A 144,179-nucleotide genomic window follows, 5' to 3' on the forward strand; every position below is an offset into this window, starting at 1 on the left:
GACGAGTCATTTAGCTACCTTAAGAGAGTCATAGTTCCTGCTGCCAGCTGCTCCCTTTTCTTTGAATCTATCCTCTCTTTATTTCGTACTGCGGCCTGTCCATGCAGAAGCGAAATGCTGCAACAAGTCCACCTTCACGTTGCCTGAGATACTCCAACGACGATATCCTCGAGTTTTCAAGTAGATTTCGCAGAGTGACGAGGCATTTGGCTACCTTAAGAGAGTCATAGTTACTTCTGCCGGCTGCTCCCATTTCTTTAGGCCTTTAACATTCTTGCTATGGCCAGTCCTACAGAATCGATATGCCACTGTATGTCCACCTTAACGACGTCACAGTTACTCACAGTACTTCACCGGATGACGAGGCATTTGGCTACCTTAAGAGAGTCATAGTTCCTGCTGCCAGCTGCTCCCTTTTCTTTGAATCTATCCTCTCTTTATTTCGTACTGCGGCCTGTCCATGCAGAAGCGAAATGCTGCAACAAGTCCACCTTCACGTTGCCTGAGTTACTCCAACGACGATATCCTCGAGTTTTCAAGTAAATTTCGCAGAGTGACGAGGCATTTGGCTACCTTAAGAGAGTCATAGTTACTTCTGCCGGCTGCTCCCATTTCTTTAGGCCTTTAACATTCTTGCTATGGCCAGTCCTACAGAACCGATATGCCACTGTATGTCCACCTTAACGTCGTCACAGTTACTCACTCTACGAGTCTCTCGAGTTTGCAAATGTACTTCGCCGGATGACGAGGCATTTGGCTACCTTAAGAGAGTCATAGTTCCTGCTGCCAGCTGCTCCCTTTTCTTTGAATCTATCCTCTCTTTATTTCGTACTGCGGCCTGTCCATGCAGAAGCGAAATGCTGCAACAAGTCCAGCTTCACGTTGCCTGAGTTACTCCAACGACGATATCCTCGAGTTTTCAAGTAAATTTCGCAGAGTGACGAGGCATTTGACTTCCTTAAGAGAGTCATAGTTACTTCTGCCGGCTGCTCCCATTTCTTTAGGCCTTTAACATTCTTGCTATGGCCAGTCCTACAGAACCGATATACCACTGTATGTCCACCTTAACGTCGTCACAGTTACTCACACTACGAGTCTCTCGAGTTTGCAAATGTACTTCGCCGGATGACGAGTCATTTAGCTACCTTAAGAGAGTCATAGTTCCTGCTGCCAGCTGCTCCCTTTTCTTTGAATCTATCCTCTCTTTATTTCGTACTGCGGCCTGTCCATGCAGAAGCGAAATGCTGCAACAAGTCCACCTTCACGTTGCCTGAGATACTCCAACGACGATATCCTCGAGTTTTCAAGTAGATTTCGCAGAGTGACGAGGCATTTGGCTACCTTAAGAGAGTCATAGTTACTTCTGCCGGCTGCTCCCATTTCTTTAGGCCTTTAACATTCTTGCTATGGCCAGTCCTACAGAATCGATATGCCACTGTATGTCCACCTTAACGACGTCACAGTTACTCACAGTACTTCACCGGATGACGAGGCATTTGGCTACCTTAAGAGAGTCATAGTTCCTGCTGCCAGCTGCTCCCTTTTCTTTGAATCTATCCTCTCTTTATTTCGTACTGCGGCCTGTCCATGCAGAAGCGAAATGCTGCAACAAGTCCACCTTCACGTTGCCTGAGTTACTCCAACGACGATATCCTCGAGTTTTCAAGTAAATTTCGCAGAGTGACGAGGCATTTGGCTACCTTAAGAGAGTCATAGTTACTTCTGCCGGCTGCTCCCATTTCTTTAGGCCTTTAACATTCTTGCTATGGCCAGTCCTACAGAACCGATATGCCACTGTATGTCCACCTTAACGTCGTCACAGTTACTCACTCTACGAGTCTCTCGAGTTTGCAAATGTACTTCGCCGGATGACGAGGCATTTGGCTACCTTAAGAGAGTCATAGTTCCTGCTGCCAGCTGCTCCCTTTTCTTTGAATCTATCCTCTCTTTATTTCGTACTGCGGCCTGTCCATGCAGAAGCGAAATGCTGCAACAAGTCCACCTTCACGTTGCCTGAGTTACTCCAACGACGATATCCTCGAGTTTTCAAGTAAATTTCGCAGAGTGACGAGGCATTTGACTACCTTAAGAGAGTCATAGTTACTTCTGCCGGCTGCTCCCATTTCTTTAGGCCTTTAACATTCTTGCTATGGCCAGTCCTACAGAACCGATATGCCACTGTATGTCCACCTTAACGTCGTCACAGTTACTCACACTACGAGTCTCTCGAGTTTGCAAATGTACTTCGCCGGATGACGAGGCATTTAGCTACCTTAAGAGAGTCATAGTTCCTGCTGCCAGCTGCTCCCTTTTCTTTGAATCTATCCTCTCTTTATTTCGTACTGCGGCCTGTCCATGCAGAAGCGAAATGCTGCAACAAGTCCACCTTCACGTTGCCTGAGTTACTCCAACGACGATATCCTCGATTTTTCAAGTAGATTCCGCAGAGTGACGAGGCATTTGGCTACCTTAAGAGAGTCATAGTTACTCCTGCCGGCTGCTCCCATTTCTTTAGGCCTTTAACATTCTTGCTATGGCCAGTCCTACAGAATCGATATGCCACTGTATGTCCACCTTAACGACGTCACAGTTACTCACAGTACTTCACCGGATGACGAGGCATTTGACTACCTTAAGAGAGTCATAGTTCCTGCTGCCAGCTGCTCCCTTTTCTTTGAATCTATCCTCTCTTTATTTCGTACTGCGGCCTGTCCATGCATAAGCGAAATGCTGCAACAAGTCCACCTTCACGTTGCCTGAGTTACTCCAACGACGATATCCTCGAGTTTTCAAGTAAATTTCGCAGAGTGACGAGGCATTTGGCTACCTTAAGAGAGTCATAGTTACTCCTGCTGGCTGCTCCCATTTCTTTAGGCCTTTAACATTCTTGCTATGGCCAGTCCTACAGAACCGATATGCCACTGTATGTCCACCTTAACGTCGTCACAGTTACTCACTCTACGAGTCTCTCGAGTTTGCAAATGTACTTCGCCGGATGACGAGGCATTTGGCTACCTTAAGAGAGTCATAGTTCCTGCTGCCAGCTGCTCCCCTTTCTTTGAATCTATCCTCTCTTTATTTCGTACTGCGGCCTGTCCATGCAGAAGCGAAATGCTGCAACAAGTCCACCTTCACGTTGCCTGAGTTACTCCAACGACGATATCCTCGATTTTTCAAGTAGATTTCGCAGAGTGACGAGGCATTTGGCTACCTTAAGAGAGTCATAGTTACTCCTGCCGGCTGCTCCCATTTCTTTAGGCCTTTAACATTCTTGCTATGGCCAGTCCTACAGAATCGATATGCCACTGTATGTCCACCTTAACGACGTCACAGTTACTCACAGTACTTCACCGGATGACGAGGCATTTGGCTACCTTAAGAGAGTCATAGTTCCTGCTGCCAGCTGCTCCCTTTTCTTTGAATCTATCCTCTCTTTATTTCGTACTGCGGCCTGTCCATGCATAAGCGAAATGCTGCAACAAGTCCACCTTCACGTTGCCTGAGTTACTCCAACGACGATATCCTCGAGTTTTCAAGTAAATTTCGCTGAGTGACGAGGCATTTGGCTACCTTAAGAGAGTCATAGTTACTTCTGCCGGCTGCTCCCATTTCTTTAGGCCTTTAACATTCTTGCTATGGCCAGTCCTACAGAACCGATATACCACTGTATGTCCACCTTAACGTCGTCACAGTTACTCACACTACGAGTCTCTCGAGTTTGCAAATGTACTTCGCCGGATGACGAGTCATTTAGCTACCTTAAGAGAGTCATAGTTCCTGCTGCCAGCTGCTCCCTTTTCTTTGAATCTATCCTCTCTTTATTTCGTACTGCGGCCTGTCCATGCAGAAGCGAAATGCTGCAACAAGTCCACCTTCACGTTGCCTGAGATACTCCAACGACGATATCCTCGAGTTTTCAAGTAGATTTCGCAGAGTGACGAGGCATTTGGCTACCTTAAGAGAGTCATAGTTACTTCTGCCGGCTGCTCCCATTTCTTTAGGCCTTTAACATTCTTGCTATGGCCAGTCCTACAGAATCGATATGCCACTGTATGTCCACCTTAACGACGTCACAGTTACTCACAGTACTTCACCGGATGACGAGGCATTTGGCTACCTTAAGAGAGTCATAGTTCCTGCTGCCAGCTGCTCCCTTTTCTTTGAATCTATCCTCTCTTTATTTCGTACTGCGGCCTGTCCATGCAGAAGCGAAATGCTGCAACAAGTCCACCTTCACGTTGCCTGAGTTACTCCAACGACGATATCCTCGAGTTTTCAAGTAAATTTCGCAGAGTGACGAGGCATTTGGCTACCTTAAGAGAGTCATAGTTACTTCTGCCGGCTGCTCCCATTTCTTTAGGCCTTTAACATTCTTGCTATGGCCAGTCCTACAGAACCGATATGCCACTGTATGTCCACCTTAACGTCGTCACAGTTACTCACTCTACGAGTCTCTCGAGTTTGCAAATGTACTTCGCCGGATGACGAGGCATTTGGCTACCTTAAGAGAGTCATAGTTCCTGCTGCCAGCTGCTCCCTTTTCTTTGAATCTATCCTCTCTTTATTTCGTACTGCGGCCTGTCCATGCAGAAGCGAAATGCTGCAACAAGTCCACCTTCACGTTGCCTGAGTTACTCCAACGACGATATCCTCGAGTTTTCAAGTAAATTTCGCAGAGTGACGAGGCATTTGACTACCTTAAGAGAGTCATAGTTACTTCTGCCGGCTGCTCCCATTTCTTTAGGCCTTTAACATTCTTGCTATGGCCAGTCCTACAGAACCGATATGCCACTGTATGTCCACCTTAACGTCGTCACAGTTACTCACACTACGAGTCTCTCGAGTTTGCAAATGTACTTCGCCGGATGACGAGGCATTTAGCTACCTTAAGAGAGTCATAGTTCCTGCTGCCAGCTGCTCCCTTTTCTTTGAATCTATCCTCTCTTTATTTCGTACTGCGGCCTGTCCATGCAGAAGCGAAATGCTGCAACAAGTCCACCTTCACGTTGCCTGAGTTACTCCAACGACGATATCCTCGATTTTTCAAGTAGATTCCGCAGAGTGACGAGGCATTTGGCTACCTTAAGAGAGTCATAGTTACTCCTGCCGGCTGCTCCCATTTCTTTAGGCCTTTAACATTCTTGCTATGGCCAGTCCTACAGAATCGATATGCCACTGTATGTCCACCTTAACGACGTCACAGTTACTCACAGTACTTCACCGGATGACGAGGCATTTGACTACCTTAAGAGAGTCATAGTTCCTGCTGCCAGCTGCTCCCTTTTCTTTGAATCTATCCTCTCTTTATTTCGTACTGCGGCCTGTCCATGCAGAAGCGAAATGCTGCAACAAGTCCAGCTTCACGTTGCCTGAGTTACTCCAACGACGATATCCTCGAGTTTTCAAGTAAATTTCGCAGAGTGACGAGGCATTTGACTTCCTTAAGAGAGTCATAGTTACTTCTGCCGGCTGCTCCCATTTCTTTAGGCCTTTAACATTCTTGCTATGGCCAGTCCTACAGAACCGATATACCACTGTATGTCCACCTTAACGTCGTCACAGTTACTCACACTACGAGTCTCTCGAGTTTGCAAATGTACTTCGCCGGATGACGAGTCATTTAGCTACCTTAAGAGAGTCATAGTTCCTGCTGCCAGCTGCTCCCTTTTCTTTGAATCTATCCTCTCTTTATTTCGTACTGCGGCCTGTCCATGCAGAAGCGAAATGCTGCAACAAGTCCACCTTCACGTTGCCTGAGATACTCCAACGACGATATCCTCGAGTTTTCAAGTAGATTTCGCAGAGTGACGAGGCATTTGGCTACCTTAAGAGAGTCATAGTTACTTCTGCCGGCTGCTCCCATTTCTTTAGGCCTTTAACATTCTTGCTATGGCCAGTCCTACAGAATCGATATGCCACTGTATGTCCACCTTAACGACGTCACAGTTACTCACAGTACTTCACCGGATGACGAGGCATTTGGCTACCTTAAGAGAGTCATAGTTCCTGCTGCCAGCTGCTCCCTTTTCTTTGAATCTATCCTCTCTTTATTTCGTACTGCGGCCTGTCCATGCAGAAGCGAAATGCTGCAACAAGTCCACCTTCACGTTGCCTGAGTTACTCCAACGACGATATCCTCGAGTTTTCAAGTAAATTTCGCAGAGTGACGAGGCATTTGGCTACCTTAAGAGAGTCATAGTTACTTCTGCCGGCTGCTCCCATTTCTTTAGGCCTTTAACATTCTTGCTATGGCCAGTCCTACAGAACCGATATGCCACTGTATGTCCACCTTAACGTCGTCACAGTTACTCACTCTACGAGTCTCTCGAGTTTGCAAATGTACTTCGCCGGATGACGAGGCATTTGGCTACCTTAAGAGAGTCATAGTTCCTGCTGCCAGCTGCTCCCTTTTCTTTGAATCTATCCTCTCTTTATTTCGTACTGCGGCCTGTCCATGCAGAAGCGAAATGCTGCAACAAGTCCAGCTTCACGTTGCCTGAGTTACTCCAACGACGATATCCTCGAGTTTTCAAGTAAATTTCGCAGAGTGACGAGGCATTTGACTTCCTTAAGAGAGTCATAGTTACTTCTGCCGGCTGCTCCCATTTCTTTAGGCCTTTAACATTCTTGCTATGGCCAGTCCTACAGAACCGATATACCACTGTATGTCCACCTTAACGTCGTCACAGTTACTCACACTACGAGTCTCTCGAGTTTGCAAATGTACTTCGCCGGATGACGAGTCATTTAGCTACCTTAAGAGAGTCATAGTTCCTGCTGCCAGCTGCTCCCTTTTCTTTGAATCTATCCTCTCTTTATTTCGTACTGCGGCCTGTCCATGCAGAAGCGAAATGCTGCAACAAGTCCACCTTCACGTTGCCTGAGATACTCCAACGACGATATCCTCGAGTTTTCAAGTAGATTTCGCAGAGTGACGAGGCATTTGGCTACCTTAAGAGAGTCATAGTTACTCCTGCCGGCTGCTCCCATTTCTTTAGGCCTTTAACATTCTTGCTATGGCCAGTCCTACAGAATCGATATGCCACTGTATGTCCACCTTAACGACGTCACAGTTACTCACAGTACTTCACCGGATGACGAGGCATTTGGCTACCTTAAGAGAGTCATAGTTCCTGCTGCCAGCTGCTCCCTTTTCTTTGAATCTATCCTCTCTTTATTTCGTACTGCGGCCTGTCCATGCAGAAGCGAAATGCTGCAACAAGTCCTCCTTCACGTTGCCTGAGTTACTCCAACGACGATATCCTCGAGTTTTCAAGTAAATTTCGCAGAGTGACGAGGCATTTGGCTACCTTAAGAGAGTCATAGTTACTTCTGCCGGCTGCTCCCATTTCTTTAGGCCTTTAACATTCTTGCTATGGCCAGTCCTACAGAACCGATATGCCACTGTATGTCCACCTTAACGTCGTCACAGTTACTCACTCTACGAGTCTCTCGAGTTTGCAAATGTACTTCGCCGGATGACGAGGCATTTGGCTACCTTAAGAGAGTCATAGTTCCTGCTGCCAGCTGCTCCCTTTTCTTTGAATCTATCCTCTCTTTATTTCGTACTGCGGCCTGTCCATGCAGAAGCGAAATGCTGCAACAAGTCCAGCTTCACGTTGCCTGAGTTACTCCAACGACGATATCCTCGAGTTTTCAAGTAAATTTCGCAGAGTGACGAGGCATTTGACTTCCTTAAGAGAGTCATAGTTACTTCTGCCGGCTGCTCCCATTTCTTTAGGCCTTTAACATTCTTGCTATGGCCAGTCCTACAGAACCGATATACCACTGTATGTCCACCTTAACGTCGTCACAGTTACTCACACTACGAGTCTCTCGAGTTTGCAAATGTACTTCGCCGGATGACGAGTCATTTAGCTACCTTAAGAGAGTCATAGTTCCTGCTGCCAGCTGCTCCCTTTTCTTTGAATCTATCCTCTCTTTATTTCGTACTGCGGCCTGTCCATGCAGAAGCGAAATGCTGCAACAAGTCCACCTTCACGTTGCCTGAGATACTCCAACGACGATATCCTCGAGTTTTCAAGTAGATTTCGCAGAGTGACGAGGCATTTGGCTACCTTAAGAGAGTCATAGTTACTTCTGCCGGCTGCTCCCATTTCTTTAGGCCTTTAACATTCTTGCTATGGCCAGTCCTACAGAATCGATATGCCACTGTATGTCCACCTTAACGACGTCACAGTTACTCACAGTACTTCACCGGATGACGAGGCATTTGGCTACCTTAAGAGAGTCATAGTTCCTGCTGCCAGCTGCTCCCTTTTCTTTGAATCTATCCTCTCTTTATTTCGTACTGCGGCCTGTCCATGCAGAAGCGAAATGCTGCAACAAGTCCACCTTCACGTTGCCTGAGTTACTCCAACGACGATATCCTCGAGTTTTCAAGTAAATTTCGCAGAGTGACGAGGCATTTGGCTACCTTAAGAGAGTCATAGTTACTTCTGCCGGCTGCTCCCATTTCTTTAGGCCTTTAACATTCTTGCTATGGCCAGTCCTACAGAACCGATATGCCACTGTATGTCCACCTTAACGTCGTCACAGTTACTCACTCTACGAGTCTCTCGAGTTTGCAAATGTACTTCGCCGGATGACGAGGCATTTGGCTACCTTAAGAGAGTCATAGTTCCTGCTGCCAGCTGCTCCCTTTTCTTTGAATCTATCCTCTCTTTATTTCGTACTGCGGCCTGTCCATGCAGAAGCGAAATGCTGCAACAAGTCCACCTTCACGTTGCCTGAGTTACTCCAACGACGATATCCTCGAGTTTTCAAGTAAATTTCGCAGAGTGACGAGGCATTTGACTACCTTAAGAGAGTCATAGTTACTTCTGCCGGCTGCTCCCATTTCTTTAGGCCTTTAACATTCTTGCTATGGCCAGTCCTACAGAACCGATATGCCACTGTATGTCCACCTTAACGTCGTCACAGTTACTCACACTACGAGTCTCTCGAGTTTGCAAATGTACTTCGCCGGATGACGAGGCATTTAGCTACCTTAAGAGAGTCATAGTTCCTGCTGCCAGCTGCTCCCTTTTCTTTGAATCTATCCTCTCTTTATTTCGTACTGCGGCCTGTCCATGCAGAAGCGAAATGCTGCAACAAGTCCACCTTCACGTTGCCTGAGTTACTCCAACGACGATATCCTCGATTTTTCAAGTAGATTCCGCAGAGTGACGAGGCATTTGGCTACCTTAAGAGAGTCATAGTTACTCCTGCCGGCTGCTCCCATTTCTTTAGGCCTTTAACATTCTTGCTATGGCCAGTCCTACAGAATCGATATGCCACTGTATGTCCACCTTAACGACGTCACAGTTACTCACAGTACTTCACCGGATGACGAGGCATTTGACTACCTTAAGAGAGTCATAGTTCCTGCTGCCAGCTGCTCCCTTTTCTTTGAATCTATCCTCTCTTTATTTCGTACTGCGGCCTGTCCATGCATAAGCGAAATGCTGCAACAAGTCCACCTTCACGTTGCCTGAGTTACTCCAACGACGATATCCTCGAGTTTTCAAGTAAATTTCGCAGAGTGACGAGGCATTTGGCTACCTTAAGAGAGTCATAGTTACTCCTGCTGGCTGCTCCCATTTCTTTAGGCCTTTAACATTCTTGCTATGGCCAGTCCTACAGAACCGATATGCCACTGTATGTCCACCTTAACGTCGTCACAGTTACTCACTCTACGAGTCTCTCGAGTTTGCAAATGTACTTCGCCGGATGACGAGGCATTTGGCTACCTTAAGAGAGTCATAGTTCCTGCTGCCAGCTGCTCCCTTTTCTTTGAATCTATCCTCTCTTTATTTCGTACTGCGGCCTGTCCATGCAGAAGCGAAATGCTGCAACAAGTCCACCTTCACGTTGCCTGAGTTACTCCAACGACGATATCCTCGAGTTTTCAAGTAAATTTCGCAGAGTGACGAGGCATTTGACTTCCTTAAGAGAGTCATAGTTACTTCTGCCGGCTGCTCCCATTTCTTTAGGCCTTTAACATTCTTGCTATGGCCAGTCCTACAGAACCGATATACCACTGTATGTCCACCTTAACGTCGTCACAGTTACTCACACTACGAGTCTCTCGAGTTTGCAAATGTACTTCGCCGGATGACGAGTCATTTAGCTACCTTAAGAGAGTCATAGTTCCTGCTGCCAGCTGCTCCCTTTTCTTTGAATCTATCCTCTCTTTATTTCGTACTGCGGCCTGTCCATGCAGAAGCGAAATGCTGCAACAAGTCCACCTTCACGTTGCCTGAGATACTCCAACGACGATATCCTCGAGTTTTCAAGTAGATTTCGCAGAGTGACGAGGCATTTGGCTACCTTAAGAGAGTCATAGTTACTCCTGCCGGCTGCTCCCATTTCTTTAGGCCTTTAACATTCTTGCTATGGCCAGTCCTACAGAATCGATATGCCACTGTATGTCCACCTTAACGACGTCACAGTTACTCACAGTACTTCACCGGATGACGAGGCATTTGGCTACCTTAAGAGAGTCATAGTTCCTGCTGCCAGCTGCTCCCTTTTCTTTGAATCTATCCTCTCTTTATTTCGTACTGCGGCCTGTCCATGCAGAAGCGAAATGCTGCAACAAGTCCTCCTTCACGTTGCCTGAGTTACTCCAACGACGATATCCTCGAGTTTTCAAGTAAATTTCGCAGAGTGACGAGGCATTTGGCTACCTTAAGAGAGTCATAGTTACTTCTGCCGGCTGCTCCCATTTCTTTAGGCCTTTAACATTCTTGCTATGGCCAGTCCTACAGAACCGATATGCCACTGTATGTCCACCTTAACGTCGTCACAGTTACTCACTCTACGAGTCTCTCGAGTTTGCAAATGTACTTCGCCGGATGACGAGGCATTTGGCTACCTTAAGAGAGTCATAGTTCCTGCTGCCAGCTGCTCCCTTTTCTTTGAATCTATCCTCTCTTTATTTCGTACTGCGGCCTGTCCATACAGAAGCGAAATGCTGCAACAAGTCCACCTTCACGTTGCCTGAGTTACTCCAACGACGATATCCTCGAGTTTTCAAGTAAATTTCGCAGAGTGACGAGGCATTTGACTACCTTAAGAGAGTCATAGTTACTTCTGCCGGCTGCTCCCATTTCTTTAGGCCTTTAACATTCTTGCTATGGCCAGTCCTACAGAACCGATATGCCACTGTATGTCCACCTTAACGTCGTCACAGTTACTCACACTACGAGTCTCTCGAGTTTGCAAATGTACTTCGCCGGATGACGAGGCATTTGGCTACCTTAAGAGAGTCATAGTTCCTGCTGCCAGCTGCTCCCCTTTCTTTGAATCTATCCTCTCTTTATTTCGTACTGCGGCCTGTCCATGCAGAAGCGAAATGCTGCAACAAGTCCACCTTCACGTTGCCTGAGTTACTCCAACGACGATATCCTCGATTTTTCAAGTAGATTTCGCAGAGTGACGAGGCATTTGGCTACCTTAAGAGAGTCATAGTTACTCCTGCCGGCTGCTCCCATTTCTTTAGGCCTTTAACATTCTTGCTATGGCCAGTCCTACAGAATCGATATGCCACTGTATGTCCACCTTAACGACGTCACAGTTACTCACAGTACTTCACCGGATGACGAGGCATTTGGCTACCTTAAGAGAGTCATAGTTCCTGCTGCCAGCTGCTCCCTTTTCTTTGAATCTATCCTCTCTTTATTTCGTACTGCGGCCTGTCCATGCATAAGCGAAATGCTGCAACAAGTCCACCTTCACGTTGCCTGAGTTACTCCAACGACGATATCCTCGAGTTTTCAAGTAAATTTCGCTGAGTGACGAGGCATTTGGCTACCTTAAGAGAGTCATAGTTACTCCTGCTGGCTGCTCCCATTTCTTTAGGCCTTTAACATTCTTGCTATGGCCAGTCCTACAGAACCGATATGCCACTGTATGTCCACCTTAACGTCGTCACAGTTACTCACTCTACGAGTCTCTCGAGTTTGCAAATGTACTTCGCCGGATGACGAGGCATTTGGCTACCTTAAGAGAGTCATAGTTCCTGCTGCCAGCTGCTCCCTTTTCTTTGAATCTATCCTCTCTTTATTTCGTACTGCGGCCTGTCCATGCAGAAGCGAAATGCTGCAACAAGTCCACCTTCACGTTGCCTGAGTTACTCCAACGACGATATCCTCGAGTTTTCAAGTAAATTTCGCAGAGCGACGAGGCATTTGACTACCTTAAGAGAGTCATAGTTACTTCTGCCGGCTGCTCCCATTTCTTTAGGCCTTTAACATTCTTGCTATGGCCAGTCCTACAGAACCGATATGCCACTGTATGTCCACCTTAACGTCGTCACAGTTACTCACACTACGAGTCTCTCGAGTTTGCAAATGTACTTCGCCGGATGACGAGGCATTTAGCTACCTTAAGAGAGTCATAGTTCCTGCTGCCAGCTGCTCCCTTTTCTTTGAATCTATCCTCTCTTTATTTCGTACTGCGGCCTGTCCATGCAGAAGCGAAATGCTGCAACAAGTCCACCTTCACGTTGCCTGAGTTACTCCAACGACGATATCCTCGATTTTTCAAGTAGATTTCGCAGAGTGACGAGGCATTTGGCTACCTTAAGAGAGTCATAGTTACTCCTGCCGGCTGCTCCCATTTCTTTAGGCCTTTAACATTCTTGCTATGGCCAGTCCTACAGAATCGATATGCCACTGTATGTCCACCTTACTCACAGTACTTCACCGGATGACGAGGCATTTGACTACCTTAAGAGAGTCATAGTTCCTGCTGCCAGCTGCTCCCTTTTCTTTGAATCTATCCTCTCTTTATTTCGTACTGCGGCCTGTCCATGCAGAAGCGAAATGCTGCAACAAGTCCACCTTCACGTTGCCTGAGATACTCCAACGACGATATCCTCGAGTTTTCAAGTAGATTTCGCAGAGTGACGAGGCATTTGGCTACCTTAAGAGAGTCATAGTTACTCCTGCCGGCTGCTCCCATTTCTTTAGGCCTTTAACATTCTTGCTATGGCCAGTCCTACAGAATCGATATGCCACTGTATGTCCACCTTAACGACGTCACAGTTACTCACAGTACTTCACCGGATGACGAGGCATTTGACTACCTTAAGAGAGTCATAGTTCCTGCTGCCAGCTGCTCCCTTTTCTTTGAATCTATCCTCTCTTTATTTCGTACTGCGGCCTGTCCATGCAGAAGCGAAATGCTGCAACAAGTCCTCCTTCACGTTGCCTGAGTTACTCCAACGACGATATCCTCGATTTTTCAAGTAGATTCCGCAGAGTGACGAGGCATTTGGCTACCTTAAGAGAGTCATAGTTACTCCTGCCGGCTGCTCCCATTTCTTTAGGCCTTTAACATTCTTGCTATGGCCAGTCCTACAGAATCGATATGCCACTGTATGTCCACCTTAACGACGTCACAGTTACTCACAGTACTTCACCGGATGACGAGGCATTTGACTACCTTAAGAGAGTCATAGTTCCTGCTGCCAGCTGCTCCCTTTTCTTTGAATCTATCCTCTCTTTATTTCGTACTGCGGCCTGTCCATGCATAAGCGAAATGCTGCAACAAGTCCACCTTCACGTTGCCTGAGTTACTCCAACGACGATATCCTCGAGTTTTCAAGTAAATTTCGCAGAGTGACGAGGCATTTGGCTACCTTAAGAGAGTCATAGTTACTCCTGCTGGCTGCTCCCATTTCTTTAGGCCTTTAACATTCTTGCTATGGCCAGTCCTACAGAACCGATATGCCACTGTATGTCCACCTTAACGTCGTCACAGTTACTCACTCTACGAGTCTCTCGAGTTTGCAAATGTACTTCGCCGGATGACGAGGCATTTGGCTACCTTAAGAGAGTCATAGTTCCTGCTGCCAGCTGCTCCCTTTTCTTTGAATCTATCCTCTCTTTATTTCGTACTGCGGCCTGTCCATGCAGAAGCGAAATGCTGCAACAAGTCCACCTTCACGTTGCCTGAGTTACTCCAACGCCGATATCCTCGAGTTTTCAAGTAAATTTCGCAGAGTGACGAGGCATTTGACTTCCTTAAGAGAGTCATAGTTACTTCTGCCGGCTGCTCCCATTTCTTTAGGCCTTTAACATTCTTGCTATGGCCAGTCCTACAGAACCGATATACCACTGTATGTCCACCTTAACGTCGTCACAGTTACTCACACTACGAGTCTCTCGAGTTTGCAAATGTACTTCGCCGGATGACGAGTCATTTAGCTACCTTAAGAGAGTCATAGTTCCTGCTGCCAGCTGCTCCCTTTTCTTTGAATCTATCCTCTCTTTATTTCGTACTGCGGCCTGTCCATGCAGAAGCGAAATGCTGCAACAAGTCCACCTTCACGTTGCCTGAGATACTCCAACGACGATATCCTCGAGTTTTCAAGTAGATTTCGCAGAGTGACGAGGCATTTGGCTACCTTAAGAGAGTCATAGTTACTCCTGCCGGCTGCTCCCATTTCTTTAGGCCTTTAACATTCTTGCTATGGCCAGTCCTACAGAATCGATATGCCACTGTATGTCCACCTTAACGACGTCACAGTTACTCACAGTACTTCACCGGATGACGAGGCATTTGGCTACCTTAAGAGAGTCATAGTTCCTGCTGCCAGCTGCTCCCTTTTCTTTGAATCTATCCTCTCTTTATTTCGTACTGCGGCCTGTCCATGCAGAAGCGAAATGCTGCAACAAGTCCTCCTTCACGTTGCCTGAGTTACTCCAACGACGATATCCTCGAGTTTTCAAGTAAATTTCGCAGAGTGACGAGGCATTTGGCTACCTTAAGAGAGTCATAGTTACTTCTGCCGGCTGCTCCCATTTCTTTAGGCCTTTAACATTCTTGCTATGGCCAGTCCTACAGAACCGATATGCCACTGTATGTCCACCTTAACGTCGTCACAGTTACTCACTCTACGAGTCTCTCGAGTTTGCAAATGTACTTCGCCGGATGACGAGGCATTTGGCTACCTTAAGAGAGTCATAGTTCCTGCTGCCAGCTGCTCCCTTTTCTTTGAATCTATCCTCTCTTTATTTCGTACTGCGGCCTGTCCATACAGAAGCGAAATGCTGCAACAAGTCCACCTTCACGTTGCCTGAGTTACTCCAACGACGATATCCTCGAGTTTTCAAGTAAATTTCGCAGAGTGACGAGGCATTTGACTACCTTAAGAGAGTCATAGTTACTTCTGCCGGCTGCTCCCATTTCTTTAGGCCTTTAACATTCTTGCTATGGCCAGTCCTACAGAACCGATATGCCACTGTATGTCCACCTTAACGTCGTCACAGTTACTCACACTACGAGTCTCTCGAGTTTGCAAATGTACTTCGCCGGATGACGAGGCATTTGGCTACCTTAAGAGAGTCATAGTTCCTGCTGCCAGCTGCTCCCCTTTCTTTGAATCTATCCTCTCTTTATTTCGTACTGCGGCCTGTCCATGCAGAAGCGAAATGCTGCAACAAGTCCACCTTCACGTTGCCTGAGTTACTCCAACGACGATATCCTCGATTTTTCAAGTAGATTTCGCAGAGTGACGAGGCATTTGGCTACCTTAAGAGAGTCATAGTTACTCCTGCCGGCTGCTCCCATTTCTTTAGGCCTTTAACATTCTTGCTATGGCCAGTCCTACAGAATCGATATGCCACTGTATGTCCACCTTAACGACGTCACAGTTACTCACAGTACTTCACCGGATGACGAGGCATTTGGCTACCTTAAGAGAGTCATAGTTCCTGCTGCCAGCTGCTCCCTTTTCTTTGAATCTATCCTCTCTTTATTTCGTACTGCGGCCTGTCCATGCATAAGCGAAATGCTGCAACAAGTCCACCTTCACGTTGCCTGAGTTACTCCAACGACGATATCCTCGAGTTTTCAAGTAAATTTCGCTGAGTGACGAGGCATTTGGCTACCTTAAGAGAGTCATAGTTACTCCTGCTGGCTGCTCCCATTTCTTTAGGCCTTTAACATTCTTGCTATGGCCAGTCCTACAGAACCGATATGCCACTGTATGTCCACCTTAACGTCGTCACAGTTACTCACTCTACGAGTCTCTCGAGTTTGCAAATGTACTTCGCCGGATGACGAGGCATTTGGCTACCTTAAGAGAGTCATAGTTCCTGCTGCCAGCTGCTCCCTTTTCTTTGAATCTATCCTCTCTTTATTTCGTACTGCGGCCTGTCCATGCAGAAGCGAAATGCTGCAACAAGTCCACCTTCACGTTGCCTGAGTTACTCCAACGACGATATCCTCGAGTTTTCAAGTAAATTTCGCAGAGCGACGAGGCATTTGACTACCTTAAGAGAGTCATAGTTACTTCTGCCGGCTGCTCCCATTTCTTTAGGCCTTTAACATTCTTGCTATGGCCAGTCCTACAGAACCGATATGCCACTGTATGTCCACCTTAACGTCGTCACAGTTACTCACACTACGAGTCTCTCGAGTTTGCAAATGTACTTCGCCGGATGACGAGGCATTTAGCTACCTTAAGAGAGTCATAGTTCCTGCTGCCAGCTGCTCCCTTTTCTTTGAATCTATCCTCTCTTTATTTCGTACTGCGGCCTGTCCATGCAGAAGCGAAATGCTGCAACAAGTCCACCTTCACGTTGCCTGAGTTACTCCAACGACGATATCCTCGATTTTTCAAGTAGATTTCGCAGAGTGACGAGGCATTTGGCTACCTTAAGAGAGTCATAGTTACTCCTGCCGGCTGCTCCCATTTCTTTAGGCCTTTAACATTCTTGCTATGGCCAGTCCTACAGAATCGATATGCCACTGTATGTCCACCTTAACGACGTCACAGTTACTCACAGTACTTCACCGGATGACGAGGCATTTGACTACCTTAAGAGAGTCATAGTTCCTGCTGCCAGCTGCTCCCTTTTCTTTGAATCTATCCTCTCTTTATTTCGTACTGCGGCCTGTCCATGCATAAGCGAAATGCTGCAACAAGTCCACCTTCACGTTGCCTGAGTTACTCCAACGACGATATCCTCGAGTTTTCAAGTAAATTTCGCAGAGTGACGAGGCATTTGGCTACCTTAAGAGAGTCATAGTTACTCCTGCTGGCTGCTCCCATTTCTTTAGGCCTTTAACATTCTTGCTATGGCCAGTCCTACAGAACCGATATGCCACTGTATGTCCACCTTAACGTCGTCACAGTTACTCACTCTACGAGTCTCTCGAGTTTGCAAATGTACTTCGCCGGATGACGAGGCATTTGGCTACCTTAAGAGAGTCATAGTTCCTGCTGCCAGCTGCTCCCTTTTCTTTGAATCTATCCTCTCTTTATTTCGTACTGCGGCCTGTCCATGCAGAAGCGAAATGCTGCAACAAGTCCAGCTTCACGTTGCCTGAGTTACTCCAACGACGATATCCTCGAGTTTTCAAGTAAATTTCGCAGAGTGACGAGGCATTTGACTTCCTTAAGAGAGTCATAGTTACTTCTGCCGGCTGCTCCCATTTCTTTAGGCCTTTAACATTCTTGCTATGGCCAGTCCTACAGAACCGATATACCACTGTATGTCCACCTTAACGTCGTCACAGTTACTCACACTACGAGTCTCTCGAGTTTGCAAATGTACTTCGCCGGATGACGAGTCATTTAGCTACCTTAAGAGAGTCATAGTTCCTGCTGCCAGCTGCTCCCTTTTCTTTGAATCTATCCTCTCTTTATTTCGTACTGCGGCCTGTCCATGCAGAAGCGAAATGCTGCAACAAGTCCACCTTCACGTTGCCTGAGATACTCCAACGACGATATCCTCGAGTTTTCAAGTAGATTTCGCAGAGTGACGAGGCATTTGGCTACCTTAAGAGAGTCATAGTTACTTCTGCCGGCTGCTCCCATTTCTTTAGGCCTTTAACATTCTTGCTATGGCCAGTCCTACAGAATCGATATGCCACTGTATGTCCACCTTAACGACGTCACAGTTACTCACAGTACTTCACCGGATGACGAGGCATTTGGCTACCTTAAGAGAGTCATAGTTCCTGCTGCCAGCTGCTCCCTTTTCTTTGAATCTATCCTCTCTTTATTTCGTACTGCGGCCTGTCCATGCAGAAGCGAAATGCTGCAACAAGTCCACCTTCACGTTGCCTGAGTTACTCCAACGACGATATCCTCGAGTTTTCAAGTAAATTTCGCAGAGTGACGAGGCATTTGGCTACCTTAAGAGAGTCATAGTTACTTCTGCCGGCTGCTCCCATTTCTTTAGGCCTTTAACATTCTTGCTATGGCCAGTCCTACAGAACCGATATGCCACTGTATGTCCACCTTAACGTCGTCACAGTTACTCACTCTACGAGTCTCTCGAGTTTGCAAATGTACTTCGCCGGATGACGAGGCATTTGGCTACCTTAAGAGAGTCATAGTTCCTGCTGCCAGCTGCTCCCTTTTCTTTGAATCTATCCTCTCTTTATTTCGTACTGCGGCCTGTCCATGCAGAAGCGAAATGCTGCAACAAGTCCACCTTCACGTTGCCTGAGTTACTCCAACGACGATATCCTCGAGTTTTCAAGTAAATTTCGCAGAGTGACGAGGCATTTGACTACCTTAAGAGAGTCATAGTTACTTCTGCCGGCTGCTCCCATTTCTTTAGGCCTTTAACATTCTTGCTATGGCCAGTCCTACAGAACCGATATGCCACTGTATGTCCACCTTAACGTCGTCACAGTTACTCACACTACGAGTCTCTCGAGTTTGCAAATGTACTTCGCCGGATGACGAGGCATTTAGCTACCTTAAGAGAGTCATAGTTCCTGCTGCCAGCTGCTCCCTTTTCTTTGAATCTATCCTCTCTTTATTTCGTACTGCGGCCTGTCCATGCAGAAGCGAAATGCTGCAACAAGTCCACCTTCACGTTGCCTGAGTTACTCCAACGACGATATCCTCGATTTTTCAAGTAGATTCCGCAGAGTGACGAGGCATTTGGCTACCTTAAGAGAGTCATAGTTACTCCTGCCGGCTGCTCCCATTTCTTTAGGCCTTTAACATTCTTGCTATGGCCAGTCCTACAGAATCGATATGCCACTGTATGTCCACCTTAACGACGTCACAGTTACTCACAGTACTTCACCGGATGACGAGGCATTTGACTACCTTAAGAGAGTCATAGTTCCTGCTGCCAGCTGCTCCCTTTTCTTTGAATCTATCCTCTCTTTATTTCGTACTGCGGCCTGTCCATGCATAAGCGAAATGCTGCAACAAGTCCACCTTCACGTTGCCTGAGTTACTCCAACGACGATATCCTCAAGTTTTCAAGTAAATTTCGCAGAGTGACGAGGCATTTGGCTACCTTAAGAGAGTCATAGTTACTCCTGCTGGCTGCTCCCATTTCTTTAGGCCTTTAACATTCTTGCTATGGCCAGTCCTACAGAATCGATATGCCACTGTATGTCCACCTTAACGTCGTCACAGTTACTCACTCTACGAGTCTCTCGAGTTTGCAAATGTACTTCGCCGGATGACGAGGCATTTGGCTACCTTAAGAGAGTCATAGTTCCTGCTGCCAGCTGCTCCCTTTTCTTTGAATCTATCCTCTCTTTATTTCGTACTGCGGCCTGTCCATGCAGAAGCGAAATGCTGCAACAAGTCCACCTTCACGTTGCCTGAGTTACTCCAACGACGATATCCTCGAGTTTTCAAGTAAATTTCGCAGAGTGACGAGGCATTTGACTTCCTTAAGAGAGTCATAGTTACTTCTGCCGGCTGCTCCCATTTCTTTAGGCCTTTAACATTCTTGCTATGGCCAGTCCTACAGAACCGATATACCACTGTATGTCCACCTTAACGTCGTCACAGTTACTCACACTACGAGTCTCTCGAGTTTGCAAATGTACTTCGCCGGATGACGAGTCATTTAGCTACCTTAAGAGAGTCATAGTTCCTGCTGCCAGCTGCTCCCTTTTCTTTGAATCTATCCTCTCTTTATTTCGTACTGCGGCCTGTCCATGCAGAAGCGAAATGCTGCAACAAGTCCACCTTCACGTTGCCTGAGATACTCCAACGACGATATCCTCGAGTTTTCAAGTAGATTTCGCAGAGTGACGAGGCATTTGGCTACCTTAAGAGAGTCATAGTTACTCCTGCCGGCTGCTCCCATTTCTTTAGGCCTTTAACATTCTTGCTATGGCCAGTCCTACAGAATCGATATGCCACTGTATGTCCACCTTAACGACGTCACAGTTACTCACAGTACTTCACCGGATGACGAGGCATTTGGCTACCTTAAGAGAGTCATAGTTCCTGCTGCCAGCTGCTCCCTTTTCTTTGAATCTATCCTCTCTTTATTTCGTACTGCGGCCTGTCCATGCAGAAGCGAAATGCTGCAACAAGTCCTCCTTCACGTTGCCTGAGTTACTCCAACGACGATATCCTCGAGTTTTCAAGTAAATTTCGCAGAGTGACGAGGCATTTGGCTACCTTAAGAGAGTCATAGTTACTTCTGCCGGCTGCTCCCATTTCTTTAGGCCTTTAACATTCTTGCTATGGCCAGTCCTACAGAACCGATATGCCACTGTATGTCCACCTTAACGTCGTCACAGTTACTCACTCTACGAGTCTCTCGAGTTTGCAAATGTACTTCGCCGGATGACGAGGCATTTGGCTACCTTAAGAGAGTCATAGTTCCTGCTGCCAGCTGCTCCCTTTTCTTTGAATCTATCCTCTCTTTATTTCGTACTGCGGCCTGTCCATGCAGAAGCGAAATGCTGCAACAAGTCCACCTTCACGTTGCCTGAGTTACTCCAACGACGATATCCTCGAGTTTTCAAGTAAATTTCGCAGAGTGACGAGGCATTTGACTTCCTTAAGAGAGTCATAGTTACTTCTGCCGGCTGCTCCCATTTCTTTAGGCCTTTAACATTCTTGCTATGGCCAGTCCTACAGAACCGATATACCACTGTATGTCCACCTTAACGTCGTCACAGTTACTCACACTACGAGTCTCTCGAGTTTGCAAATGTACTTCGCCGGATGACGAGTCATTTAGCTACCTTAAGAGAGTCATAGTTCCTGCTGCCAGCTGCTCCCTTTTCTTTGAATCTATCCTCTCTTTATTTCGTACTGCGGCCTGTCCATGCAGAAGCGAAATGCTGCAACAAGTCCACCTTCACGTTGCCTGAGATACTCCAACGACGATATCCTCGAGTTTTCAAGTAGATTTCGCAGAGTGACGAGGCATTTGGCTACCTTAAGAGAGTCATAGTTACTCCTGCCGGCTGCTCCCATTTCTTTAGGCCTTTAACATTCTTGCTATGGCCAGTCCTACAGAATCGATATGCCACTGTATGTCCACCTTAACGACGTCACAGTTACTCACAGTACTTCACCGGATGACGAGGCATTTGGCTACCTTAAGAGAGTCATAGTTCCTGCTGCCAGCTGCTCCCTTTTCTTTGAATCTATCCTCTCTTTATTTCGTACTGCGGCCTGTCCATGCAGAAGCGAAATGCTGCAACAAGTCCTCCTTCACGTTGCCTGAGTTACTCCAACGACGATATCCTCGAGTTTTCAAGTAAATTTCGCAGAGTGACGAGGCATTTGGCTACCTTAAGAGAGTCATAGTTACTTCTGCCGGCTGCTCCCATTTCTTTAGGCCTTTAACATTCTTGCTATGGCCAGTCCTACAGAACCGATATGCCACTGTATGTCCACCTTAACGTCGTCACAGTTACTCACTCTACGAGTCTCTCGAGTTTGCAAATGTACTTCGCCGGATGACGAGGCATTTGGCTACCTTAAGAGAGTCATAGTTCCTGCTGCCAGCTGCTCCCTTTTCTTTGAATCTATCCTCTCTTTATTTCGTACTGCGGCCTGTCCATGCAGAAGCGAAATGCTGCAACAAGTCCACCTTCACGTTGCCTGAGTTACTCCAACGACGATATCCTCGAGTTTTCAAGTAAATTTCGCAGAGTGACGAGGCATTTGACTACCTTAAGAGAGTCATAGTTACTTCTGCCGGCTGCTCCCATTTCTTTAGGCCTTTAACATTCTTGCTATGGCCAGTCCTACAGAACCGATATGCCACTGTATGTCCACCTTAACGTCGTCACAGTTACTCACACTACGAGTCTCTCGAGTTTGCAAATGTACTTCGCCGGATGACGAGGCATTTGGCTACCTTAAGAGAGTCATAGTTCCTGCTGCCAGCTGCTCCCTTTTCTTTGAATCTATCCTCTCTTTATTTCGTACTGCGGCCTGTCCATGCAGAAGCGAAATGCTGCAACAAGTCCACCTTCACGTTGCCTGAGTTACTCCAACGACGATATCCTCGATTTTTCAAGTAGATTTCGCAGAGTGACGAGGCATTTGGCTACCTTAAGAGAGTCATAGTTACTCCTGCCGGCTGCTCCCATTTCTTTAGGCCTTTAACATTCTTGCTATGGCCAGTCCTACAGAATCGATATGCCACTGTATGTCCACCTTAACGACGTCACAGTTACTCACAGTACTTCACCGGATGACGAGGCATTTGGCTACCTTAAGAGAGTCATAGTTCCTGCTGCCAGCTGCTCCCTTTTCTTTGAATCTATCCTCTCTTTATTTCGTACTGCGGCCTGTCCATGCATAAGCGAAATGCTGCAACAAGTCCACCTTCACGTTGCCTGAGTTACTCCAACGACGATATCCTCGAGTTTTCAAGTAAATTTCGCTGAGTGACGAGGCATTTGGCTACCTTAAGAGAGTCATAGTTACTCCTGCTGGCTGCTCCCATTTCTTTAGGCCTTTAACATTCTTGCTATGGCCAGTCCTACAGAACCGATATGCCACTGTATGTCCACCTTAACGTCGTCACAGTTACTCACTCTACGAGTCTCTCGAGTTTGCAAATGTACTTCGCCGGATGACGAGGCATTTGGCTACCTTAAGAGAGTCATAGTTCCTGCTGCCAGCTGCTCCCTTTTCTTTGAATCTATCCTCTCTTTATTTCGTACTGCGGCCTGTCCATGCAGAAGCGAAATGCTGCAACAAGTCCACCTTCACGTTGCCTGAGTTACTCCAACGACGATATCCTCGAGTTTTCAAGTAAATTTCGCAGAGTGACGAGGCATTTGACTACCTTAAGAGAGTCATAGTTACTTCTGCCGGCTGCTCCCATTTCTTTAGGCCTTTAACATTCTTGCTATGGCCAGTCCTACAGAACCGATATACCACTGTATGTCCACCTTAACGTCGTCACAGTTACTCACACTACGAGTCTCTCGAGTTTGCAAATGTACTTCGCCGGATGACGAGTCATTTAGCTACCTTAAGAGAGTCATAGTTCCTGCTGCCAGCTGCTCCCTTTTCTTTGAATCTATCCTCTCTTTATTTCGTACTGCGGCCTGTCCATGCAGAAGCGAAATGCTGCAACAAGTCCACCTTCACGTTGCCTGAGTTACTCCAACGACGATATCCTCGAGTTTTCAAGTAAATTTCGCAGAGTGACGAGGCATTTGGCTACCTTAAGAGAGTCATAGTTACTCCTGCCGGCTGCTCCCATTTCTTTAGGCCTTTAACATTCTTGCTATGGCCAGTCCTACAGAATCGATATGCCACTGTATGTCCACCTTAACGTCGTCACAGTTACTCACAGTACTTCGCCGGATGACGAGGCATTCGGCTACCTTAAGAGAGTCATAGTTCCTGCTGCCAGCTGCTCCCTTTTCTTTGAATGTATCCTCTCTTTATTTCGTACTGCGGCCTGTCCATGCAGAAGCGAAATGCTGCAACAAGTCCACCTTCACGTTGCCTGAGTTACTCCAACGACGATATCCTCGAGTTTTCAAGTAAATTTCGCAGAGTGACGAGGCATTTGGCTACCTTAAGAGAGTCATAGTTACTCCTGCTGGCTGCTCCCATTTCTTTAGGCCTTTAACATTCTTGCTATGGCCAGTCCTACAGAATCGATATGCCACTGTATGTCCACCTTAACGTCGTCACAGTTACTCACAGTACTTCGCCGGATGACGAGGCATTCGGCTACCTTAAGAGAGTCATAGTTCCTGCTGCCAGCTGCTCCCTTTTCTTTGAATCTATCCTCTCTTTATTTCGTACTGCGGCCTGTCCATGCAGAAGCGAAATGCTGCAACAAGTCCACCTTCACGTTGCCTGAGTTACTCCAACGACGATATCCTCGAGTTTTCAAGTAAATTTCGCAGAGTGACGAGGCATTTGGCTTCCTTAAGAGAGTCATAGTTACTCCTGCCGGCTGCTCCCATTTCTTTAGGCCTTTAACATTCTTGCTATGGCCAGTCCTACAGAATCGAAATGCCACTGTATGTCCACCTTAACGACGTCACAGTTACTCACAGTACTTCACCGTTTGACGAGGCATTTGGCTACCTTAAGAGAGTCATAGTTCCTGCTGCCAGCTGCTCCCTTTTCTTTGAATCTATCCTCTCTTTATTTCGTACTGCGGCCTGTCCATGCAGAAGCGAAATGCTGCAACAAGTCCACCTTCACGTTGCCTGAGTTACTCCAACGACGATATCCTCGAGTTTTCAAGTAAATTTCGCAGAGTGACGAGGCATTTGGCTACCTTAAGAGAGTCATAGTTACTCCTGCTGGCTGCTCCCATTTCTTTAGGCCTTTAACATTCTTGCTATGGCCAGTCCTACAGAACCGATATGCCACTGTATGTCCACCTTAACGTCGTCACAGTTACTCACTCTACGAGTCTCTCGAGTTTGCAAATGTACTTCGCCGGATGACGAGGCATTTGGCTACCTTAAGAGAGTCATAGTTCCTGCTGCCAGCTGCTCCCTTTTCTTTGAATCTATCCTCTCTTTATTTCGTACTGCGGCCTGTCCATGCAGAAGCGAAATGCTGCAACAAGTCCACCTTCACGTTGCCTGAGTTACTCCAACGACGATATCCTCGAGTTTTCAAGTAAATTTCGCAGAGTGACGAGGCATTTGACTACCTTAAGAGAGTCATAGTTACTTCTGCCGGCTGCTCCCATTTCTTTAGGCCTTTAACATTCTTGCTATGGCCAGTCCTACAGAACCGATATGCCACTGTATGTCCACCTTAACGTTGTCACAGTTACTCACACTACGAGTCTCTCGAGTTTGCAAATGTACTTCGCCGGATGGCGAGGCATTTAGCTACCTTAAGAGAGTCATAGTTCCTGCTGCCAGCTGCTCCCTTTTCTTTGAAGCTATCCTCCCTTTATTTCGTACTGCGGCCTGTCCATGCAGAAGCGAAATGCTGCAACAAGTCCACCTTCACGTTGCCTGAGTTACTCCAACGACGATATCCTCGAGTTTTCAAGTAAATTTCGCAGAGTGACGAGGCATTTGACTACCTTAAGAGAGTCATAGTTACTTCTGCCGGCTGCTCCCATTTCTTTAGGCCTTTAACATTCTTGCTATGGCCAGTCCTACAGAATCGATATGCCACTGTATGTCCACCTTAACGTCGTCACAGTTACTCACAGTACTTCGCCGGATGACGAGGCATTCGGCTACCTTAAGAGAGTCATAGTTCCTGCTGCCAGCTGCCCCCTTTTCTTTGAATCTATCCTCTCTTTATTTCGTACTGCGGCCTGTCCATGCAGAAGCGAAATGCTGCAACAAGTCCACCTTCACGTTGCCTGAGTTACTCCAACGACGATATCCTCGAGTTTTCAAGTAAATTCCGCAGAGTGACGAGGCATTTGGCTACCTTAAGAGAGTCATAGTTACTCCTGCTGGCTGCTCCCATTTCTTTAGGCCTTTAACATTCTTGCTATGGCCAGTCCTACAGAATCGATATGCCACTGTATGTCCACCTTAACGTCGTCACAGTTACTCACAGTACTTCGCCGGATGACGAGGCATTCGGCTACCTTAAGAGAGTCATAGTTCCTGCTGCCAGCTGCTCCCTTTTCTTTGAATCTATCCTCTCTTTATTTCGTACTGCGGCCTGTCCATGCAGAAGCGAAATGCTGCAACAAGTCCACCTTCACGTTGCCTGAGTTACTCCAACGACGATATCCTCGAGTTTTCAAGTAAATTTCGCAGAGTGACGAGGCATTTGGCTTCCTTAAGAGAGTCATAGTTACTCCTGCCGGCTGCTCCCATTTCTTTAGGCCTTTAACATTCTTGCTATGGCCAGTCCTACAGAATCGAAATGCCACTGTATGTCCACCTTAACGACGTCACAGTTACTCACACTACGAGTCTCTCGAGTTTGCAAATGTACTTCGCCGGATGACGAGTCATTTAGCTACCTTAAGAGAGTCATAGTTCCTGCTGCCAGCTGCTCCCTTTTCTTTGAATCTATCCTCTCTTTATTTCGTACTGCGGCCTGTCCATGCAGAAGCGAAATGCTGCAACAAGTCCACCTTCACGTTGCCTGAGTTACTCCAACGACGATATCCTCGAGTTTTCAAGTAAATTTCGCAGAGTGACGAGGCATTTGGCTACCTTAAGAGAGTCATAGTTACTCCTGCCGGCTGCTCCCATTTCTTTAGGCCTTTAACATTCTTGCTATGGCCAGTCCTACAGAATCGATATGCCACTGTATGTCCACCTTAACGTCGTCACAGTTACTCACAGTACTTCGCCGGATGACGAGGCATTCGGCTACCTTAAGAGAGTCATAGTTCCTGCTGCCAGCTGCTCCCTTTTCTTTGAATGTATCCTCTCTTTATTTCGTACTGCGGCCTGTCCATGCAGAAGCGAAATGCTGCAACAAGTCCACCTTCACGTTGCCTGAGTTACTCCAACGACGATATCCTCGAGTTTTCAAGTAAATTTCGCAGAGTGACGAGGCATTTGGCTACCTTAAGAGAGTCATAGTTACTCCTGCTGGCTGCTCCCATTTCTTTAGGCCTTTAACATTCTTGCTATGGCCAGTCCTACAGAATCGATATGCCACTGTATGTCCACCTTAACGTCGTCACAGTTACTCACAGTACTTCGCCGGATGACGAGGCATTCGGCTACCTTAAGAGAGTCATAGTTCCTGCTGCCAGCTGCTCCCTTTTCTTTGAATCTATCCTCTCTTTATTTCGTACTGCGGCCTGTCCATGCAGAAGCGAAATGCTGCAACAAGTCCACCTTCACGTTGCCTGAGTTACTCCAACGACGATATCCTCGAGTTTTCAAGTAAATTTCGCAGAGTGACGAGGCATTTGACTACCTTAAGAGAGTCATAGTTACTTCTGCCGGCTGCTCCCATTTCTTTAGGCCTTTAACATTCTTGCTATGGCCAGTCCTACAGAACCGATATGCCACTGTATGTCCACCTTAACGTTGTCACAGTTACTCACACTACGAGTCTCTCGAGTTTGCAAATGTACTTCGCCGGATGGCGAGGCATTTAGCTACCTTAAGAGAGTCATAGTTCCTGCTGCCAGCTGCTCCCTTTTCTTTGAAGCTATCCTCCCTTTATTTCGTACTGCGGCCTGTCCATGCAGAAGCGAAATGCTGCAACAAGTCCACCTTCACGTTGCCTGAGTTACTCCAACGACGATATCCTCGAGTTTTCAAGTAAATTTCGCAGAGTGACGAGGCATTTGACTACCTTAAGAGAGTCATAGTTACTTCTGCCGGCTGCTCCCATTTCTTTAGGCCTTTAACATTCTTGCTATGGCCAGTCCTACAGAATCGATATGCCACTGTATGTCCACCTTAACGTCGTCACAGTTACTCACAGTACTTCGCCGGATGACGAGGCATTCGGCTACCTTAAGAGAGTCATAGTTCCTGCTGCCAGCTGCCCCCTTTTCTTTGAATCTATCCTCTCTTTATTTCGTACTGCGGCCTGTCCATGCAGAAGCGAAATGCTGCAACAAGTCCACCTTCACGTTGCCTGAGTTACTCCAACGACGATATCCTCGAGTTTTCAAGTAAATTTCGCAGAGTGACGAGGCATTTGGCTTCCTTAAGAGAGTCATAGTTACTCCTGCTGGCTGCTCCCATTTCTTTAGGCCTTTAACATTCTTGCTATGGCCAGTCCTACAGAATCGATATGCCACTGTATGTCCACCTTAACGTCGTCACAGTTACTCACAGTACTTCGCCGGATGACGAGGCATTCGGCTACCTTAAGAGAGTCATAGTTCCTGCTGCCAGCTGCTCCCTTTTCTTTGAATCTATCCTCTCTTTATTTCGTACTGCGGCCTGTCCATGCAGAAGCGAAATGCTGCAACAAGTCCACCTTCACGTTGCCTGAGTTACTCCAACGACGATATCCTCGAGTTTTCAAGTAAATTTCGCAGAGTGACGAGGCATTTGGCTTCCTTAAGAGAGTCATAGTTACTCCTGCCGGCTGCTCCCATTTCTTTAGGCCTTTAACATTCTTGCTATGGCCAGTCCTACAGAATCGAAATGCCACTGTATGTCCACCTTAACGACGTCACAGTTACTCACACTACGAGTCTCTCGAGTTTGCAAATGTACTTCGCCGGATGACGAGTCATTTAGCTACCTTAAGAGAGTCATAGTTCCTGCTGCCAGCTGCTCCCTTTTCTTTGAATCTATCCTCTCTTTATTTCGTACTGCGGCCTGTCCATGCAGAAGCGAAATGCTGCAACAAGTCCACCTTCACGTTGCCTGAGTTACTCCAACGACGATATCCTCGAGTTTTCAAGTAAATTTCGCAGAGTGACGAGGCATTTGGCTACCTTAAGAGAGTCATAGTTACTCCTGCCGGCTGCTCCCATTTCTTTAGGCCTTTAACATTCTTGCTATGGCCAGTCCTACAGAATCGATATGCCACTGTATGTCCACCTTAACGTCGTCACAGTTACTCACAGTACTTCGCCGGATGACGAGGCATTCGGCTACCTTAAGAGAGTCATAGTTCCTGCTGCCAGCTGCTCCCTTTTCTTTGAATGTATCCTCTCTTTATTTCGTACTGCGGCCTGTCCATGCAGAAGCGAAATGCTGCAACAAGTCCACCTTCACGTTGCCTGAGTTACTCCAACGACGATATCCTCGAGTTTTCAAGTAAATTTCGCAGAGTGACGAGGCATTTGGCTACCTTAAGAGAGTCATAGTTACTCCTGCTGGCTGCTCCCATTTCTTTAGGCCTTTAACATTCTTGCTATGGCCAGTCCTACAGAATCGATATGCCACTGTATGTCCACCTTAACGTCGTCACAGTTACTCACAGTACTTCGCCGGATGACGAGGCATTCGGCTACCTTAAGAGAGTCATAGTTCCTGCTGCCAGCTGCTCCCTTTTCTTTGAATCTATCCTCTCTTTATTTCGTACTGCGGCCTGTCCATGCAGAAGCGAAATGCTGCAACAAGTCCACCTTCACGTTGCCTGAGTTACTCCAACGACGATATCCTCGAGTTTTCAAGTAAATTTCGCAGAGTGACGAGGCATTTGGCTTCCTTAAGAGAGTCATAGTTACTCCTGCCGGCTGCTCCCATTTCTTTAGGCCTTTAACATTCTTGCTATGGCCAGTCCTACAGAATCGAAATGCCACTGTATGTCCACCTTAACGACGTCACAGTTACTCACAGTACTTAACCGTTTGACGAGGCATTTGGCTACCTTAAGAGAGTCATAGTTCCTGCTGCCAGCTGCTCCCTTTTCTTTGAATCTATCCTCTCTTTATTTCGTACTGCGGCCTGTCCATGCAGAAGCGAAATGCTGCAACAAGTCCACCTTCACGTTGCCTGAGTTACTCCAACGACGATATCCTCGAGTTTTCAAGTAAATTTCGCAGAGTGACGAGGCATTTGGCTACCTTAAGAGAGTCATAGTTACTCCTGCTGGCTGCTCCCATTTCTTTAGGCCTTTAACATTCTTGCTATGGCTAGTCCTACAGAACCGATATGCCACTGTATGTCCACCTTAACGTCGTCACAGTTACTCACACTACGAGTCTCTCGAGTTTGCAAATGTACTTCGCCGGATGACGAGGCATTTGGCTACCTTAAGGGAGTCATAGTTACTCCTGCTGGCTGCTCCCTTTTCTTTGAAGCTATCCTCCCTTTATTTCGTACTGCGGCCTGTCCATGCAGAAGCGAAATGCTGCAACAAGTCCACCTTCACGTTGCCTGAGTTACTCCAACGACGATATCCTCGAGTTTTCAAGTAAATTTCGCAGAGTGACGAGGCATTTGACTACCTTAAGAGAGTCATAGTTACTTCTGCCGGCTGCTCCCATTTCTTTAGGCCTTTAACATTCTTGCTATGGCCAGTCCTACAGAATCGATATGCCACTGTATGTCCACCTTAACGTCGTCACAGTTACTCACAGTACTTCGCCGGATGACGAGGCATTCGGCTACCTTAAGAGAGTCATAGTTCCTGCTGCCAGCTGCCCCCTTTTCTTTGAATCTATCCTCTCTTTATTTCGTACTGCGGCCTGTCCATGCAGAAGCGAAATGCTGCAACAAGTCCACCTTCACGTTGCCTGAGTTACTCCAACGACGATATCCTCGAGTTTTCAAGTAAATTCCGCAGAGTGACGAGGCATTTGGCTACCTTAAGAGAGTCATAGTTACTCCTGCTGGCTGCTCCCATTTCTTTAGGCCTTTAACATTCTTGCTATGGCCAGTCCTACAGAATCGATATGCCACTGTATGTCCACCTTAACGTCGTCACAGTTACTCACAGTACTTCGCCGGATGACGAGGCATTCGGCTACCTTAAGAGAGTCATAGTTCCTGCTGCCAGCTGCTCCCTTTTCTTTGAATCTATCCTCTCTTTATTTCGTACTGCGGCCTGTCCATGCAGAAGCGAAATGCTGCAACAAGTCCACCTTCACGTTGCCTGAGTTACTCCAACGACGATATCCTCGAGTTTTCAAGTAAATTTCGCAGAGTGACGAGGCATTTGGCTTCCTTAAGAGAGTCATAGTTACTCCTGCCGGCTGCTCCCATTTCTTTAGGCCTTTAACATTCTTGCTATGGCCAGTCCTACAGAATCGAAATGCCACTGTATGTCCACCTTAACGACGTCACAGTTACTCACACTACGAGTCTCTCGAGTTTGCAAATGTACTTCGCCGGATGACGAGTCATTTAGCTACCTTAAGAGAGTCATAGTTCCTGCTGCCAGCTGCTCCCTTTTCTTTGAATCTATCCTCTCTTTATTTCGTACTGCGGCCTGTCCATGCAGAAGCGAAATGCTGCAACAAGTCCACCTTCACGTTGCCTGAGTTACTCCAACGACGATATCCTCGAGTTTTCAAGTAAATTTCGCAGAGTGACGAGGCATTTGGCTACCTTAAGAGAGTCATAGTTACTCCTGCCGGCTGCTCCCATTTCTTTAGGCCTTTAACATTCTTGCTATGGCCAGTCCTACAGAATCGATATGCCACTGTATGTCCACCTTAACGTCGTCACAGTTACTCACAGTACTTCGCCGGATGACGAGGCATTCGGCTACCTTAAGAGAGTCATAGTTCCTGCTGCCAGCTGCTCCCTTTTCTTTGAATGTATCCTCTCTTTATTTCGTACTGCGGCCTGTCCATGCAGAAGCGAAATGCTGCAACAAGTCCACCTTCACGTTGCCTGAGTTACTCCAACGACGATATCCTCGAGTTTTCAAGTAAATTTCGCAGAGTGACGAGGCATTTGGCTACCTTAAGAGAGTCATAGTTACTCCTGCTGGCTGCTCCCATTTCTTTAGGCCTTTAACATTCTTGCTATGGCCAGTCCTACAGAATCGATATGCCACTGTATGTCCACCTTAACGTCGTCACAGTTACTCACAGTACTTCGCCGGATGACGAGGCATTCGGCTACCTTAAGAGAGTCATAGTTCCTGCTGCCAGCTGCTCCCTTTTCTTTGAATCTATCCTCTCTTTATTTCGTACTGCGGCCTGTCCATGCAGAAGCGAAATGCTGCAACAAGTCCACCTTCACGTTGCCTGAGTTACTCCAACGACGATATCCTCGAGTTTTCAAGTAAATTTCGCAGAGTGACGAGGCATTTGACTACCTTAAGAGAGTCATAGTTACTTCTGCCGGCTGCTCCCATTTCTTTAGGCCTTTAACATTCTTGCTATGGCCAGTCCTACAGAACCGATATGCCACTGTATGTCCACCTTAACGTTGTCACAGTTACTCACACTACGAGTCTCTCGAGTTTGCAAATGTACTTCGCCGGATGGCGAGGCATTTAGCTACCTTAAGAGAGTCATAGTTCCTGCTGCCAGCTGCTCCCTTTTCTTTGAAGCTATCCTCCCTTTATTTCGTACTGCGGCCTGTCCATGCAGAAGCGAAATGCTGCAACAAGTCCACCTTCACGTTGCCTGAGTTACTCCAACGACGATATCCTCGAGTTTTCAAGTAAATTTCGCAGAGTGACGAGGCATTTGACTACCTTAAGAGAGTCATAGTTACTTCTGCCGGCTGCTCCCATTTCTTTAGGCCTTTAACATTCTTGCTATGGCCAGTCCTACAGAATCGATATGCCACTGTATGTCCACCTTAACGTCGTCACAGTTACTCACAGTACTTCGCCGGATGACGAGGCATTCGGCTACCTTAAGAGAGTCATAGTTCCTGCTGCCAGCTGCCCCCTTTTCTTTGAATCTATCCTCTCTTTATTTCGTACTGCGGCCTGTCCATGCAGAAGCGAAATGCTGCAACAAGTCCACCTTCACGTTGCCTGAGTTACTCCAACGACGATATCCTCGAGTTTTCAAGTAAATTTCGCAGAGTGACGAGGCATTTGGCTTCCTTAAGAGAGTCATAGTTACTCCTGCTGGCTGCTCCCATTTCTTTAGGCCTTTAACATTCTTGCTATGGCCAGTCCTACAGAATCGATATGCCACTGTATGTCCACCTTAACGTCGTCACAGTTACTCACAGTACTTCGCCGGATGACGAGGCATTCGGCTACCTTAAGAGAGTCATAGTTCCTGCTGCCAGCTGCTCCCTTTTCTTTGAATCTATCCTCTCTTTATTTCGTACTGCGGCCTGTCCATGCAGAAGCGAAATGCTGCAACAAGTCCACCTTCACGTTGCCTGAGTTACTCCAACGACGATATCCTCGAGTTTTCAAGTAAATTTCGCAGAGTGACGAGGCATTTGGCTTCCTTAAGAGAGTCATAGTTACTCCTGCCGGCTGCTCCCATTTCTTTAGGCCTTTAACATTCTTGCTATGGCCAGTCCTACAGAATCGAAATGCCACTGTATGTCCACCGTAACGACGTCACAGTTACTCACACTACGAGTCTCTCGAGTTTGCAAATGTACTTCGCCGGATGACGAGTCATTTAGCTACCTTAAGAGAGTCATAGTTCCTGCTGCCAGCTGCTCCCTTTTCTTTGAATCTATCCTCTCTTTATTTCGTACTGCGGCCTGTCCATGCAGAAGCGAAATGCTGCAACAAGTCCACCTTCACGTTGCCTGAGTTACTCCAACGACGATATCCTCGAGTTTTCAAGTAAATTTCGCAGAGTGACGAGGCATTTGGCTACCTTAAGAGAGTCATAGTTACTCCTGCCGGCTGCTCCCATTTCTTTAGGCCTTTAACATTCTTGCTATGGCCAGTCCTACAGAATCGATATGCCACTGTATGTCCACCTTAACGTCGTCACAGTTACTCACAGTACTTCGCCGGATGACGAGGCATTCGGCTACCTTAAGAGAGTCATAGTTCCTGCTGCCAGCTGCTCCCTTTTCTTTGAATGTATCCTCTCTTTATTTCGTACTGCGGCCTGTCCATGCAGAAGCGAAATGCTGCAACAAGTCCACCTTCACGTTGCCTGAGTTACTCCAACGACGATATCCTCGAGTTTTCAAGTAAATTTCGCAGAGTGACGAGGCATTTGGCTACCTTAAGAGAGTCATAGTTACTCCTGCTGGCTGCTCCCATTTCTTTAGGCCTTTAACATTCTTGCTATGGCCAGTCCTACAGAATCGATATGCCACTGTATGTCCACCTTAACGCCGTCACAGTTACTCACAGTACTTCGCCGGATGACGAGGCATTCGGCTACCTTAAGAGAGTCATAGTTCCTGCTGCCAGCTGCTCCCTTTTCTTTGAATCTATCCTCTCTTTATTTCGTACTGCGGCCTGTCCATGCAGAAGCGAAATGCTGCAACAAGTCCACCTTCACGTTGCCTGAGTTACTCCAACGACGATATCCTCGAGTTTTCAAGTAAATTTCGCAGAGTGACGAGGCATTTGGCTTCCTTAAGAGAGTCATAGTTACTCCTGCCGGCTGCTCCCATTTCTTTAGGCCTTTAACATTCTTGCTATGGCCAGTCCTACAGAATCGAAATGCCACTGTATGTCCACCTTAACGACGTCACAGTTACTCACAGTACTTAACCGTTTGACGAGGCATTTGGCTACCTTAAGAGAGTCATAGTTCCTGCTGCCAGCTGCTCCCTTTTCTTTGAATCTATCCTCTCTTTATTTCGTACTGCGGCCTGTCCATGCAGAAGCGAAATGCTGCAACAAGTCCACCTTCACGTTGCCTGAGTTACTCCAACGACGATATCCTCGAGTTTTCAAGTAAATTTCGCAGAGTGACGAGGCATTTGGCTACCTTAAGAGAGTCATAGTTACTCCTGCTGGCTGCTCCCATTTCTTTAGGCCTTTAACATTCTTGCTATGGCCAGTCCTACAGAACCGATATGCCACTGTATGTCCATCTTAACGTCGTCACAGTTACTCACTCTACGAGTCTCTCGAGTTTGCAAATGTACTTCGCCGGATGACGAGGCATTTGGCTACCTTAAGAGAGTCATAGTTCCTGCTGCCAGCTGCTCCCTTTTCTTTGAATCTATCCTCTCTTTATTTCGTACTGCGGCCTGTCCATGCAGAAGCGAAATGCTGCAACAAGTCCACCTTCACGTTGCCTGAGTTACTCCAACGACGATATCCTCGAGTTTTCAAGTAAATTTCGCAGAGTGACGAGGCATTTGACTACCTTAAGAGAGTCATAGTTACTTCTGCCGGCTGCTCCCATTTCTTTAGGCCTTTAACATTCTTGCTATGGCCAGTCCTACAGAACCGATATGCCACTGTATGTCCACCTTAACGTTGTCACAGTTACTCACACTACGAGTCTCTCGAGTTTGCAAATGTACTTCGCCGGATGGCGAGGCATTTAGCTACCTTAAGAGAGTCATAGTTCCTGCTGCCAGCTGCTCCCTTTTCTTTGAAGCTATCCTCCCTTTATTTCGTACTGCGGCCTGTCCATGCAGAAGCGAAATGCTGCAACAAGTCCACCTTCACGTTGCCTGAGTTACTCCAACGACGATATCCTCGAGTTTTCAAGTAAATTTCGCAGAGTGACGAGGCATTTGACTACCTTAAGAGAGTCATAGTTACTTCTGCCGGCTGCTCCCATTTCTTTAGGCCTTTAACATTCTTGCTATGGCCAGTCCTACAGAATCGATATGCCACTGTATGTCCACCTTAACGTCGTCACAGTTACTCACAGTACTTCGCCGGATGACGAGGCATTCGGCTACCTTAAGAGAGTCATAGTTCCTGCTGCCAGCTGCCCCCTTTTCTTTGAATCTATCCTCTCTTTATTTCGTACTGCGGCCTGTCCATGCAGAAGCGAAATGCTGCAACAAGTCCACCTTCACGTTGCCTGAGTTACTCCAACGACGATATCCTCGAGTTTTCAAGTAAATTTCGCAGAGTGACGAGGCATTTGGCTACCTTAAGAGAGTCATAGTTACTCCTGCCGGCTGCTCCCATTTCTTTAGGCCTTTAACATTCTTGCTATGGCCAGTCCTACAGAATCGAAATGCCACTGTATGTCCACCTTAACGACGTCACAGTTACTCACAGTACTTCACCGTTTGACGAGGCATTTGGCTACCTTAAGAGAGTCATAGTTCCTGCTGCCAGCTGCTCCCTTTTCTTTGAATCTATCCTCTCTTTATTTCGTACTGCGGCCTGTCCATGCAGAAGCGAAATGCTGCAACAAGTCCACCTTCACGTTGCCTGAGTTACTCCAACGACGATATCCTCGAGTTTTCAAGTAAATTTCGCTGAGTGACGAGGCATTTGACTACCTTAAGAGAGTCATAGTTACTTCTGCCGGCTGCTCCCATTTCTTTAGGCCTTTAACATTCTTGCTATGGCCAGTCCTACAGAACCGATATACCACTGTATGTCCACCTTAACGTCGTCACAGTTACTCACACTACGAGTCTCTCGAGTTTGCAAATGTACTTCGCCGGATGACGAGGCATTTAGCTACCTTATGAGAGTCATAGTTCCTGCTGCCAGCTGCTCCCTTTTCTTTGAATCTATCCTCTCTTTATTTCGTACTGCGGCCTGTCCATGCAGAAGCGAAATGCTGCAACAAGTCCACCTTCACGTTGCCTGAGTTACTCCAACGACGATATCCTCGAGTTTTCAAGTAAATTTCGCAGAGTGACGAGGCATTTGGCTACCTTAAGAGAGTCATAGTTACTCCTGCCGGCTGCTCCCATTTCTTTAGGCCTTTAACATTCTTGCTATGGCCAGTCCTACAGAATCGATATGCCACTGTATGTCCACCTTAACGTCGTCACAGTTACTCACAGTACTTCGCCGGATGACGAGGCATTCGGCTACCTTAAGAGAGTCATAGTTCCTGCTGCCAGCTGCTCCCTTTTCTTTGAATCTATCCTCTCTTTATTTCGTACTGCGGCCTGTCCATGCAGAAGCGAAATGCTGCAACAAGTCCACCTTCACGTTGCCTGAGTTACTCCAACGACGATATCCTCGAGTTTTCAAGTAAATTTCGCAGAGTGACGAGGCATTTGGCTACCTTAAGAGATTCATAGTTACTCCTGCTGGCTGCTCCCATTTCTTTAGGCCTTTAACATTCTTGCTATGGCCAGTCCTACAGAATCGATATGCCACTGTATGTCCACCTTAACGTCGTCACAGTTACTCACAGTACTTCGCCGGATGACGAGGCATTCGGCTACCTTAAGAGAGTCATAGTTCCTGCTGCCAGCTGCTCCCTTTTCTTTGAATCTATCCTCTCTTTATTTCGTACTGCGGCCTGTCCATGCAGAAGCGAAATGCTGCAACAAGTCCACCTTCACGTTGCCTGAGTTACTCCAACGACGATATCCTCGAGTTTTCAAGTAAATTTCGCAGAGTGACGAGGCATTTGGCTACCTTAAGAGAGTCATAGTTACTCCTGCCGGCTGCTCCCATTTCTTTAGGCCTTTAACATTCTTGCTATGGCCAGTCCTACAGAATCGAAATGCCACTGTATGTCCACCTTAACGACGTCACAGTTACTCACAGTACTTCACCGTTTGACGAGGCATTTGGCTACCTTAAGAGAGTCATAGTTCCTGCTGCCAGTTGCTCCCTTTTCTTTGAATCTATCCTCTCTTTATTTCGTACTGCGGCCTGTCCATGCAGAAGCGAAATGCTGCAACAAGTCCACCTTCACGTTGCCTGAGTTACTCCAACGACGATATCCTCGAGTTTTCAAGTAAATTTCGCAGAGTGACGAGGCATTTGACTACCTTAAGAGAGTCATAGTTACTCCTGCTGGCTGCTCCCATTTCTTTAGGCCTTTAACATTCTTGCTATGGCCAGTCCTACAGAACCGATATGCCACTGTATGTCCACCTTAACGTCGTCACAGTTACTCACTCTACGAGTCTCTCGAGTTTGCAAATGTACTTCGCCGGATGACGAGGCATTTGGCTACCTTAAGAGAGTCATACTTCCTGCTGCCAGCTGCTCCCTTTTCTTTGAATCTATCCTCTCTTTATTTCGTACTGCGGCCTGTCCATGCAGAAGCGAAATGCTGCAACAAGTCCACCTTCACGTTGCCTGAGTTACTCCAACGACGATATCCTCGAGTTTTCAAGTAAATTTCGCAGAGTGACGAGGCATTTGACTACCTTAAGAGAGTCATAGTTACTTCTGCCGGCTGCTCCCATTTCTTTAGGCCTTTAACATTCTTGCTATGGCCAGTCCTACAGAACCGATATGCCACTGTATGTCCACCTTAACGTCGTCACAGTTACTCACACTACGAGTCTCTCGAGTTTGCAAATGTACTTCGCCGGATGACGAGGCATTTAGCTACCTTAAGAGAGTCATAGTTCCTGCTGCCAGCTGCTCCCTTTTCTTTGAATCTATCCTCCCTTTATTTCGTACTGCGGCCTGTCCATGCAGAAGCGAAATGCTGCAACAAGTCCACCTTCACGTTGCCTGAGTTACTCCAACGACGATATCCTCGAGTTTTCAAGTAAATTTCGCAGAGTGACGAGGCATTTGGCTACCTTAAGAGAGTCATAGTTACTCCTGCTGGCTGCTCCCATTTCTTTAGGCCTTTAACATTCTTGCTATGGCCAGTCCTACAGAATCGATATGCCACTGTATGTCCACCTTAACGTCGTCACAGTTACTCACAGTACTTCGCCGGATGACGAGGCATTTGGCTACCTTAAGAGAGTCATAGTTCCTGCTGCCAGCTGCTCCCTTTTCTTTGAATCTATCCTCTCTTTATTTCGTACTGCGGCCTGTCCATGCATAAGCGAAATGCTGCAACAAGTCCACCTTCACGTTGCCTGAGTTACTCCAACGACGATATCCTCGAGTTTTCAAGTAAATTTCGCTGAGTGACGAGGCATTTGGCTACCTTAAGAGAGTCATAGTTACTCCTGCTGGCTGCTCCCATTTCTTTAGGCCTTTAACATTCTTGCTATGGCCAGTCCTACAGAACCGATATGCCACTGTATGTCCACCTTAACGTCGTCACAGTTACTCACTCTACGAGTCTCTCGAGTTTGCAAATGTACTTCGCCGGATGACGAGGCATTTGGCTACCTTAAGAGAGTCATAGTTCCTGCTGCCAGCTGCTCCCTTTTCTTTGAATCTATCCTCTCTTTATTTCGTACTGCGGCCTGTCCATGCAGAAGCGAAATGCTGCAACAAGTCCACCTTCACGTTGCCTGAGTTACTCCAACGACGATATCCTCGAGTTTTCAAGTAAATTTCGCAGAGTGACGAGGCATTTGACTACCTTAAGAGAGTCATAGTTACTTCTGCCGGCTGCTCCCATTTCTTTAGGCCTTTAACATTCTTGCTATGGCCAGTCCTACAGAACCGATATACCACTGTATGTCCACCTTAACGTCGTCACAGTTACTCACACTACGAGTCTCTCGAGTTTGCAAATGTACTTCGCCGGATGACGAGTCATTTAGCTACCTTAAGAGAGTCATAGTTCCTGCTGCCAGCTGCTCCCTTTTCTTTGAATCTATCCTCTCTTTATTTCGTACTGCGGCCTGTCCATGCAGAAGCGAAATGCTGCAACAAGTCCACCTTCACGTTGCCTGAGTTACTCCAACGACGATATCCTCGAGTTTTCAAGTAAATTTCGCAGAGTGACGAGGCATTTGGCTACCTTAAGAGAGTCATAGTTACTCCTGCCGGCTGCTCCCATTTCTTTAGGCCTTTAACATTCTTGCTATGGCCAGTCCTACAGAATCGATATGCCACTGTATGTCCACCTTAACGTCGTCACAGTTACTCACAGTACTTCGCCGGATGACGAGGCATTCGGCTACCTTAAGAGAGTCATAGTTCCTGCTGCCAGCTGCTCCATTTTCTTTGAATCTATCCTCTCTTTATTTCGTACTGCGGCCTGTCCATGCAGAAGCGAAATGCTGCAACAAGTCCACCTTCACGTTGCCTGAGTTACTCCAACGACGATATCCTCGAGTTTTCAAGTAAATTTCGCAGAGTGACGAGGCATTTGGCTACCTTAAGAGAGTCATAGTTACTCCTGCTGGCTGCTCCCATTTCTTTAGGCCTTTAACATTCTTGCTATGGCCAGTCCTACAGAATCGATATGCCACTGTATGTCCACCTTAACGTCGTCACAGTTACTCACAGTACTTCGCCGGATGACGAGGCATTCGGCTACCTTAAGAGAGTCATAGTTCCTGCTGCCAGCTGCTCCCTTTTCTTTGAATCTATCCTCTCTTTATTTCGTACTGCGGCCTGTCCATGCAGAAGCGAAATGCTGCAACAAGTCCACCTTCACGTTGCCTGAGTTACTCCAACGACGATATCCTCGAGTTTTCAAGTAAATTTCGCAGAGTGACGAGGCATTTGGCTTCCTTAAGAGAGTCATAGTTACTCCTGCCGGCTGCTCCCATTTCTTTAGGCCTTTAACATTCTTGCTATGGCCAGTCCTACAGAATCGAAATGCCACTGTATGTCCACCTTAACGACGTCACAGTTACTCACAGTACTTCACCGTTTGACGAGGCATTTGGCTACCTTAAGAGAGTCATAGTTCCTGCTGCCAGCTGCTCCCTTTTCTTTGAATGTATCCTCTCTTTATTTCGTACTGCGGCCTGTCCATGCAGAAGCGAAATGCTGCAACAAGTCCACCTTCACGTTGCCTGAGTTACTCCAACGACGATATCCTCGAGTTTTCAAGTAAATTTCGCAGAGTGACGAGGCATTTGGCTACCTTAAGAGAGTCATAGTTACTCCTGCTGGCTGCTCCCATTTCTTTAGGCCTTTAACATTCTTGCTATGGCCAGTCCTACAGAACCGATATGCCACTGTATGTCCACCTTAACGTCGTCACAGTTACTCACTCTACGAGTCTCTCGAGTTTGCAAATGTACTTCGCCGGATGACGAGGCATTTGGCTACCTTAAGAGAGTCATAGTTCCTGCTGCCAGTTGCTCCCTTTTCTTTGAATCTATCCTCTCTTTATTTCGTACTGCGGCCTGTCCATGCAGAAGCGAAATGCTGCAACAAGTCCACCTTCACGTTGCCTGAGTTACTCCAACGACGATATCCTCGAGTTTTCAAGTAAATTTCGCAGAGTGACGAGGCATTTGACTACCTTAAGAGAGTCATAGTTACTTCTGCCGGCTGCTCCCATTTCTTTAGGCCTTTAACATTCTTGCTATGGCCAGTCCTACAGAACCGATATGCCACTGTATGTCCACCTTAACGTCGTCACAGTTACTCACACCACGAGTCTCTCGAGTTTGCAAATGTACTTCGCCGGATGGCGAGGCATTTAGCTACCTTAAGAGAGTCATAGTTCCTGCTGCCAGCTGCTCCCTTTTCTTTGAATCTATCCTCCCTTTATTTCGTACTGCGGCCTGTCCATGCAGAAGCGAAATGCTGCAACAAGTCCACCTTCACGTTGCCTGAGTTACTCCAACGACGATATCCTCGAGTTTTCAAGTAAATTTCGCAGAGTGACGAGGCATTTGGCTACCTTAAGAGAGTCATAGTTACTCCTGCTGGCTGCTCCCATTTCTTTAGACCTTTAACATTCTTGCTATGGCCAGTCCTACAGAATCGATATGCCACTGTATGTCCACCTTAACGTCGTCACAGTTACTCACTCTACGAGTCTCTCGAGTTTGCAAATGTACTTCGCCGGATGACGAGGCATTTGGCTACCTTAAGAGAGTCATAGTTCCTGCTGCCAGCTGCTCCCTTTTCTTTGAATCTATCCTCTCTTTATTTCGTACTGCGGCCTGTCCATGCAGAAGCGAAATGCTGCAACAAGTCCACCTTCACGTTGCCTGAGTTACTCCAACGACGATATCCTCGAGTTTTCAAGTAAATTTCGCAGAGTGACGAGGCATTTGACTACCTTAAGAGAGTCATAGTTACTTCTGCCGGCTGCTCCCATTTCTTTAGGCCTTTAACATTCTTGCTATGGCCAGTCCTACAGAACCGATATACCACTGTATGTCCACCTTAACGTCGTCACAGTTACTCACACTACGAGTCTCTCGAGTTTGCAAATGTACTTCGCCGGATGACGAGTCATTTAGCTACCTTAAGAGAGTCATAGTTCCTGCTGCCAGCTGCTCCCTTTTCTTTGAATCTATCCTCTCTTTATTTCGTACTGCGGCCTGTCCATGCAGAAGCGAAATGCTGCAACAAGTCCACCTTCACGTTGCCTGAGTTACTCCAACGACGATATCCTCGAGTTTTCAAGTAAATTTCGCAGAGTGACGAGGCATTTGGCTACCTTAAGAGAGTCATAGTTACTCCTGCCGGCTGCTCCCATTTCTTTAGGCCTTTAACATTCTTGCTATGGCCAGTCCTACAGAATCGATATGCCACTGTATGTCCACCTTAACGTCGTCACAGTTACTCACAGTACTTCGCCGGATGACGAGGCATTCGGCTACCTTAAGAGAGTCATAGTTCCTGCTGCCAGCTGCTCCCTTTTCTTTGAATCTATCCTCTCTTTATTTCGTACTGCGGCCTGTCCATGCAGAAGCGAAATGCTGCAACAAGTCCACCTTCACGTTGCCTGAGTTACTCCAACGACGATATCCTCGAGTTTTCAAGTAAATTTCGCAGAGTGACGAGGCATTTGGCTACCTTAAGAGAGTCATAGTTACTCCTGCTGGCTGCTCCCATTTCTTTAGGCCTTTAACATTCTTGCTATGGCCAGTCCTACAGAATCGATATGCCACTGTATGTCCACCTTAACGTCGTCACAGTTACTCACAGTACTTCGCCGGATGACGAGGCATTCGGCTACCTTAAGAGAGTCATAGTTCCTGCTGCCAGCTGCTCCCTTTTCTTTGAATCTATCCTCTCTTTATTTCGTACTGCGGCCTGTCCATGCAGAAGCGAAATGCTGCAACAAGTCCACCTTCACGTTGCCTGAGTTACTCCAACGACGATATCCTCGAGTTTTCAAGTAAATTTCGCAGAGTGACGAGGCATTTGGCTTCCTTAAGAGAGTCATAGTTACTCCTGCCGGCTGCTCCCATTTCTTTAGGCCTTTAACATTCTTGCTATGGCCAGTCCTACAGAATCGAAATGCCACTGTATGTCCACCTTAACGACGTCACAGTTACTCACAGTACTTCACCGTTTGACGAGGCATTTGGCTACCTTAAGAGAGTCATAGTTCCTGCTGCCAGCTGCTCCCTTTTCTTTGAATGTATCCTCTCTTTATTTCGTACTGCGGCCTGTCCATGCAGAAGCGAAATGCTGCAACAAGTCCACCTTCACGTTGCCTGAGTTACTCCAACGACGATATCCTCGAGTTTTCAAGTAAATTTCGCAGAGTGACGAGGCATTTGGCTACCTTAAGAGAGTCATAGTTACTCCTGCTGGCTGCTCCCATTTCTTTAGGCCTTTAACATTCTTGCTATGGCCAGTCCTACAGAACCGATATGCCACTGTATGTCCACCTTAACGTCGTCACAGTTACTCACTCTACGAGTCTCTCGAGTTTGCAAATGTACTTCGCCGGATGACGAGGCATTTGGCTACCTTAAGAGAGTCATAGTTCCTGCTGCCAGTTGCTCCCTTTTCTTTGAATCTATCCTCTCTTTATTTCGTACTGCGGCCTGTCCATGCAGAAGCGAAATGCTGCAACAAGTCCACCTTCACGTTGCCTGAGTTACTCCAACGACGATATCCTCGAGTTTTCAAGTAAATTTCGCAGAGTGACGAGGCATTTGACTACCTTAAGAGAGTCATAGTTACTTCTGCCGGCTGCTCCCATTTCTTTAGGCCTTTAACATTCTTGCTATGGCCAGTCCTACAGAACCGATATGCCACTGTATGTCCACCTTAACGTCGTCACAGTTACTCACACCACGAGTCTCTCGAGTTTGCAAATGTACTTCGCCGGATGGCGAGGCATTTAGCTACCTTAAGAGAGTCATAGTTCCTGCTGCCAGCTGCTCCCTTTTCTTTGAATCTATCCTCCCTTTATTTCGTACTGCGGCCTGTCCATGCAGAAGCGAAATGCTGCAACAAGTCCACCTTCACGTTGCCTGAGTTACTCCAACGACGATATCCTCGAGTTTTCAAGTAAATTTCGCAGAGTGACGAGGCATTTGGCTACCTTAAGAGAGTCATAGTTACTCCTGCTGGCTGCTCCCATTTCTTTAGACCTTTAACATTCTTGCTATGGCCAGTCCTACAGAATCGATATGCCACTGTATGTCCACCTTAACGTCGTCACAGTTACTCACAGTACTTCGCCGGATGACGAGGCATTCGGCTACCTTAAGAGAGTCATAGTTCCTGCTGCCAGCTGCCCCCTTTTCTTTGAATCTATCCTCTCTTTATTTCGTACTGCGGCCTGTCCATGCAGAAGCGAAATGCTGCAACAAGTCCACCTTCACGTTGCCTGAGTTACTCCAACGACGATATCCTCGAGTTTTCAAGTAAATTTCGCAGAGTGACGAGGCATTTGGCTACCTTAAGAGAGTCATAGTTACTCCTGCCGGCTGCTCCCATTTCTTTAGGCCTTTAACATTCTTGCTATGGCCAGTCCTACAGAATCGATATGCCACTGTATGTCCACCTTAACGTCGTCACAGTTACTCACAGTACTTCGCCGGATGACGAGGCATTCGGCTACCTTAAGAGAGTCATAGTTCCTGCTGCCAGCTGCTCCCTTTTCTTTGAATCTATCCTCTCTTTATTTCGTACTGCGGCCTGTCCATGCAGAAGCGAAATGCTGCAACAAGTCCACCTTCACGTTGCCTGAGTTACTCCAACGACGATATCCTCGAGTTTTCAAGTAAATTTCGCAGAGTGACGAGGCATTTGGCTACCTTAAGAGAGTCATAGTTACTCCTGCTGGCTGCTCCCATTTCTTTAGGCCTTTAACATTCTTGCTATGGCCAGTCCTACAGAATCGATATGCCACTGTATGTCCACCTTAACGTCGTCACAGTTACTCACAGTACTTCGCCGGATGACGAGGCATTCGGCTACCTTAAGAGAGTCATAGTTCCTGCTGCCAGCTGCTCCCTTTTCTTTGAATCTATCCTCTCTTTATTTCGTACTGCGGCCTGTCCATGCAGAAGCGAAATGCTGCAACAAGTCCACCTTCACGTTGCCTGAGTTACTCCAACGACGATATCCTCGAGTTTTCAAGTAAATTTCGCAGAGTGACGAGGCATTTGGCTTCCTTAAGAGAGTCATAGTTACTCCTGCCGGCTGCTCCCATTTCTTTAGGCCTTTAACATTCTTGCTATGGCCAGTCCTACAGAATCGAAATGCCACTGTATGTCCACCTTAACGACGTCACAGTTACTCACAGTACTTCACCGTTTGACGAGGCATTTGGCTACCTTAAGAGAGTCATAGTTCCTGCTGCCAGCTGCTCCCTTTTCTTTGAATGTATCCTCTCTTTATTTCGTACTGCGGCCTGTCCATGCAGAAGCGAAATGCTGCAACAAGTCCACCTTCACGTTGCCTGAGTTACTCCAACGACGATATCCTCGAGTTTTCAAGTAAATTTCGCAGAGTGACGAGGCATTTGGCTACCTTAAGAGAGTCATAGTTACTCCTGCTGGCTGCTCCCATTTCTTTAGGCCTTTAACATTCTTGCTATGGCCAGTCCTACAGAACCGATATGCCACTGTATGTCCACCTTAACGTCGTCACAGTTACTCACTCTACGAGTCTCTCGAGTTTGCAAATGTACTTCGCCGGATGACGAGGCATTTGGCTACCTTAAGAGAGTCATAGTTCCTGCTGCCAGTTGCTCCCTTTTCTTTGAATCTATCCTCTCTTTATTTCGTACTGCGGCCTGTCCATGCAGAAGCGAAATGCTGCAACAAGTCCACCTTCACGTTGCCTGAGTTACTCCAACGACGATATCCTCGAGTTTTCAAGTAAATTTCGCAGAGTGACGAGGCATTTGACTACCTTAAGAGAGTCATAGTTACTTCTGCCGGCTGCTCCCATTTCTTTAGGCCTTTAACATTCTTGCTATGGCCAGTCCTACAGAACCGATATGCCACTGTATGTCCACCTTAACGTCGTCACAGTTACTCACACCACGAGTCTCTCGAGTTTGCAAATGTACTTCGCCGGATGGCGAGGCATTTAGCTACCTTAAGAGAGTCATAGTTCCTGCTGCCAGCTGCTCCCTTTTCTTTGAATCTATCCTCCCTTTATTTCGTACTGCGGCCTGTCCATGCAGAAGCGAAATGCTGCAACAAGTCCACCTTCACGTTGCCTGAGTTACTCCAACGACGATATCCTCGAGTTTTCAAGTAAATTTCGCAGAGTGACGAGGCATTTGGCTACCTTAAGAGAGTCATAGTTACTCCTGCTGGCTGCTCCCATTTCTTTAGACCTTTAACATTCTTGCTATGGCCAGTCCTACAGAATCGATATGCCACTGTATGTCCACCTTAACGTCGTCACAGTTACTCACAGTACTTCGCCGGATGACGAGGCATTCGGCTACCTTAAGAGAGTCATAGTTCCTGCTGCCAGCTGCCCCCTTTTCTTTGAATCTATCCTCTCTTTATTTCGTACTGCGGCCTGTCCATGCAGAAGCGAAATGCTGCAACAAGTCCACCTTCACGTTGCCTGAGTTACTCCAACGACGATATCCTCGAGTTTTCAAGTAAATTTCGCAGAGTGACGAGGCATTTGGCTACCTTAAGAGAGTCATAGTTACTCCTGCCGGCTGCTCCCATTTCTTTAGGCCTTTAACATTCTTGCTATGGCCAGTCCTACAGAATCGAAATGCCACTGTATGTCCACCTTAACGACGTCACAGTTACTCACAGTACTTCACCGTTTGACGAGGCATTTGGCTACCTTAAGAGAGTCATAGTTCCTGCTGCCAGCTGCTCCCTTTTCTTTGAATCTATCCTCTCTTTATTTCGTACTGCGGCCTGTCCATGCAGAAGCGAAATGCTGCAACAAGTCCACCTTCACGTTGCCTGAGTTACTCCAACGACGATATCCTCGAGTTTTCAAGTAAATTTCGCTGAGTGACGAGGCATTTGACTACCTTAAGAGAGTCATAGTTACTTCTGCCGGCTGCTCCCATTTCTTTAGGCCTTTAACATTCTTGCTATGGCCAGTCCTACAGAACCGATATACCACTGTATGTCCACCTTAACGTCGTCACAGTTACTCACACTACGAGTCTCTCGAGTTTGCAAATGTACTTCGCCGGATGACGAGGCATTTAGCTACCTTATGAGAGTCATAGTTCCTGCTGCCAGCTGCTCCCTTTTCTTTGAATCTATCCTCTCTTTATTTCGTACTGCGGCCTGTCCATGCAGAAGCGAAATGCTGCAACAAGTCCACCTTCACGTTGCCTGAGTTGCTCCAACGACGATATCCTCGAGTTTTCAAGTAAATTTCGCAGAGTGACGAGGCATTTGGCTACCTTAAGAGAGTCATAGTTACTCCTGCCGGCTGCTCCCATTTCTTTAGGCCTTTAACATTCTTGCTATGGCCAGTCCTACAGAATCGATATGCCACTGTATGTCCACCTTAACGTCGTCACAGTTACTCACAGTACTTCGCCGGATGACGAGGCATTCGGCTACCTTAAGAGAGTCATAGTTCCTGCTGCCAGCTGCTCCCTTTTCTTTGAATCTATCCTCTCTTTATTTCGTACTGCGGCCTGTCCATGCAGAAGCGAAATGCTGCAACAAGTCCACCTTCACGTTGCCTGAGTTACTCCAACGACGATATCCTCGAGTTTTCAAGTAAATTTCGCAGAGTGACGAGGCATTTGGCTACCTTAAGAGATTCATAGTTACTCCTGCTGGCTGCTCCCATTTGTTTAGGCCTTTAACATTCTTGCTATGGCCAGTCCTACAGAATCGATATGCCACTGTATGTCCACCTTAACGTCGTCACAGTTACTCACAGTACTTCGCCGGATGACGAGGCATTCGGCTACCTTAAGAGAGTCATAGTTCCTGCTGCCAGCTGCTCCCTTTTCTTTGAATCTATCCTCTCTTTATTTCGTACTGCGGCCTGTCCATGCAGAAGCGAAATGCTGCAACAAGTCCACCTTCACGTTGCCTGAGTTACTCCAACGACGATATCCTCGAGTTTTCAAGTAAATTTCGCAGAGTGACGAGGCATTTGGCTACCTTAAGAGAGTCATAGTTACACCTGCCGGCTGCTCCCATTTCTTTAGGCCTTCAACATTCTTGCTATGGCCAGTCCTACAGAATCGAAATGCCACTGTATGTCCACCTTAACGACGTCACAGTTACTCACAGTACTTCACCGTTTGACGAGGCATTTGGCTACCTTAAGAGAGTCATAGTTCCTGCTGCCAGCTGCTCCCTTTTCTTTGAATCTATCCTCTCTTTATTTCGTACTGCGGCCTGTCCATGCAGAAGCGAAATGCTGCAACAAGTCCACCTTCACGTTGCCTGAGTTACTCCAACGACGATATCCTCGAGTTTTCAAGTAAATTTCGCAGAGTGACGAGGCATTTGGCTACCTTAAGAGAGTCATAGTTACTCCTGCTGGCTGCTCCCATTTCTTTAGGCCTTTAACATTCTTGCTATGGCCAGTCATACAGAACCGATATGCCACTGTATGTCCACCTTAACGTCGTCACAGTTACTCACTCTACGAGTCTCTCGAGTTTGCAAATGTACTTCGCCGGATGACGAGGCATTTGGCTACCTTAAGAGAGTCATACTTCCTGCTGCCAGCTGCTCCCTTTTCTTTGAATCTATCCTCTCTTTATTTCGTACTGCGGCCTGTCCATGCAGAAGCGAAATGCTGCAACAAGTCCACCTTCACGTTGCCTGAGTTACTCCAACGACGATATCCTCGAGTTTTCAAGTAAATTTCGCAGAGTGACGAGGCATTTGACTACCTTAAGAGAGTCATAGTTACTTCTGCCGGCTGCTCCCATTTCTTTAGGCCTTTAACATTCTTGCTATGGCCAGTCCTACAGAACCGATATGCCACTGTATGTCCACCTTAACGTCGTCACAGTTACTCACACTACGAGTCTCTCGAGTTTGCAAATGTACTTCGCCGGATGACGAGGCATTTAGCTACCTTAAGAGAGTCATAGTTCCTGCTGCCAGCTGCTCCCTTTTCTTTGAATCTATCCTCCCTTTATTTCGTACTGCGGCCTGTCCATGCAGAAGCGAAATGCTGCAACAAGTCCACCTTCACGTTGCCTGAGTTACTCCAACGACGATATCCTCGAGTTTTCAAGTAAATTTCGCAGAGTGACGAGGCATTTGGCTACCTTAAGAGAGTCATAGTTACTCCTGCTGGCTGCTCCCATTTCTTTAGGCCTTTAACATTCTTGCTATGGCCAGTCCTACAGAATCGATATGCCACTGTATGTCCACCTTAACGTCGTCACAGTTACTCACAGTACTTCGCCGGATGACGAGGCATTCGGCTACCTTAAGAGAGTCATAGTTCCTGCTGCCAGCTGCTCCCTTTTCTTTGAATCTATCCTCTCTTTATTTCGTACTGCGGCCTGTCCATGCAGAAGCGAAATGCTGCAACAAGTCCACCTTCACGTTGCCTGAGTTACTCCAACGACGATATCCTCGAGTTTTCAAGTAAATTTCGCAGAGTGACGAGGCATTTGGCTACCTTAAGAGAGTCATAGTTACTTCTGCCGGCTGCTCCCATTTCTTTAGGCCTTTAACATTCTTGCTATGGCCAGTCCTACAGAACCGATATGCCACTGTATGTCCACCTTAACGTCGTCACAGTTACTCACACTACGAGTCTCTCGAGTTTGCAAATGTACTTCGCCGGATGACGAGGCATTTAGCTACCTTAAGAGAGTCATAGTTCCTGCTGCCAGCTGCTCCCTTTTATTTGAATCTATCCTCCCTTTATTTCGTACTGCGGCCTGTCCATGCAGAAGCGAAATGCTGCAACAAGTCCACCTTCACGTTGCCTGAGTTACTCCAACGACGATATCCTCGAGTTTTCAAGTAAATTTCGCAGAGTGACGAGGCATTTGGCTACCTTAAGAGAGTCATAGTTACTCCTGCCGGCTGCTCCCATTTCTTTAGGCCTTTAACATTCTTGCTATGGCCAGTCCTACAGAATCGAAATGCCACTGTATGTCCACCTTAACGACGTCACAGTTACTCACAGTACTTCACCGTTTGACGAGGCATTTGGCTACCTTAAGAGAGTCATAGTTCCTGCTGCCAGCTGCTCCCTTTTCTTTGAATCTATCCTCTCTTTATTTCGTACTGCGGCCTGTCCATGCAGAAGCGAAATGCTGCAACAAGTCCACCTTCACGTTGCCTGAGTTACTCCAACGACGATATCCTCGAGTTTTCAAGTAAATTTCGCAGAGTGACGAGGCATTTGGCTACCTTAAGAGAGTCATAGTTACTCCTGCTGGCTGCTCCCATTTCTTTAGGCCTTTAACATTCTTGCTATGGCCAGTCCTACAGAACCGATTTGCCACTGTATGTCCACCTTAACGTCGTCACAGTTACTCACTCTACGAGTCTCTCGAGTTTGCAAATGTACTTCGCCGGATGACGAGGCATTTGGCTACCTTAAGAGAGTCATAGTTCCTGCTGCCAGCTGCTCCCTTTTCTTTGAATCTATCCTCACTTTATTTCGTACTGCGGCCTGTCCATGCAGAAGCGAAATGCTGCAACAAGTCCACCTTCACGTTGCCTGAGTTACTCCAACGACGATATCCTCGAGTTTTCAAGTAAATTTCGCAGAGTGACGAGGCATTTGACTACCTTAAGAGAGTCATAGTTACTTCTGCCGGCTGCTCCCATTTCTTTAGGCCTTTAACATTCTTGCTATGGCCAGTCCTACAGAACCGATATGCCACTGTATGTCCACCTTAACGTCGTCACAGTTGCTCACACTACGAGTCTCTCGAGTTTGCAAATGTACTTCGCCGGATGACGAGGCATTTAGCTACCTTAAGAGAGTCATAGTTCCTACTGCCAGCTGCTCCCTTTTCTTTGAATCTATCCTCTCTTTATTTCGTACTGCGGCCTGTCCATGCAGAAGCGAAATGCTGCAACAAGTCCACCTTCACGTTGCCTGAGTTACTCCAACGACGATATCCTCGAGTTTTCAAGTAAATTTCGCAGAGTGACGAGGCATTTGGCTACCTTAAGAGAGTCATAGTTACTCTTGCCGGCTGCTCCCATTTCTTTAGGCCTTTAACATTCTTGCTATGGCCAGTCCTACAGAATCGATATGCCACTGTATGTCCACCTTAACGTCGTCACAGTTACTCACAGTACTTCGCCGGATGACGATGCATTCGGCTACCTTAAGAGAGTCATAGTTCCTGCTGCCAGCTGCTCCCTTTTCTTTGAATCTATCCTCTCTTTATTTCGTACTGCGGCCTGTCCATGCAGAAGCGAAATGCTGCAACAAGTCCACCTTCACGTTGCCTGAGTTACTCCAACGACGATATCCTCGAGTTTTCAAGAAGATTTCGCAGAGTGACGAGGCATTTGGCTACCTTAAGAGAGTCATAGTTACTCCTGCCGGCTGCTCCCATTTCTTTAGGCCTTTAACATTCTTGCTATGGCCAGTCCTACAGAATCGATATGCCACTGTATGTCCACCTTAACGACGTCACAGTTACTCACAGTACTTCACCGGATGACGAGGCATTTGGCTACCTTAAGAGAGTAATAGTTCCTGCTGCCAGCTGCTCCCTTTTCTTTGAATCTATCCTCTCTTTATTTCGTACTGCGGCCTGTCCATGCATAAGCAAAATGCTGCAACAAGTCCACCTTCACGTTGCCTGAGTTACTCCAACGACGATATCCTCGAGTTTTCAAGTAAATTTCGCAGAGTGACGAGGCATTTGGCTACCTTAAGAGAGTCATAGTTACTCCTGCTGGCTGCTCCCATTTCTTTAGGCCTTTAACATTCTTGCTATGGCCAGTCCTACAGAACCGATATGCCACTGTATGTCCACCTTAACGTCGTCACAGTTACTCACTCTACGAGTCTCTCGAGTTTGCAAATGTACTTCGCCGGATGACGAGGCATTTGGCTACCTTAAGAGAGTCATAGTTCCTGCTGCCAGCTGCTCCCTTTTCTTTGAATCTATCCTCCCTTTATTTCGTACTGCGGCCTGTCCATGCAGAAGCGAAATGCTGCAACAAGTCCACCTTCACGTTGCCTGAGTTACTCCAACGACGATATCCTCGAGTTTTCAAGTAAATTTCGCAGAGTGACGAGGCATTTGGCTACCTTAAGAGAGTCATAGTTACTCCTGCCGGCTGCTCCCATTTCTTTAGGCCTTTAACATTCTTGCTATGGCCAGTCCTACAGAACCGATATGCCACTGTATGTCCACCTTAACGTCGTCACAGTTACTCACACCACGAGTCTCTCGAGTTTGCAAATGTACTTCGCCGGATGGCGAGGCATTTAGCTACCTTAAGAGAGTCATAGTTCCTGCTGCCAGCTGCTCCCTTTTCTTTGAATCTATCCTCCCTTTATTTCGTACTGCGGCCTGTCCATGCAGAAGCGAAATGCTGCAACAAGTCCACCTTCACGTTGCCTGAGTTACTCCAACGACGATATCCTCGAGTTTTCAAGTAAATTTCGCAGAGTGACGAGGCATTTGGCTACCTTAAGAGAGTCATAGTTACTCCTGCTGGCTGCTCCCATTTCTTTAGACCTTTAACATTCTTGCTATGGCCAGTCCTACAGAATCGATATGCCACTGTATGTCCACCTTAACGTCGTCACAGTTACTCACAGTACTTCGCCGGATGACGAGGCATTCGGCTACCTTAAGAGAGTCATAGTTCCTGCTGCCAGCTGCCCCCTTTTCTTTGAATCTATCCTCTCTTTATTTCGTACTGCGGCCTGTCCATGCAGAAGCGAAATGCTGCAACAAGTCCACCTTCACGTTGCCTGAGTTACTCCAACGACGATATCCTCGAGTTTTCAAGTAAATTTCGCAGAGTGACGAGGCATTTGGCTACCTTAAGAGAGTCATAGTTACTCCTGCCGGCTGCTCCCATTTCTTTAGGCCTTTAACATTCTTGCTATGGCCAGTCCTACAGAATCGAAATGCCACTGTATGTCCACCTTAACGACGTCACAGTTACTCACAGTACTTCACCGTTTGACGAGGCATTTGGCTACCTTAAGAGAGTCATAGTTCCTGCTGCCAGCTGCTCCCTTTTCTTTGAATCTATCCTCTCTTTATTTCGTACTGCGGCCTGTCCATGCAGAAGCGAAATGCTGCAACAAGTCCACCTTCACGTTGCCTGAGTTACTCCAACGACGATATCCTCGAGTTTTCAAGTAAATTTCGCTGAGTGACGAGGCATTTGACTACCTTAAGAGAGTCATAGTTACTTCTGCCGGCTGCTCCCATTTCTTTAGGCCTTTAACATTCTTGCTATGGCCAGTCCTACAGAACCGATATACCACTGTATGTCCACCTTAACGTCGTCACAGTTACTCACACTACGAGTCTCTCGAGTTTGCAAATGTACTTCGCCGGATGACGAGGCATTTAGCTACCTTATGAGAGTCATAGTTCCTGCTGCCAGCTGCTCCCTTTTCTTTGAATCTATCCTCTCTTTATTTCGTACTGCGGCCTGTCCATGCAGAAGCGAAATGCTGCAACAAGTCCACCTTCACGTTGCCTGAGTTGCTCCAACGACGATATCCTCGAGTTTTCAAGTAAATTTCGCAGAGTGACGAGGCATTTGGCTACCTTAAGAGAGTCATAGTTACTCCTGCCGGCTGCTCCCATTTCTTTAGGCCTTTAACATTCTTGCTATGGCCAGTCCTACAGAATCGATATGCCACTGTATGTCCACCTTAACGTCGTCACAGTTACTCACAGTACTTCGCCGGATGACGAGGCATTCGGCTACCTTAAGAGAGTCATAGTTCCTGCTGCCAGCTGCTCCCTTTTCTTTGAATCTATCCTCTCTTTATTTCGTACTGCGGCCTGTCCATGCAGAAGCGAAATGCTGCAACAAGTCCACCTTCACGTTGCCTGAGTTACTCCAACGACGATATCCTCGAGTTTTCAAGTAAATTTCGCAGAGTGACGAGGCATTTGGCTACCTTAAGAGATTCATAGTTACTCCTGCTGGCTGCTCCCATTTGTTTAGGCCTTTAACATTCTTGCTATGGCCAGTCCTACAGAATCGATATGCCACTGTATGTCCACCTTAACGTCGTCACAGTTACTCACAGTACTTCGCCGGATGACGAGGCATTCGGCTACCTTAAGAGAGTCATAGTTCCTGCTGCCAGCTGCTCCCTTTTCTTTGAATCTATCCTCTCTTTATTTCGTACTGCGGCCTGTCCATGCAGAAGCGAAATGCTGCAACAAGTCCACCTTCACGTTGCCTGAGTTACTCCAACGACGATATCCTCGAGTTTTCAAGTAAATTTCGCAGAGTGACGAGGCATTTGGCTACCTTAAGAGAGTCATAGTTACACCTGCCGGCTGCTCCCATTTCTTTAGGCCTTCAACATTCTTGCTATGGCCAGTCCTACAGAATCGAAATGCCACTGTATGTCCACCTTAACGACGTCACAGTTACTCACAGTACTTCACCGTTTGACGAGGCATTTGGCTACCTTAAGAGAGTCATAGTTCCTGCTGCCAGCTGCTCCCTTTTCTTTGAATCTATCCTCTCTTTATTTCGTACTGCGGCCTGTCCATGCAGAAGCGAAATGCTGCAACAAGTCCACCTTCACGTTGCCTGAGTTACTCCAACGACGATATCCTCGAGTTTTCAAGTAAATTTCGCAGAGTGACGAGGCATTTGGCTACCTTAAGAGAGTCATAGTTACTCCTGCTGGCTGCTCCCATTTCTTTAGGCCTTTAACATTCTTGCTATGGCCAGTCATACAGAACCGATATGCCACTGTATGTCCACCTTAACGTCGTCACAGTTACTCACTCTACGAGTCTCTCGAGTTTGCAAATGTACTTCGCCGGATGACGAGGCATTTGGCTACCTTAAGAGAGTCATACTTCCTGCTGCCAGCTGCTCCCTTTTCTTTGAATCTATCCTCTCTTTATTTCGTACTGCGGCCTGTCCATGCAGAAGCGAAATGCTGCAACAAGTCCACCTTCACGTTGCCTGAGTTACTCCAACGACGATATCCTCGAGTTTTCAAGTAAATTTCGCAGAGTGACGAGGCATTTGACTACCTTAAGAGAGTCATAGTTACTTCTGCCGGCTGCTCCCATTTCTTTAGGCCTTTAACATTCTTGCTATGGCCAGTCCTACAGAACCGATATGCCACTGTATGTCCACCTTAACGTCGTCACAGTTACTCACACTACGAGTCTCTCGAGTTTGCAAATGTACTTCGCCGGATGACGAGGCATTTAGCTACCTTAAGAGAGTCATAGTTCCTGCTGCCAGCTGCTCCCTTTTCTTTGAATCTATCCTCCCTTTATTTCGTACTGCGGCCTGTCCATGCAGAAGCGAAATGCTGCAACAAGTCCACCTTCACGTTGCCTGAGTTACTCCAACGACGATATCCTCGAGTTTTCAAGTAAATTTCGCAGAGTGACGAGGCATTTGGCTACCTTAAGAGAGTCATAGTTACTCCTGCTGGCTGCTCCCATTTCTTTAGGCCTTTAACATTCTTGCTATGGCCAGTCCTACAGAATCGATATGCCACTGTATGTCCACCTTAACGTCGTCACAGTTACTCACAGTACTTCGCCGGATGACGAGGCATTCGGCTACCTTAAGAGAGTCATAGTTCCTGCTGCCAGCTGCTCCCTTTTCTTTGAATCTATCCTCTCTTTATTTCGTACTGCGGCCTGTCCATGCAGAAGCGAAATGCTGCAACAAGTCCACCTTCACGTTGCCTGAGTTACTCCAACGACGATATCCTCGAGTTTTCAAGTAAATTTCGCAGAGTGACGAGGCATTTGGCTACCTTAAGAGAGTCATAGTTACTTCTGCCGGCTGCTCCCATTTCTTTAGGCCTTTAACATTCTTGCTATGGCCAGTCCTACAGAACCGATATGCCACTGTATGTCCACCTTAACGTCGTCACAGTTACTCACACTACGAGTCTCTCGAGTTTGCAAATGTACTTCGCCGGATGACGAGGCATTTAGCTACCTTAAGAGAGTCATAGTTCCTGCTGCCAGCTGCTCCCTTTTATTTGAATCTATCCTCCCTTTATTTCGTACTGCGGCCTGTCCATGCAGAAGCGAAATGCTGCAACAAGTCCACCTTCACGTTGCCTGAGTTACTCCAACGACGATATCCTCGAGTTTTCAAGTAAATTTCGCAGAGTGACGAGGCATTTGGCTACCTTAAGAGAGTCATAGTTACTCCTGCCGGCTGCTCCCATTTCTTTAGGCCTTTAACATTCTTGCTATGGCCAGTCCTACAGAATCGAAATGCCACTGTATGTCCACCTTAACGACGTCACAGTTACTCACAGTACTTCACCGTTTGACGAGGCATTTGGCTACCTTAAGAGAGTCATAGTTCCTGCTGCCAGCTGCTCCCTTTTCTTTGAATCTATCCTCTCTTTATTTCGTACTGCGGCCTGTCCATGCAGAAGCGAAATGCTGCAACAAGTCCACCTTCACGTTGCCTGAGTTACTCCAACGACGATATCCTCGAGTTTTCAAGTAAATTTCGCAGAGTGACGAGGCATTTGGCTACCTTAAGAGAGTCATAGTTACTCCTGCTGGCTGCTCCCATTTCTTTAGGCCTTTAACATTCTTGCTATGGCCAGTCCTACAGAACCGATTTGCCACTGTATGTCCACCTTAACGTCGTCACAGTTACTCACTCTACGAGTCTCTCGAGTTTGCAAATGTACTTCGCCGGATGACGAGGCATTTGGCTACCTTAAGAGAGTCATAGTTCCTGCTGCCAGCTGCTCCCTTTTCTTTGAATCTATCCTCACTTTATTTCGTACTGCGGCCTGTCCATGCAGAAGCGAAATGCTGCAACAAGTCCACCTTCACGTTGCCTGAGTTACTCCAACGACGATATCCTCGAGTTTTCAAGTAAATTTCGCAGAGTGACGAGGCATTTGACTACCTTAAGAGAGTCATAGTTACTTCTGCCGGCTGCTCCCATTTCTTTAGGCCTTTAACATTCTTGCTATGGCCAGTCCTACAGAACCGATATGCCACTGTATGTCCACCTTAACGTCGTCACAGTTGCTCACACTACGAGTCTCTCGAGTTTGCAAATGTACTTCGCCGGATGACGAGGCATTTAGCTACCTTAAGAGAGTCATAGTTCCTACTGCCAGCTGCTCCCTTTTCTTTGAATCTATCCTCTCTTTATTTCGTACTGCGGCCTGTCCATGCAGAAGCGAAATGCTGCAACAAGTCCACCTTCACGTTGCCTGAGTTACTCCAACGACGATATCCTCGAGTTTTCAAGTAAATTTCGCAGAGTGACGAGGCATTTGGCTACCTTAAGAGAGTCATAGTTACTCCTGCCGGCTGCTCCCATTTCTTTAGGCCTTTAACATTCTTGCTATGGCCAGTCCTACAGAATCGATATGCCACTGTATGTCCACCTTAACGTCGTCACAGTTACTCACAGTACTTCGCCGGATGACGATGCATTCGGCTACCTTAAGAGAGTCATAGTTCCTGCTGCCAGCTGCTCCCTTTTCTTTGAATCTATCCTCTCTTTATTTCGTACTGCGGCCTGTCCATGCAGAAGCGAAATGCTGCAACAAGTCCACCTTCACGTTGCCTGAGTTACTCCAACGACGATATCCTCGAGTTTTCAAGAAGATTTCGCAGAGTGACGAGGCATTTGGCTACCTTAAGAGAGTCATAGTTACTCCTGCCGGCTGCTCCCATTTCTTTAGGCCTTTAACATTCTTGCTATGGCCAGTCCTACAGAATCGATATGCCACTGTATGTCCACCTTAACGACGTCACAGTTACTCACAGTACTTCACCGGATGACGAGGCATTTGGCTACCTTAAGAGAGTAATAGTTCCTGCTGCCAGCTGCTCCCTTTTCTTTGAATCTATCCTCTCTTTATTTCGTACTGCGGCCTGTCCATGCATAAGCAAAATGCTGCAACAAGTCCACCTTCACGTTGCCTGAGTTACTCCAACGACGATATCCTCGAGTTTTCAAGTAAATTTCGCAGAGTGACGAGGCATTTGGCTACCTTAAGAGAGTCATAGTTACTCCTGCTGGCTGCTCCCATTTCTTTAGGCCTTTAACATTCTTGCTATGGCCAGTCATACAGAACCGATATGCCACTGTATGTCCACCTTAACGTCGTCACAGTTACTCACTCTACGAGTCTCTCGAGTTTGCAAATGTACTTCGCCGGATGACGAGGCATTTGGCTACCTTAAGAGAGTCATACTTCCTGCTGCCAGCTGCTCCCTTTTCTTTGAATCTATCCTCTCTTTATTTCGTACTGCGGCCTGTCCATGCAGAAGCGAAATGCTGCAACAAGTCCACCTTCACGTTGCCTGAGTTACTCCAACGACGATATCCTCGAGTTTTCAAGTAAATTTCGCAGAGTGACGAGGCATTTGACTACCTTAAGAGAGTCATAGTTACTTCTGCCGGCTGCTCCCATTTCTTTAGGCCTTTAACATTCTTGCTATGGCCAGTCCTACAGAACCGATATGCCACTGTATGTCCACCTTAACGTCGTCACAGTTACTCACACTACGAGTCTCTCGAGTTTGCAAATGTACTTCGCCGGATGACGAGGCATTTAGCTACCTTAAGAGAGTCATAGTTCCTGCTGCCAGCTGCTCCCTTTTCTTTGAATCTATCCTCCCTTTATTTCGTACTGCGGCCTGTCCATGCAGAAGCGAAATGCTGCAACAAGTCCACCTTCACGTTGCCTGAGTTACTCCAACGACGATATCCTCGAGTTTTCAAGTAAATTTCGCAGAGTGACGAGGCATTTGGCTACCTTAAGAGAGTCATAGTTACTCCTGCTGGCTGCTCCCATTTCTTTAGGCCTTTAACATTCTTGCTATGGCCAGTCCTACAGAATCGATATGCCACTGTATGTCCACCTTAACGTCGTCACAGTTACTCACAGTACTTCGCCGGATGACGAGGCATTCGGCTACCTTAAGAGAGTCATAGTTCCTGCTGCCAGCTGCTCCCTTTTCTTTGAATCTATCCTCTCTTTATTTCGTACTGCGGCCTGTCCATGCAGAAGCGAAATGCTGCAACAAGTCCACCTTCACGTTGCCTGAGTTACTCCAACGACGATATCCTCGAGTTTTCAAGTAAATTTCGCAGAGTGACGAGGCATTTGGCTACCTTAAGAGAGTCATAGTTACTTCTGCCGGCTGCTCCCATTTCTTTAGGCCTTTAACATTCTTGCTATGGCCAGTCCTACAGAACCGATATGCCACTGTATGTCCACCTTAACGTCGTCACAGTTACTCACTCTACGAGTCTCTCGAGTTTGCAAATGTACTTCGCCGGATGACGAGGCATTTGGCTACCTTAAGAGAGTCATACTTCCTGCTGCCAGCTGCTCCCTTTTCTTTGAATCTATCCTCTCTTTATTTCGTACTGCGGCCTGTCCATGCAGAAGCGAAATGCTGCAACAAGTCCACCTTCACGTTGCCTGAGTTACTCCAACGACGATATCCTCGAGTTTTCAAGTAAATTTCGCAGAGTGACGAGGCATTTGACTACCTTAAGAGAGTCATAGTTACTTCTGCCGGCTGCTCCCATTTCTTTAGGCCTTTAACATTCTTGCTATGGCCAGTCCTACAGAACCGATATGCCACTGTATGTCCACCTTAACGTCGTCACAGTTACTCACACTACGAGTCTCTCGAGTTTGCAAATGTACTTCGCCGGATGACGAGGCATTTAGCTACCTTAAGAGAGTCATAGTTCCTGCTGCCAGCTGCTCCCTTTTCTTTGAATCTATCCTCCCTTTATTTCGTACTGCGGCCTGTCCATGCAGAAGCGAAATGCTGCAACAAGTCCACCTTCACGTTGCCTGAGTTACTCCAACGACGATATCCTCGAGTTTTCAAGTAAATTTCGCAGAGTGACGAGGCATTTGGCTACCTTAAGAGAGTCATAGTTACTCCTGCTGGCTGCTCCCATTTCTTTAGGCCTTTAACATTCTTGCTATGGCCAGTCCTACAGAATCGATATGCCACTGTATGTCCACCTTAACGTCGTCACAGTTACTCACAGTACTTCGCCGGATGACGAGGCATTCGGCTACCTTAAGAGAGTCATAGTTCCTGCTGCCAGCTGCTCCCTTTTCTTTGAATCTATCCTCTCTTTATTTCGTACTGCGGCCTGTCCATGCAGAAGCGAAATGCTGCAACAAGTCCACCTTCACGTTGCCTGAGTTACTCCAACGACGATATCCTCGAGTTTTCAAGTAAATTTCGCAGAGTGACGAGGCATTTGGCTACCTTAAGAGAGTCATAGTTACTTCTGCCGGCTGCTCCCATTTCTTTAGGCCTTTAACATTCTTGCTATGGCCAGTCCTACAGAACCGATATGCCACTGTATGTCCACCTTAACGTCGTCACAGTTACTCACACTACGAGTCTCTCGAGTTTGCAAATGTACTTCGCCGGATGACGAGGCATTTAGCTACCTTAAGAGAGTCATAGTTCCTGCTGCCAGCTGCTCCCTTTTATTTGAATCTATCCTCCCTTTATTTCGTACTGCGGCCTGTCCATGCAGAAGCGAAATGCTGCAACAAGTCCACCTTCACGTTGCCTGAGTTACTCCAACGACGATATCCTCGAGTTTTCAAGTAAATTTCGCAGAGTGACGAGGCATTTGGCTACCTTAAGAGAGTCATAGTTACTCCTGCCGGCTGCTCCCATTTCTTTAGGCCTTTAACATTCTTGCTATGGCCAGTCCTACAGAATCGAAATGCCACTGTATGTCCACCTTAACGACGTCACAGTTACTCACAGTACTTCACCGTTTGACGAGGCATTTGGCTACCTTAAGAGAGTCATAGTTCCTGCTGCCAGCTGCTCCCTTTTCTTTGAATCTATCCTCTCTTTATTTCGTACTGCGGCCTGTCCATGCAGAAGCGAAATGCTGCAACAAGTCCACCTTCACGTTGCCTGAGTTACTCCAACGACGATATCCTCGAGTTTTCAAGTAAATTTCGCAGAGTGACGAGGCATTTGGCTACCTTAAGAGAGTCATAGTTACTCCTGCTGGCTGCTCCCATTTCTTTAGGCCTTTAACATTCTTGCTATGGCCAGTCCTACAGAACCGATTTGCCACTGTATGTCCACCTTAACGTCGTCACAGTTACTCACTCTACGAGTCTCTCGAGTTTGCAAATGTACTTCGCCGGATGACGAGGCATTTGGCTACCTTAAGAGAGTCATAGTTCCTGCTGCCAGCTGCTCCCTTTTCTTTGAATCTATCCTCACTTTATTTCGTACTGCGGCCTGTCCATGCAGAAGCGAAATGCTGCAACAAGTCCACCTTCACGTTGCCTGAGTTACTCCAACGACGATATCCTCGAGTTTTCAAGTAAATTTCGCAGAGTGACGAGGCATTTGACTACCTTAAGAGAGTCATAGTTACTTCTGCCGGCTGCTCCCATTTCTTTAGGCCTTTAACATTCTTGCTATGGCCAGTCCTACAGAACCGATATGCCACTGTATGTCCACCTTAACGTCGTCACAGTTGCTCACACTACGAGTCTCTCGAGTTTGCAAATGTACTTCGCCGGATGACGAGGCATTTAGCTACCTTAAGAGAGTCATAGTTCCTACTGCCAGCTGCTCCCTTTTCTTTGAATCTATCCTCTCTTTATTTCGTACTGCGGCCTGTCCATGCAGAAGCGAAATGCTGCAACAAGTCCACCTTCACGTTGCCTGAGTTACTCCAACGACGATATCCTCGAGTTTTCAAGTAAATTTCGCAGAGTGACGAGGCATTTGGCTACCTTAAGAGAGTCATAGTTACTCCTGCCGGCTGCTCCCATTTCTTTAGGCCTTTAACATTCTTGCTATGGCCAGTCCTACAGAATCGATATGCCACTGTATGTCCACCTTAACGTCGTCACAGTTACTCACAGTACTTCGCCGGATGACGATGCATTCGGCTACCTTAAGAGAGTCATAGTTCCTGCTGCCAGCTGCTCCCTTTTCTTTGAATCTATCCTCTCTTTATTTCGTACTGCGGCCTGTCCATGCAGAAGCGAAATGCTGCAACAAGTCCACCTTCACGTTGCCTGAGTTACTCCAACGACGATATCCTCGAGTTTTCAAGAAGATTTCGCAGAGTGACGAGGCATTTGGCTACCTTAAGAGTGTCATAGTTACTCCTGCCGGCTGCTCCCATTTCTTTAGGCCTTTAACATTCTTGCTATGGCCAGTCCTACAGAATCGATATGCCACTGTATGTCCACCTTAACGACGTCACAGTTACTCACAGTACTTCACCGGATGACGAGGCATTTGGCTACCTTAAGAGAGTAATAGTTCCTGCTGCCAGCTGCTCCCTTTTCTTTGAATCTATCCTCTCTTTATTTCGTACTGCGGCCTGTCCATGCATAAGCAAAATGCTGCAACAAGTCCACCTTCACGTTGCCTGAGTTACTCCAACGACGATATCCTCGAGTTTTCAAGTAAATTTCGCAGAGTGACGAGGCATTTGGCTACCTTAAGAGAGTCATAGTTACTCCTGCTGGCTGCTCCCATTTCTTTAGGCCTTTAACATTCTTGCTATGGCCAGTCCTACAGAACCGATATGCCACTGTATGTCCACCTTAACGTCGTCACAGTTACTCACTCTACGAGTCTCTCGAGTTTGCAAATGTACTTCGCCGGATGACGAGGCATTTGGCTACCTTAAGAGAGTCATAGTTCCTGCTGCCAGCTGCTCCCTTTTCTTTGAATCTATCCTCCCTTTATTTCGTACTGCGGCCTGTCCATGCAGAAGCGAAATGCTGCAACAAGTCCACCTTCACGTTGCCTGAGTTACTCCAACGACGATATCCTCGAGTTTTCAAGTAAATTTCGCAGAGTGACGAGGCATTTGGCTACCTTAAGAGAGTCATAGTTACTCCTGCCGGCTGCTCCCATTTCTTTAGGCCTTTAACATTCTTGCTATGGCCAGTCCTACAGAACCGATATGCCACTGTATGTCCACCTTAACGTCGTCACAGTTACTCACAGTACTTCGCCGGATGACGAGGCATTCGGCTACCTTAAGAGAGCCATAGTTCCTGCTGCCAGCTGCTCCCTTTTCTTTGAATCCATCCTCTCTTTATTTCGTACTGCGGCCTGTCCATGCAGAAGCGAAATGCTGCAACAAGTCCACCTTCACGTTGCCTGAGTACTCCAACGACGATATCCTCGAGTTTTCAAGTAGATTTCGCAGAGTGACGAGGCATTTGACTACCTTAAGAGAGTCATAGTTAGTTCTGCCGGCTGCTCCCATTTCTTTAGGCCTTTAACATTCTTGCTATGGCCAGTCCTACAGAACCGATATACCACTGTATGTCCACCTTAACGTCGTCACAGTTACTCACTCTACGAGTCTCTCGAGTTTGCAAATGTACTTCGCCGGATGACGAGGCATTTAGCTACCTTAAGAGAGTCATAGTTCCTGCTGCCAGCTGCTCCCTTTTCTTTGAATCTATCCTCTCTTTATTTCGTACTGCGGCCTGTCCATGCAGAAGCGAAATGCTGCAACAAGTCCACCTTCACGTTGCCTGAGTTACTCCAACGACGATATCCTCGAGTTTTCAAGTAAATTTCGCAGAGTGACGAGGCATTTGGCTACCTTAAAAGAGTCATAGTTACTCCTGCCGGCTGCTCCCATTTCTTTAGGCCTTTAACATTCTTGCTATGGCCAGTCCTACAGAATCGATATGCCACTGTATGTCCACCTTAACGTCGTCACAGTTACTCACAGTACTTCGCCGGATGACGAGGCATTCGGCTACCTTAAGAGAGTCATAGTTCCTGCTGCCAGCTGCTCCCTTTTCTTTGAATCTATCCTCTCTTTATTTCGTACTGCGGCCTGTCCATGCAGAAGCGAAATGCTGCAACAAGTCCACCTTCACGTTGCCTGAGTTACTCCAACGACGATATCCTCGAGTTTTCAAATAGATTTCGCAGAGTGACGAGGCATTTGGCTACCTTAAGAGAGTCATAGTTACTCCTGCCGGCTGCTCCCATTTCTTTAGGCCTTTAACATTCTTGCTATGGCCAGTCCTACAGAATCGATATGCCACTGTATGTCCACCTTAACGACGTCACAGTTACTCACAGTACTTCACCGGATGACGAGGCATTTGGCTACCTTAAGAGAGTAATAGTTCCTGCTGCCAGCTGCTCCCTTTTCTTTGAATCTATCCTCTCTTTATTTCGTACTGCGGCCTGTCCATGCAGAAGCGAAATGCTGCAACAAGTCCACCTTCACGTTGCCTGAGTACTCCAACGACGATATCCTCGAATTTTCAAGTAAATTTCGCAGAGTGACGAGGCATTTGACTACCTTAAGAGAGTCATAGTTACTTCTGCCGGCTGCTCCCATTTCTTTAGGCCTTTAACATTCTTGCTATGGCCAGTCCTACAGAACCGATATACCACTGTATGTCCACCTTAACGTCGTCACAGTTACTCACACTACGAGTCTCTCGAGTTTGCAAATGTACTTCGCCGGTTGACGAGGCATTTAGCTACCTTAAGAGAGTCATAGTTCCTGCTGCCAGCTGCTCCCTTTTCTTTGAATCTATCCTCTCTTTATTTCGTACTGCGGCCTGTCCATGCAGAAGCGAAATGCTGCAACAAGTCCACCTTCACGTTGCCTGAGTTACTCCAACGACGATATCCTCGAGTTTTCAAGTAAATTTCGCAGAGTGACGAGGCATATGGCTACCTTAAGAGAGTCATAGTTACTCCTGCCGGCTGCTCCCATTTCTTTAGGCCTTTAACATTCTTGCTATGGCCAGTCCTACAGAATCGATATGCCACTGTATGTCCACCTTAACGACGTCACAGTTACTCACAGTACTTCACCGGATGACGAGGCATTTGGCTACCTTAAGAGAGTAATAGTTCCTGCTGCCAACTGCTCCCTTTTCTTTGAATCTATCCTCTCTTTATTTCGTACTGCGGCCTGTCCATGCATAAGCAAAATGCTGCAACAAGTCCACCTTCACGTTGCCTGAGTTACTCCAACGACGATATCCTCGAGTTTTCAAGTAAATTTCGCAGAGTGACGAGGCATTTGGCTACCTTAAGAGAGTCATAGTTACTCCTGCTGGCTGCTCCCATTTCTTTAGGCCTTTAACATTCTTGCTATGGCCAGTCCTACAGAACCGATATGCCACTGTATGTCCACCTTAACGTCGTCACAGTTACTCACTCTACGAGTCTCTCGAGTTTGCAAATGTACTTCGCCGGATGACGAGGCATTTGGCTACCTTAAGAGAGTCATAGTTCCTGCTGCCAGCTGCTCCCTTTTCTTTGAATCTATCCTCTCTTTATTTCGTACTGCGGCCTGTCCATGCAGAAGCGAAATGCTGCAACAAGTCCACCTTCACGTTGCCTGAGTTACTCCAACGACGATATCCTCGAGTTTTCAAGTAAATTTCGCAGAGTGACGAGGCATATGGCTACCTTAAGAGAGTCATAGTTACTCCTGCCGGCTGCTCCCATTTCTTTAGGCCTTTAACATTCTTGCTATGGCCAGTCCTACAGAATCGATATGCCACTGTATGTCCACCTTAACGACGTCACAGTTACTCACAGTACTTCACCGGATGACGAGGCATTTGGCTACCTTAAGAGAGTAATAGTTCCTGCTGCCAGCTGCTCCCTTTTCTTTGAATCTATCCTCTCTTTATTTCGTACTGCGGCCTGTCCATGCATAAGCAAAATGCTGCAACAAGTCCACCTTCACGTTGCCTGAGTTACTCCAACGACGATATCCTCGAGTTTTCAAGTAAATTTCGCAGAGTGACGAGGCATTTGGCTACCTTAAGAGAGTCATAGTTACTCCTGCTGGCTGCTCCCATTTCTTTAGGCCTTTAACATTCTTGCTATGGCCAGTCCTACAGAACCGATATGCCACTGTATGTCCACCTTAACGTCGTCACAGTTACTCACTCTACGAGTCTCTCGAGTTTGCAAATGTACTTCGCCGGATGACGAGGCATTTGGCTACCTTAAGAGAGTCATAGTTACTCCTGCCGGCTGCTCCCATTTCTTTAGGCCTTTAACATTCTTGCTATGGCCAGTCCTACAGAATCGATATGCCACTGTATGTCCACCTTAACGTCGTCACAGTTACTCACAGTACTTCGCCGGATGACGAGGCATTCGGCTACCTTAAGAGAGTCATAGTTCCTGCTGCCAGCTGCTCCCTTTTCTTTGAATCTATCCTCTCTTTATTTCGTACTGCGGCCTGTCCATGCAGAAGCGAAATGCTGCAACAAGTCCACCTTCACGTTGCCTGAGTTACTCCAACGACGATATCCTCGAGTTTTCAAGTAGATTTCGCAGAGTGACGAGGCATTTGGCTACCTTAAGAGAGTCATAGTTACTCCTGCCGGCTGCTCCCATTTCTTTAGGCCTTTACCATTCTTGCTATGGCCAGTCCTACAGAATCGATATGCCACTGTATGTCCACCTTAACGACGTCACAGTTACTCACAGTACTTCACCGGATGACGAGGCATTTGGCTACCTTAAGAGAGTAATAGTTCCTGCTGCCAGCTGCTCCCTTTTCTTTGAATCTATCCTCTCTTTATTTCGTACTGCGGCCTGTCCATGCATAAGCAAAATGCTGCAACAAGTCCACCTTCACGTTGCCTGAGTTACTCCAACGACGATATCCTCGAGTTTTCAAGTAAATTTCGCAGAGTGACGAGGCATTTGGCTACCTTAAGAGAGTCATAGTTACTCCTGCTGGCTGCTCCCATTTCTTTAGGCCTTTAACATTCTTGCTATGGCCAGTCCTACAGAACCGATATGCCACTGTATGTCCACCTTAACGTCGTCACAGTTACTCACTCTACGAGTCTCTCGAGTTTGCAAATGTACTTCGCCGGATGACGAGGCATTTGGCTACCTTAAGAGAGTCATAGTTCCTGCTGCCAGCTGCTCCCTTTTCTTTGAATCTATCCTCTCTTTATTTCGTACTGCGGCCTGTCCATGCAGAAGCGAAATGCTGCAACAAGTCCACCTTCACGTTGCCTGAGTACTCCAACGACGATATCCTCGAATTTTCAAGTAAATTTCGCAGAGTGACGAGGCATTTGACTACCTTAAGAGAGTCATAGTTACTTCTGCCGGCTGCTCCCATTTCTTTAGGCCTTTAACATTCTTGCTATGGCCAGTCCTACAGAACCGATATACCACTGTATGTCCACCTTAACGTCGTCACAGTTACTCACACTACGAGTCTCTCGAGTTTGCAAATGTACTTCGCCGGTTGACGAGGCATTTAGCTACCTTAAGAGAGTCATAGTTCCTGCTGCCAGCTGCTCCCTTTTCTTTGAATCTATCCTCTCTTTATTTCGTACTGCGGCCTGTCCATGCAGAAGCGAAATGCTGCAACAAGTCCACCTTCACGTTGCCTGAGTTACTCCAACGACGATATCCTCGAGTTTTCAAGTAAATTTCGCAGAGTGACGAGGCATATGGCTACCTTAAGAGAGTCATAGTTACTCCTGCCGGCTGCTCCCATTTCTTTAGGCCTTTAACATTCTTGCTATGGCCAGTCCTACAGAATCGATATGCCACTGTATGTCCACCTTAACGACGTCACAGTTACTCACAGTACTTCACCGGATGACGAGGCATTTGGCTACCTTAAGAGAGTAATAGTTCCTGCTGCCAGCTGCTCCCTTTTCTTTGAATCTATCCTCTCTTTATTTCGTACTGCGGCCTGTCCATGCATAAGCAAAATGCTGCAACAAGTCCACCTTCACGTTGCCTGAGTTACTCCAACGACGATATCCTCGAGTTTTCAAGTAAATTTCGCAGAGTGACGAGGCATTTGGCTACCTTAAGAGAGTCATAGTTACTCCTGCTGGCTGCTCCCATTTCTTTAGGCCTTTAACATTCTTGCTATGGCCAGTCCTACAGAACCGATATGCCACTGTATGTCCACCTTAACGTCGTCACAGTTACTCACTCTACGAGTCTCTCGAGTTTGCAAATGTACTTCGCCGGATGACGAGGCATTTGGCTACCTTAAGAGAGTCATACTTCCTGCTGCCAGCTGCTCCCTTTTCTTTGAATCTATCCTCTCTTTATTTCGTACTGCGGCCTGTCCATGCAGAAGCGAAATGCTGCAACAAGTCCACCTTCACGTTGCCTGAGTTACTCCAACGACGATATCCTCGAGTTTTCAAGTAAATTTCGCAGAGTGACGAGGCATTTGACTACCTTAAGAGAGTCATAGTTACTTCTGCCGGCTGCTCCCATTTCTTTAGGCCTTTAACATTCTTGCTATGGCCAGTCCTACAGAACCGATATGCCACTGTATGTCCACCTTAACGTCGTCACAGTTACTCACACTACGAGTCTCTCGAGTTTGCAAATGTACTTCGCCGGATGACGAGGCATTTAGCTACCTTAAGAGAGTCATAGTTCCTGCTGCCAGCTGCTCCCTTTTCTTTGAATCTATCCTCCCTTTATTTCGTACTGCGGCCTGTCCATGCAGAAGCGAAATGCTGCAACAAGTCCACCTTCACGTTGCCTGAGTTACTCCAACGACGATATCCTCGAGTTTTCAAGTAAATTTCGCAGAGTGACGAGGCATTTGGCTACCTTAAGAGAGTCATAGTTACTCCTGCTGGCTGCTCCCATTTCTTTAGGCCTTTAACATTCTTGCTATGGCCAGTCCTACAGAATCGATATGCCACTGTATGTCCACCTTAACGTCGTCACAGTTACTCACAGTACTTCGCCGGATGACGAGGCATTCGGCTACCTTAAGAGAGTCATAGTTCCTGCTGCCAGCTGCTCCCTTTTCTTTGAATCTATCCTCTCTTTATTTCGTACTGCGGCCTGTCCATGCAGAAGCGAAATGCTGCAACAAGTCCACCTTCACGTTGCCTGAGTTACTCCAACGACGATATCCTCGAGTTTTCAAGTAAATTTCGCAGAGTGACGAGGCATTTGGCTACCTTAAGAGAGTCATAGTTACTTCTGCCGGCTGCTCCCATTTCTTTAGGCCTTTAACATTCTTGCTATGGCCAGTCCTACAGAACCGATATGCCACTGTATGTCCACCTTAACGTCGTCACAGTTACTCACACTACGAGTCTCTCGAGTTTGCAAATGTACTTCGCCGGATGACGAGGCATTTAGCTACCTTAAGAGAGTCATAGTTCCTGCTGCCAGCTGCTCCCTTTTATTTGAATCTATCCTCCCTTTATTTCGTACTGCGGCCTGTCCATGCAGAAGCGAAATGCTGCAACAAGTCCACCTTCACGTTGCCTGAGTTACTCCAACGACGATATCCTCGAGTTTTCAAGTAAATTTCGCAGAGTGACGAGGCATTTGGCTACCTTAAGAGAGTCATAGTTACTCCTGCCGGCTGCTCCCATTTCTTTAGGCCTTTAACATTCTTGCTATGGCCAGTCCTACAGAATCGAAATGCCACTGTATGTCCACCTTAACGACGTCACAGTTACTCACAGTACTTCACCGTTTGACGAGGCATTTGGCTACCTTAAGAGAGTCATAGTTCCTGCTGCCAGCTGCTCCCTTTTCTTTGAATCTATCCTCTCTTTATTTCGTACTGCGGCCTGTCCATGCAGAAGCGAAATGCTGCAACAAGTCCACCTTCACGTTGCCTGAGTTACTCCAACGACGATATCCTCGAGTTTTCAAGTAAATTTCGCAGAGTGACGAGGCATTTGGCTACCTTAAGAGAGTCATAGTTACTCCTGCTGGCTGCTCCCATTTCTTTAGGCCTTTAACATTCTTGCTATGGCCAGTCCTACAGAACCGATTTGCCACTGTATGTCCACCTTAACGTCGTCACAGTTACTCACTCTACGAGTCTCTCGAGTTTGCAAATGTACTTCGCCGGATGACGAGGCATTTGGCTACCTTAAGAGAGTCATAGTTCCTGCTGCCAGCTGCTCCCTTTTCTTTGAATCTATCCTCACTTTATTTCGTACTGCGGCCTGTCCATGCAGAAGCGAAATGCTGCAACAAGTCCACCTTCACGTTGCCTGAGTTACTCCAACGACGATATCCTCGAGTTTTCAAGTAAATTTCGCAGAGTGACGAGGCATTTGACTACCTTAAGAGAGTCATAGTTACTTCTGCCGGCTGCTCCCATTTCTTTAGGCCTTTAACATTCTTGCTATGGCCAGTCCTACAGAACCGATATGCCACTGTATGTCCACCTTAACGTCGTCACAGTTGCTCACACTACGAGTCTCTCGAGTTTGCAAATGTACTTCGCCGGATGACGAGGCATTTAGCTACCTTAAGAGAGTCATAGTTCCTACTGCCAGCTGCTCCCTTTTCTTTGAATCTATCCTCTCTTTATTTCGTACTGCGGCCTGTCCATGCAGAAGCGAAATGCTGCAACAAGTCCACCTTCACGTTGCCTGAGTTACTCCAACGACGATATCCTCGAGTTTTCAAGTAAATTTCGCAGAGTGACGAGGCATTTGGCTACCTTAAGAGAGTCATAGTTACTCCTGCCGGCTGCTCCCATTTCTTTAGGCCTTTAACATTCTTGCTATGGCCAGTCCTACAGAATCGATATGCCACTGTATGTCCACCTTAACGTCGTCACAGTTACTCACAGTACTTCGCCGGATGACGATGCATTCGGCTACCTTAAGAGAGTCATAGTTCCTGCTGCCAGCTGCTCCCTTTTCTTTGAATCTATCCTCTCTTTATTTCGTACTGCGGCCTGTCCATGCAGAAGCGAAATGCTGCAACAAGTCCACCTTCACGTTGCCTGAGTTACTCCAACGACGATATCCTCGAGTTTTCAAGAAGATTTCGCAGAGTGACGAGGCATTTGGCTACCTTAAGAGTGTCATAGTTACTCCTGCCGGCTGCTCCCATTTCTTTAGGCCTTTAACATTCTTGCTATGGCCAGTCCTACAGAATCGATATGCCACTGTATGTCCACCTTAACGACGTCACAGTTACTCACAGTACTTCACCGGATGACGAGGCATTTGGCTACCTTAAGAGAGTAATAGTTCCTGCTGCCAGCTGCTCCCTTTTCTTTGAATCTATCCTCTCTTTATTTCGTACTGCGGCCTGTCCATGCATAAGCAAAATGCTGCAACAAGTCCACCTTCACGTTGCCTGAGTTACTCCAACGACGATATCCTCGAGTTTTCAAGTAAATTTCGCAGAGTGACGAGGCATTTGGCTACCTTAAGAGAGTCATAGTTACTCCTGCTGGCTGCTCCCATTTCTTTAGGCCTTTAACATTCTTGCTATGGCCAGTCCTACAGAACCGATATGCCACTGTATGTCCACCTTAACGTCGTCACAGTTACTCACTCTACGAGTCTCTCGAGTTTGCAAATGTACTTCGCCGGATGACGAGGCATTTGGCTACCTTAAGAGAGTCATAGTTCCTGCTGCCAGCTGCTCCCTTTTCTTTGAATCTATCCTCCCTTTATTTCGTACTGCGGCCTGTCCATGCAGAAGCGAAATGCTGCAACAAGTCCACCTTCACGTTGCCTGAGTTACTCCAACGACGATATCCTCGAGTTTTCAAGTAAATTTCGCAGAGTGACGAGGCATTTGGCTACCTTAAGAGAGTCATAGTTACTCCTGCCGGCTGCTCCCATTTCTTTAGGCCTTTAACATTCTTGCTATGGCCAGTCCTACAGAACCGATATGCCACTGTATGTCCACCTTAACGTCGTCACAGTTACTCACAGTACTTCGCCGGATGACGAGGCATTCGGCTACCTTAAGAGAGCCATAGTTCCTGCTGCCAGCTGCTCCCTTTTCTTTGAATCCATCCTCTCTTTATTTCGTACTGCGGCCTGTCCATGCAGAAGCGAAATGCTGCAACAAGTCCACCTTCACGTTGCCTGAGTACTCCAACGACGATATCCTCGAGTTTTCAAGTAGATTTCGCAGAGTGACGAGGCATTTGACTACCTTAAGAGAGTCATAGTTAGTTCTGCCGGCTGCTCCCATTTCTTTAGGCCTTTAACATTCTTGCTATGGCCAGTCCTACAGAACCGATATACCACTGTATGTCCACCTTAACGTCGTCACAGTTACTCACTCTACGAGTCTCTCGAGTTTGCAAATGTACTTCGCCGGATGACGAGGCATTTAGCTACCTTAAGAGAGTCATAGTTCCTGCTGCCAGCTGCTCCCTTTTCTTTGAATCTATCCTCTCTTTATTTCGTACTGCGGCCTGTCCATGCAGAAGCGAAATGCTGCAACAAGTCCACCTTCACGTTGCCTGAGTTACTCCAACGACGATATCCTCGAGTTTTCAAGTAAATTTCGCAGAGTGACGAGGCATTTGGCTACCTTAAAAGAGTCATAGTTACTCCTGCCGGCTGCTCCCATTTCTTTAGGCCTTTAACATTCTTGCTATGGCCAGTCCTACAGAATCGATATGCCACTGTATGTCCACCTTAACGTCGTCACAGTTACTCACAGTACTTCGCCGGATGACGAGGCATTCGGCTACCTTAAGAGAGTCATAGTTCCTGCTGCCAGCTGCTCCCTTTTCTTTGAATCTATCCTCTCTTTATTTCGTACTGCGGCCTGTCCATGCAGAAGCGAAATGCTGCAACAAGTCCACCTTCACGTTGCCTGAGTTACTCCAACGACGATATCCTCGAGTTTTCAAATAGATTTCGCAGAGTGACGAGGCATTTGGCTACCTTAAGAGAGTCATAGTTACTCCTGCCGGCTGCTCCCATTTCTTTAGGCCTTTAACATTCTTGCTATGGCCAGTCCTACAGAATCGATATGCCACTGTATGTCCACCTTAACGACGTCACAGTTACTCACAGTACTTCACCGGATGACGAGGCATTTGGCTACCTTAAGAGAGTAATAGTTCCTGCTGCCAGCTGCTCCCTTTTCTTTGAATCTATCCTCTCTTTATTTCGTACTGCGGCCTGTCCATGCATAAGCAAAATGCTGCAACAAGTCCACCTTCACGTTGCCTGAGTTACTCCAACGACGATATCCTCGAGTTTTCAAGTAAATTTCGCAGAGTGACGAGGCATTTGGCTACCTTAAGAGAGTCATAGTCCTCCTGCTGGCTGCTCCCATTTCTTTAGGCCTTTAACATTCTTGCTATGGCCAGTCCTACAGAACCGATATGCCACTGTATGTCCACCTTAACGTCGTCACAGTTACTCACTCTACGAGTCTCTCGAGTTTGCAAATGTACTTCGCCGGATGACGAGGCATTTGGCTACCTTAAGAGAGTCATAGTTCCTGCTGCCAGCTGCTCCCTTTTCTTTGAATCTATCCTCTCTTTATTTCGTACTGCGGCCTGTCCATGCAGAAGCGAAATGCTGCAACAAGTCCACCTTCACGTTGCCTGAGTACTCCAACGACGATATCCTCGAATTTTCAAGTAAATTTCGCAGAGTGACGAGGCATTTGACTACCTTAAGAGAGTCATAGTTACTTCTGCCGGCTGCTCCCATTTCTTTAGGCCTTTAACATTCTTGCTATGGCCAGTCCTACAGAACCGATATACCACTGTATGTCCACCTTAACGTCGTCACAGTTACTCACACTACGAGTCTCTCGAGTTTGCAAATGTACTTCGCCGGTTGACGAGGCATTTAGCTACCTTAAGAGAGTCATAGTTCCTGCTGCCAGCTGCTCCCTTTTCTTTGAATCTATCCTCTCTTTATTTCGTACTGCGGCCTGTCCATGCAGAAGCGAAATGCTGCAACAAGTCCACCTTCACGTTGCCTGAGTTACTCCAACGACGATATCCTCGAGTTTTCAAGTAAATTTCGCAGAGTGACGAGGCATATGGCTACCTTAAGAGAGTCATAGTTACTCCTGCCGGCTGCTCCCATTTCTTTAGGCCTTTAACATTCTTGCTATGGCCAGTCCTACAGAATCGATATGCCACTGTATGTCCACCTTAACGACGTCACAGTTACTCACAGTACTTCACCGGATGACGAGGCATTTGGCTACCTTAAGAGAGTAATAGTTCCTGCTGCCAACTGCTCCCTTTTCTTTGAATCTATCCTCTCTTTATTTCGTACTGCGGCCTGTCCATGCATAAGCAAAATGCTGCAACAAGTCCACCTTCACGTTGCCTGAGTTACTCCAACGACGATATCCTCGAGTTTTCAAGTAAATTTCGCAGAGTGACGAGGCATTTGGCTACCTTAAGAGAGTCATAGTTACTCCTGCTGGCTGCTCCCATTTCTTTAGGCCTTTAACATTCTTGCTATGGCCAGTCCTACAGAACCGATATGCCACTGTATGTCCACCTTAACGTCGTCACAGTTACTCACTCTACGAGTCTCTCGAGTTTGCAAATGTACTTCGCCGGATGACGAGGCATTTGGCTACCTTAAGAGAGTCATAGTTCCTGCTGCCAGCTGCTCCCTTTTCTTTGAATCTATCCTCTCTTTATTTCGTACTGCGGCCTGTCCATGCAGAAGCGAAATGCTGCAACAAGTCCACCTTCACGTTGCCTGAGTTACTCCAACGACGATATCCTCGAGTTTTCAAGTAAATTTCGCAGAGTGACGAGGCATATGGCTACCTTAAGAGAGTCATAGTTACTCCTGCCGGCTGCTCCCATTTCTTTAGGCCTTTAACATTCTTGCTATGGCCAGTCCTACAGAATCGATATGCCACTGTATGTCCACCTTAACGACGTCACAGTTACTCACAGTACTTCACCGGATGACGAGGCATTTGGCTACCTTAAGAGAGTAATAGTTCCTGCTGCCAGCTGCTCCCTTTTCTTTGAATCTATCCTCTCTTTATTTCGTACTGCGGCCTGTCCATGCATAAGCAAAATGCTGCAACAAGTCCACCTTCACGTTGCCTGAGTTACTCCAACGACGATATCCTCGAGTTTTCAAGTAAATTTCGCAGAGTGACGAGGCATTTGGCTACCTTAAGAGAGTCATAGTTACTCCTGCTGGCTGCTCCCATTTCTTTAGGCCTTTAACATTCTTGCTATGGCCAGTCCTACAGAACCGATATGCCACTGTATGTCCACCTTAACGTCGTCACAGTTACTCACTCTACGAGTCTCTCGAGTTTGCAAATGTACTTCGCCGGATGACGAGGCATTTGGCTACCTTAAGAGAGTCATAGTTACTCCTGCCGGCTGCTCCCATTTCTTTAGGCCTTTAACATTCTTGCTATGGCCAGTCCTACAGAATCGATATGCCACTGTATGTCCACCTTAACGTCGTCACAGTTACTCACAGTACTTCGCCGGATGACGAGGCATTCGGCTACCTTAAGAGAGTCATAGTTCCTGCTGCCAGCTGCTCCCTTTTCTTTGAATCTATCCTCTCTTTATTTCGTACTGCGGCCTGTCCATGCAGAAGCGAAATGCTGCAACAAGTCCACCTTCACGTTGCCTGAGTTACTCCAACGACGATATCCTCGAGTTTTCAAGTAGATTTCGCAGAGTGACGAGGCATTTGGCTACCTTAAGAGAGTCATAGTTACTCCTGCCGGCTGCTCCCATTTCTTTAGGCCTTTACCATTCTTGCTATGGCCAGTCCTACAGAATCGATATGCCACTGTATGTCCACCTTAACGACGTCACAGTTACTCACAGTACTTCACCGGATGACGAGGCATTTGGCTACCTTAAGAGAGTAATAGTTCCTGCTGCCAGCTGCTCCCTTTTCTTTGAATCTATCCTCTCTTTATTTCGTACTGCGGCCTGTCCATGCATAAGCAAAATGCTGCAACAAGTCCACCTTCACGTTGCCTGAGTTACTCCAACGACGATATCCTCGAGTTTTCAAGTAAATTTCGCAGAGTGACGAGGCATTTGGCTACCTTAAGAGAGTCATAGTTACTCCTGCTGGCTGCTCCCATTTCTTTAGGCCTTTAACATTCTTGCTATGGCCAGTCCTACAGAACCGATATGCCACTGTATGTCCACCTTAACGTCGTCACAGTTACTCACTCTACGAGTCTCTCGAGTTTGCAAATGTACTTCGCCGGATGACGAGGCATTTGGCTACCTTAAGAGAGTCATAGTTCCTGCTGCCAGCTGCTCCCTTTTCTTTGAATCTATCCTCTCTTTATTTCGTACTGCGGCCTGTCCATGCAGAAGCGAAATGCTGCAACAAGTCCACCTTCACGTTGCCTGAGTACTCCAACGACGATATCCTCGAATTTTCAAGTAAATTTCGCAGAGTGACGAGGCATTTGACTACCTTAAGAGAGTCATAGTTACTTCTGCCGGCTGCTCCCATTTCTTTAGGCCTTTAACATTCTTGCTATGGCCAGTCCTACAGAACCGATATACCACTGTATGTCCACCTTAACGTCGTCACAGTTACTCACACTACGAGTCTCTCGAGTTTGCAAATGTACTTCGCCGGTTGACGAGGCATTTAGCTACCTTAAGAGAGTCATAGTTCCTGCTGCCAGCTGCTCCCTTTTCTTTGAATCTATCCTCTCTTTATTTCGTACTGCGGCCTGTCCATGCAGAAGCGAAATGCTGCAACAAGTCCACCTTCACGTTGCCTGAGTTACTCCAACGACGATATCCTCGAGTTTTCAAGTAAATTTCGCAGAGTGACGAGGCATATGGCTACCTTAAGAGAGTCATAGTTACTCCTGCCGGCTGCTCCCATTTCTTTAGGCCTTTAACATTCTTGCTATGGCCAGTCCTACAGAATCGATATGCCACTGTATGTCCACCTTAACGACGTCACAGTTACTCACAGTACTTCACCGGATGACGAGGCATTTGGCTACCTTAAGAGAGTAATAGTTCCTGCTGCCAGCTGCTCCCTTTTCTTTGAATCTATCCTCTCTTTATTTCGTACTGCGGCCTGTCCATGCATAAGCAAAATGCTGCAACAAGTCCACCTTCACGTTGCCTGAGTTACTCCAACGACGATATCCTCGAGTTTTCAAGTAAATTTCGCAGAGTGACGAGGCATTTGGCTACCTTAAGAGAGTCATAGTTACTCCTGCTGGCTGCTCCCATTTCTTTAGGCCTTTAACATTCTTGCTATGGCCAGTCCTACAGAACCGATATGCCACTGTATGTCCACCTTAACGTCGTCACAGTTACTCACTCTACGAGTCTCTCGAGTTTGCAAATGTACTTCGCCGGATGACGAGGCATTTGGCTACCTTAAGAGAGTCATAGTTCCTGCTGCCAGCTGCTCCCTTTTCTTTGAATCTATCCTCTCTTTATTTCGTACTGCGGCCTGTCCATGCAGAAGCGAAATGCTGCAACAAGTCCACCTTCACGTTGCCTGAGTTACTCCAACGACGATATCCTCGAGTTTTCAAGTAAATTTCGCAGAGTGACGAGGCATATGGCTACCTTAAGAGAGTCATAGTTACTCCTGCCGGCTGCTCCCATTTCTTTAGGCCTTTAACATTCTTGCTATGGCCAGTCCTACAGAATCGATATGCCACTGTATGTCCACCTTAACGACGTCACAGTTACTCACAGTACTTCACCGGATGACGAGGCATTTGGCTACCTTAAGAGAGTAATAGTTCCTGCTGCCAGCTGCTCCCTTTTCTTTGAATCTATCCTCTCTTTATTTCGTACTGCGGCCTGTCCATGCATAAGCAAAATGCTGCAACAAGTCCACCTTCACGTTGCCTGAGTTACTCCAACGACGATATCCTCGAGTTTTCAAGTAAATTTCGCAGAGTGACGAGGCATTTGGCTACCTTAAGAGAGTCATAGTTACTCCTGCTGGCTGCTCCCATTTCTTTAGGCCTTTAACATTCTTGCTATGGCCAGTCCTACAGAACCGATATGCCACTGTATGTCCACCTTAACGTCGTCACAGTTACTCACTCTACGAGTCTCTCGAGTTTGCAAATGTACTTCGCCGGATGACGAGGCATTTGGCTACCTTAAGAGAGTCATAGTTACTCCTGCCGGCTGCTCCCATTTCTTTAGGCCTTTAACATTCTTGCTATGGCCAGTCCTACAGAATCGATATGCCACTGTATGTCCACCTTAACGTCGTCACAGTTACTCACAGTACTTCGCCGGATGACGAGGCATTCGGCTACCTTAAGAGAGTCATAGTTCCTGCTGCCAGCTGCTCCCTTTTCTTTGAATCTATCCTCTCTTTATTTCGTACTGCGGCCTGTCCATGCAGAAGCGAAATGCTGCAACAGGTCCACCTTCACGTTGCCTGAGTTACTCCAACGACGATATCCTCGAGTTTTCAAGTAGATTTCGCAGAGTGACGAGGCATTTGGCTACCTTAAGAGAGTCATAGTTACTCCTGCCGGCTGCTCCCATTTCTTTAGGCCTTTAACATTCTTGCTATGGCCAGTCCTACAGAATCGATATGCCACTGTATGTCCACCTTAACGACGTCACAGTTACTCACAGTACTTCACCGGATGACGAATCATTTGGCTACCTTAAGAGAGTAATAGTTCCTGCTGCCAGCTGCTCCCTTTTCTTTGAATCTATCCTCTCTTTATTTCGTACTGCGGCCTGTCCATGCATAAGCAAAATGCTGCAACAAGTCCACCTTCACGTTGCCTGAGTTACTCCAACGACGATATCCTCGAGTTTTCAAGTAAATTTCGCAGAGTGACGAGGCATTTGGCTACCTTAAGAGAGTCATAGTTACTCCTGCTGGCTGCTCCCATTTCTTTAGGCCTTTAACATTCTTGCTATGGCCAGTCCTACAGAACCGATATGCCACTGTATGTCCACCTTAACGTCGTCACAGTTACTCACTCTACGAGTCTCTCGAGTTTGCAAATGTACTTCGCCGGATGACGAGGCATTTGGCTACCTTAAGAGAGTCATAGTTCCTGCTGCCAGCTGCTCCCTTTTCTTTGAATCTATCCTCTCTTTATTTCGTACTGCGGCCTGTCCATGCAGAAGCGAAATGCTGCAACAAGTCCACCTTCACGTTGCCTGAGTACTCCAACGACGATATCCTCGAATTTTCAAGTAAATTTCGCAGAGTGACGAGGCATTTGACTACCTTAAGAGAGTCATAGTTACTTCTGCCGGCTGCTCCCATTTCTTTAGGCCTTTAACATTCTTGCTATGGCCAGTCCTACAGAACCGATATACCACTGTATGTCCACCTTAACGTCGTCACAGTTACTCACACTACGAGTCTCTCGAGTTTGCAAATGTACTTCGCCGGTTGACGAGGCATTTAGCTACCTTAAGAGAGTCATAGTTCCTGCTGCCAGCTGCTCCCTTTTCTTTGAATCTATCCTCTCTTTATTTCGTACTGCGGCCTGTCCATGCAGAAGCGAAATGCTGCAACAAGTCCACCTTCACGTTGCCTGAGTTACTCCAACGACGATATCCTCGAGTTTTCAAGTAAATTTCGCAGAGTGACGAGGCATATGGCTACATTAAGAGAGTCATAGTTACTCCTGCCGGCTGCTCCCATTTCTTTAGGCCTTTAACATTCTTGCTATGGCCAGTCCTACAGAATCGATATGCCACTGTATGTCCACCTTAACGACGTCACAGTTACTCACACTACGAGTCTCTCGAGTTTGCAAATGTACTTCGCCGGATGACGAGGCATTTAGCTACCTTAAGAGAGTCATAGTTCCTGCTGCCAGCTGCTCCCTTTTCTTTGAATCTATCCTCCCTTTATTTCGTACTGCGGCCTGTCCATGCAGAAGCGAAATGCTGCAACAAGTCCACCTTCACGTTGCCTGAGTTACTCCAACGACGATATCCTCGAGTTTTCAAGTAAATTTCGCAGAGTGACGAGGCATTTGGCTACCTTAAGAGAGTCATAGTTACTCCTGCCGGCTGCTCCCATTTCTTTAGGCCTTTAACATTCTTGCTATGGCCAGTCCTACAGAATCGATATGCCACTGTATGTCCACCTTAACGTCGTCACAGTTACTCACAGTACTTCGCCGGATGACGAGGCATTCGGCTACCTTAAGAGAGTCATAGTTCCTGCTGCCAGCTGCTCCCTTTTCTTTGAATCTTTCCTCTCTTTATTTCGTACTGCGGCCTGTCCATGCAGAAGCGAAATGCTGCAACAAGTCCACCTTCACGTTGCCTGAGTTACTCCAACGACGATATCCTCGAGTTTTCAAGTAAATTTCGCAGAGTGACGAGGCATATGGCTACCTTAAGAGAGTCATAGTTACTCCTGCCGGCTGCTCCCATTTCTTTAGGCCTTTAACATTCTTGCTATGGCCAGTCCTACAGAATCGATATGCCACTGTATGTCCACCTTAACGACGTCACAGTTACTCACAGTACTTCACCGGATGACGAGGCATTTGGCTACCTTAAGAGAGTAATAGTTCCTGCTGCCAGCTGCTCCCTTTTCTTTGAATCTATCCTCTCTTTATTTCGTACTGCGGCCTGTCCATGCATAAGCAAAATGCTGCAACAAGTCCACCTTCACGTTGCCTGAGTTACTCCAACGACGATATCCTCGAGTTTTCAAGTAAATTTCGCAGAGTGACGAGGCATTTGGCTACCTTAAGAGAGTCATAGTTACTCCTGCTGGCTGCTCCCATTTCTTTAGGCCTTTAACATTCTTGCTATGGCCAGTCCTACAGAACCGATATGCCACTGTATGTCCACCTTAACGTCGTCACAGTTACTCACTCTACGAGTCTCTCGAGTTTGCAAATGTACTTCGCCGGATGACGAGGCATTTGGCTACCTTAAGAGAGTCATAGTTACTCCTGCCGGCTGCTCCCATTTCTTTAGGCCTTTAACATTCTTGCTATGGCCAGTCCTACAGAATCGATATGCCACTGTATGTCCACCTTAACGTCGTCACAGTTACTCACAGTACTTCGCCGGATGACGAGGCATTCGGCTACCTTAAGAGAGTCATAGTTCCTGCTGCCAGCTGCTCCCTTTTCTTTGAATCTATCCTCTCTTTATTTCGTACTGCGGCCTGTCCATGCAGAAGCGAAATGCTGCAACAGGTCCACCTTCACGTTGCCTGAGTTACTCCAACGACGATATCCTCGAGTTTTCAAGTAGATTTCGCAGAGTGACGAGGCATTTGGCTACCTTAAGAGAGTCATAGTTACTCCTGCCGGCTGCTCCCATTTCTTTAGGCCTTTAACATTCTTGCTATGGCCAGTCCTACAGAATCGATATGCCACTGTATGTCCACCTTAACGACGTCACAGTTACTCACAGTACTTCACCGGATGACGAATCATTTGGCTACCTTAAGAGAGTAATAGTTCCTGCTGCCAGCTGCTCCCTTTTCTTTGAATCTATCCTCTCTTTATTTCGTACTGCGGCCTGTCCATGCATAAGCAAAATGCTGCAACAAGTCCACCTTCACGTTGCCTGAGTTACTCCAACGACGATATCCTCGAGTTTTCAAGTAAATTTCGTAGAGTGACGAGGCATTTGGCTACCTTAAGAGAGTCATAGTTACTCCTGCTGGCTGCTCCCATTTCTTTAGGCCTTTAACATTCTTGCTATGGCCAGTCCTACAGAACCGATATGCCACTGTATGTCCACCTTAACGTCGTCACAGTTACTCACTCTACGAGTCTCTCGAGTTTGCAAATGTACTTCGCCGGATGACGAGGCATTTGGCTACCTTAAGAGAGTCATAGTTCCTGCTGCCAGCTGCTCCCTTTTCTTTGAATCTATCCTCTCTTTATTTCGTACTGCGGCCTGTCCATGCAGAAGCGAAATGCTGCAACAAGTCCACCTTCACGTTGCCTGAGTACTCCAACGACGATATCCTCGAATTTTCAAGTAAATTTCGCAGAGTGACGAGGCATTTGACTACCTTAAGAGAGTCATAGTTACTTCTGCCGGCTGCTCCCATTTCTTTAGGCCTTTAACATTCTTGCTATGGCCAGTCCTACAGAACCGATATACCACTGTATGTCCACCTTAACGTCGTCACAGTTACTCACACTACGAGTCTCTCGAGTTTGCAAATGTACTTCGCCGGTTGACGAGGCATTTAGCTACCTTAAGAGAGTCATAGTTCCTGCTGCCAGCTGCTCCCTTTTCTTTGAATCTATCCTCTCTTTATTTCGTACTGCGGCCTGTCCATGCAGAAGCGAAATGCTGCAACAAGTCCACCTTCACGTTGCCTGAGTTACTCCAACGACGATATCCTCGAGTTTTCAAGTAAATTTCGCAGAGTGACGAGGCATATGGCTACATTAAGAGAGTCATAGTTACTCCTGCCGGCTGCTCCCATTTCTTTAGGCCTTTAACATTCTTGCTATGGCCAGTCCTACAGAATCGATATGCCACTGTATGTCCACCTTAACGACGTCACAGTTACTCACACTACGAGTCTCTCGAGTTTGCAAATGTACTTCGCCGGATGACGAGGCATTTAGCTACCTTAAGAGAGTCATAGTTCCTGCTGCCAGCTGCTCCCTTTTCTTTGAATCTATCCTCCCTTTATTTCGTACTGCGGCCTGTCCATGCAGAAGCGAAATGCTGCAACAAGTCCACCTTCACGTTGCCTGAGTTACTCCAACGACGATATCCTCGAGTTTTCAAGTAGATTTCGCAGAGTGACGAGGCATTTGGCTACCTTAAGAGAGTCATAGTTACTCCTGCCGGCTGCTCCCATTTCTTTAGGCCTTTAACATTCTTGCTATGGCCAGTCCTACAGAATCGATATGCCACTGTATGTCCACCTTAACGTCGTCACAGTTACTCACAGTACTTCGCCGGATGACGAGGCATTCGGCTACCTTAAGAGAGTCATAGTTCCTGCTGCCAGCTGCTCCCTTTTCTTTGAATCTTTCCTCTCTTTATTTCGTACTGCGGCCTGTCCATGCAGAAGCGAAATGCTGCAACAAGTCCACCTTCACGTTGCCTGAGTTACTCCAACGACGATATCCTCGAGTTTTCAAGTAGATTTCGCAGAGTGACGAGGCATTTGGCTACCTTAAGAGAGTCATAGTTACTCCTGCCGGCTGCTCCCATTTCTTTAGGCCTTTAACATTCTTGCTATGGCCAGTCCTACAGAATCGATATGCCACTGTATGTCCACCTTAACGACGTCACAGTTACTCACAGTACTTCACCGGATGACGAGGCATTTGGCTACCTTAAGAGAGTAATAGTTCCTGCTGCCAGCTGCTCCCTTTTCTTTGAATCTATCCTCTCTTTATTTCGTACTGCGGCCTGTCCATGCATAAGAAAAATGCTGCAACAAGTCCACCTTCACGTTGCCTGAGTTACTCCAACGACGATATCCTCGAGTTTTCAAGTAAATTTCGCAGAGTGACGAGGCATTTGGCTACCTTAAGAGAGTCATAGTTACTCCTGCTGGCTGCTCCCATTTCTTTAGGCCTTTAACATTCTTGCTATGGCCAGTCCTACAGAACCGATATGCCACTGTATGTCCACCTTAACGTCGTCACAGTTACTCACTCTACGAGTCTCTCGAGTTTGCAAATGTACTTCGCCGGATGACGAGGCATTTGGCTACCTTAAGAGAGTCATAGTTCCTGCTGCCAGCTGCTCCCTTTTCTTTGAATCTATCCTCTCTTTATTTCGTACTGCGGCCTGTCCATGCAGAAGCGAAATGCTGCAACAAGTCCACCTTCACGTTGCCTGAGTACTCCAACGACGATATCCTCGAGTTTTCAAGTAAATTTCGCAGAGTGACGAGGCATTTGACTACCTTAAGAGAGTCATAGTTACTTCTGCCGGCTGCTCCCATTTCTTTAGGCCTTTAACATTCTTGCTATGGCCAGTCCTACAGAACCGATATACCACTGTATGTCCACCTTAACGTCGTCACAGTTACTCACACTACGAGTCTCTCGAGTTTGCAAATGTACTTCGCCGGATGACGAGGCATTTAGCTACCTTAAGAGAGTCATAGTTCCTGCTGCCAGCTGCTCCCTTTTCTTTGAATCTATCCTCTCTTTATTTCGTACTGCGGCCTGTCCATGCAGAAGCGAAATGCTGCAACAAGTCCACCTTCACGTTGCCTGAGTTACTCCAACGACGATATCCTCGAGTTTTCAAGTAAATTTCGCAGAGTGACGAGGCATTTGGCTACCTTAAGAGAGTCATAGTTACTCCTGCCGGCTGCTCCCATTTCTTTAGGCCTTTAACATTCTTGCTATGGCCAGTCCTACAGAATCGATATGCCACTGTATGTCCACCTTAACGTCGTCACAGTTACTCACAGTACTTCGCCGGATGACGAGGCATTCGGCTACCTTAAGAGAGTCATAGTTCCTGCTGCCAGCTGCTCCCTTTTCTTTGAATCTATCCTCTCTTTATTTCGTACTGCGGCCTGTCCATGCAGAAGCGAAATGCTGCAACAAGTCCACCTTCACGTTGCCTGAGTTACTCCAACGACGATATCCTCGAGTTTTCAAGTGGATTTCGCAGAGTGACGAGGCATTTGGCTACCTTAAGAGAGTCATAGTTACTCCTGCCGGCTGCTCCCATTTCTTTAGGCCTTTAACATTCTTGCTATGGCCAGTCCTACAGAATCGATATGCCGCTGTATGTCCACCTTAACGACGTCACAGTTACTCACAGTACTTCACCGGATGACGAGGCATTTGGCTACCTTAAGAGAGTAATAGTTCCTGCTGCCAGCTGCTCCCTTTTCTTTGAATCTATCCTCTCTTTATTTCGTACTGCGGCCTGTCCATGCATAAGCAAAATGCTGCAACAAGTCCACCTTCACGTTGCCTGAGTACTCCAACGACGATATCCTCGAGTTTTCAAGTAAATTTCGCAGAGTGACGAGGCATTTGACTACCTTAAGAGAGTCATAGTTACTTCTGCCGGCTGCTCCCATTTCTTTAGGCCTTTAACATTCTTGCTATGGCCAGTCCTACAGAACCGATATGCCACTGTATGTCCACCTTAACGTCGTCACAGTTACTCACTCTACGAGTCTCTCGAGTTTGCAAATGTACTTCGCCGGATGACGAGGCATTTGGCTACCTTAAGAGAGTCATAGTTCCTGCTGCCAGCTGCTCCCTTTTCTTTGAATCTATCCTCTCTTTATTTCGTACTGCGGCCTGTCCATGCAGAAGCGAAATGCTGCAACAAGTCCACCTTCACGTTGCCTGAGTACTCCAACGACGATATCCTCGAATTTTCAAGTAAATTTCGCAGAGTGACGAGGCATTTGACTACCTTAAGAGAGTCATAGTTACTTCTGCCGGCTGCTCCCATTTCTTTAGGCCTTTAACATTCTTGCTATGGCCAGTCCTACAGAACCGATATACCACTGTATGTCCACCTTAACGTCGTCACAGTTACTCACACTACGAGTCTCTCGAGTTTGCAAATGTACTTCGCCGGTTGACGAGGCATTTAGCTACCTTAAGAGAGTCATAGTTCCTGCTGCCAGCTGCTCCCTTTTCTTTGAATCTATCCTCTCTTTATTTCGTACTGCGGCCTGTCCATGCAGAAGCGAAATGCTGCAACAAGTCCACCTTCACGTTGCCTGAGTTACTCCAACGACGATATCCTCGAGTTTTCAAGTAAATTTCGCAGAGTGACGAGGCATATGGCTACATTAAGAGAGTCATAGTTACTCCTGCCGGCTGCTCCCATTTCTTTAGGCCTTTAACATTCTTGCTATGGCCAGTCCTACAGAATCGATATGCCACTGTATGTCCACCTTAACGACGTCACAGTTACTCACACTACGAGTCTCTCGAGTTTGCAAATGTACTTCGCCGGATGACGAGGCATTTAGCTACCTTAAGAGAGTCATAGTTCCTGCTGCCAGCTGCTCCCTTTTCTTTGAATCTATCCTCCCTTTATTTCGTACTGCGGCCTGTCCATGCAGAAGCGAAATGCTGCAACAAGTCCACCTTCACGTTGCCTGAGTTACTCCAACGACGATATCCTCGAGTTTTCAAGTAAATTTCGCAGAGTGACGAGGCATTTGGCTACCTTAAGAGAGTCATAGTTACTCCTGCCGGCTGCTCCCATTTCTTTAGGCCTTTAACATTCTTGCTATGGCCAGTCCTACAGAATCGATATGCCACTGTATGTCCACCTTAACGTCGTCACAGTTACTCACAGTACTTCGCCGGATGACGAGGCATTCGGCTACCTTAAGAGAGTCATAGTTCCTGCTGCCAGCTGCTCCCTTTTCTTTGAATCTTTCCTCTCTTTATTTCGTACTGCGGCCTGTCCATGCAGAAGCGAAATGCTGCAACAAGTCCACCTTCACGTTGCCTGAGTTACTCCAACGACGATATCCTCGAGTTTTCAAGTAAATTTCGCAGAGTGACGAGGCATATGGCTACCTTAAGAGAGTCATAGTTACTCCTGCCGGCTGCTCCCATTTCTTTAGGCCTTTAACATTCTTGCTATGGCCAGTCCTACAGAATCGATATGCCACTGTATGTCCACCTTAACGACGTCACAGTTACTCACAGTACTTCACCGGATGACGAGGCATTTGGCTACCTTAAGAGAGTAATAGTTCCTGCTGCCAGCTGCTCCCTTTTCTTTGAATCTATCCTCTCTTTATTTCGTACTGCGGCCTGTCCATGCATAAGCAAAATGCTGCAACAAGTCCACCTTCACGTTGCCTGAGTTACTCCAACGACGATATCCTCGAGTTTTCAAGTAAATTTCGCAGAGTGACGAGGCATTTGGCTACCTTAAGAGAGTCATAGTTACTCCTGCTGGCTGCTCCCATTTCTTTAGGCCTTTAACATTCTTGCTATGGCCAGTCCTACAGAACCGATATGCCACTGTATGTCCACCTTAACGTCGTCACAGTTACTCACTCTACGAGTCTCTCGAGTTTGCAAATGTACTTCGCCGGATGACGAGGCATTTGGCTACCTTAAGAGAGTCATAGTTACTCCTGCCGGCTGCTCCCATTTCTTTAGGCCTTTAACATTCTTGCTATGGCCAGTCCTACAGAATCGATATGCCACTGTATGTCCACCTTAACGTCGTCACAGTTACTCACAGTACTTCGCCGGATGACGAGGCATTCGGCTACCTTAAGAGAGTCATAGTTCCTGCTGCCAGCTGCTCCCTTTTCTTTGAATCTATCCTCTCTTTATTTCGTACTGCGGCCTGTCCATGCAGAAGCGAAATGCTGCAACAGGTCCACCTTCACGTTGCCTGAGTTACTCCAACGACGATATCCTCGAGTTTTCAAGTAGATTTCGCAGAGTGACGAGGCATTTGGCTACCTTAAGAGAGTCATAGTTACTCCTGCCGGCTGCTCCCATTTCTTTAGGCCTTTAACATTCTTGCTATGGCCAGTCCTACAGAATCGATATGCCACTGTATGTCCACCTTAACGACGTCACAGTTACTCACAGTACTTCACCGGATGACGAATCATTTGGCTACCTTAAGAGAGTAATAGTTCCTGCTGCCAGCTGCTCCCTTTTCTTTGAATCTATCCTCTCTTTATTTCGTACTGCGGCCTGTCCATGCATAAGCAAAATGCTGCAACAAGTCCACCTTCACGTTGCCTGAGTTACTCCAACGACGATATCCTCGAGTTTTCAAGTAAATTTCGTAGAGTGACGAGGCATTTGGCTACCTTAAGAGAGTCATAGTTACTCCTGCTGGCTGCTCCCATTTCTTTAGGCCTTTAACATTCTTGCTATGGCCAGTCCTACAGAACCGATATGCCACTGTATGTCCACCTTAACGTCGTCACAGTTACTCACTCTACGAGTCTCTCGAGTTTGCAAATGTACTTCGCCGGATGACGAGGCATTTGGCTACCTTAAGAGAGTCATAGTTCCTGCTGCCAGCTGCTCCCTTTTCTTTGAATCTATCCTCTCTTTATTTCGTACTGCGGCCTGTCCATGCAGAAGCGAAATGCTGCAACAAGTCCACCTTCACGTTGCCTGAGTACTCCAACGACGATATCCTCGAATTTTCAAGTAAATTTCGCAGAGTGACGAGGCATTTGACTACCTTAAGAGAGTCATAGTTACTTCTGCCGGCTGCTCCCATTTCTTTAGGCCTTTAACATTCTTGCTATGGCCAGTCCTACAGAACCGATATACCACTGTATGTCCACCTTAACGTCGTCACAGTTACTCACACTACGAGTCTCTCGAGTTTGCAAATGTACTTCGCCGGTTGACGAGGCATTTAGCTACCTTAAGAGAGTCATAGTTCCTGCTGCCAGCTGCTCCCTTTTCTTTGAATCTATCCTCTCTTTATTTCGTACTGCGGCCTGTCCATGCAGAAGCGAAATGCTGCAACAAGTCCACCTTCACGTTGCCTGAGTTACTCCAACGACGATATCCTCGAGTTTTCAAGTAAATTTCGCAGAGTGACGAGGCATATGGCTACATTAAGAGAGTCATAGTTACTCCTGCCGGCTGCTCCCATTTCTTTAGGCCTTTAACATTCTTGCTATGGCCAGTCCTACAGAATCGATATGCCACTGTATGTCCACCTTAACGACGTCACAGTTACTCACACTACGAGTCTCTCGAGTTTGCAAATGTACTTCGCCGGATGACGAGGCATTTAGCTACCTTAAGAGAGTCATAGTTCCTGCTGCCAGCTGCTCCCTTTTCTTTGAATCTATCCTCCCTTTATTTCGTACTGCGGCCTGTCCATGCAGAAGCGAAATGCTGCAACAAGTCCACCTTCACGTTGCCTGAGTTACTCCAACGACGATATCCTCGAGTTTTCAAGTAAATTTCGCAGAGTGACGAGGCATTTGGCTACCTTAAGAGAGTCATAGTTACTCCTGCCGGCTGCTCCCATTTCTTTAGGCCTTTAACATTCTTGCTATGGCCAGTCCTACAGAATCGATATGCCACTGTATGTCCACCTTAACGTCGTCACAGTTACTCACAGTACTTCGCCGGATGACGAGGCATTCGGCTACCTTAAGAGAGTCATAGTTCCTGCTGCCAGCTGCTCCCTTTTCTTTGAATCTTTCCTCTCTTTATTTCGTACTGCGGCCTGTCCATGCAGAAGCGAAATGCTGCAACAAGTCCACCTTCACGTTGCCTGAGTTACTCCAACGACGATATCCTCGAGTTTTCAAGTAGATTTCGCAGAGTGACGAGGCATTTGGCTACCTTAAGAGAGTCATAGTTACTCCTGCCGGCTGCTCCCATTTCTTTAGGCCTTTAACATTCTTGCTATGGCCAGTCCTACAGAATCGATATGCCACTGTATGTCCACCTTAACGACGTCACAGTTACTCACAGTACTTCACCGGATGACGAGGCATTTGGCTACCTTAAGAGAGTAATAGTTCCTGCTGCCAGCTGCTCCCTTTTCTTTGAATCTATCCTCTCTTTATTTCGTACTGCGGCCTGTCCATGCATAAGAAAAATGCTGCAACAAGTCCACCTTCACGTTGCCTGAGTTACTCCAACGACGATATCCTCGAGTTTTCAAGTAAATTTCGCAGAGTGACGAGGCATTTGGCTACCTTAAGAGAGTCATAGTTACTCCTGCTGGCTGCTCCCATTTCTTTAGGCCTTTAACATTCTTGCTATGGCCAGTCCTACAGAACCGATATGCCACTGTATGTCCACCTTAACGTCGTCACAGTTACTCACTCTACGAGTCTCTCGAGTTTGCAAATGTACTTCGCCGGATGACGAGGCATTTGGCTACCTTAAGAGAGTCATAGTTCCTGCTGCCAGCTGCTCCCTTTTCTTTGAATCTATCCTCTCTTTATTTCGTACTGCGGCCTGTCCATGCAGAAGCGAAATGCTGCAACAAGTCCACCTTCACGTTGCCTGAGTACTCCAACGACGATATCCTCGAGTTTTCAAGTAAATTTCGCAGAGTGACGAGGCATTTGACTACCTTAAGAGAGTCATAGTTACTTCTGCCGGCTGCTCCCATTTCTTTAGGCCTTTAACATTCTTGCTATGGCCAGTCCTACAGAACCGATATACCACTGTATGTCCACCTTAACGTCGTCACAGTTACTCACACTACGAGTCTCTCGAGTTTGCAAATGTACTTCGCCGGATGACGAGGCATTTAGCTACCTTAAGAGAGTCATAGTTCCTGCTGCCAGCTGCTCCCTTTTCTTTGAATCTATCCTCTCTTTATTTCGTACTGCGGCCTGTCCATGCAGAAGCGAAATGCTGCAACAAGTCCACCTTCACGTTGCCTGAGTTACTCCAACGACGATATCCTCGAGTTTTCAAGTAAATTTCGCAGAGTGACGAGGCATTTGGCTACCTTAAGAGAGTCATAGTTACTCCTGCCGGCTGCTCCCATTTCTTTAGGCCTTTAACATTCTTGCTATGGCCAGTCCTACAGAATCGATATGCCACTGTATGTCCACCTTAACGTCGTCACAGTTACTCACAGTACTTCGCCGGATGACGAGGCATTCGGCTACCTTAAGAGAGTCATAGTTCCTGCTGCCAGCTGCTCCCTTTTCTTTGAATCTATCCTCTCTTTATTTCGTACTGCGGCCTGTCCATGCAGAAGCGAAATGCTGCAACAAGTCCACCTTCACGTTGCCTGAGTTACTCCAACGACGATATCCTCGAGTTTTCAAGTGGATTTCGCAGAGTGACGAGGCATTTGGCTACCTTAAGAGAGTCATAGTTACTCCTGCCGGCTGCTCCCATTTCTTTAGGCCTTTAACATTCTTGCTATGGCCAGTCCTACAGAATCGATATGCCGCTGTATGTCCACCTTAACGACGTCACAGTTACTCACAGTACTTCACCGGATGACGAGGCATTTGGCTACCTTAAGAGAGTAATAGTTCCTGCTGCCAGCTGCTCCCTTTTCTTTGAATCTATCCTCTCTTTATTTCGTACTGCGGCCTGTCCATGCATAAGCAAAATGCTGCAACAAGTCCACCTTCACGTTGCCTGAGTACTCCAACGACGATATCCTCGAGTTTTCAAGTAAATTTCGCAGAGTGACGAGGCATTTGACTACCTTAAGAGAGTCATAGTTACTTCTGCCGGCTGCTCCCATTTCTTTAGGCCTTTAACATTCTTGCTATGGCCAGTCCTACAGAACCGATATACCACTGTATGTCCACCTTAACGTCGTCACAGTTACTCACACTACGAGTCTCTCGAGTTTGCAAATGTACTTCGCCGGTTGACGAGGCATTTAGCTACCTTAAGAGAGTCATAGTTCCTGCTGCCAGCTGCTCCCTTTTCTTTGAATCTATCCTCTCTTTATTTCGTACTGCGGCCTGTCCATGCAGAAGCGAAATGCTGCAACAAGTCCACCTTCACGTTGCCTGAGTTACTCCAACGACGATATCCTCGAGTTTTCAAGTAAATTTCGCAGAGTGACGAGGCATATGGCTACATTAAGAGAGTCATAGTTACTCCTGCCGGCTGCTCCCATTTCTTTAGGCCTTTAACATTCTTGCTATGGCCAGTCCTACAGAATCGATATGCCACTGTATGTCCACCTTAACGACGTCCCAGTTACTCACACTACGAGTCTCTCGAGTTTGCAAATGTACTTCGCCGGATGACGAGGCATTTAGCTACCTTAAGAGAGTCATAGTTCCTGCTGCCAGCTGCTCCCTTTTCTTTGAATCTATCCTCCCTTTATTTCGTACTGCGGCCTGTCCATGCAGAAGCGAAATGCTGCAACAAGTCCACCTTCACGTTGCCTGAGTTACTCCAACGACGATATCCTCGAGTTTTCAAGTAAATTTCGCAGAGTGACGAGGCATTTGGCTACCTTAAGAGAGTCATAGTTACTCCTGCCGGCTGCTCCCATTTCTTTAGGCCTTTAACATTCTTGCTATGGCCAGTCCTACAGAATCGATATGCCACTGTATGTCCACCTTAACGTCGTCACAGTTACTCACAGTACTTCGCCGGATGACGAGGCATTCGGCTACCTTAAGAGAGTCATAGTTCCTGCTGCCAGCTGCTCCCTTTTCTTTGAATCTTTCCTCTCTTTATTTCGTACTGCGGCCTGTCCATGCAGAAGCGAAATGCTGCAACAAGTCCACCTTCACGTTGCCTGAGTTACTCCAACGACGATATCCTCGAGTTTTCAAGTAGATTTCGCAGAGTGACGAGGCATTTGGCTACCTTAAGAGAGTCATAGTTACTCCTGCCGGCTGCTCCCATTTCTTTAGGCCTTTAACATTCTTGCTATGGCCAGTCCTACAGAATCGATATGCCACTGTATGTCCACCTTAACGACGTCACAGTTACTCACAGTACTTCACCGGATGACGAGGCATTTGGCTACCTTAAGAGAGTAATAGTTCCTGCTGCCAGCTGCTCCCTTTTCTTTGAATCTATCCTCTCTTTATTTCGTACTGCGGCCTGTCCATGCATAAGAAAAATGCTGCAACAAGTCCACCTTCACGTTGCCTGAGTTACTCCAACGACGATATCCTCGAGTTTTCAAGTAAATTTCGCAGAGTGACGAGGCATTTGGCTACCTTAAGAGAGTCATAGTTACTCCTGCTGGCTGCTCCCATTTCTTTAGGCCTTTAACATTCTTGCTATGGCCAGTCCTACAGAACCGATATGCCACTGTATGTCCACCTTAACGTCGTCACAGTTACTCACTCTACGAGTCTCTCGAGTTTGCAAATGTACTTCGCCGGATGACGAGGCATTTGGCTACCTTAAGAGAGTCATAGTTCCTGCTGCCAGCTGCTCCCTTTTCTTTGAATCTATCCTCTCTTTATTTCGTACTGCGGCCTGTCCATGCAGAAGCGAAATGCTGCAACAAGTCCACCTTCACGTTGCCTGAGTACTCCAACGACGATATCCTCGAGTTTTCAAGTAAATTTCGCAGAGTGACGAGGCATTTGACTACCTTAAGAGAGTCATAGTTACTTCTGCCGGCTGCTCCCATTTCTTTAGGCCTTTAACATTCTTGCTATGGCCAGTCCTACAGAACCGATATACCACTGTATGTCCACCTTAACGTCGTCACAGTTACTCACACTACGAGTCTCTCGAGTTTGCAAATGTACTTCGCCGGATGACGAGGCATTTAGCTACCTTAAGAGAGTCATAGTTCCTGCTGCCAGCTGCTCCCTTTTCTTTGAATCTATCCTCTCTTTATTTCGTACTGCGGCCTGTCCATGCAGAAGCGAAATGCTGCAACAAGTCCACCTTCACGTTGCCTGAGTTACTCCAACGACGATATCCTCGAGTTTTCAAGTAAATTTCGCAGAGTGACGAGGCATTTGGCTACCTTAAGAGAGTCATAGTTACTCCTGCCGGCTGCTCCCATTTCTTTAGGCCTTTAACATTCTTGCTATGGCCAGTCCTACAGAATCGATATGCCACTGTATGTCCACCTTAACGTCGTCACAGTTACTCACAGTACTTCGCCGGATGACGAGGCATTCGGCTACCTTAAGAGAGTCATAGTTCCTGCTGCCAGCTGCTCCCTTTTCTTTGAATCTATCCTCTCTTTATTTCGTACTGCGGCCTGTCCATGCAGAAGCGAAATGCTGCAACAAGTCCACCTTCACGTTGCCTGAGTTACTCCAACGACGATATCCTCGAGTTTTCAAGTGGATTTCGCAGAGTGACGAGGCATTTGGCTACCTTAAGAGAGTCATAGTTACTCCTGCCGGCTGCTCCCATTTCTTTAGGCCTTTAACATTCTTGCTATGGCCAGTCCTACAGAATCGATATGCCGCTGTATGTCCACCTTAACGACGTCACAGTTACTCACAGTACTTCACCGGATGACGAGGCATTTGGCTACCTTAAGAGAGTAATAGTTCCTGCTGCCAGCTGCTCCCTTTTCTTTGAATCTATCCTCTCTTTATTTCGTACTGCGGCCTGTCCATGCATAAGCAAAATGCTGCAACAAGTCCACCTTCACGTTGCCTGAGTACTCCAACGACGATATCCTCGAGTTTTCAAGTAAATTTCGCAGAGTGACGAGGCATTTGACTACCTTAAGAGAGTCATAGTTACTTCTGCCGGCTGCTCCCATTTCTTTAGGCCTTTAACATTCTTGCTATGGCCAGTCCTACAGAACCGATATACCACTGTATGTCCACCTTAACGTCGTCACAGTTACTCACACTACGAGTCTCTCGAGTTTGCAAATGTACTTCGCCGGTTGACGAGGCATTTAGCTACCTTAAGAGAGTCATAGTTCCTGCTGCCAGCTGCTCCCTTTTCTTTGAATCTATCCTCTCTTTATTTCGTACTGCGGCCTGTCCATGCAGAAGCGAAATGCTGCAACAAGTCCACCTTCACGTTGCCTGAGTTACTCCAACGACGATATCCTCGAGTTTTCAAGTAAATTTCGCAGAGTGACGAGGCATATGGCTACATTAAGAGAGTCATAGTTACTCCTGCCGGCTGCTCCCATTTCTTTAGGCCTTTAACATTCTTGCTATGGCCAGTCCTACAGAATCGATATGCCACTGTATGTCCACCTTAACGACGTCACAGTTACTCACACTACGAGTCTCTCGAGTTTGCAAATGTACTTCGCCGGATGACGAGGCATTTAGCTACCTTAAGAGAGTCATAGTTCCTGCTGCCAGCTGCTCCCTTTTCTTTGAATCTATCCTCCCTTTATTTCGTACTGCGGCCTGTCCATGCAGAAGCGAAATGCTGCAACAAGTCCACCTTCACGTTGCCTGAGTTACTCCAACGACGATATCCTCGAGTTTTCAAGTAAATTTCGCAGAGTGACGAGGCATTTGGCTACCTTAAGAGAGTCATAGTTACTCCTGCCGGCTGCTCCCATTTCTTTAGGCCTTTAACATTCTTGCTATGGCCAGTCCTACAGAATCGATATGCCACTGTATGTCCACCTTAACGTCGTCACAGTTACTCACAGTACTTCGCCGGATGACGAGGCATTCGGCTACCTTAAGAGAGTCATAGTTCCTGCTGCCAGCTGCTCCCTTTTCTTTGAATCTTTCCTCTCTTTATTTCGTACTGCGGCCTGTCCATGCAGAAGCGAAATGCTGCAACAAGTCCACCTTCACGTTGCCTGAGTTACTCCAACGACGATATCCTCGAGTTTTCAAGTAGATTTCGCAGAGTGACGAGGCATTTGGCTACCTTAAGAGAGTCATAGTTACTCCTGCCGGCTGCTCCCATTTCTTTAGGCCTTTAACATTCTTGCTATGGCCAGTCCTACAGAATCGATATGCCACTGTATGTCCACCTTAACGACGTCACAGTTACTCACAGTACTTCACCGGATGACGAGGCATTTGGCTACCTTAAGAGAGTAATAGTTCCTGCTGCCAGCTGCTCCCTTTTCTTTGAATCTATCCTCTCTTTATTTCGTACTGCGGCCTGTCCATGCATAAGAAAAATGCTGCAACAAGTCCACCTTCACGTTGCCTGAGTTACTCCAACGACGATATCCTCGAGTTTTCAAGTAAATTTCGCAGAGTGACGAGGCATTTGGCTACCTTAAGAGAGTCATAGTTACTCCTGCTGGCTGCTCCCATTTCTTTAGGCCTTTAACATTCTTGCTATGGCCAGTCCTACAGAACCGATATGCCACTGTATGTCCACCTTAACGTCGTCACAGTTACTCACTCTACGAGTCTCTCGAGTTTGCAAATGTACTTCGCCGGATGACGAGGCATTTGGCTACCTTAAGAGAGTCATAGTTCCTGCTGCCAGCTGCTCCCTTTTCTTTGAATCTATCCTCTCTTTATTTCGTACTGCGGCCTGTCCATGCAGAAGCGAAATGCTGCAACAAGTCCACCTTCACGTTGCCTGAGTACTCCAACGACGATATCCTCGAGTTTTCAAGTAAATTTCGCAGAGTGACGAGGCATTTGACTACCTTAAGAGAGTCATAGTTACTTCTGCCGGCTGCTCCCATTTCTTTAGGCCTTTAACATTCTTGCTATGGCCAGTCCTACAGAACCGATATACCACTGTATGTCCACCTTAACGTCGTCACAGTTACTCACACTACGAGTCTCTCGAGTTTGCAAATGTACTTCGCCGGATGACGAGGCATTTAGCTACCTTAAGAGAGTCATAGTTCCTGCTGCCAGCTGCTCCCTTTTCTTTGAATCTATCCTCTCTTTATTTCGTACTGCGGCCTGTCCATGCAGAAGCGAAATGCTGCAACAAGTCCACCTTCACGTTGCCTGAGTTACTCCAACGACGATATCCTCGAGTTTTCAAGTAAATTTCGCAGAGTGACGAGGCATTTGGCTACCTTAAGAGAGTCATAGTTACTCCTGCCGGCTGCTCCCATTTCTTTAGGCCTTTAACATTCTTGCTATGGCCAGTCCTACAGAATCGATATGCCACTGTATGTCCACCTTAACGTCGTCACAGTTACTCACAGTACTTCGCCGGATGACGAGGCATTCGGCTACCTTAAGAGAGTCGTAGTTCCTGCTGCCAGCTGCTCCCTTTTCTTTGAATCTATCCTCTCTTTATTTCGTACTGCGGCCTGTCCATGCAGAAGCGAAATGCTGCAACAAGTCCACCTTCACGTTGCCTGAGTTACTCCAACGACGATATCCTCGAGTTTTCAAGTAAATTTCGCAGAGTGACGAGGCATTTGGCTACCTTAAGAGAGTCATAGTTACTCCTGCCGGCTGCTCCCATTTCTGTAGGCCTTTAACATTATTGCTATGGCCAGTCCTACAGAATCGATATGCCACTGTATGTCCACCTTAACGTCGTCACAGTTACTCACAGTACTTCGCCGGATGACGAGGCATTCGGCTACCTTAAGAGAGTCATAGTTCCTGCTGCCAGCTGCTCCCTTTTCTTTGAATCTATCCTCTCTTTATTTCGTACTGCGGCCTGTCCATGCAGAAGCGAAATGCTGCAACAAGTCCACCTTCACGTTGCCTGAGTTACTCCAACGACGATATCCTCGAGTTTTCAAGTGGATTTCGCAGAGTGACGAGGCATTTGGCTACCTTAAGAGAGTCATAGTTACTCCTGCCGGCTGCTCCCATTTCTTTAGGCCTTTAACATTCTTGCTATGGCCAGTCCTACAGAATCGATATGCCGCTGTATGTCCACCTTAACGACGTCACAGTTACTCACAGTACTTCACCGGATGACGAGGCATTTGGCTACCTTAAGAGAGTAATAGTTCCTGCTGCCAGCTGCTCCCTTTTCTTTGAATCTATCCTCTCTTTATTTCGTACTGCGGCCTGTCCATGCATAAGCAAAATGCTGCAACAAGTCCACCTTCACGTTGCCTGAGTACTCCAACGAAGATATCCTCGAGTTTTCAAGTAAATTTCGCAGAGTGACGAGGCATTTGACTACCTTAAGAGAGTCATAGTTACTTCTGCCGGCTGCTCCCATTTCTTTAGGCCTTTAACATTCTTGCTATGGCCAGTCCTACAGAACCGATATACCACTGTATGTCCACCTTAACGTCGTCACAGTTACTCACACTACGAGTCTCTCGAGTTTGCAAATGTACTTCGCCGGATGACGAGGCATTTAGCTACCTTAAGAGAGTCATAGTTCCTGCTGCCAGCTGCTCCCTTTTCTTTGAATCTATCCTCTCTTTATTTCGTACTGCGGCCTGTCCATGCAGAAGCGAAATGCTGCAACAAGTCCACCTTCACGTTGCCTGAGTTACTCCAACGACGATATCCTCGAGTTTTCAAGTAAATTTCGCAGAGTGACGAGGCATTTGGCTACCTTAAGAGAGTCATAGTTACTCCTGCCGGCTGCTCCCATTTCTTTAGGCCTTTAACATTCTTGCTATGGCCAGTCCTACAGAATCGATATGCCACTGTATGTCCACCTTAACGTCGTCACAGTTACTCACAGTACTTCGCCGGATGACGAGGCATTCGGCTACCTTAAGAGAGTCATAGTTCCTGCTGCCAGCTGCTCCCTTTTCTTTGAATCTATCCTCTCTTTATTTCGTACTGCGGCCTGTCCATGCAGAAGCGAAATGCTGCAAAAAGTCCACCTTCACGTTGCCTGAGTTACTCCAACGACGATATCCTCGAGTTTTCAAGTAAATTTCGCAGAGTGACGAGGCATTTGGCTACCTTAAGAGAGTCATAGTTACTCCTGCCGGCTGCTCCCATTTCTTTAGGCCTTTAACATTCTTGCTATGGCCAGTCCTACAGAATCGATATGCCACTGTATGTCCACCTTAACGACGTCACAGTTACTCACAGTACTTCACCGGATGACGAGGCATTTGGCTACCTTAAGAGAGTCATAGTTCCTGCTGCCAGCTGCTCCCTTTTCTTTGAATCTATCCTCTCTTTATTTCGTACTGCGGCCTGTCCATGCAGAAGCGAAATGCTGCAACAAGTCCACCTTCACGTTGCCTGAGTTACTCCAACGACGATATCCTCGAGTTTTCAAGTAAATTTCGCAGAGTGACGAGGCATTTGGCTACCTTAAGAGAGTCATAGTTACTCCTGCTGGCTGCTCCCATTTCTTTAGGCCTTTAACATTCTTGCTATGGCCAGTCCTACAGAACCGATATGCCACTGTATGTCCACCTTAACGTCGTCACAGTTACTCACTCTACGAGTCTCTCGAGTTTGCAAATGTACTTCGCCGGATGACGAGGCATTTGGCTACCTTAAGAGAGTCATAGTTCCTGCTGCCAGCTGCTCCCTTTTCTTTGAATCTATCCTCTCTTTATTTCGCACTGCGGCCTGTCCATGCAGAAGCGAAATGCTGCAACAAGTCCACCTTCACGTTGCCTGAGTTAGTCCAACGACGATATCCTCGAGTTTTCAAGTAAATTTCGCAGAGTGACGAGGCATTTGACTACCTTAAGAGAGTCATAGTTACTTCTGCCGGCTGCTCCCATTTCTTTAGGCCTTTAACATTCTTGCTATGGCCAGTCCTACAGAACCGATATGCCACTGTATGTCCACCTTAACGTCGTCACAGTTACTCACACTACGAGTCTCTCGAGTTTGCAAATGTACTTCGCCGGATGACGAGGCATTTAGCTACCTTAAGAGAGTCATAGTTCCTGCTGCCAGCTGCTCCCTTTTCTTTGAATCTATCCTCTCTTTATTTCGTACTGCGGCCTGTCCATGCAGAAGCGAAATGCTGCAACAAGTCCACCTTCACGTTGCCTGAGTTACTCCAACGACGATATCCTCGAGTTTTCAAGTAAATTTCGCAGAGTGACGAGGCATTTGACTACCTTAAGAGAGTCATAGTTACTTCTGCCGGCTGCTCCCATTTCTTTAGGCCTTTAACATTCTTGCTATGGCCCGTCCTACAGAACCGATATGCCACTGTATGTCCACCTTAACGTCGTCACAGTTACTCACACTACGAGTCTCTCGAGTTTGCAAATGTACTTCGCCGGATGACGAGGCATTTAGCTACCTTAAGAGAGTCATAGTTCCTGCTGCCAGCTGCTCCCTTTTCTTTGAATCTATCCTCCCTTTATTTCGTACTGCGGCCTGTCCATGCAGAAGCGAAATGCTGCAACAAGTCCACCTTCACGTTGCCTGAGTTACTCCAACGACGATATCCTCGAGTTTTCAAGTAAATTTCGCAGAGTGACGAGGCATTTGGCTACCTTAAGAGAGTCATAGTTACTCCTGCCGGCTGCTCCCATTTCTTTAGGCCTTTAACATTCTTGCTATGGCCAGTCCTACAGAACCGATATGCCACTGTATGTCCACCTTAACGTCGTCACAGTTACTCACAGTACTTCGCCGGATGACGAGGCATTCGGCTACCTTAAGAGAGTCATAGTTCCTGCTGCCAGCTGCTCCCTTTTCTTTGAATCTATCCTCTCTTTATTTCGTACTGCGGCCTGTCCATGCAGAAGCGAAATGCTGCAACAAGTCCACCTTCACGTTGCCTGAGTACTCCAACGACGATATCCTCGAGTTTTCAAGTAGATTTCGCAGAGTGACGAGGCATTTGACTACCTTAAGAGAGTCATAGTTACTTCTGCCGGCTGCTCCCATTTCTTTAGGCCTTTAACATTCTTGCTATGGCCAGTCCTACAGAACCGATATACCACTGTATGTCCACCTTAACGTCGTCACAGTTACTCACACTACGAGTCTCTCGAGTTTGCAAATGTACTTCGCCGGATGACGAGGCATTTAGCTACCTTAAGAGAGTCATAGATCCTGCTGCCAGCTGCTCCCTTTTCTTTGAATCTATCCTCTCTTTATTTCGTACTGCGGCCTGTCCATGCAGAAGCGAAACGCTGCAACAAGTCCACCTTCACGTTGCCTGAGTTACTCCAACGACGATATCCTCGAGTTTTCAAGTAAATTTCGCAGAGTGACGAGGCATTTGGCTACCTTAAGAGAGTCATAGTTACTCCTGCCGGCTGCTCCCATTTCTTTAGGCCTTTAACATTCTTGCTATGGCCAGTCCTACAGAATCGATATGCCACTGTATGTCCACCTTAACGTCGTCACAGTTACTCACAGTACTTCGCCGGATGACGAGGCATTCGGCTACCTTAAGAGAGTCATAGTTCCTGCTGCCAGCTGCTCCCTTTTCTTTGAATCTATCCTCTCTTTATTTCGTACTGCGGCCTGTCCATGCAGAAGCGAAATGCTGCAACAAGTCCACCTTCACGTTGCCTGAGTTACTCCAACGACGATATCCTCGAGTTTTCAAGTAAATTTCGCAGAGTGACGAGGCATTTGACTACCTTAAGAGAGTCATAGTTACTTCTGCCGGCTGCTCCCATTTCTTTAGGCCTTTAACATTCTTGCTATGGCCAGTCCTACAGAACCGATATGCCACTGTATGTCCACCTTAACGTCGTCACAGTTACTCACACTACGAGTCTCTCGAGTTTGCAAATGTACTTCGCCGGATGACGAGGCATTTAGCTACCTTAAGAGAGTCATAGTTCCTGCTGCCAGCTGCTCCCTTTTCTTTGAATCTATCCTCTCTTTATTTCGTACTGCGGCCTGTCCATGCAGAAGCGAAATGCTGCAACAAGTCCACCTTCACGTTGCCTGAGTTACTCCAACGACGATATCCTCGAGTTTTCAAGTAAATTTCGCAGAGTGACGAGGCATTTGACTACCTTAAGAGAGTCATAGTTACTTCTGCCGGCTGCTCCCATTTCTTTAGGCCTTTAACATTCTTGCTATGGCCAGTCCTACAGAACCGATATGCCACTGTATGTCCACCTTAACGTCGTCACAGTTACTCACACTACGAGTCTCTCGAGTTTGCAAATGTACTTCGCCGGATGACGAGGCATTTAGCTACCTTAAGAGAGTCATAGTTCCTGCTGCCAGCTGCTCCCTTTTCTTTGAATCTATCCTCCCTTTATTTCGTACTGCGGCCTGTCCATGCAGAAGCGAAATGCTGCAACAAGTCCACCTTCACGTTGCCTGAGTTACTCCAACGACGATATCCTCGAGTTTTCAAGTAAATTTCGTAGAGTGACGAGGCATTTGACTACCTTAAGAGAGTCATAGTTACTTCTGCCGGCTGCTCCCATTTCTTTAGGCCTTTAACATTCTTGCTATGGCCAGTCCTACAGAACCGATATGCCACTGTATGTCCACCTTAACGTCGTCACAGTTACTCACACTACGAGTCTCTCGAGTTTGCAAATGTACTTCGCCGGATGACGAGGCATTTAGCTACCTTAAGAGAGTCATAGTTCCTGCTGCCAGCTGCTCCCTTTTCTTTGAATCTATCCTCTCTTTATTTCGTACTGCGGCCTGTCCATGCAGAAGCGAAATGCTGCAACAAGTCCACCTTCACGTTGCCTGAGTTACTCCAACGACGATATCCTCGAGTTTTCAAGTAAATTTCGCAGAGTGACGAGGCATTTGACTACCTTAAGAGAGTCATAGTTACTTCTGCCGGCTGCTCCCATTTCTTTAGGCCTTTAACATTCTTGCTATGGCCAGTCCTACAGAACCGATATGCCACTGTATGTCCACCTTAACGTCGTCACAGTTACTCACACTACGAGTCTCTCGAGTTTGCAAATGTACTTCGCCGGATGACGAGGCATTTAGCTACCTTAAGAGAGTCATAGTTCCTGCTGCCAGCTGCTCCCTTTTCTTTGAATCTATCCTCCCTTTATTTCGTACTGCGGCCTGTCCATGCAGAAGCGAAATGCTGCAACAAGTCCACCTTCACGTTGCCTGAGTTACTCCAACGACGATATCCTCGAGTTTTCAAGTAAATTTCGCAGAGTGACGAGGCATTTGGCTACCTTAAGAGAGTCATAGTTACTCCTGCCGGCTGCTCCCATTTCTTTAGGCCTTTAACATTCTTGCTATGGCCAGTCCTACAGAACCGATATGCCACTGTATGTCCACCTTAACGTCGTCACAGTTACTCACAGTACTTCGCCGGATGACGAGGCATTCGGCTACCTTAAGAGAGTCATAGTTCCTGCTGCCAGCTGCTCCCTTTTCTTTGAATCTATCCTCTCTTTATTTCGTACTGCGGCCTGTCCATGCAGAAGCGAAATGCTGCAACAAGTCCACCTTCACGTTGCCTGAGTACTCCAACGACGATATCCTCGAGTTTTCAAGTAGATTTCGCAGAGTGACGAGGCATTTGACTACCTTAAGAGAGTCATAGTTACTTCTGCCGGCTGCTCCCATTTCTTTAGGCCTTTAACATTCTTGCTATGGCCAGTCCTACAGAACCGATATACCACTGTATGTCCACCTTAACGTCGTCACAGTTACTCACACTACGAGTCTCTCGAGTTTGCAAATGTACTTCGCCGGATGACGAGGCATTTAGCTACCTTAAGAGAGTCATAGATCCTGCTGCCAGCTGCTCCCTTTTCTTTGAATCTATCCTCTCTTTATTTCGTACTGCGGCCTGTCCATGCAGAAGCGAAATGCTGCAACAAGTCCACCTTTACGTTGCCTGAGTTACTCCAACGACGATATCCTCGAGTTTTCAAGTAAATTTCGCAGAGTGACGAGGCATTTGGCTACCTTAAGAGAGTCATAGTTACTCCTGCCGGCTGCTCCCATTTCTTTAGGCCTTTAACATTCTTGCTATGGCCAGTCCTACAGAATCGATATGCCACTGTATGTCCACCTTAACGTCGTCACAGTTACTCACAGTACTTCGCCGGATGACGAGGCATTCGGCTACCTTAAGAGAGTCATAGTTCCTGCTGCCAGCTGCTCCCTTTTCTTTGAATCTATCCTCTCTTTATTTCGTACTGCGGCCTGTCCATGCAGAAGCGAAATGCTGCAACAAGTCCACCTTCACGTTGCCTGAGTTACTCCAACGACGATATCCTCGAGTTTTCAAGTAAATTTCGCAGAGTGACGAGGCATTTGACTACCTTAAGAGAGTCATAGTTACTTCTGCCGGCTGCTCCCATTTCTTTAGGCCTTTAACATTCTTGCTATGGCCAGTCCTACAGAACCGATATGCCACTGTATGTCCACCTTAACGTCGTCACAGTTACTCACACTACGAGTCTCTCGAGTTTGCAAATGTACTTCGCCGGATGACGAGGCATTTAGCTACCTTAAGAGAGTCATAGTTCCTGCTGCCAGCTGCTCCCTTTTCTTTGAATCTATCCTCCCTTTATTTCGTACTGCGGCCTGTCCATGCAGAAGCGAAATGCTGCAACAAGTCCACCTTCACGTTGCCTGAGTTACTCCAACGACGATATCCTCGAGTTTTCAAGTAAATTTCGCAGAGTGACGAGGCATTTGGCTACCTTAAGAGAGTCATAGTTACTCCTGCCGGCTGCTCCCATTTCTTTAGGCCTTTAACATTCTTGCTATGGCCAGTCCTACAGAACCGATATGCCACTGTATGTCCACCTTAACGTCGTCACAGTTACTCACAGTACTTCGCCGGATGACGAGGCATTCGGCTACCTTAAGAGAGTCATAGTTCCTGCTGCCAGCTGCTCCCTTTTCTTTGAATCTATCCTCTCTTTATTTCGTACTGCGGCCTGTCCATGCAGAAGCGAAATGCTGCAACAAGTCCACCTTCACGTTGCCTGAGTACTCCAACGACGATATCCTCGAGTTTTCAAGTAGATTTCGCAGAGTGACGAGGCATTTGACTACCTTAAGAGAGTCATAGTTACTTCTGCCGGCTGCTCCCATTTCTTTAGGCCTTTAACATTCTTGCTATGGCCAGTCCTACAGAACCGATATACCACTGTATGTCCACCTTAACGTCGTCACAGTTACTCACACTACGAGTCTCTCGAGTTTGCAAATGTACTTCGCCGGATGACGAGGCATTTAGCTACCTTAAGAGAGTCATAGATCCTGCTGCCAGCTGCTCCCTTTTCTTTGAATCTATCCTCTCTTTATTTCGTACTGCGGCCTGTCCATGCAGAAGCGAAATGCTGCAACAAGTCCACCTTTACGTTGCCTGAGTTACTCCAACGACGATATCCTCGAGTTTTCAAGTAAATTTCGCAGAGTGACGAGGCATTTGGCTACCTTAAGAGAGTCATAGTTACTCCTGCCGGCTTCTCCCATTTCTTTAGGCCTTTAACATTCTTGCTATGGCCAGTCCTACAGAATCGATATGCCACTGTATGTCCACCTTAACGTCGTCACAGTTACTCACAGTACTTCGCCGGATGACGAGGCATTCGGCTACCTTAAGAGAGTCATAGTTCCTGCTGCCAGCTGCTCCCTTTTCTTTGAATCTATCCTCTCTTTATTTCGTACTGCGGCCTGTCCATGCAGAAGCGAAATGCTGCAACAAGTCCACCTTCACGTTGCCTGAGTTACTCCAACGACGATATCCTCGAGTTTTCAAGTAAATTTCGCAGAGTGACGAGGCATTTGACTACCTTAAGAGAGTCATAGTTACTTCTGCCGGCTGCTCCCATTTCTTTAGGCCTTTAACATTCTTGCTATGGCCAGTCCTACAGAACCGATATGCCACTGTATGTCCACCTTAACGTCGTCACAGTTACTCACACTACGAGTCTCTCGAGTTTGCAAATGTACTTCGCCGGATGACGAGGCATTTAGCTACCTTAAGAGAGTCATAGTTCCTGCTGCCAGCTGCTCCCTTTTCTTTGAATCTATCCTCTCTTTATTTCGTACTGCGGCCTGTCCATGCAGAAGCGAAATGCTGCAACAAGTCCACCTTCACGTTGCCTGAGTTACTCCAACGACGATATCCTCGAGTTTTCAAGTAAATTTCGCAGAGTGACGAGGCATTTGACTACCTTAAGAGAGTCATAGTTACTTCTGCCGGCTGCTCCCATTTCTTTAGGCCTTTAACATTCTTGCTATGGCCAGTCCTACAGAACCGATATGCCACTGTATGTCCACCTTAACGTCGTCACAGTTACTCACACTACGAGTCTCTCGAGTTTGCAAATGTACTTCGCCGGATGACGAGGCATTTAGCTACCTTAAGAGAGTCATAGTTCCTGCTGCCAGCTGCTCCCTTTTCTTTGAATCTATCCTCCCTTTATTTCGTACTGCGGCCTGTCCATGCAGAAGCGAAATGCTGCAACAAGTCCACCTTCACGTTGCCTGAGTTACTCCAACGACGATATCCTCGAGTTTTCAAGTAAATTTCACAGAGTGACGAGGCATTTGGCTACCTTAAGAGAGTCATAGTTACTCCTGCCGGCTGCTCCCATTTCTTTAGGCCTTTAACATTCTTGCTATGGCCAGTCCTACAGAACCGATATGCCACTGTATGTCCACCTTAACGTCGTCACAGTTACTCACAGTACTTCGCCGGATGACGAGGCATTCGGCTACCTTAAGAGAGTCATAGTTCCTGCTGCCAGCTGCTCCCTTTTCTTTGAATCTATCCTCTCTTTATTTCGTACTGCGGCCTGTCCATGCAGAAGCGAAATGCTGCAACAAGTCCACCTTCACGTTGCCTGAGTACTCCAACGACGATATCCTCGAGTTTTCAAGTAGATTTCGCAGAGTGACGAGGCATTTGACTACCTTAAGAGAGTCATAGTTACTTCTGCCGGCTGCTCCCATTTCTTTAGGCCTTTAACATTCTTGCTATGGCCAGTCCTACAGAACCGATATACCACTGTATGTCCACCTTAACGTCGTCACAGTTACTCACACTACGAGTCTCTCGAGTTTGCAAATGTACTTCGCCGGATGACGAGGCATTTAGCTACCTTAAGAGAGTCATAGATCCTGCTGCCAGCTGCTCCCTTTTCTTTGAATCTATCCTCTCTTTATTTCGTACTGCGGCCTGTCCATGCAGAAGCGAAATGCTGCAACAAGTCCACCTTTACGTTGCCTGAGTTACTCCAACGACGATATCCTCGAGTTTTCAAGTAAATTTCGCAGAGTGACGAGGCATTTGGCTACCTTAAGAGAGTCATAGTTACTCCTGCCGGCTGCTCCCATTTCTTTAGGCCTTTAACATTCTTGCTATGGCCAGTCCTACAGAATCGATATGCCACTGTATGTCCACCTTAACGTCGTCACAGTTACTCACAGTACTTCGCCGGATGACGAGGCATTCGGCTACCTTAAGAGAGTCATAGTTCCTGCTGCCAGCTGCTCCCTTTTCTTTGAATCTATCCTCTCTTTATTTCGTACTGCGGCCTGTCCATGCAGAAGCGAAATGCTGCAACAAGTCCACCTTCACGTTGCCTGAGTTACTCCAACGACGATATCCTCGAGTTTTCAAGTAAATTTCGCAGAGTGACGAGGCATTTGACTACCTTAAGAGAGTCATAGTTACTTCTGCCGGCTGCTCCCATTTCTTTAGGCCTTTAACATTCTTGCTATGGCCAGTCCTACAGAACCGATATGCCACTGTATGTCCACCTTAACGTCGTCACAGTTACTCACACTACGAGTCTCTCGAGTTTGCAAATGTACTTCGCCGGATGACGAGGCATTTAGCTACCTTAAGAGAGTCATAGTTCCTGCTGCCAGCTGCTCCCTTTTCTTTGAATCTATCCTCCCTTTATTTCGTACTGCGGCCTGTCCATGCAGAAGCGAAATGCTGCAACAAGTCCACCTTCACGTTGCCTGAGTTACTCCAACGACGATATCCTCGAGTTTTCAAGTAAATTTCGCAGAGTGACGAGGCATTTGGCTACCTTAAGAGAGTCATAGTTACTCCTGCCGGCTGCTCCCATTTCTTTAGGCCTTTAACATTCTTGCTATGGCCAGTCCTACAGAACCGATATGCCACTGTATGTCCACCTTAACGTCGTCACAGTTACTCACAGTACTTCGCCGGATGACGAGGCATTCGGCTACCTTAAGAGAGTCATAGTTCCTGCTGCCAGCTGCTCCCTTTTCTTTGAATCTATCCTCTCTTTATTTCGTACTGCGGCCTGTCCATGCAGAAGCGAAATGCTGCAACAAGTCCACCTTCACGTTGCCTGAGTTACTCCAACGACGATATCCTCGAGTTTTCAAGTAAATTTCGCAGAGTGACGAGGCATTTGACTACCTTAAGAGAGTCATAGTTACTTCTGCCGGCTGCTCCCATTTCTTTAGGCCTTTAACATTCTTGCTATGGCCAGTCCTACAGAACCGATATGCCACTGTATGTCCACCTTAACGTCGTCACAGTTACTCACACTACGAGTCTCTCGAGTTTGCAAATGTACTTCGCCGGATGACGAGGCATTTAGCTACCTTAAGAGAGTCATAGTTCCTGCTGCCAGCTGCTCCCTTTTCTTTGAATCTATCCTCCCTTTATTTCGTACTGCGGCCTGTCCATGCAGAAGCGAAATGCTGCAACAAGTCCACCTTCACGTTGCCTGAGTTACTCCAACGACGATATCCTCGAGTTTTCAAGTAAATTTCGCAGAGTGACGAGGCATTTGGCTACCTTAAGAGAGTCATAGTTACTCCTGCCGGCTGCTCCCATTTCTTTAGGCCTTTAACATTCTTGCTATGGCCAGTCCTACAGAACCGATATGCCACTGTATGTCCACCTTAACGTCGTCACAGTTACTCACAGTACTTCGCCGGATGACGAGGCATTCGGCTACCTTAAGAGAGTCATAGTTCCTGCTGCCAGCTGCTCCCTTTTCTTTGAATCTATCCTCTCTTTATTTCGTACTGCGGCCTGTCCATGCAGAAGCGAAATGCTGCAACAAGTCCACCTTCACGTTGCCTGAGTACTCCAACGACGATATCCTCGAGTTTTCAAGTAGATTTCGCAGAGTGACGAGGCATTTGACTACCTTAAGAGAGTCATAGTTACTTCTGCCGGCTGCTCCCATTTCTTTAGGCCTTTAACATTCTTGCTATGGCCAGTCCTACAGAACCGATATACCACTGTATGTCCACCTTAACGTCGTCACAGTTACTCACACTACGAGTCTCTCGAGTTTGCAAATGTACTTCGCCGGATGACGAGGCATTTAGCTACCTTAAGAGAGTCATAGATCCTGCTGCCAGCTGCTCCCTTTTCTTTGAATCTATCCTCTCTTTATTTCGTACTGCGGCCTGTCCATGCAGAAGCGAAATGCTGCAACAAGTCCACCTTTACGTTGCCTGAGTTACTCCAACGACGATATCCTCGAGTTTTCAAGTAAATTTCGCAGAGTGACGAGGCATTTGGCTACCTTAAGAGAGTCATAGTTACTCCTGCCGGCTGCTCCCATTTCTTTAGGCCTTTAACATTCTTGCTATGGCCAGTCCTACAGAATCGATATGCCACTGTATGTCCACCTTAACGTCGTCACAGTTACTCACAGTACTTCGCCGGATGACGAGGCATTCGGCTACCTTAAGAGAGTCATAGTTCCTGCTGCCAGCTGCTCCCTTTTCTTTGAATCTATCCTCTCTTTATTTCGTACTGCGGCCTGTCCATGCAGAAGCGAAATGCTGCAACAAGTCCACCTTCACGTTGCCTGAGTTACTCCAACGACGATATCCTCGAGTTTTCAAGTAAATTTCGCAGAGTGACGAGGCATTTGACTACCTTAAGAGAGTCATAGTTACTTCTGCCGGCTGCTCCCATTTCTTTAGGCCTTTAACATTCTTGCTATGGCCAGTCCTACAGAACCGATATGCCACTGTATGTCCACCTTAACGTCGTCACAGTTACTCACACTACGAGTCTCTCGAGTTTGCAAATGTACTTCGCCGGATGACGAGGCATTTAGCTACCTTAAGAGAGTCATAGTTCCTGCTGCCAGCTGCTCCCTTTTCTTTGAATCTATCCTCCCTTTATTTCGTACTGCGGCCTGTCCATGCAGAAGCGAAATGCTGCAACAAGTCCACCTTCACGTTGCCTGAGTTACTCCAACGACGATATCCTCGAGTTTTCAAGTAAATTTCGCAGAGTGACGAGGCATTTGGCTACCTTAAGAGAGTCATAGTTACTCCTGCCGGCTGCTCCCATTTCTTTAGGCCTTTAACATTCTTGCTATGGCCAGTCCTACAGAACCGATATGCCACTGTATGTCCACCTTAACGTCGTCACAGTTACTCACAGTACTTCGCCGGATGACGAGGCATTCGGCTACCTTAAGAGAGTCATAGTTCCTGCTGCCAGCTGCTCCCTTTTCTTTGAATCTATCCTCTCTTTATTTCGTACTGCGGCCTGTCCATGCAGAAGCGAAATGCTGCAACAAGTCGACCTTCACGTTGCCTGAGTACTCCAACGACGATATCCTCGAGTTTTCAAGTAGATTTCGCAGAGTGACGAGGCATTTGACTACCTTAAGAGAGTCATAGTTACTTCTGCCGGCTGCTCCCATTTCTTTAGGCCTTTAACATTCTTGCTATGGCCAGTCCTACAGAACCGATATACCACTGTATGTCCACCTTAACGTCGTCACAGTTACTCACACTACGAGTCTCTCGAGTTTGCAAATGTACTTCGCCGGATGACGAGGCATTTAGCTACCTTAAGAGAGTCATAGATCCTGCTGCCAGCTGCTCCCTTTTCTTTGAATCTATCCTCTCTTTATTTCGTACTGCGGCCTGTCCATGCAGAAGCGAAATGCTGCAACAAGTCCACCTTTACGTTGCCTGAGTTACTCCAACGACGATATCCTCGAGTTTTCAAGTAAATTTCGCAGAGTGACGAGGCATTTGGCTACCTTAAGAGAGTCATAGTTACTCCTGCCGGCTGCTCCCATTTCTTTAGGCCTTTAACATTCTTGCTATGGCCAGTCCTACAGAATCGATATGCCACTGTATGTCCACCTTAACGTCGTCACAGTTACTCACAGTACTTCGCCGGATGACGAGGCATTCGGCTACCTTAAGAGAGTCATAGTTCCTGCTGCCAGCTGCTCCCTTTTCTTTGAATCTATCCTCTCTTTATTTCGTACTGCGGCCTGTCCATGCAGAAGCGAAATGCTGCAACAAGTCCACCTTCACGTTGCCTGAGTTACTCCAACGACGATATCCTCGAGTTTTCAAGTAAATTTCGCAGAGTGACGAGGCATTTGACTACCTTAAGAGAGTCATAGTTACTTCTGCCGGCTGCTCCCATTTCTTTAGGCCTTTAACATTCTTGCTATGGCCAGTCCTACAGAACCGATATGCCACTGTATGTCCACCTTAACGTCGTCACAGTTACTCACACTACGAGTCTCTCGAGTTTGCAAATGTACTTCGCCGGATGACGAGGCATTTAGCTACCTTAAGAGAGTCATAGTTCCTGCTGCCAGCTGCTCCCTTTTCTTTGAATCTATCCTCTCTTTATTTCGTACTGCGGCCTGTCCATGCAGAAGCGAAATGCTGCAACAAGTCCACCTTCACGTTGCCTGAGTTACTCCAACGACGATATCCTCGAGTTTTCAAGTAAATTTCGCAGAGTGACGAGGCATTTGACTACCTTAAGAGAGTCATAGTTACTTCTGCCGGCTGCTCCCATTTCTTTAGGCCTTTAACATTCTTGCTATGGCCAGTCCTACAGAACCGATATGCCACTGTATGTCCACCTTAACGTCGTCACAGTTACTCACACTACGAGTCTCTCGAGTTTGCAAATGTACTTCGCCGGATGACGAGGCATTTAGCTACCTTAAGAGAGTCATAGTTCCTGCTGCCAGCTGCTCCCTTTTCTTTGAATCTATCCTCCCTTTATTTCGTACTGCGGCCTGTCCATGCAGAAGCGAAATGCTGCAACAAGTCCACCTTTACGTTGCCTGAGTTACTCCAACGACGATATCCTCGAGTTTTCAAGTAAATTTCGCAGAGTGACGAGGCATTTGGCTACCTTAAGAGAGTCATAGTTACTCCTGCCGGCTGCTCCCATTTCTTTAGGCCTTTAACATTCTTGCTATGGCCAGTCCTACAGAATCGATATGCCACTGTATGTCCACCTTAACGTCGTCACAGTTACTCACAGTACTTCGCCGGATGACGAGGCATTCGGCTACCTTAAGAGAGTCATAGTTCCTGCTGCCAGCTGCTCCCTTTTCTTTGAATCTATCCTCTCTTTATTTCGTACTGCGGCCTGTCCATGCAGAAGCGAAATGCTGCAACAAGTCCACCTTCACGTTGCCTGAGTTACTCCAACGACGATATCCTCGAGTTTTCAAGTAAATTTCGCAGAGTGACGAGGCATTTGACTACCTTAAGAGAGTCATAGTTACTTCTGCCGGCTGCTCCCATTTCTTTAGGCCTTTAACATTCTTGCTATGGCCAGTCCTACAGAACCGATATGCCACTGTATGTCCACCTTAACGTCGTCACAGTTACTCACACTACGAGTCTCTCGAGTTTGCAAATGTACTTCGCCGGATGACGAGGCATTTAGCTACGTTAAGAGAGTCGTAGTTCCTGCTGCCAGCTGCTCCCTTTTCTTTGAATCTATCCTCTCTTTAGTTCGTACTGCGGCCTGTCCATGCAGAAGCGAAATGCTGCAACAAGTCCACCTTCACGTTGCCTGAGTTACTCCAACGACGATATCCTCGAGTTTTCAAGTAAATTTCGCTGAGTGACGAGGCATTTGGCTACCTTAAGAGACTCATAGTTACTCCTGCCGGCTGCTCCCATTTCTTTAGGCCTTTAAAATTCTTGCTATGGCCAGTCCTACAGAACCGATATGCCACTGTATGTCCACCTTAACGACGTCACAGTTACTCACACTACGACTCTCTCGAGTTTGCAAATGTACTTCGCCGGATGACGAGGCATTTGGCTACCTTAAGGGAGTCATAGTTCCTGCTGCCAGCTACTCCCTTTTCTTTGAATCTATCCTCTCTTTATTTCGTACTGCGGCCTGTCCATGCAGAAGCAAAATCCTGCAACAAGTCCACCTTCACGTTGCCTGAGTTACTCCAACGACGATATCCTCGAGTTTTCAAGTAAATTTCGCAGAGTGACGAGGCATTTGGCTACCTTAAGAGAGTCATAGTTACTCCTGCCGGCTGCTCCCATTTCTTTAGGCCTTTAACATTCTTGCTATGGCCAGTCCTACAGAACCGATATGCCACTGTATGTCCACCTTAACGTCGTCACAGTTACTCACACTACGAGTCTCTCGAGTTTGCAAATGTACTTCGCCGGATGACGAGGCATTTGGCTTCCTTAAGAGAGTCATAGTTCCTGCTGCCTGCTGCTCCCTTTTCTTTGAATCTATCCTCTCTTTATTTCGTACTGCGGCCTGTCCATGCAGAAGCGAAATCCTGCAACAAGTCCACCTTCACGTTGCCTGAGTTACTCCAACGACGATATCCTCGAGTTTTCAAGTAAATTTCGCTGAGTGACGAGGCATTTGGCTACCTTAAGAGACTCATAGTTACTCCTGCCGGCTGCTCCCATTTCTTTAGGCCTTTAAAATTCTTGCTATGGCCAGTCCTACAGAACCGATATGCCACTGTATGTCCACCTTAACGACGTCACAGTTACTCACACTACGACTCTCTCGAGTTTGCAAATGTACTTCGCCGGATGACGAGGCATTTGGCTACCTTAAGGGAGTCATAGTTCCTGCTGCCAGCTACTCCCTTTTCTTTGAATCTATCCTCTCTTTATTTCGTACTGCGGCCTGTCCATGCAGAAGCAAAATCCTGCAACAAGTCCACCTTCACGTTGCCTGAGTTACTCCAACGACGATATCCTCGAGTTTTCAAGTAAATTTCGCAGAGTGACGAGGCATTTGGCTACCTTAAGAGAGTCATAGTTACTCCTGCCGGCTGCTCCCATTTCTTTAGGCCTTTAACATTCTTGCTATGGCCAGTCCTACAGAACCGATATGCCACTGTATGTCCACCTTAACGTCGTCACAGTTACTCACACTACGAGTCTCTCGAGTTTGCAAATGTACTTCGCCGGATGACGAGGCATTTAGCTACGTTAAGAGAGTCGTAGTTCCTGCTGCCAGCTGCTCCCTTTTCTTTGAATCTATCCTCTCTTTAGTTCGTACTGCGGCCTGTCCATGCAGAAGCGAAATGCTGCAACAAGTCCACCTTCACGTTGCCTGAGTTACTCCAACGACGATATCCTCGAGTTTTCAAGTAAATTTCGCTGAGTGACGAGGCATTTGGCTACCTTAAGAGAGTCATAGTTACTCCTGCCGGCTGCTCCCATTTCTTTAGGCCTTTAACATTCTTGCTATGGCCAGTCCTACAGAACCGATATGCCACTGTATGTCCACCTTAACGTCGTCACAGTTACTCACACTACGAGTCTCTCGAGTTTGCAAATGTACTTCGCCGGATGACGAGGCATTTAGCTACGTTAAGAGAGTCGTAGTTCCTGCTGCCAGCTGCTCCCTTTTCTTTGAATCTATCCTCTCTTTAGTTCGTACTGCGGCCTGTCCATGCAGAAGCGAAATGCTGCAACAAGTCCACCTTCACGTTGCCTGAGTTACTCCAACGACGATATCCTCGAGTTTTCAAGTAAATTTCGCTGAGTGACGAGGCATTTGGCTACCTTAAGAGACTCATAGTTACTCCTGCCGGCTGCTCCCATTTCTTTAGGCCTTTAAAATTCTTGCTATGGCCAGTCCTACAGAACCGATATGCCACTGTATGTCCACCTTAACGACGTCACAGTTACTCACACTACGACTCTCTCGAGTTTGCAAATGTACTTCGCCGGATGACGAGGCATTTGGCTACCTTAAGGGAGTCATAGTTCCTGCTGCCAGCTACTCCCTTTTCTCTGAATCTATCCTCTCTTTATTTCGTACTGCGGCCTGTCCATGCAGAAGCAAAATCCTGCAACAAGTCCACCTTCACGTTGCCTGAGTTACTCCAACGACGATATCCTCGAGTTTTCAAGTAAATTTCGCAGAGTGACGAGGCATTTGGCTACCTTAAGAGAGTCATAGTTACTCCTGCCGGCTGCTCCCATTTCTTTAGGCCTTTAAAATTCTTGCTATGGCCAGTCCTACAGAACCGATATGCCACTGTATGTCCACCTTAACGACGTCACAGTTACTCACACTACGACTCTCTCGAGTTTGCAAATGTACTTCGCCGGATGACGAGGCATTTGGCTACCTTAAGGGAGTCATAGTTCCTGCTGCCAGCTACTCCCTTTTCTTTGAATCTATCCTCTCTTTATTTCGTACTGCGGCCTGTCCATGCAGAAGCAAAATCCTGCAACAAGTCCACCTTCACGTTGCCTGAGTTACTCCAACGACGATATCCTCGAGTTTTCAAGTAAATTTCGCAGAGTGACGAGGCATTTGGCTACCTTAAGAGAGTCATAGTTACTCCTGCCGGCTGCTCCCATTTCTTTAGGCCTTTAACATTCTTGCTATGGCCAGTCCTACAGAACCGATATGCCACTGTATGTCCACCTTAACGTCGTCACAGTTACTCACACTACGAGTCTCTCGAGTTTGCAAATGTACTTCGCCGGATGACGAGGCATTTAGCTACGTTAAGAGAGTCGTAGTTCCTGCTGCCAGCTGCTCCCTTTTCTTTGAATCTATCCTCTCTTTAGTTCGTACTGCGGCCTGTCCATGCAGAAGCGAAATGCTGCAACAAGTCCACCTTCACGTTGCCTGAGTTACTCCAACGACGATATCCTCGAGTTTTCAAGTAAATTTCGCTGAGTGACGAGGCATTTGGCTACCATAAGAGAGTCATAGTTACTCCTGCCGGCTGCTCCCATTTCTTTAGGCCTTTAACATTCTTGCTATGGCCAGTCCTACGGAACCGATATGCCACTGTATGTCCACCTTAACGTCGTCACAGTTACTCACACTACGAGTCTCTCGAGTTTGCAAATGTACTTCGCCGGATGACGAGGCATTTAGCTACGTTAAGAGAGTCGTAGTTCCTGCTGCCAGCTGCTCCCTTTTCTTTGAATCTATCCTCTCTTTAGTTCGTACTGCGGCCTGTCCATGCAGAAGCGAAATGCTGCAACAAGTCCACCTTCACGTTGCCTGAGTTACTCCAACGACGATATCCTCGAGTTTTCAAGTAAATTTCGCTGAGTGACGAGGCATTTGGCTACCTTAAGAGACTCATAGTTACTCCTGCCGGCTGCTCCCATTTCTTTAGGCCTTTAAAATTCTTGCTATGGCCAGTCCTACAGAACCGATATGCCACTGTATGTCCACCTTAACGACGTCACAGTTACTCACACTACGACTCTCTCGAGTTTGCAAATGTACTTCGCCGGATGACGAGGCATTTGGCTACCTTAAGGGAGTCATAGTTCCTGCTGCCAGCTACTCCCTTTTCTTTGAATCTATCCTCTCTTTATTTCGTACTGCGGCCTGTCCATGCAGAAGCAAAATCCTGCAACAAGTCCACCTTCACGTTGCCTGAGTTACTCCAACGACGATATCCTCGAGTTTTCAAGTAAATTTCGCAGAGTGACGAGGCATTTGGCTACCTTAAGAGAGTCATAGTTACTCCTGCCGGCTGCTCCCATCTCTTTAGGCCTTTAACATTCTTGCTATGGCCAGTCCTACAGAACCGATATGCCACTGTATGTCCACCTTAACGTCGTCACAGTTACTCACACTACGAGTCTCTCGAGTTTGCAAATGTACTTCGCCGGATGACGAGGCATTTGGCTACCTTAAGGGAGTCATAGTTCCTGCTGCCAGCTACTCCCTTTTCTTTGAATCTATCCTCTCTTTATTTCGTACTGCGGCCTGTCCATGCAGAAGCGAAATCCTGCAACAAGTCCACCTTCACGTTGCCTGAGTTACTCCAACGACGATATCCTCGAGTTTTCAAGTAAATTTCGCTGAGTGACGAGGCATTTGGCTACCTTAAGAGAGTCATAGTTACTCCTGCCGGCTGCTCCCATTTCTTTAGGCCTTTAACATTCTTGCTATGGCCAGTCCTACAGAACCGATATGCCACTGTATGTCCACCTTAACGTCGTCACAGTTACTCACACTACGAGTCTCTCGAGTTTGCAAATGTACTTCGCCGGATGACGAGGCATTTGGCTACCTTAAGAGAGTCATAGTTCCTGCTGCCTGCTGCTCCCTTTTCTTTGAATCTATCCTCTCTTTATTTCGTACTGCGGCCTGTCCATGCAGAAGCGAAATCCTGCAACAAGTCCACCTTCACGTTGCCTGAGTTACTCCAACGACGATATCCTCGAGTTTTCAAGTAAATTTCGCTGAGTGACGAGGCATTTGGCTACCTTAAGAGACTCATAGTTACTCCTGCCGGCTGCTCCCATTTCTTTAGGCCTTTAAAATTCTTGCTATGGCCAGTCCTACAGAACCGATATGCCACTGTATGTCCACCTTAACGACGTCACAGTTACTCACACTACGACTCTCTCGAGTTTGCAAATGTACTTCGCCGGATGACGAGGCATTTGGCTACCTTAAGGGAGTCATAGTTCCTGCTGCCAGCTACTCCCTTTTCTTTGAATCTATCCTCTCTTTATTTCGTACTGCGGCCTGTCCATGCAGAAGCAAAATCCTGCAACAAGTCCACCTTCACGTTGCCTGAGTTACTCCAACGACGATATCCTCGAGTTTTCAAGTAAATTTCGCAGAGTGACTAGGCATTTGGCTACCTTAAGAGAGTCATAGTTACTCCTGCCGGCTGCTCCCATTTCTTTAGGCCTTTAACATTCTTGCTATGGCCAGTCCTACAGAACCGATATGCCACTGTATGTCCACCTTAACGTCGTCACAGTTACTCACACTACGAGTCTCTCGAGTTTGCAAATGTACTTCGCCGGATGACGAGGCATTTGGCTACCTTAAGGGAGTCATAGTTCCTGCTGCCAGCTACTCCCTTTTCTTTGAATCTATCCTCTCTTTATTTCGTACTGCGGCCTGTCCATGCAGAAGCGAAATCCTGCAACAAGTCCACCTTCACGTTGCCTGAGTTACTCCAACGACGATATCCTCGAGTTTTCAAGTAAATTTCGCTGAGTGACGAGGCATTTGGCTACCTTAAGAGAGTCATAGTTACTCCTGCCGGCTGCTCCCATTTCTTTACGCCTTTAACATTCTTGCTATGGCCAGTCCTACAGAATCGATATGCCACTGTATGTCCACCTTAACGACGTCACAGTTACTCACAGTACTTCGCCGGATGACGAGGCATTTGGCTACCTTAAGAGAGTCATAGTTCCTGCTTCCAGCTGCTCCCTTTTCTTTGAATCTATCCTCTCTTTATTTCGTACTGCGGCCTGTCCATGCAGAAGCAAAATCCTGCAACAAGTCCACCTTCACGTTGCCTGAGTTACTCCAACGACGATATCCTCGAGTTTTCAAGTAAATTTCGCAGAGTGACGAGGCATTTGGCTACCTTAAGAGAGTCATAGTTACTCCTGCCGGCTGCTCCCATTTCTTTAGGCCTTTAACATTCTTGCTATGGCCAGTCCTACAGAACCGATATGCCACTGTATGTCCACCTTAACGTCGTCACAGTTACTCACACTACGAGTCTCTCGAGTTTGCAAATGTACTTCGCCGGATGACGAGGCATTTGGCTACCTTAAGAGAGTCATAGTTCCTGCTGCCTGCTGCTCCCTTTTCTTTGAATCTATCCTCTCTTTATTTCGTACTGCGGCCTGTCCATGCAGAAGCGAAATCCTGCAACAAGTCCACCTTCACGTTGCCTGAGTTACTCCAACGACGATATCCTCGAGTTTTCAAGTAAATTTCGCTGAGTGACGAGGCATTTGGCTACCTTAAGAGACTCATAGTTACTCCTGCCGGCTGCTCCCATTTCTTTAGGCCTTTAAAATTCTTGCTATGGCCAGTCCTACAGAACCGATATGCCACTGTATGTCCACCTTAACGACGTCACAGTTACTCACACTACGACTCTCTCGAGTTTGCAAATGTACTTCGCCGGATGACGAGGCATTTGGCTACCTTAAGGGAGTCATAGTTCCTGCTGCCAGCTACTCCCTTTTCTTTGAATCTATCCTCTCTTTATTTCGTACTGCGGCCTGTCCATGCAGAAGCAAAATCCTGCAACAAGTCCACCTTCACGTTGCCTGAGTTACTCCAACGACGATATCCTCGAGTTTTCAAGTAAATTTCGCAGAGTGACGAGGCATTTGGCTACCTTAAGAGAGTCATAGTTACTCCTGCCGGCTGCTCCCATTTCTTTAGGCCTTTAACATTCTTGCTATGGCCAGTCCTACAGAACCGATATGCCACTGTATGTCCACCTTAACGTCGTCACAGTTACTCACACTACGAGTCTCTCGAGTTTGCAAATGTACTTCGCCGGATGACGAGGCATTTGGCTACCTTAAGGGAGTCATAGTTCCTGCTGCCAGCTACTCCCTTTTCTTTGAATCTATCCTCTCTTTATTTCGTACTGCGGCCTGTCCATGCAGAAGCGAAATGCTGCAACAAGTCCACCTTCACGTTGCCTGAGTTACTCCAACGACAATATCCTCGAGTTTTCAAGTAAATTTCGCTGAGTGACGAGGCATTTGACTACCTTAAGAGACTCATAGTTACTCCTGCCGGCAGCTCCCATTTCTTTAGGCCTTTAAAATTCTTGCTATGGCTAGTCCTACAGAACCGATATGCCACTGTATGTCCACCTTAACGACGTCACAGTTACTCACACTACGACTCTCTCGAGTTTGCAAATGTACTTCGCCGGATGACGAGGCATTTGGCTACCTTAAGGGAGTCATAGTTCCTGCTGCCAGCTACTCCCTTTTCTTTGAATCTATCCTCTCTTTATTTCGTACTGCGGCCTGTCCATGCAGAAGCAAAATCCTGCAACAAGTCCACCTTCACGTTGCCTGAGTTACTCCAACGACGATATCCTCGAGTTTTCAAGTAAATTTCGCAGAGTGACGAGGCATTTGGCTACCTTAAGAGAGTCATAGTTACTCCTGCCGGCTGCTCCCATTTCTTTAGGCCTTTAACATTCTTGCTATGGCCAGTCCTACAGAACCGATATGCCACTGTATGTCCACCTTAACGTCGTCACAGTTACTCACACTACGAGTCTCTCGAGTTTGCAAATGTACTTCGCCGGATGACGAGGCATTTGGCTACCTTAAGGGAGTCATAGTTCCTGCTGCCAGCTACTCCCTTTTCTTTGAATCTATCCTCTCTTTATTTCGTACTGCGGCCTGTCCATGCAGAAGCGAAATCCTGCAACAAGTCCACCTTCACGTTGCCTGAGTTACTCCAACGACGATATCCTCGAGTTTTCAAGTAAATTTCGCTGAGTGACGAGGCATTTGGCTACCTTAAGAGAGTCATAGTTACTCCTGCCGGCTGCTCCCATTTCTTTACGCCTTTAACATTCTTGCTATGGCCAGTCCTACAGAATCGATATGCCACTGTATGTCCACCTTAACGACGTCACAGTTACTCACAGTACTTCGCCGGATGACGAGGCATTTGGCTACCTTAAGAGAGTCATAGTTCCTGCTTCCAGCTGCTCCCTTTTCTTTGAATCTATCCTCTCTTTATTTCGTACTGCGGCCTGTCCATGCAGAAGCAAAATCCTGCAACAAGTCCACCTTCACGTTGCCTGAGTTACTCCAACGACGATATCCTCGAGTTTTCAAGTAAATTTCGCAGAGTGACGAGGCATTTGGCTACCTTAAGAGAGTCATAGTTACTCCTGCCGGCTGCTCCCATTTCTTTAGGCCTTTAACATTCTTGCTATGGCCAGTCCTACAGAACCGATATGCCACTGTATGTCCACCTTAACGTCGTCACAGTTACTCACACTACGAGTCTCTCGAGTTTGCAAATGTACTTCGCCGGATGACGAGGCATTTGGCTACCTTAAGGGAGTCATAGTTCCTGCTGCCTGCTGCTCCCTTTTCTTTGAATCTATCCTCTCTTTATTTCGTACTGCGGCCTGTCCATGCAGAAGCGAAATCCTGCAACAAGTCCACCTTCACGTTGCCTGAGTTACTCCAACGACGATATCCTCGAGTTTTCAAGTAAATTTCGCTGAGTGACGAGGCATTTGGCTACCTTAAGAGACTCATAGTTACTCCTGCCGGCTGCTCCCATTTCTTTAGGCCTTTAAAATTCTTGCTATGGCCAGTCCTACAGAACCGATATGCCACTGTATGTCCACCTTAACGACGTCACAGTTACTCACAGTACTTCGCCGGATGACGAGGCATTTGGCTACCTTAAGAGAGTCATAGTTCCTGCTTCCAGCTGCTCCCTTTTCTTTGAATCTATCCTCTCTTTATTTCGTACTGCGGCCTGTCCATGCAGAAGCAAAATCCTGCAACAAGTCCACCTTCACGTTGCCTGAGTTACTCCAACGACGATATCCTCGAGTTTTCAAGTAAATTTCGCAGAGTGACGAGGCATTTGGCTACCTTAAGAGAGTCATAGTTACTCCTGCCGGCTGCTCCCATTTCTTTAGGCCTTTAACATTCTTGCTATGGCCAGTCCTACAGAACCGATATGCCACTGTATGTCCACCTTAACGTCGTCACAGTTACTCACACTACGAGTCTCTCGAGTTTGCAAATGTACTTCGCCGGATGACGAGGCATTTGGCTACCTTAAGAGAGTCATAGTTCCTGCTGCCTGCTGCTCCCTTTTCTTTGAATCTATCCTCTCTTTATTTCGTACTGCGGCCTGTCCATGCAGAAGCGAAATCCTGCAACAAGTCCACCTTCACGTTGCCTGAGTTACTCCAACGACGATATCCTCGAGTTTTCAAGTAAATTTCGCTGAGTGACGAGGCATTTGGCTACCTTAAGAGACTCATAGTTACTCCTGCCGGCTGCTCCCATTTCTTTAGGCCTTTAAAATTCTTGCTATGGCCAGTCCTACAGAACCGATATGCCACTGTATGTCCACCTTAACGACGTCACAGTTACTCACACTACGACTCTCTCGAGTTTGCAAATGTACTTCGCCGGATGACGAGGCATTTGGCTACCTTAAGGGAGTCATAGTTCCTGCTGCCAGCTACTCCCTTTTCTTTGAATCTATCCTCTCTTTATTTCGTACTGCGGCCTGTCCATGCAGAAGCAAAATCCTGCAACAAGTCCACCTTCACGTTGCCTGAGTTACTCCAACGACGATATCCTCGAGTTTTCAAGTAAATTTCGCAGAGTGACGAGGCATTTGGCTACCTTAAGAGAGTCATAGTTACTCCTGCCGGCTGCTCCCATTTCTTTAGGCCTTTAACATTCTTGCTATGGCCAGTCCTACAGAACCGATATGCCACTGTATGTCCACCTTAACGTCGTCACAGTTACTCACACTACGAGTCTCTCGAGTTTGCAAATGTACTTCGCCGGATGACGAGGCATTTGGCTACCTTAAGGGAGTCATAGTTCCTGCTGCCAGCTACTCCCTTTTCTTTGAATCTATCCTCTCTTTATTTCGTACTGCGGCCTGTCCATGCAGAAGCGAAATCCTGCAACAAGTCCACCTTCACGTTGCCTGAGTTACTCCAACGACGATATCCTCGAGTTTTCAAGTAAATTTCGCTGAGTGACGAGGCATTTGGCTACCTTAAGAGAGTCATAGTTACTCCTGCCGGCTGCTCCCATTTCTTTACGCCTTTAACATTCTTGCTATGGCCAGTCCTACAGAATCGATATGCCACTGTATGTCCACCTTAACGACGTCACAGTTACTCACAGTACTTCGCCGGATGACGAGGCATTTGGCTACCTTAAGAGAGTCATAGTTCCTGCTTCCAGCTGCTCCCTTTTCTTTGAATCTATCCTCTCTTTATTTCGTACTGCGGCCTGTCCATGCAGAAGCGAAATGCTGCAACAAGTCCACCTTCACGTTGCCTGAGTTACTCCAACGACAATATCCTCGAGTTTTCAAGTAAATTTCGCTGAGTGACGAGGCATTTGGCTACCTTAAGAGACTCATAGTTACTCCTGCCGGCTGCTCCCATTTCTTTAGGCCTTTAAAATTCTTGCTATGGCTAGTCCTACAGAACCGATATGCCACTGTATGTCCACCTTAACGACGTCACAGTTACTCACACTACGACTCTCTCGAGTTTGCAAATGTACTTCGCCGGATGACGAGGCATTTGGCTACCTTAAGAGAGTCATAGTTCCTGCTGCCTGCTGCTCCCTTTTCTTTGAATCTATCCTCTCTTTATTTCGTACTGCGGCCTGTCCATGCAGAAGCGAAATCCTGCAACAAGTCCACCTTCACGTTGCCTGAGTTACTCCAACGACGATATCCTCGAGTTTTCAAGTAAATTTCGCCGAGTGACGAGGCATTTGGCTACCTTAAGAGACTCATAGTTACTCCTGCCGGCTGCTCCCATTTCTTTAGGCCTTTAAAATTCTTGCTATGGCCAGTCCTACAGAACCGATATGCCACTGTATGTCCACCTTAACGACGTCACAGTTACTCACACTACGACTCTCTCGAGTTTGGAAATGTACTTCACCGGATGACGAGGCATTTGGCTACCTTAAGGGAGTCATAGTTCCTGCTGCCAGCTGCTCCCTTTTCTTTGAATCTATCCTCTCTTTATTTCGTACTGCGGCCTGTCCATGCAGAAGCAAAATCCTGCAACAAGTCCACCTTCACGTTGCCTGAGTTACTCCAACGACGATATCCTCGAGTTTTCAAGTAAATTTCGCAGAGTGACGAGGCATTTGGCTACCTTAAGAGAGTCATAGTTACTCCTGCCGGCTGCTCCCATTTCTTTAGGCCTTTAACATTCTTGCTATGGCCAGTCCTACAGAACCGATATGCCACTGTATGTCCACCTTAACGTCGTCACAGTTACTCACACTACGAGTCTCTCGAGTTTGCAAATGTACTTCGCCGGATGACGAGGCATTTGGCTACCTTAAGGGAGTCATAGTTCCTGCTGCCAGCTACTCCCTTTTCTTTGAATCTATCCTCTCTTTATTTCGTACTGCGGCCTGTCCATGCAGAAGCGAAATCCTGCAACAAGTCCACCTTCACGTTGCCTGAGTTACTCCAACGACGATATCCTCGAGTTTTCAAGTAAATTTCGCTGAGTGACGAGGCATTTGGCTACCTTAAGAGAGTCATAGTTACTCCTGCCGGCTGCTCCCATTTCTTTACGCCTTTAACATTCTTGCTATGGCCAGTCCTACAGAATCGATATGCCACTGTATGTCCACCTTAACGACGTCACAGTTACTCACAGTACTTCGCCGGATGACGAGGCATTTGGCTACCTTAAGAGAGTCATAGTTCCTGCTTCCAGCTGCTCCCTTTTCTTTGAATCTATCCTCTCTTTATTTCGTACTGCGGCCTGTCCATGCAGAAGCGAAATGCTGCAACAAGTCCACCTTCACGTTGCCTGAGTTACTCCAACGACAATATCCTCGAGTTTTCAAGTAAATTTCGCTGAGTGACGAGGCATTTGACTACCTTAAGAGACTCATAGTTACTCCTGCCGGCAGCTCCCATTTCTTTAGGCCTTTAAAATTCTTGCTATGGCTAGTCCTACAGAACCGATATGCCACTGTATGTCCACCTTAACGACGTCACAGTTACTCACACTACGACTCTCTCGAGTTTGCAAATGTACTTCGCCGGATGACGAGGCATTTGGCTACCTTAAGGGAGTCATAGTTCCTGCTGCCAGCTACTCCCTTTTCTTTGAATCTATCCTCTCTTTATTTCGTACTGCGGCCTGTCCATGCAGAAGCAAAATCCTGCAACAAGTCCACCTTCACGTTGCCTGAGTTACTCCAACGACGATATCCTCGAGTTTTCAAGTAAATTTCGCAGAGTGACGAGGCATTTGGCTACCTTAAGAGAGTCATAGTTACTCCTGCCGGCTGCTCCCATTTCTTTAGGCCTTTAACATTCTTGCTATGGCCAGTCCTACAGAACCGATATGCCACTGTATGTCCACCTTAACGTCGTCACAGTTACTCACACTACGAGTCTCTCGAGTTTGCAAATGTACTTCGCCGGATGACGAGGCATTTGGCTACCTTAAGGGAGTCATAGTTCCTGCTGCCAGCTACTCCCTTTTCTTTGAATCTATCCTCTCTTTATTTCGTACTGCGGCCTGTCCATGCAGAAGCGAAATCCTGCAACAAGTCCACCTTCACGTTGCCTGAGTTACTCCAACGACGATATCCTCGAGTTTTCAAGTAAATTTCGCTGAGTGACGAGGCATTTGGCTACCTTAAGAGAGTCATAGTTACTCCTGCCGGCTGCTCCCATTTCTTTACGCCTTTAACATTCTTGCTATGGCCAGTCCTACAGAATCGATATGCCACTGTATGTCCACCTTAACGACGTCACAGTTACTCACAGTACTTCGCCGGATGACGAGGCATTTGGCTACCTTAAGAGAGTCATAGTTCCTGCTTCCAGCTGCTCCCTTTTCTTTGAATCTATCCTCTCTTTATTTCGTACTGCGGCCTGTCCATGCAGAAGCAAAATCCTGCAACAAGTCCACCTTCACGTTGCCTGAGTTACTCCAACGACGATATCCTCGAGTTTTCAAGTAAATTTCGCAGAGTGACGAGGCATTTGGCTACCTTAAGAGAGTCATAGTTACTCCTGCCGGCTGCTCCCATTTCTTTAGGCCTTTAACATTCTTGCTATGGCCAGTCCTACAGAACCGATATGCCACTGTATGTCCACCTTAACGTCGTCACAGTTACTCACACTACGAGTCTCTCGAGTTTGCAAATGTACTTCGCCGGATGACGAGGCATTTGGCTACCTTAAGAGAGTCATAGTTCCTGCTGCCTGCTGCTCCCTTTTCTTTGAATCTATCCTCTCTTTATTTCGTACTGCGGCCTGTCCATGCAGAAGCGAAATCCTGCAACAAGTCCACCTTCACGTTGCCTGAGTTACTCCAACGACGATATCCTCGAGTTTTCAAGTAAATTTCGCTGAGTGACGAGGCATTTGGCTACCTTAAGAGACTCATAGTTACTCCTGCCGGCTGCTCCCATTTCTTTAGGCCTTTAAAATTCTTGCTATGGCCAGTCCTACAGAACCGATATGCCACTGTATGTCCACCTTAACGACGTCACAGTTACTCACAGTACTTCGCCGGATGACGAGGCATTTGGCTACCTTAAGAGAGTCATAGTTCCTGCTTCCAGCTGCTCCCTTTTCTTTGAATCTATCCTCTCTTTATTTCGTACTGCGGCCTGTCCATGCAGAAGCAAAATCCTGCAACAAGTCCACCTTCACGTTGCCTGAGTTACTCCAACGACGATATCCTCGAGTTTTCAAGTAAATTTCGCAGAGTGACGAGGCATTTGGCTACCTTAAGAGAGTCATAGTTACTCCTGCCGGCTGCTCCCATTTCTTTAGGCCTTTAACATTCTTGCTATGGCCAGTCCTACAGAACCGATATGCCACTGTATGTCCACCTTAACGTCGTCACAGTTACTCACACTACGAGTCTCTCGAGTTTGCAAATGTACTTCGCCGGATGACGAGGCATTTGGCTACCTTAAGAGAGTCATAGTTCCTGCTGCCTGCTGCTCCCTTTTCTTTGAATCTATCCTCTCTTTATTTCGTACTGCGGCCTGTCCATGCAGAAGCGAAATCCTGCAACAAGTCCACCTTCACGTTGCCTGAGTTACTCCAACGACGATATCCTCGAGTTTTCAAGTAAATTTCGCTGAGTGACGAGGCATTTGGCTACCTTAAGAGACTCATAGTTACTCCTGCCGGCTGCTCCCATTTCTTTAGGCCTTTAAAATTCTTGCTATGGCCAGTCCTACAGAACCGATATGCCACTGTATGTCCACCTTAACGACGTCACAGTTACTCACACTACGACTCTCTCGAGTTTGCAAATGTACTTCGCCGGATGACGAGGCATTTGGCTACCTTAAGGGAGTCATAGTTCCTGCTGCCAGCTACTCCCTTTTCTTTGAATCTATCCTCTCTTTATTTCGTACTGCGGCCTGTCCATGCAGAAGCAAAATCCTGCAACAAGTCCACCTTCACGTTGCCTGAGTTACTCCAACGACGATATCCTCGAGTTTTCAAGTAAATTTCGCAGAGTGACGAGGCATTTGGCTACCTTAAGAGAGTCATAGTTACTCCTGCCGGCTGCTCCCATTTCTTTAGGCCTTTAACATTCTTGCTATGGCCAGTCCTACAGAACCGATATGCCACTGTATGTCCACCTTAACGTCGTCACAGTTACTCACACTACGAGTCTCTCGAGTTTGCAAATGTACTTCGCCGGATGACGAGGCATTTGGCTACCTTAAGGGAGTCATAGTTCCTGCTGCCAGCTACTCCCTTTTCTTTGAATCTATCCTCTCTTTATTTCGTACTGCGGCCTGTCCATGCAGAAGCGAAATCCTGCAACAAGTCCACCTTCACGTTGCCTGAGTTACTCCAACGACGATATCCTCGAGTTTTCAAGTAAATTTCGCTGAGTGACGAGGCATTTGGCTACCTTAAGAGAGTCATAGTTACTCCTGCCGGCTGCTCCCATTTCTTTACGCCTTTAACATTCTTGCTATGGCCAGTCCTACAGAATCGATATGCCACTGTATGTCCACCTTAACGACGTCACAGTTACTCACAGTACTTCGCCGGATGACGAGGCATTTGGCTACCTTAAGAGAGTCATAGTTCCTGCTTCCAGCTGCTCCCTTTTCTTTGAATCTATCCTCTCTTTATTTCGTACTGCGGCCTGTCCATGCAGAAGCGAAATGCTGCAACAAGTCCACCTTCACGTTGCCTGAGTTACTCCAACGACAATATCCTCGAGTTTTCAAGTAAATTTCGCTGAGTGACGAGGCATTTGACTACCTTAAGAGACTCATAGTTACTCCTGCCGGCAGCTCCCATTTCTTTAGGCCTTTAAAATTCTTGCTATGGCTAGTCCTACAGAACCGATATGCCACTGTATGTCCACCTTAACGACGTCACAGTTACTCACACTACGACTCTCTCGAGTTTGCAAATGTACTTCGCCGGATGACGAGGCATTTGGCTACCTTAAGGGAGTCATAGTTCCTGCTGCCAGCTACTCCCTTTTCTTTGAATCTATCCTCTCTTTATTTCGTACTGCGGCCTGTCCATGCAGAAGCAAAATCCTGCAACAAGTCCACCTTCACGTTGCCTGAGTTACTCCAACGACGATATCCTCGAGTTTTCAAGTAAATTTCGCAGAGTGACGAGGCATTTGGCTACCTTAAGAGAGTCATAGTTACTCCTGCCGGCTGCTCCCATTTCTTTAGGCCTTTAACATTCTTGCTATGGCCAGTCCTACAGAATCGATATGCCACTGTATGTCCACCTTAACGACGTCACAGTTACTCACAGTACTTCGCCGGATGACGAGGCATTTGGCTACCTTAAGAGAGTCATAGTTCCTGCTTCCAGCTGCTCCCTTTTCTTTGAATCTATCCTCTCTTTATTTCGTACTGCGGCCTGTCCATGCAGAAGCGAAATGCTGCAACAAGTCCACCTTCACGTTGCCTGAGTTACTCCAACGACGATATCCTCGAGTTTTCAAGTAAATTTCGCTAAATGACGAGGCATTTGGCTACCTTAAGAGACTCATAGTTACTCCTGCCGGCTGCTCCCATTTCTTTAGGCCTTTAAAATTCTTGCTATGGCTAGTCCTACAGAACCGATATGCCACTGTATGTCCACCTTAACGACGTCACAGTTACTCACACTACGACTCTCTCGAGTTTGCAAATGTACTTCGCCGGATGACGAGGCATTTGGCTACCTTAAGAGAGTCATAGTTCCTGCTGCCTGCTGCTCCCTTTTCTTTGAATCTATCCTCTCTTTATTTCGTACTGCGGCCTGTCCATGCAGAAGCGAAATCCTGCAACAAGTCCACCTTCACGTTGCCTGAGTTACTCCAACGACGATATCCTCGAGTTTTCAAGTAAATTTCGCCGAGTGACGAGGCATTTGGCTACCTTAAGAGACTCATAGTTACTCCTGCCGGCTGCTCCCATTTCTTTAGGCCTTTAAAATTCTTGCTATGGCCAGTCCTACAGAACCGATATGCCACTGTATGTCCACCTTAACGACGTCACAGTTACTCACACTACGACTCTCTCGAGTTTGGAAATGTACTTCACCGGATGACGAGGCATTTGGCTACCTTAAGGGAGTCATAGTTCCTGCTGCCAGCTGCTCCCTTTTCTTTGAATCTATCCTCTCTTTATTTCGTACTGCGGCCTGTCCATGCAGAAGCAAAATCCTGCAACAAGTCCACCTTCACGTTGCCTGAGTTACTCCAACGACGATATCCTCGAGTTTTCAAGTAAATTTCGCAGAGTGACGAGGCATTTGGCTACCTTAAGAGAGTCATAGTTACTCCTGCCGGCTGCTCCCATTTCTTTAGGCCTTTAACATTCTTGCTATGGCCAGTCCTACAGAACCGATATGCCACTGTATGTCCACCTTAACGTCGTCACAGTTACTCACACTACGAGTCTCTCGAGTTTGCAAATGTACTTCGCCGGATGACGAGGCATTTGGCTACCTTAAGAGAGTCATAGTTCCTGCTGCCTGCTGCTCCCTTTTCTTTGAATCTATCCTCTCTTTATTTCGTACTGCGGCCTGTCCATGCAGAAGCGAAATCCTGCAACAAGTCCACCTTCACGTTGCCTGAGTTACTCCAACGACGATATCCTCGAGTTTTCAAGTAAATTTCGCTGAGTGACGAGGCATTTGGCTACCTTAAGAGACTCATAGTTACTCCTGCCGGCTGCTCCCATTTCTTTAGGCCTTTAAAATTCTTGCTATGGCCAGTCCTACAGAACCGATATGCCACTGTATGTCCACCTTAACGTCGTCACAGTTACTCACACTACGAGTCTCTCGAGTTTGCAAATGTACTTCGCCGGATGACGAGGCATTTGGCTACCTTAAGGGAGTCATAGTTCCTGCTGCCAGCTACTCCCTTTTCTTTGAATCTATCCTCTCTTTATTTCGTACTGCGGCCTGTCCATGCAGAAGCGAAATCCTGCAACAAGTCCACCTTCACGTTGCCTGAGTTACTCCAACGACGATATCCTCGAGTTTTCAAGTAAATTTCGCTGAGTGACGAGGCATTTGGCTACCTTAAGAGAGTCATAGTTACTCCTGCCGGCTGCTCCCATTTCTTTACGCCTTTAACATTCTTGCTATGGCCAGTCCTACAGAATCGATATGCCACTGTATGTCCACCTTAACGACGTCACAGTTACTCACAGTACTTCGCCGGATGACGAGGCATTTGGCTACCTTAAGAGAGTCATAGTTCCTGCTTCCAGCTGTTCCCTTTTCTTTGAATCTATCCTCTCTTTATTTCGTACTGCGGCCTGTCCATGCAGAAGCAAAATCCTGCAACAAGTCCACCTTCACGTTGCCTGAGTTACTCCAACGACGATATCCTCGAGTTTTCAAGTAAATTTCGCAGAGTGACGAGGCATTTGGCTACCTTAAGAGAGTCATAGTTACTCCTGCCGGCTGCTCCCATTTCTTTAGGCCTTTAACATTCTTGCTATGGCCAGTCCTACAGAACCGATATGCCACTGTATGTCCACCTTAACGTCGTCACAGTTACTCACACTACGAGTCTCTCGAGTTTGCAAATGTACTTCGCCGGATGACGAGGCATTTGGCTACCTTAAGAGAGTCATAGTTCCTGCTGCCTGCTGCTCCCTTTTCTTTGAATCTATCCTCTCTTTATTTCGTACTGCGGCCTGTCCATGCAGAAGCGAAATCCTGCAACAAGTCCACCTTCACGTTGCCTGAGTTACTCCAACGACGATATCCTCGAGTTTTCAAGTAAATTTCGCTGAGTGACGAGGCATTTGGCTACCTTAAGAGACTCATAGTTACTCCTGCCGGCTGCTCCCATTTCTTTAGGCCTTTAAAATTCTTGCTATGGCCAGTCCTACAGAACCGATATGCCACTGTATGTCCACCTTAACGACGTCACAGTTACTCACACTACGACTCTCTCGAGTTTGCAAATGTACTTCGCCGGATGACGAGGCATTTGGCTACCTTAAGGGAGTCATAGTTCCTGCTGCCAGCTACTCCCTTTTCTTTGAATCTATCCTCTCTTTATTTCGTACTGCGGCCTGTCCATGCAGAAGCAAAATCCTGCAACAAGTCCACCTTCACGTTGCCTGAGTTACTCCAACGACGATATCCTCGAGTTTTCAAGTAAATTTCGCAGAGTGACGAGGCATTTGGCTACCTTAAGAGAGTCATAGTTACTCCTGCCGGCTGCTCCCATTTCTTTAGGCCTTTAACATTCTTGCTATGGCCAGTCCTACAGAACCGATATGCCACTGTATGTCCACCTTAACGTCGTCACAGTTACTCACACTACGAGTCTCTCGAGTTTGCAAATGTACTTCGCCGGATGACGAGGCATTTGGCTACCTTAAGGGAGTCATAGTTCCTGCTGCCAGCTACTCCCTTTTCTTTGAATCTATCCTCTCTTTATTTCGTACTGCGGCCTGTCCATGCAGAAGCGAAATCCTGCAACAAGTCCACCTTCACGTTGCCTGAGTTACTCCAACGACGATATCCTCGAGTTTTCAAGTAAATTTCGCTGAGTGACGAGGCATTTGGCTACCTTAAGAGAGTCATAGTTACTCCTGCCGGCTGCTCCCATTTCTTTACGCCTTTAACATTCTTGCTATGGCCAGTCCTACAGAATCGATATGCCACTGTATGTCCACCTTAACGACGTCACAGTTACTCACAGTACTTCGCCGGATGACGAGGCATTTGGCTACCTTAAGAGAGTCATAGTTCCTGCTTCCAGCTGCTCCCTTTTCTTTGAATCTATCCTCTCTTTATTTCGTACTGCGGCCTGTCCATGCAGAAGCGAAATGCTGCAACAAGTCCACCTTCACGTTGCCTGAGTTACTCCAACGACAATATCCTCGAGTTTTCAAGTAAATTTCGCTGAGTGACGAGGCATTTGACTACCTTAAGAGACTCATAGTTACTCCTGCCGGCAGCTCCCATTTCTTTAGGCCTTTAAAATTCTTGCTATGGCTAGTCCTACAGAACCGATATGCCACTGTATGTCCACCTTAACGACGTCACAGTTACTCACACTACGACTCTCTCGAGTTTGCAAATGTACTTCGCCGGATGACGAGGCATTTGGCTACCTTAAGGGAGTCATAGTTCCTGCTGCCAGCTACTCCCTTTTCTTTGAATCTATCCTCTCTTTATTTCGTACTGCGGCCTGTCCATGCAGAAGCAAAATCCTGCAACAAGTCCACCTTCACGTTGCCTGAGTTACTCCAACGACGATATCCTCGAGTTTTCAAGTAAATTTCGCAGAGTGACGAGGCATTTGGCTACCTTAAGAGAGTCATAGTTACTCCTGCCGGCTGCTCCCATTTCTTTAGGCCTTTAACATTCTTGCTATGGCCAGTCCTACAGAACCGATATGCCACTGTATGTCCACCTTAACGTCGTCACAGTTACTCACACTACGAGTCTCTCGAGTTTGCAAATGTACTTCGCCGGATGACGAGGCATTTGGCTACCTTAAGGGAGTCATAGTTCCTGCTGCCAGCTACTCCCTTTTCTTTGAATCTATCCTCTCTTTATTTCGTACTGCGGCCTGTCCATGCAGAAGCGAAATCCTGCAACAAGTCCACCTTCACGTTGCCTGAGTTACTCCAACGACGATATCCTCGAGTTTTCAAGTAAATTTCGCTGAGTGACGAGGCATTTGGCTACCTTAAGAGAGTCATAGTTACTCCTGCCGGCTGCTCCCATTTCTTTACGCCTTTAACATTCTTGCTATGGCCAGTCCTACAGAATCGATATGCCACTGTATGTCCACCTTAACGACGTCACAGTTACTCACAGTACTTCGCCGGATGACGAGGCATTTGGCTACCTTAAGAGAGTCATAGTTCCTGCTTCCAGCTGCTCCCTTTTCTTTGAATCTATCCTCTCTTTATTTCGTACTGCGGCCTGTCCATGCAGAAGCAAAATCCTGCAACAAGTCCACCTTCACGTTGCCTGAGTTACTCCAACGACGATATCCTCGAGTTTTCAAGTAAATTTCGCAGAGTGACGAGGCATTTGGCTACCTTAAGAGAGTCATAGTTACTCCTGCCGGCTGCTCCCATTTCTTTAGGCCTTTAACATTCTTGCTATGGCCAGTCCTACAGAACCGATATGCCACTGTATGTCCACCTTAACGTCGTCACAGTTACTCACACTACGAGTCTCTCGAGTTTGCAAATGTACTTCGCCGGATGACGAGGCATTTGGCTACCTTAAGAGAGTCATAGTTCCTGCTGCCTGCTGCTCCCTTTTCTTTGAATCTATCCTCTCTTTATTTCGTACTGCGGCCTGTCCATGCAGAAGCGAAATCCTGCAACAAGTCCACCTTCACGTTGCCTGAGTTACTCCAACGACGATATCCTCGAGTTTTCAAGTAAATTTCGCTGAGTGACGAGGCATTTGGCTACCTTAAGAGACTCATAGTTACTCCTGCCGGCTGCTCCCATTTCTTTAGGCCTTTAAAATTCTTGCTATGGCCAGTCCTACAGAACCGATATGCCACTGTATGTCCACCTTAACGACGTCACAGTTACTCACACTACGACTCTCTCGAGTTTGCAAATGTACTTCGCCGGATGACGAGGCATTTGGCTACCTTAAGGGAGTCATAGTTCCTGCTGCCAGCTACTCCCTTTTCTTTGAATCTATCCTCTCTTTATTTCGTACTGCGGCCTGTCCATGCAGAAGCAAAATCCTGCAACAAGTCCACCTTCACGTTGCCTGAGTTACTCCAACGACGATATCCTCGAGTTTTCAAGTAAATTTCGCAGAGTGACGAGGCATTTGGCTACCTTAAGAGAGTCATAGTTACTCCTGCCGGCTGCTCCCATTTCTTTAGGCCTTTAACATTCTTGCTATGGCCAGTCCTACAGAACCGATATGCCACTGTATGTCCACCTTAACGTCGTCACAGTTACTCACACTACGAGTCTCTCGAGTTTGCAAATGTACTTCGCCGGATGACGAGGCATTTGGCTACCTTAAGGGAGTCATAGTTCCTGCTGCCAGCTACTCCCTTTTCTTTGAATCTATCCTCTCTTTATTTCGTACTGCGGCCTGTCCATGCAGAAGCGAAATCCTGCAACAAGTCCACCTTCACGTTGCCTGAGTTACTCCAACGACGATATCCTCGAGTTTTCAAGTAAATTTCGCTGAGTGACGAGGCATTTGGCTACCTTAAGAGAGTCATAGTTACTCCTGCCGGCTGCTCCCATTTCTTTACGCCTTTAACATTCTTGCTATGGCCAGTCCTACAGAATCGATATGCCACTGTATGTCCACCTTAACGACGTCACAGTTACTCACAGTACTTCGCCGGATGACGAGGCATTTGGCTACCTTAAGAGAGTCATAGTTCCTGCTTCCAGCTGCTCCCTTTTCTTTGAATCTATCCTCTCTTTATTTCGTACTGCGGCCTGTCCATGCAGAAGCGAAATGCTGCAACAAGTCCACCTTCACGTTGCCTGAGTTACTCCAACGACAATATCCTCGAGTTTTCAAGTAAATTTCGCTGAGTGACGAGGCATTTGACTACCTTAAGAGACTCATAGTTACTCCTGCCGGCAGCTCCCATTTCTTTAGGCCTTTAAAATTCTTGCTATGGCTAGTCCTACAGAACCGATATGCCACTGTATGTCCACCTTAACGACGTCACAGTTACTCACACTACGACTCTCTCGAGTTTGCAAATGTACTTCGCCGGATGACGAGGCATTTGGCTACCTTAAGGGAGTCATAGTTCCTGCTGCCAGCTACTCCCTTTTCTTTGAATCTATCCTCTCTTTATTTCGTACTGCGGCCTGTCCATGCAGAAGCAAAATCCTGCAACAAGTCCACCTTCACGTTGCCTGAGTTACTCCAACGACGATATCCTCGAGTTTTCAAGTAAATTTCGCAGAGTGACGAGGCATTTGGCTACCTTAAGAGAGTCATAGTTACTCCTGCCGGCTGCTCCCATTTCTTTAGGCCTTTAACATTCTTGCTATGGCCAGTCCTACAGAATCGATATGCCACTGTATGTCCACCTTAACGACGTCACAGTTACTCACAGTACTTCGCCGGATGACGAGGCATTTGGCTACCTTAAGAGAGTCATAGTTCCTGCTTCCAGCTGCTCCCTTTTCTTTGAATCTATCCTCTCTTTATTTCGTACTGCGGCCTGTCCATGCAGAAGCGAAATGCTGCAACAAGTCCACCTTCACGTTGCCTGAGTTACTCCAACGACGATATCCTCGAGTTTTCAAGTAAATTTCGCTAAATGACGAGGCATTTGGCTACCTTAAGAGACTCATAGTTACTCCTGCCGGCTGCTCCCATTTCTTTAGGCCTTTAAAATTCTTGCTATGGCTAGTCCTACAGAACCGATATGCCACTGTATGTCCACCTTAACGACGTCACAGTTACTCACACTACGACTCTCTCGAGTTTGCAAATGTACTTCGCCGGATGACGAGGCATTTGGCTACCTTAAGAGAGTCATAGTTCCTGCTGCCTGCTGCTCCCTTTTCTTTGAATCTATCCTCTCTTTATTTCGTACTGCGGCCTGTCCATGCAGAAGCGAAATCCTGCAACAAGTCCACCTTCACGTTGCCTGAGTTACTCCAACGACGATATCCTCGAGTTTTCAAGTAAATTTCGCCGAGTGACGAGGCATTTGGCTACCTTAAGAGACTCATAGTTACTCCTGCCGGCTGCTCCCATTTCTTTAGGCCTTTAAAATTCTTGCTATGGCCAGTCCTACAGAACCGATATGCCACTGTATGTCCACCTTAACGACGTCACAGTTACTCACACTACGACTCTCTCGAGTTTGGAAATGTACTTCACCGGATGACGAGGCATTTGGCTACCTTAAGGGAGTCATAGTTCCTGCTGCCAGCTGCTCCCTTTTCTTTGAATCTATCCTCTCTTTATTTCGTACTGCGGCCTGTCCATGCAGAAGCAAAATCCTGCAACAAGTCCACCTTCACGTTGCCTGAGTTACTCCAACGACGATATCCTCGAGTTTTCAAGTAAATTTCGCAGAGTGACGAGGCATTTGGCTACCTTAAGAGAGTCATAGTAACTCCTGCCGGCTGCTCCCATTTCTTTAGGCCTTTAACATTCTTGCTATGGCCAGTCCTACAGAACCGATATGCCACTGTATGTCCACCTTAACGTCGTCACAGTTACTCACACTACGAGTCTCTCGAGTTTGCAAATGTACTTCGCCGGATGACGAGGCATTTGGCTACCTTAAGAGAGTCATAGTTCCTGCTGCCTGCTGCTCCCTTTTCTTTGAATCTATCCTCTCTTTATTTCGTACTGCGGCCTGTCCATGCAGAAGCGAAATCCTGCAACAAGTCCACCTTCACGTTGCCTGAGTTACTCCAACGACGATATCCTCGAGTTTTCAAGTAAATTTCGCTGAGTGACGAGGCATTTGGCTACCTTAAGAGACTCATAGTTACTCCTGCCGGCTGCTCCCATTTCTTTAGGCCTTTAAAATTCTTGCTATGGCCAGTCCTACAGAACCGATATGCCACTGTATGTCCACCTTAACGTCGTCACAGTTACTCACACTACGAGTCTCTCGAGTTTGCAAATGTACTTCGCCGGATGACGAGGCATTTGGCTACCTTAAGGGAGTCATAGTTCCTGCTGCCAGCTACTCCCTTTTCTTTGAATCTATCCTCTCTTTATTTCGTACTGCGGCCTGTCCATGCAGAAGCGAAATCCTGCAACAAGTCCACCTTCACGTTGCCTGAGTTACTCCAACGACGATATCCTCGAGTTTTGAAGTAAATTTCGCTGAGTGACGAGGCATTTGGCTACCTTAAGAGAGTCATAGTTACTCCTGCCGGCTGCTCCCATTTCTTTACGCCTTTAACATTCTTGCTATGGCCAGTCCTACAGAATCGATATGCCACTGTATGTCCACCTTAACGACGTCACAGTTACTCACAGTACTTCGCCGGATGACGAGGCATTTGGCTACCTTAAGAGAGTCATAGTTCCTGCTTCCAGCTGCTCCCTTTTCTTTGAATCTATCCTCTCCTTAGTTCGTACTGCGGCCTGTCCATGCAGAAGCGAAATGCTGCAACAAGTCCACCTTCACGTTGCCTGAGTTTATCCAACGACGATATCCTCGAGTTTTCAAGTAAATTTCGCTGAGTGACGAGGCATTTGGCTACCTTAAGAGAGTCATAGTTACTCCTGCCGGCTGCTCCCATTTCTTTAGGCCTTTAACATTCTTGCTATGGCCAGTCCTACAGAACCGATATGCCACTGTATGTCCACCTTAACGACGTCACAGTTACTCACAGTACTTCGCCGGATGACGAGGCATTTGGCTACCTTAAGAGAGTCATAGTTCCTGCTTCCAGCTGCTCCCTTTTCTTTGAATCTATCCTCTCTTTATTTCGTACTGCGGCCTGTCCATGCAGAAGCAAAATCCTGCAACAAGTCCACCTTCACGTTGCCTGAGTTACTCCAACGACGATATCCTCGAGTTTTCAAGTAAATTTCGCAGAGTGACGAGGCATTTGGCTACCTTAAGAGAGTCATAGTTACTCCTGCCGGCTGCTCCCATTTCTTTAGGCCTTTAACATTCTTGCTATGGCCAGTCCTACAGAACCGATATGCCACTGTATGTCCACCTTAACGTCGTCACAGTTACTCACACTACGAGTCTCTCGAGTTTGCAAATGTACTTCGCCGGATGACGAGGCATTTGGCTACCTTAAGAGAGTCATAGTTCCTGCTGCCTGCTGCTCCCTTTTCTTTGAATCTATCCTCTCTTTATTTCGTACTGCGGCCTGTCCATGCAGAAGCGAAATCCTGCAACAAGTCCACCTTCACGTTGCCTGAGTTACTCCAACGACGATATCCTCGAGTTTTCAAGTAAATTTCGCTGAGTGACGAGGCATTTGGCTACCTTAAGAGACTCATAGTTACTCCTGCCGGCTGCTCCCATTTCTTTAGGCCTTTAAAATTCTTGCTATGGCCAGTCCTACAGAACCGATATGCCACTGTATGTCCACCTTAACGACGTCACAGTTACTCACACTACGACTCTCTCGAGTTTGCAAATGTACTTCGCCGGATGACGAGGCATTTGGCTACCTTAAGGGAGTCATAGTTCCTGCTGCCAGCTACTCCCTTTTCTTTGAATCTATCCTCTCTTTATTTCGTACTGCGGCCTGTCCATGCAGAAGCGAAATCCTGCAACAAGTCCACCTTCACGTTGCCTGAGTTACTCCAACGACGATATCCTCGAGTTTTCAAGTAAATTTCGCAGAGTGACGAGGCATTTGGCTACCTTAAGAGAGTCATAGTTACTCCTGCCGGCTGCTCCCATTTCTTTAGGCCTTTAACATTCTTGCTATGGCCAGTCCTACAGAACCGATATGCCACTGTATGTCCACCTTAACGTCGTCACAGTTACTCACACTACGAGTCTCTCGAGTTTGCAAATGTACTTCGCCGGATGACGAGGCATTTGGCTACCTTAAGGGAGTCATAGTTCCTGCTGCCAGCTACTCCCTTTTCTTTGAATCTATCCTCTCTTTATTTCGTACTGCGGCCTGTCCATGCAGAAGCGAAATCCTGCAACAAGTCCACCTTCACGTTGCCTGAGTTACTCCAACGACGATATCCTCGAGTTTTCAAGTAAATTTCGCTGAGTGACGAGGCATTTGGCTACCTTAAGAGAGTCATAGTTACTCCTGCCGGCTGCTCCCATTTCTTTACGCCTTTAACATTCTTGCTATGGCCAGTCCTACAGAATCGATATGCCACTGTATGTCCACCTTAACGACGTCACAGTTACTCACAGTACTTCGCCGGATGACGAGGCATTTGGCTACCTTAAGAGAGTCATAGTTCCTGCTTCCAGCTGCTCCCTTTTCTTTGAATCTATCCTCTCTTTATTTCGTACTGCGGCCTGTCCATGCAGAAGCGAAATGCTGCAACAAGTCCACCTTCACGTTGCCTGAGTTACTCCAACGACAATATCCTCGAGTTTTCAAGTAAATTTCGCTGAGTGACGAGGCATTTGACTACCTTAAGAGACTCATAGTTACTCCTGCCGGCAGCTCCCATTTCTTTAGGCCTTTAAAATTCTTGCTATGGCTAGTCCTACAGAACCGATATGCCACTGTATGTCCACCTTAACGACGTCACAGTTACTCACACTACGACTCTCTCGAGTTTGCAAATGTACTTCGCCGGATGACGAGGCATTTGGCTACCTTAAGGGAGTCATAGTTCCTGCTGCCAGCTACTCCCTTTTCTTTGAATCTATCCTCTCTTTATTTCGTACTGCGGCCTGTCCATGCAGAAGCAAAATCCTGCAACAAGTCCACCTTCACGTTGCCTGAGTTACTCCAACGACGATATCCTCGAGTTTTCAAGTAAATTTCGCAGAGTGACGAGGCATTTGGCTACCTTAAGAGAGTCATAGTTACTCCTGCCGGCTGCTCCCATTTCTTTAGGCCTTTAACATTCTTGCTATGGCCAGTCCTACAGAATCGATATGCCACTGTATGTCCACCTTAACGACGTCACAGTTACTCACAGTACTTCGCCGGATGACGAGGCATTTGGCTACCTTAAGAGAGTCATAGTTCCTGCTTCCAGCTGCTCCCTTTTCTTTGAATCTATCCTCTCTTTATTTCGTACTGCGGCCTGTCCATGCAGAAGCGAAATGCTGCAACAAGTCCACCTTCACGTTGCCTGAGTTACTCCAACGACGATATCCTCGAGTTTTCAAGTAAATTTCGCAGAGTGACGAGGCATTTGGCTACCTTAAGAGAGTCATAGTTACTCCTGCCGGCTGCTCCCATTTCTTTAGGCCTTTAACATTCTTGCTATGGCCAGTCCTACAGAACCGATATGCCACTGTATGTCCACCTTAACGTCGTCACAGTTACTCACACTACGAGTCTCTCGAGTTTGCAAATGTACTTCGCCGGATGACGAGGCATTTGGCTACCTTAAGAGAGTCATAGTTCCTGCTGCCTGCTGCTCCCTTTTCTTTGAATCTATCCTCTCTTTATTTCGTACTGCGGCCTGTCCATGCAGAAGCGAAATCCTGCAACAAGTCCACCTTCACGTTGCCTGAGTTACTCCAACGACGATATCCTCGAGTTTTCAAGTAAATTTCGCTGAGTGACGAGGCATTTGGCTACCTTAAGAGACTCATAGTTACTCCTGCCGGCTGCTCCCATTTCTTTAGGCCTTTAAAATTCTTGCTATGGCCAGTCCTACAGAACCGATATGCCACTGTATGTCCACCTTAACGTCGTCACAGTTACTCACACTACGAGTCTCTCGAGTTTGCAAATGTACTTCGCCGGATGACGAGGCATTTGGCTACCTTAAGGGAGTCATAGTTCCTGCTGCCAGCTACTCCCTTTTCTTTGAATCTATCCTCTCTTTATTTCGTACTGCGGCCTGTCCATGCAGAAGCGAAATCCTGCAACAAGTCCACCTTCACGTTGCCTGAGTTACTCCAACGACGATATCCTCGAGTTTTGAAGTAAATTTCGCTGAGTGACGAGGCATTTGGCTACCTTAAGAGAGTCATAGTTACTCCTGCCGGCTGCTCCCATTTCTTTACGCCTTTAACATTCTTGCTATGGCCAGTCCTACAGAATCGATATGCCACTGTGTGTCCACCTTAACGACGTCACAGTTACTCACAGTACTTCGCCGGATGACGAGGCATTTGGCTACCTTAAGAGAGTCATAGTTCCTGCTTCCAGCTGCTCCCTTTTCTTTGAATCTATCCTCTCCTTAGTTCGTACTGCGGCCTGTCCATGCAGAAGCGAAATGCTGCAACAAGTCCACCTTCACGTTGCCTGAGTTTATCCAACGACGATATCCTCGAGTTTTCAAGTAAATTTCGCTGAGTGACGAGGCATTTGGCTACCTTAAGAGAGTCATAGTTACTCCTGCCGGCTGCTCCCATTTCTTTAGGCCTTTAACATTCTTGCTATGGCCAGTCCTACAGAACCGATATGCCACTGTATGTCCACCTTAACGTCGTCACAGTTACTCACACTACGAGTCTCTCGAGTTTGCAAATGTACTTCGCCGGATGACGAGGCATTTGGCTACCTTAAGAGAGTCATAGTTCCTGCTGCCTGCTGCTCCCTTTTCTTTGAATCTATCCTCTCTTTATTTCGTACTGCGGCCTGTCCATGCAGAAGCGAAATCCTGCAACAAGTCCACCTTCACGTTGCCTGAGTTACTCCAACGACGATATCCTCGAGTTTTCAAGTAAATTTCGCTGAGTGACGAGGTATTTGGCTACCTTAAGAGACTCATAGTTACTCCTGCCGGCTGCTCCCATTTCTTTAGGCCTTTTAAATTCTTGCTATGGCCAGTCCTACAGAACCGATATGCCACTGTATGTCCACCTTAACGACGTCACAGTTACTCACACTACGACTCTCTCGAGTTTGCAAATGTACTTCGCCGGATGACGAGGCATTTGGCTACCTTAAGGGAGTCATAGTTCCTGCTGCCAGCTACTCCCTTTTCTTTGAATCTATCCTCTCTTTATTTCGTACTGCGGCCTGTCCATGCAGAAGCAAAATCCTGCAACAAGTCCACCTTCACGTTGCCTGAGTTACTCCAACGACGATATCCTCGAGTTTTCAAGTAAATTTCGCAGAGTGACGAGGCATTTGGCTACCTTAAGAGAGTCATAGTTACTCCTGCCGGCTGCTCCCATTTCTTTAGGCCTTTAACATTCTTGCTATGGCCAGTCCTACAGAACCGATATGCCACTGTATGTCCACCTTAACGTCGTCACAGTTACTCACACTACGAGTCTCTCGAGTTTGCAAATGTACTTCGCCGGATGACGAGGCATTTGGCTACCTTAAGGGAGTCATAGTTCCTGCTGCCAGCTACTCCCTTTTCTTTGAATCTATCCTCTCTTTATTTCGTACTGCGGCCTGTCCATGCAGAAGCGAAATCCTGCAACAAGTCCACCTTCACGTTGCCTGAGTTACTCCAACGACGATATCCTCGAGTTTTCAAGTAAATTTCGCTGAGTGACGAGGCATTTGGCTACCTTAAGAGACTCTTAGTTACTCCTGCCGGCTGCTCCCATTTCTTTAGGCCTTTAACATTCTTGCTATGGCCAGTCCTACAGAACCGATATGCCACTGTATGTCCACCTTAACGTCGTCACAGTTACTCACACTACGAGTCTCTCGAGTTTGCAGATGAACTTCGCCGGATGACGAGGCATTTGGCTACCTTAAGAGAGTCATAGGTAATGCTGCCTGCTGCTCCCTTTTCTTTGAATCTATCCTCTCTTTATTTCGTACTGCGGCCTGTCCATGCAGAAGCGAAATCCTGCAACAAGTCCACCTTCACGTTGCCTGAGTTACTCCAACGACGATATCCTCGAGTTTTCAAGTAAATTTCGCAGAGTGACGAGGCATTTGGCTACCTTAAGAGAGTCATAGTTACTCCTGCCGGCTGCTCCCATTTCTTTAGGCCTTTAACATTCTTGCTATGGCCAGTCCTACAGAACCGATATGCCACTGTATGTCCACCTTAACGACGTCACAGTTACTCACAGTACTTCGCCGGATGACGAGGCATTTGGCTACCTTAAGAGAGTCATAGTTCCTGCTTCCAGCTGCTCCCTTTTCTTTGAATCTATCCTCTCTTTATTTCGTACTGCGGCCTGTCCATGCAGAAGCGAAATGCTGCAACAAGTCCACCTTCACGTTGCCTGAGTTACTCCAACGACGATATCCTCGAGTTTTCAAGTAAATTTCGCTGAGTGACGAGGCATTTGACTACCTTAAGAGACTCATAGTTACTCCTGCCGGCAGCTCCCATTTCTTTAGGCCTTTAAAATTCTTGCTATGGCTAGTCCTACAGAACCGATATGCCACTGTATGTCCACCTTAACGACGTCACAGTTACTCACACTACGACTCTCTCGAGTTTGCAAATGTACTTCGCCGGATGACGAGGCATTTGGCTACCTTAAGGGAGTCATAGTTCCTGCTGCCAGCTACTCCCTTTTCTTTGAATCTATCCTCTCTTTATTTCGTACTGCGGCCTGTCCATGCAGAAGCGAAATCCTGCAACAAGTCCACCTTCACGTTGCCTGAGTTACTCCAACGACGATATCCTCGAGTTTTCAAGTAAATTTCGCAGAGTGACGAGGCATTTGGCTACCTTAAGAGAGTCATAGTTACTCCTGCCGGCTGCTCCCATTTCTTTAGGCCTTTAACATTCTTGCTATGGCCAGTCCTACAGAACCGATATGCCACTGTATGTCCACCTTAACGTCGTCACAGTTACTCACACTACGAGTCTCTCGAGTTTGCAAATGTACTTCGCCGGATGACGAGGCATTTGGCTACCTTAAGAGAGTCATAGTTCCTGCTGCCTGCTGCTCCCTTTTCTTTGAATCTATCCTCTCTTTATTTCGTACTGCGGCCTGTCCATGCAGAAGCGAAATCCTGCAACAAGTCCACCTTCACGTTGCCTGAGTTACTCCAACGACGATATCCTCGAGTTTTCAAGTAAATTTCGCTGAGTGACGAGGCATTTGGCTACCTTAAGAGACTCATAGTTACTCCTGCCGGCTGCTCCCATTTCTTTAGGCCTTTAAAATTCTTGCTATGGCCAGTCCTACAGAACCGATATGCCACTGTATGTCCACCTTAACGACGTCACAGTTACTCACACTACGACTCTCTCGAGTTTGCAAATGTACTTCGCCGGATGACGAGGCATTTGGCTACCTTAAGGGAGTCATAGTTCCTGCTGCCAGCTACTCCCTTTTCTTTGAATCTATCCTCTCTTTATTTCGTACTGCGGCCTGTCCATGCAGAAGCGAAATCCTGCAACAAGTCCACCTTCACGTTGCCTGAGTTACTCCAACGACGATATCCTCGAGTTTTCAAGTAAATTTCGCAGAGTGACGAGGCATTTGGCTACCTTAAGAGAGTCATAGTTACTCCTGCCGGCTGCTCCCATTTCTTTAGGCCTTTAACATTCTTGCTATGGCCAGTCCTACAGAACCGATATGCCACTGTATGTCCACCTTAACGTCGTCACAGTTACTCACACTACGAGTCTCTCGAGTTTGCAAATGTACTTCGCCGGATGACGAGGCATTTGGCTACCTTAAGGGAGTCATAGTTCCTGCTGCCAGCTACTCCCTTTTCTTTGAATCTATCCTCTCTTTATTTCGTACTGCGGCCTGTCCATGCAGAAGCGAAATCCTGCAACAAGTCCACCTTCACGTTGCCTGAGTTACTCCAACGACGATATCCTCGAGTTTTCAAGTAAATTTCGCTGAGTGACGAGGCATTTGGCTACCTTAAGAGAGTCATAGTTACTCCTGCCGGCTGCTCCCATTTCTTTACGCCTTTAACATTCTTGCTATGGCCAGTCCTACAGAATCGATATGCCACTGTATGTCCACCTTAACGACGTCACAGTTACTCACAGTACTTCGCCGGATGACGAGGCATTTGGCTACCTTAAGAGAGTCATAGTTCCTGCTTCCAGCTGCTCCCTTTTCTTTGAATCTATCCTCTCTTTATTTCGTACTGCGGCCTGTCCATGCAGAAGCGAAATGCTGCAACAAGTCCACCTTCACGTTGCCTGAGTTACTCCAACGACAATATCCTCGAGTTTTCAAGTAAATTTCGCTGAGTGACGAGGCATTTGACTACCTTAAGAGACTCATAGTTACTCCTGCCGGCAGCTCCCATTTCTTTAGGCCTTTAAAATTCTTGCTATGGCTAGTCCTACAGAACCGATATGCCACTGTATGTCCACCTTAACGACGTCACAGTTACTCACACTACGACTCTCTCGAGTTTGCAAATGTACTTCGCCGGATGACGAGGCATTTGGCTACCTTAAGGGAGTCATAGTTCCTGCTGCCAGCTACTCCCTTTTCTTTGAATCTATCCTCTCTTTATTTCGTACTGCGGCCTGTCCATGCAGAAGCAAAATCCTGCAACAAGTCCACCTTCACGTTGCCTGAGTTACTCCAACGACGATATCCTCGAGTTTTCAAGTAAATTTCGCAGAGTGACGAGGCATTTGGCTACCTTAAGAGAGTCATAGTTACTCCTGCCGGCTGCTCCCATTTCTTTAGGCCTTTAACATTCTTGCTATGGCCAGTCCTACAGAATCGATATGCCACTGTATGTCCACCTTAACGACGTCACAGTTACTCACAGTACTTCGCCGGATGACGAGGCATTTGGCTACCTTAAGAGAGTCATAGTTCCTGCTTCCAGC

This window comes from Schistocerca piceifrons, chromosome 5, assembly GCF_021461385.2.
Source record: "Schistocerca piceifrons isolate TAMUIC-IGC-003096 chromosome 5, iqSchPice1.1, whole genome shotgun sequence".
NCBI lineage: Eukaryota > Metazoa > Arthropoda > Insecta > Orthoptera > Acrididae > Schistocerca > Schistocerca piceifrons.